General features: G+C 43.4%; 5 protein-coding genes across 28 annotated transcripts; all 5 read right to left on the reverse strand.

Moving 5' to 3' along the window:
• Positions 1-6,736: 6,736 nt before the first annotated feature.
• On the reverse strand, positions 6,737-23,150 carry jam2a (junctional adhesion molecule 2a). 5 transcript variants are annotated; one of them, XM_061032580.1, is made up of 11 exons: positions 22,656-23,150; positions 15,956-16,021; positions 15,642-15,752; positions 14,392-14,541; positions 14,124-14,311; positions 13,906-14,008; positions 12,545-12,652; positions 12,336-12,348; positions 9,903-9,974; positions 8,650-8,683; positions 6,737-7,699 (listed from the first exon to the last, which is right to left on the reverse strand). In XM_061032580.1, exons 1-11 carry the CDS (start codon positions 22,702-22,704, stop codon positions 7,661-7,663), a joined length of 933 nt encoding a protein of 310 aa, XP_060888563.1. In that variant the 5' UTR covers positions 22,705-23,150; the 3' UTR covers positions 6,737-7,660. The 5 variants fall into 5 exon arrangements, with proteins under 5 accessions (XP_060888563.1, XP_060888562.1, XP_060888564.1 ...); XM_061032579.1 differs by having other exon boundaries at positions 12,336-12,351; XM_061032581.1 differs by lacking the exon at positions 12,336-12,348 and having other exon boundaries at positions 12,532-12,652.
• Positions 23,151-27,677: 4,527 nt separating this feature from the next.
• mrpl39 (mitochondrial ribosomal protein L39) lies at positions 27,678-38,031 on the reverse strand. 2 transcript variants are annotated; one of them, XM_061032711.1, is made up of 10 exons: positions 37,853-38,031; positions 35,375-35,581; positions 35,140-35,279; positions 33,864-33,963; positions 33,674-33,741; positions 32,390-32,502; positions 32,151-32,216; positions 31,892-32,045; positions 30,996-31,043; positions 27,678-27,827 (listed from the first exon to the last, which is right to left on the reverse strand). In XM_061032711.1, the coding sequence occupies exons 1-10, from the start codon at positions 37,887-37,889 to the stop codon at positions 27,750-27,752; spliced, it is 1,011 nt and encodes a 336-aa protein (XP_060888694.1). In that variant the 5' UTR covers positions 37,890-38,031; the 3' UTR covers positions 27,678-27,749. The 2 variants fall into 2 exon arrangements, with proteins under 2 accessions (XP_060888694.1, XP_060888693.1); XM_061032710.1 differs by lacking the exon at positions 37,853-38,031 and adding an exon at positions 36,829-36,930.
• Positions 38,032-39,641: 1,610 nt separating this feature from the next.
• LOC132959627 (ras-related protein Rap-2a-like) lies at positions 39,642-51,437 on the reverse strand. The gene is made up of 2 exons (XM_061032787.1): positions 50,665-51,437; positions 39,642-40,777 (listed from the first exon to the last, which is right to left on the reverse strand). The coding sequence occupies exons 1-2, from the start codon at positions 50,976-50,978 to the stop codon at positions 40,540-40,542; spliced, it is 552 nt and encodes a 183-aa protein (XP_060888770.1). The 5' UTR covers positions 50,979-51,437; the 3' UTR covers positions 39,642-40,539.
• Positions 51,438-52,846: 1,409 nt separating this feature from the next.
• LOC132959626 (muscleblind-like protein 2a) lies at positions 52,847-118,639 on the reverse strand. Of its 18 annotated transcripts, none has more exons than XM_061032776.1 (11): positions 118,366-118,638; positions 104,412-105,271; positions 78,229-78,393; positions 76,323-76,526; positions 73,797-74,057; positions 69,017-69,070; positions 68,362-68,512; positions 65,938-65,973; positions 63,833-63,885; positions 59,271-59,319; positions 52,847-57,865 (listed from the first exon to the last, which is right to left on the reverse strand). In XM_061032776.1, the coding sequence occupies exons 2-10, from the start codon at positions 104,583-104,585 to the stop codon at positions 59,305-59,307; spliced, it is 1,113 nt and encodes a 370-aa protein (XP_060888759.1). In that variant the 5' UTR covers positions 104,586-105,271; positions 118,366-118,638; the 3' UTR covers positions 52,847-57,865; positions 59,271-59,304. The 18 variants fall into 18 exon arrangements, with proteins under 18 accessions (XP_060888759.1, XP_060888754.1, XP_060888756.1 ...); XM_061032771.1 differs by having other exon boundaries at positions 63,833-63,927; XM_061032773.1 differs by lacking the exon at positions 65,938-65,973 and having other exon boundaries at positions 63,833-63,927; positions 118,366-118,639.
• Positions 118,640-136,371: 17,732 nt separating this feature from the next.
• Positions 136,372-141,742, reverse strand: LOC132959766 (zona pellucida sperm-binding protein 3-like). Of its 2 annotated transcripts, none has more exons than XM_061032959.1 (10): positions 141,217-141,742; positions 141,026-141,122; positions 140,466-140,584; positions 140,262-140,380; positions 139,797-139,900; positions 139,034-139,211; positions 138,713-138,830; positions 137,434-137,525; positions 137,241-137,335; positions 136,372-136,845 (listed from the first exon to the last, which is right to left on the reverse strand). In XM_061032959.1, exons 1-10 carry the CDS (start codon positions 141,619-141,621, stop codon positions 136,688-136,690), a joined length of 1,485 nt encoding a protein of 494 aa, XP_060888942.1. In that variant the 5' UTR covers positions 141,622-141,742; the 3' UTR covers positions 136,372-136,687. The 2 variants fall into 2 exon arrangements, with proteins under 2 accessions (XP_060888942.1, XP_060888941.1); XM_061032958.1 differs by having other exon boundaries at positions 141,026-141,128; positions 141,217-141,741.
• Positions 141,743-143,858: the final 2,116 nt, after the last annotated feature.

The following is a 143,858-nucleotide window of genomic DNA, read 5'->3' on the forward strand; positions in this document are numbered from 1 at the left end:
TGCAGTGCCCCGCGGGTTGGCCTTGTTCACCAGGTGAGCTAGAGGACTAACTCTGAGTCCGGGGATTGTGTGTTCGAACCTCACCTGGGTCCAGTGAATTTTAAAGTCCAAATACACCTGGAGAAAATCCCAAAGTGTGAAGGGCATCTGTGGCGTGGTGGATTAGATTCTTAACTCTGAAGGCACCCATGGTGGAAGTGCTGAGAAACAAAGAAACATCATCACAATATTTTCAGAAATTGTGGACAATCAGCTCAGATCACAGTGAATGGAGAGGCCTGTTATTAACAGTCGTGATGGGATTACTAAATCACTCCACTTATTCATCATTTTTTAAGGTACTTGTACTTTACTTTGAGTATTTTCTGCTCCATTTATTTATTGTGATAAAGTTCCCCATGATTATATAATGTAATAGGCTACATATTGGCTTTACTTACACGAAACATGCTGCATACACACACATTCATTATGAATATGTGATGGCTAAAAATAACGACAGCTAAGTGTTTTAAAGTATATATTTTATTATAATTAAATGCTTTGTTGTGCTTCAAATGATCTACATGATATTGAAGGTTTTAACTCTTTGTGGCTGTAATGTAACTTCTACACTTTACAACCATAGACTGTAAATATTACAGTATAGCTCACCTGGAGGTTAACAGCCTCGTCAGGTCTGCATCATGCATCATATTACACTGCTGCCCTCTGCTGGCACTGAGTTACAATTACATCCATCAGTCACTATAACACAAATGTTTCCTCTTTTTAACGATTCAGCTTTTTTTCCACCACATAAATGTGTGGAAAAATATAAATAGTGCAGTTACTTCTGTATAGCATACAGTAGAATGATGTTTCCTCGCTCTGTGCTGTAGCTCTGAGGTAAAATGATTTTCTAAACATTACTGTTCACAGAGCTCAGAGATTAAATGTTCATCTTGATAAAGTAATATGAATAAACTTCATTTATTTTATTTAAAAAGTAAAAGCTCTTCATCCAGCTTTCTGTGTTTAATTTACTCAAAGAAACAGCAGGCTGATTAATTTATTATTTAAGTGCAGTAACCAACAACTAACCACCAGAGGGCGCCCTCTCTATATAAAGTGATTTATAAACGATATAATGTATTTATTTTCAACCTATACTTTTTAATTAGAGTCTTACTTATAACCATTTTAAAAAATGCATAAAAACAATTGTGAACAGCACTAGATTTAAAAAGTGACATTTAGATCCAGTACAGCAAGTTTTTTCTTCTTGTAATCTCTGTGCAAAAGTTTGCAAATCCCCATGAAAGTTGAGTGGACGACTCGAGTTAGCAACTTTTGATCTACAGGTGTGCTCGAGAAAGGAAGCTTACCAAAGAAAAGAGAGCGAGAAACATCTGTAGCGCCCATCTGGTCTAACTGATATATTCAAGCTCCCTTTACAAAGAGATGGAAAGACATGAGCTCAGAGTTGGGAGAGAAATGTCAATGTTAAAATGGTTCTGTGAAATTTGAAATCAAGACCACTAGGACAGCATACAGTAAATACAGCACACAAGGTGTCGCCTGTCTGATGTCTTGCTTGCTACATTGAGAGGCTATGCATTGCATTCATCTTCTTCCCATCATCAACCAGTAGTCCAACATCACAGAGTTCTCAAAACAAATAAGTTACATAGAAAAATAACAGAGAATTAAATACTTCAGTTTTAGAAAAATAGGTTTAACTGTCATTTTTTAAATCTCTGTGGATGAGTTCTGTGCTGTCCCTTAAATATGTGTCAGATGGGTGACTGAGGCCTTTGATCAGTTAGTCGAGTGCAGTCTCCATGCAATACGTGAGCTCGAGTTCATGTGTCTAGAAAACTAAAATGACTCATTTCTGGTCATGCAGTTAAGTACATTTACATGTGTGACGGTGGAAAAGCGGGTTTCTGCTGCGTCGGGTGGATGGTGCTCGTAAAAGGCTAGAGCAGGCTTAGAAAGCTACGGCTATCAGAGGCTGAGCTGTGAGCCCAAAACATGGATGAAGGAAGACCTAAAGCATACGATCAAATACTCTTCAGGGATGGTCAGAAATCCTGGCAGCCTTAAGAGCAGCCTTCCTGTTCTGGACGTTTACCTTTCAATACACTTTTAAAGGAGGTTTGGGACTGCAGCAGGCTAAACAAACGAGCTGCACTGAAAGTTTAGGAGGTGAAGATCACCAGTACATGGTGTGTAGGTGCTACAAATGTTCTTGTGAAGTTTTTGGACATTTATTAGTTCCTTTCTAACAAATGTAAAAGGCCAATTTAGACTCGAGAATGGATATTTTCCACTCCTTATATTGTGTCTCACACAATGTTTCCTTTGCAACAATATATGACATTTATGCATCATTGTGTCACAGTAATATTAAATGTAGGAAACATTCAAACTCCCAAACCTCCTTTAGATAAATGTCCTTTAAAAGCGAGCCCCATGCCAGTGTACTCTTGATATGATGCAGTGACTTGAAAAAGGGAATTCTACGTTACAAATCTACTACATCCACAACTTGCATTTAAAAGGTTTTCCCATCACTTAACAATTAGGCTTAACATCTCTTTGTACCATTTTTTACTCAGGACAAAACTTATATTAAGATATTAATTTAAATTTGACTCTAGACTCAAGTTTTTAGAAGTCAGTTTATTAATTTGTATGAATAAATTCAATTTGAATGCACAAATTACATACTTTGTATTTCTTTTTAAGATTGTCCCATTTTTTTGGGAGGTGACACACTGCCAGCCAGGCCCATGGTCTCCAAAATAGTTTTTATTACAGAGAGAAAACAACAGAAAAGGATAATCATGTTAACAAAGGGTTATAAATTGACACACATCCCTCAAAAATAATAATTGATTTTGGATGCCCTATTTTGGATTTAAAAACAAAAGAAAAGTCAACAGATTGCATCCATGTGACAGCATTTACTGGGTGTCTTATTATTGTGGGCTTGAAATAGAATGAGGACTAATTATAGCCTGAAGTACAAGATGGTCAAATGGCGATAATATAGCCGATTGTTTTCCTTAATGTTTAATGAAATAAGGATTATAAAAATGTAGTATTTCATTAAACACCTGATGATCCTCCACTCCAAAAAGGATGAAGTCAAAAGATTAAAATAAGTGAGTCTGAACATCTACAAGACCTAAAACCTGGAACATAATAAAACATTAAGAAAGCTTTGAGTCTCCTACCTGAGCAGGAAGACGGCCACCGACGGGGGATCCTCCTGGAAGACGTCAACAGAGTTCCTGTTGGAGAAGAAAAACACATTTTAGTTCATCAAGTTAATAAAACTCAAAATGTTTGTGATTATACAACATTGTGATGATTGGAATAAACCTGAGTTTCATCATTCACTGTAAATTATCTGTGTTTAACTTCACTTTAAGGCTTTTCTATGAGACCGAAGCAAACTTAAATTCAAAGTTTAAATGTAGAATATAATATAGAAACATGAAGTATAAGGTCTTAAGAAACATCTTTACCATACATTAACTGTCACAAGAACAAAAACTCTAATTAAAGTTAAAGGTTTAAAATAAATACATTATATCGTTTATAAATCACTTTATATAGAGAGGGCGCCCTCTGGTGGTTAGTTGTTGGTTACTGCACTTAAATAATAAATTAATCAGACTGCTGTTTCTTTGAGTAAATTAAACACAGAAGACTGGATTAAGAGATTTTACATTTTTAATTAAATAAATGAAGTTTATTCATATTATTTTATCAAGATGAACATTTAATCTCTGAGCTCTGTGAACAGTAATGTTTAGAAATTAATTTGACCTCGGATTAACTAATTTACATATTAGTCAATAAACTTAAATTGAGGTTATTGTTTTATTTCAACTCTTCAATCTAATATTAGTTTAAATTATAAGTTTTGTTTTAAAAGTGGCTTTACTTTTACCCGGTGTTTAAACAATTAGTTTAACAGGAGAAAACAAGTTCAAAAGTTACCTTCATAATATTGATAAATGTTATCATCATCTTACTTTGACGATGTTTCCGCTTAACAAACATTTAGCATGAGCATTAGCCCACGTGTTAGCATTAGCATAAAGACGCAGCCCCAGGTGTTTCTATTTTGTGTCTTTTCACACAAAACTGGACTTTTAATTACTCACTGAGTGTAGTAAAGATCACTATTTGTTCACTATTTTTTTCCTTTCACTTCCTCTCTTTTCCTACTGCACCTCCTTCTCACTCTCTCCTCTCTTGATTGGTTGTTGTTTGCACTCTGTCACTAATTAATTAGATTGAATTCACCTGCCTACTCCTTATTTAAGACTGCACTCCCTTAAACTCATGTTTTCATCCTCACATGAGGTGGCAGTTCAGCAATGTTAAGGTGGTTTTCACTCCTATTTTAGTTACTAGTTAGTCCATTTTAATTTGTCCTAAGCACTTTATTTATCTTAATTTCCTTTCAGTAATGTAATTTAACTTGTTTATTGTACTAATAGTATTTTATTTTGTCTTTCAGTGTGGATGTTTCAATCCCATGTGTGTTTTATGTTACCCTTATGATTCCCCTAACTTGAAAGGAAATAAACCTGTTACATAAAAATCAAGTCTTGTTGGATTCCTGCATCCTGACCCGATGCCCTGTGGTGATAGCACCTCAGATTTGAACCCTTCTTAACCTGAGAATGAACCTGAAGATTTTGTATATTCTCCCTGTCCTGTACCTGCTGATCAGACTGAAATCCTTAAAGAACTGCTGGTGACTATGAGGAAAGATCATGTACTCCTTATTCCTCAAAATCTGCATCATCAAGAAACCGACCATATGTGGATAACAAACCAACAGTTTCTTCTGCAGATCAGCATAATGTCAGGATTCCTGGTGCTATACCCAAACAGTACCGTTGCTGTTTCTTCTGCCATACCCAATATCCCCAGTTTATCAATCCTGGATGCTGCAGTTCCCTCAGCTGGTCTACCGCGACCTATCCTTTCTTCCCAAGAGTTGCCAGCATCCTGCTTACCTGCAGGACCCCAAGATTGCAATCCTCAAGTTCCTCATTCTCAGCCATTTAATCCCTTTTTAGACCCTAGACAGCCTCTTGTTCCCCTTTCCCCCCCAGCCAGAGTTTTCATCCTCAGTTCTTCAGTCCCCTATATCTCATACCCACCAGTGCCAGAAACCCAATGAGACCAGACAAACGTCAAAGCTCCTTCAGAAGCCCACAGCAACCTGTGCATATTGTCGCTCAACAGAACACCATATCAGTAAATGTCCAGAGTTTATTGTTATGACAAAGGATCAAAAGGTCAACTGGATAAAGGAGAACAAACGTTGTTGGCGCTGTGCTGATCTACGTGTGATCTAAAGAAATTCTGTGCCATCTGCAAAGGGAGACATGTGCAGAGCCTTTGTGATGTAAATCAGAGAACCCACAATTTTCCTTGTCCTGCTGTGAAGACACTGTACCTTGACAGACCAGGTGATAGTAATGGTGTCCTCCTGAAAGTCGTCAAAGTAATTCTCCGCAATGGTGAACAAACCTTAAAGACACATGCTGTTCTTGACGATGGTTCGCAACGAACGATTCTGCTTCAATCAGCTGCTCAAAATCTCCACCATGGTTGGCCGATCAGAAAAATTATCGCTAAGAACGGTTCGCCAGGATGTTGAAACTCTTCATGGTTCATCTGTCAGTTTTCAGATCTCTCCTGCCGCACACCCTGAGAAGACCTTTGCCATCAAACACGCCTTCACTGCAAGCCAGTTTGCACTTTCCGAGAAAGCTTATCCTGTGCAAACACTCCAGCAAAAATACAAGCAACCTACGAGACATTCCACTACCATCCATTGAAAAAGCATCACCACTACTGCTCATAGGTTCAGATCACATCCACCTTATAACGCCTACAGCTCCAGTCAGATTAGGCCCCGCTGGATCACCTGTAGCTGTCAAAACCCTTTTAGGATGGACACTCCAAGGTCCCATCAGAGACCTTCAAGCTCACAATTCCTCAGTGTCTACCATCCAGTCACCCCCAACCTTCTCACCATGGGACGACAAGATGCATCACTCCCCCTGGTATCTTATCCAGATTCTGAACTCCTTAGTCGACGGCGTTGGTGCGATACACAGATACTCTCCGATCATTTCTGGAAACACTTCACTGAATCCTACCTACCATCACTACATACACGGCAAAAATGGCAAAAGGACAAACCAGAGTTGAAGTTGAACTCCGTCGTTATGATCATTGAGACCCCAACTACCAAGAGCTCTTTGGCCTGTAGGAGGGCCAGCGTGGCTGTTTCAATCCCATATGTGTCTTATGTTAACCTTATGATTCCGCTAACTTGAAAGGAAATAAACCTGTTACATAAAAATCAAGTCTTGTTGGATTCCTGCATCCTGACCCGATGCCCCATGGTGATAGCACCTCAGATTTGAACCCTTCTTTACACTGAGTATCTAGACTTCATCTTTCCTTCCCCACCGGTATGTATACCTCGCTGCAGTCCTCCACAGAGTCAAACGGAACGTGCACCTATAATAAAACTACAAACTCACAAACAAAGCAAGACTATTGAAAATAAGCCTTCTCTCTCTCCATTGTATCAAAAAACGGAGATAGCATGAAAATATTAACTGCGGATTTCCGCTGATTCTCAAAGAGATACGTATTTACGCACGTTGTGCTCTAGTTCTTATTTCAAGCCACAATAATGACAGCAGTTATTTGAATATAAAAACATTTTATTAATGATACGCCATTCAAATAAAACTCTGAACAATCCATTCACACACAGTTTGAAAGCAGACACTCCATTTTGAAAAATCAAAAAACAGTACAATGACAAACAGTGGCACAAAAATATAAAGACAGAAAAAAGTAAGGCAAGTTCTTTACAAAAACTGTGATCCATAGATAAATATGACAGACAACTTAAAAAGGCACAAGGTATATACTGATATTGTATAATATAAAAAGACCATGCAGGCACATTAGGATGGAGGGGGATTGGTCTCAGTAGAATTGGCTTCCTGTTGTCTTGGTCTGTTCCAGATTATTACTAAGATCGTGGCGGATCATGTGTGGCACTGCGGAAAGCTCGGGCCTCGGTGTTACATAAGACGAAACATTGGCATGTGGCAGAAGCTGAGGTAAACTGCATTTATGTTTGAGATTGAAAACATGGCTTTCTTGTGATGATTTCAAAGCAAATAAATTCCATTACATGAATCAGTCTTTGGTAAAAAAAAAAAAAGAAAAAGAAAATAAAGATACAAAGAACACAAAGGTAGTACAAAGATTGGCCTGCAGAGGGGGCAACAGAGTCTGTAAAAAGCTCCACTGCTCCCTCAGATGATCACTTGGAATTTCCGCATCTGACCACCAGGGGGAAGTAGAGGGCCATCAGAGTGTATTTAAATCCCATGAGAGCAGAAAATGACTAAAGGCGACCCACACGGCACAGCAAGAGAGTAAAAAAAAGAAGCCTTGCAAATTAGCTTGTCAAAACAGATCCCAAAATAGGAAGATTGAAAAGAGCAAATATTGGAAGTCCAAGAGCAGGAAGAACAAGAAAAAGACATCAGAGTATCCAGTGTTGGCACCTTTCATGAGGGGGATGTGATCTCACAGGAAGGCCGGCTTCTCAGAGCATGAATGACTGCGTGTGTTTGAAATCCGTAGACTGTGGGACAAAGAGGAAAAAAAAACCTTTTAATGATGTCATACTGAACTTTTCTATCACCAACATTTTTAAAGAATCTGTCGTGAAACTTCAAACGTGGACCAGATTTAACATCTTTTGGGGTCTAATAGGCAGTGAAGATTTCTGAATTTGGTCCAGTAGGGTCGCTGCTGCTGGCAGCTGCAAGACTGGCTGCAACATAATCCCTGCTGACAAATGTGCCCTATCAAAGTACGCCCACCTAAAGTGCTTTCTTTCTGCCACTGATAGGCTCAGATTGATATTAAAACTGTCGGACGTGATTACAGGAAGGATCCCTACAAGACAGACCTTGTCGTTGAGGTGGAGTGCTTCTTTTTCTAACCAGAAACAGACGAGACATCGCTCTACAAAAAACAGTTCTCCATCAGTTGAGATGCCGGTCTATAGCTGACTTATTGTGGCACTACTTTTCGTGTCAGATCAGACCCTACCCTTTAAAGTCACACAAACACACAAACTAACAGATTAAGGCAGCTGTACTCCAGCAGATCCCTTGTTATGCAAGGTAAAATGACTCATTTTGAAAATGAAGTCTGGTGGCTTTGAAGAGAGCAATAACAAAAGCTGTTTCTCTTTTGGAAAAAAAAAAGGGGTTGTAACCCGTTCAAAAAGCTCTACTTCTGTGTCAATCCTCTCTGTATTGTTGTCCCAAAGTCTTAATACCAATCTGAGCCCGTCAGTGACAAAAACAAGCACTTCACTTGGGCACACATTGGAGCAATTCCAAACCTTTCTGCACCTACTAGACATCTAGGCATCCAAATAAGTAGTGATAAGGGAAAAGGAAATACTGGAAATCCCCTTTAAGTCAGCACTTTGCTTATGTTTCCAGTCAGAGCCCAACATGTGAGGGACAGAGGGGAGATCCAGGGAGGACGAGGATGAAGAGAATTTAAAAAGTCACTTACTTCTTGAGGCGGAGGGATGTAGTTGACATTGGACCTGAAAGACAAAGACATGGTAAGCACATCGGACAGTTTGACATAGTCACAGGAGGAAGACACTCGGGGCGGACAGCTGTATCCTGACTCATTACTTGCCCCGCATAAATAATACACATCATACAAGGCAAACATCCCATTGGCTAAAGAAAGTCTGACTGTGACCTGGCAGTGACTGAGTGAGGGACTGTGTAAGAGCAGTTGAACCTAACGGTCCTATTCTGGGTGCAAAGACGCTCAGTTAGCAGGTTATTGCTTCAGCTAAGCTAAAAGCTAATTTAAAGAAATCTGACTTTCATGAAGGTTTTTTTGTCCAGATTTTGATGATACTACTTAAAGGTCGACGGTCATTTTTGAGGATGTAGTTCATTTCCTCTCCATTGAAAGTCCTTCTGCTTTAAGCTAACCACCTTCTCTAACTCTTCTACTAACCCCGAGCTTCATATTTAAAGGAACGATACAAGATGTAGCCATTGTAGCAGAAAGCAAACAGGCATACGTCAAATATGTTTTTAAATATAATTCAATTCAATAAATCTATAAAAAAAAACATCTCTTCAATATTAAACTTAAACTAGCCGACGATTAGCGTAGCTTAAAGACTTTAAATGGGGGAAACTGCTAACTTGTGTCCAGATTTATTTATTTTTTTAAACACTACGATATGGGGCAGATACCGATATTGAAAACAAAACATCAGACACCGATAAATTGGCTGATATCTTTCTTAGATCTATGATAAATCTTGAGGGATAGATTGATATACTTAGACACATTTATTGTGTTTATCCCTCAAATGCAGTTATCGAACACTTGTGGAAAAGATTTAAAATGAAGACAAGATCAACTGTAAAGTAACTTTATGTACACTGCCTGACACTTTGAAGAGTGATACTACTTGTTTTAATCCATATAGCGCCCTCTGCTGGTGAAAGAGAACTGCTAGTGTAATACAGTAAAGCTCAAAATAAAATGCTATTTGACTGGTGAATAAATCGAGTAGTATCGGCACATATCTGTGATAAACTTAGGCGATAACGATAGTCACTTGATACGCTAATATGTCGGCCTATATTATCGGTCGGGCTAATACCAACACCTACTGAGTTCACGTCACACTTTGTATTATCAATGTAAAAATTTGCTGTCAGCTCAACCAGGACCAACTTATCAAACCATTACTTTAAGCTCATGTCTGTCTGCCTATCAGTCACACTCACGTGTCTTCCGTTCTGTGCAGGGTTTGGCTGCTGATGTGAGACGCACCGTGACACTGGGAGATCCAAAATGACCTGCAGGGGTCAGTGTGTCGGCTTTAAAAAGGGTCAACAGGAAGGGGGGGTTCATGTCGTGCTTGGCACCGCACACCATGCTTGTCTGGACGGAGTGTGGGACGTTAAATCATCAACAAAGGTGTGCTTGAAAACAAGTTTCTGCTATTTCAAAGTCTGTGTATTATCTTATTCAAGGCGTACAGTTTGAGAGTACGACTTTTACATTTAATGATTTCATTTTCAAATACCCTCTGCCTGCACTCAAACTGTCCCTGCTTTGAACAGTCCATCAGTGTTTATGTGTTTGAATGTATCAAGAACGTAAAACCGACTGAATGCAGGGTGAGCAAGGAAACATCCTGAATAAAAAAAAAAAAGAGGTAAAATGTTTGCTGTGCTAATCGGTTAAAGGTGCACTATGTAGAGGTGCACATCACCTCTGAGGACAGTTTGTGTATAGAGTTATGGACATATACTACAGAATCTGTACATTTCTCCATAGTGCACCTTTAAATCCTGTAGAGCCCCGCCTCCCTCTCTCTCTCTTCCGGCTAGCTGTCTCCTTTTTAACAGACTGTGTTACTTGTATTACCATGAACAAGTGACAAACAAAGTGTCTGAGTACACACAGCCGGACACCTAGGACAGTTTGATGTCATTACAGGTGTTGAAATTAAACTAAGAGGCGTGGATCAGACGCTGCAAAGCACAGTATACGCAATGTCGTCGGTATTCAAAGACGAGCATGGACCTGATGTAAACGTTAGAAACAATGTTCAAGCACACCTTCATGAAGAATTCAACATTTCCTATATTAGCATCAAACGATGTACAGAGCAGACATGCAGCCAATCGGGGATGGAGCAGAGCTGAATGAAACGTTGGGCTAAGCAGGTCAGAGTGGTGAGCCAATCACATGCAGCAGTCAAACCCCCCCCCCCCCCCCCCCCCCCCCCCTCCCCCGATGACCAACATCTAAATGCTTATGTGACTCTTCTCTAACTGCCTCTCTTTCAGGATGTATCACAGCTGAGGAAGTATTATCATGCCGAGTATTTATCTGCCTGTTCTGATTTATTCTCCTGTGGTTTCACTTTGTTGTCGGAGCTTCATTCTGTACGAGAGGCGCCGTCTAAATAAAGCTTTATAAAAACACTCACACTTTCCATATGCATGTTTTAAATAAACACTTTAGCAATAATTTTCTGACGTATTCACTTCTGCTGTGGAGATAGAAATGACGACAGATTCTGTTCTTAATCAGGGTTGAAATAAAAATCATGGATGGAAAATTCAACGAGCGAAACATGTAACAAGACGAGTTGGTCTACTGCTGGAGGACACTTTGCTTAAAGACAAGCCCTGTTTTAGTTTGTAAAATCTTAAATCTACACTTCAAAAAGGTCAACGTCGCCCTACTTTTTCACCACTAACATTTAAGAGTAAGAAATCTGGACGCGTTTAGCTCGATACGTCGTCCGTCTGAGCTCGTCTGCGTGGACATTTTTCTCTCCAAAGGGCAGAGAGCCTCATCTGAAATCTGCATCTCTCCACTGGTAAGTTGTGCATCAGATATCATGTCACATTGTCTTTGAGTCTTTGTGAAGAAGCCTGCTCTATAAATAGGGAGTTGACACTGACAGCTCCAGTTAGCTCAGTGGGATAAGCATCAGACTTTAACCTAGACAAAGAGCTTTTCGCATCAGCTTCAAGGAGAGCTCGGCGGTGACTCTCCATCCAAGTCTGCGTGGTAACAGGCCAGTAATCAAATAACATAGAGTCGAGCGAGTAAGGCCAGTCACGCCAGGTCATGCATTCCTGTCTCGACCGTCAAGTCAAGCGTCAAAACGGCCTCTCTGGTGTGATCGCAGGAGAGGGAAAATTGTGTGTGAAGACGCGGCACTCGCGGCAACATCTAACAAATCCGGCTGAAATTACTCCAAATAAAATGCTAACAGTTTATTCTTCCTCCTCGTTGCACCGATTTATTCCCCCTGATGTATTTTTAGATCTCTCTGTCCACATTTTGACAAAACTCCAACAGATGTACGTCTGCCTGGAAGTGGCCATCGATTTCAGGAAAAAAACACAACAACCCATTCCCCGGTGGGATTGTGCATCTGTTGGCGCCAATCACCCAATGAGTAGAAACACAGGCGCTGCTGTAGCTCCAAAAAAAAACACACACACACACACACGTATATAGACACACACAGCCACAGCTGTCACTCTGTACAGTCCTGACTCAGCATACAGACACACAGCCTAAGTGCAATAACAACCTCCTCCCCCTCCCCCTCCCCCCCTCCCCCTCCCACAATCCTTTAGTTATTAGCTTGTTTGTTCACATCAATGTTAATGCAATCACAGAGCTCTTACCTTCCTCTGTGTCCTGCTGATGGATGAGACGGGGGACGAGCGTGGAAGAGAAAACAGAGTCAATGTCAACTCTTTTGGACAGAATCAAAAGATAATTGATGCGCTGTTCATGCGCTGCAGACAGAGGCGCGTTATTCAATTTTGTAGATACGACTCAGCGAACGAGTGTGAAAAAAAAAACAACAACAACAACAACAACAACAACTCACGGCTGAAGAATCCGTTGCGGTGTAAGAGGTACCCGCCGCAGCCGCAGATCAGGATGACGAGGCAGACCACCACTACTGCGGCCACCACGGCGGAGACGTTGACATCCTCTGGAGAAGCGAGGGACGAGATGATTCAGAGTTAGTTTGCTGACATGAGGAAATGTACGCCCTCCGAACAGCGGTAACCACCGAGTCTCCAAACACAAACATAGACTAGACCACGTTTCAATGCTGCTCCATCTGCTGCTTCTCCCTCGCTCTTATAACATCGTCATTTATTAAGTGCTTAAAAACATCTGATAGCCATGAAGGGGGAATCCCACATTTTCAGACCTCTGCTCTACTCCTTTTGTTGTCTGTATTTTGGGATGTAGATCACTAATAAGGAAGACCTTTTAGTCAATGAGTCTGTGACATCACCAGACTTCATCGACAGATCAGACCGTAGGAGATGCTTATCGACCTCCGCCTCAGTCACTTCAATTGTCTTGTTAGAAAGTATTACAAAATATAACGTTGTATCCAAACTAATGTCATGCTGTGATACAGACAAATTGCCATGGCAACTGTGGATAAGAAGCTCATGTGTTGTGCAGCGTCAAATTACTGCTTTTTTATTTACTTCCTTTTTGAAGGTCTCAGAATCGAAAGCATTTTGACACTGCATATGATCATAGGAGTTGCTGGTCGACACCGCCCTCAATGATATAATGTGTTTCATGAATAGCATGTCGAAGATTAAAACACATTAGTTATTGACGAGGCGTCGGTAAATAAGACACTGCCACGTTCAGATTTTTTTTTCAGAGGAGTCTGGTGCCGTTGGGGAGAGCAAGGTTACAGCTTGTCAAAACAAAGCGGCCTAAGATAAGACGGGTTTTTATTTTGTTCCATAACGTTGTCACACAGTTCTCAAAACAACGAGAGACTTTTAGTGGATGTGCTCTGATTGGTGCGCCTGACGCCAAGGGTTACATTTCAGCCAATCTCACGGCCGAAGTGATTTCCTGGAGCCGCTCCAAACCGATGAGTCATTTAGAAAGCCATATTATCAAAGGTTTAAAAATACCAGAATTCCCCAATTAACTAGAGTAGGTTCAATAATTCATTAATATACCGAAGACGTTTCAAAAAACGGCACAACTGTATTTTAGTCCATGTCATTTCGGAAAAAATGGAAACAGAAGATCCTGAAATGCGACATCAGGTGTGTAAGATTTCAGAAGCAGGGTGAAACAAGTTTAGTGGGCTCTTCCTCTTCACTGCACTCCTGATTTTCTCCCGTACTGAAAGGTGTGGGCGAAGAGGCAGGAAGAAGTGTACAAGCACACACACACACACACACACACACACATACACACCTATCGTCATGCGCTTCCCCTCGCACATCTTTGGCGGTCCCACTCCGTTGGAAGCGAGGCAGCTGTATCGACCGGTGTCCTCTTTGGCTACAGATTTAAACTCCTGCAGGACAGACAGAGAGGAGCGTCTCTTATGATGTTGGCTGATGTAAGAAGTCGAGCTTGAAAGGAGGAGACAGTGTACACACTTCCTGTTATCCTTCTCTGCACACACTCACCAGTATTCCTATGCGTGCATTGATTAGATACGTGGCGTTGGTGTGTCGTGGCGGGCTGATTTGCTGGCCGTCCTTGTACCAGGAGTATGTGGCAGGTGGAATGCTCTGTTGGTCCCTACAACGCAGCTGCACCACTGAGCCCGTCACCGCCCCGCTTGGGATTTCACAGGACGGCGTGTGTGGAGGAACTGGAGGACAAGGTGTGGCAAGAATTTAGTAAAAAAAACAAAAAAACAAGCCGACATCATCCATTCTCTTTGAGTCTTACCCAGGACTTTGAGTGTGACGTTGGTCTCGCCCAGGTTGACTGAGTCCAGAGGAGCACTGATCTCACAACGGTACTCCCCAGCGTCGTCCTGGGTCACCCTTTGTAGCGTCACCGTGGCCCCTTCGATGGAGGCCCGGCCCTCAAAGGGACCTAGCAGAACAGACAGAAGACAGTGGAGGTGAAATGTCTTGGACTGCATGTTTAAATCCATCATTTCCATGACTGACAACTCAAAATAAGAACGTACATTCGAGATTGTATGACAATGAAGAAAGCAGCCGTCGCCGTTATTTCTAAATTTGGATGAAATGGCAATGTGAAAGTATTTGCTCAAAGGGAATTACATTTTTGCGTGACTTTGCAGCTTCTCTTGGCTTTACAGAGCACTAAAGAAAGTTGTTAAGCAGTCTGGCCAGTAACCTCATTACTTTGATTTAACCTCACTGCTCTCGAAGGCTTTGTTTTCAGCATAGAAGACGGCTTCTTGTATCGCAGTTTGCATCAAGTAGTGCAGAATGGAGCTCCAAAATACTGCCATATCTTAAATGGCCTCTAGAGGCTGGCTCCAAATGAGATTCTATCCTGCTGTTCATGAACGTAGTCTTAGTTATGTCACCCTTTGGTTCCTGAAGCCCTTGGAGGGCATTCCACATATTGGTCCCTCGAACTACCTCGGAGTCAGTGTAGGAACAGGCGAAGAGCTGGAGCCCGGGCAGGCCAACAGCCTCCTGACAACCAGCTACAACAAGACTTGGTCTTGCTCCAACAACAAACAAGATGGCAGCATCCAAAATGAAGCTGGAGGTTAGCAGTAGGTTGCAACGGGATTTGGAGTACGCTGCTACAGCAGATCGGTTTCCTCAGATGCCCCACAGCGATTATAAGCTGGTTTTCCCTTCACAAACTTACTTGTACTTTTTTCTGGAGTCTCTTTTCTAAGAAGTCCCCCTGCAACCTTTTAAACATTCAGCATTAGCCAAATGATGAGGAGGGGGGCGGAGTCAGACGTTTCAAAGCCTATGACATGTGTGAAAAAGAGTATCGAGCTAACTCCCCGACAAGAAGAATTATTATTTATTCCACGTGTTGACTGGGCTGGAATATCTCTCACAGCACATCAATCAATCCTGTCTCAGGATACACACACCTTATAATATCTGAAAACTCTCTGCAAGCTGAGTGCATCAAGCGCCCTGTTTGACACCCGGGGGGGGGGGGGGGGGGGAAACAGCAACAGGCCGCTGTCTCACCTTTAAATTGTCCATCAAAGTAGACAAAAGAAACACCTTTCCCCTTCTTCTTCCACTCGATGCGCGGGTTCTGGTCTCGCTCTGTGTGGAACATGCAGGAGAGCACCGCATCTAAGAGAGAGAGAGAGAGAGAGAGAGAGAGAAACACAACCAGTGAGATATTTATGGCCGGAGCTTTCAATCAGCAGCATTTTTAACTGCTGGGGTCTATTTATAGCTTTATGGTTTATTCTGAGAAAATGTGATGAAGCAGTAACTCCTGCGACTGGGAGCAGCCGAGATGTTGAGCTGTTTTTTTTTCTTTTCTGCCTCACCTGAGAACTCTCGGACCTCCACCTTGTGTCTGTTGGACGACACTGTGACAGGAGAAGAGGGGGAACCTGGTGGAGGGAGGTGGGGGGGGGGGGAGAGGAGACGGGGGAGATAAGGAAAAAAAAAGAAAAAGAGAGGGGTGAGAGCAGTTCAGGGAAGCAATATCGCTTGTCATCCATTAGGGGGCAAGGTGAATTGGGTAAAGTGCTCCACATTGCCCGCCAACTACAAGAGGAGAATATTTAATGGCTGCCTTTGGTCCCTCTTGCTCTACTGTCTGAGGCAAACACAGCAGCCGGGAGTCTTTTCACAGGACATCTGAGGTAAGAGAAGGATTACCCCTCCACGCTAATCCTGCCAGGTTAAGAAGCAGCCCGCCGTATGTTTATTTAAGCGCAGGTTACAACAAGGTCAGCAGGCATCTCACTGGTGTTTGGTCCAGATTAACCCCGGGCATTAGAAAGAGGGAGATGGCGCTTCTCTTTGTTTGTGTGTCACTGATACCCTTCAGCCAAACAGGAAGAGGAAGCAGGAGCTGCCTTTCCTGTGCACTGATTGGTTAGCGGTGGATGATTACTGTCAGGTCATCCTGTTGTTAAGTACAGGTTGAATGTGACGGGGGGTTAGCTGAAGGAGAAGCACGGCACTGCGCGGAAAAAGACTTCTTGGATTTTGTTCACTTGCATTGTGCTCGTTTCAAAGCTCTGTTGCAGGCCGCTTAAGTACAGTTCATGTCGAGTTGCACGCCACGCTTTGTGCTTTGGATTGGACGTTATCAAGCGGGCTCTGTCCCATGCCCTTTCACACACTTTGCTGTTTGACTGATCCAATTGAAGGACAAACAATTCGCCTGTATGATCAAAGAATCCGTAGAAATACAAATTTTCAAAAAAAAAAAAAAAAAAGAGTCTGGAAACCCAACAAACAATTCCCCATACTTCTTTCCTTTGTTCACATATTTCCGACTGGAAGCATATTTCGTTCTCTTCCATCCTGCATGTGAACCTTGATAGAAACATGCCCACGGTAAGAACAGCTAACAGTCTTTGCTCCTTGCATGAAAGCTGGGGAAAAAAAAAAACATCTCCCAGAAGTCTGCAAGACGGGAGAAAGGATTTAAGACTGAAGGCTTTGCTTTTTTTTTTTTTTTGCAAATTACATAATAAATATAGAACGGGCCTCAGGGGTACTTTCCTCTGAACATTAAGGGCTATGAAAAACTTCTAACAAACTTCAATTTTTCTTAAGCGTCAGTTAGATTTCACCTCCATTTATCCTTGAAACCAAACGCACAACTCGCCCTCTCCAACACACGTTTACCTTTCCTGTCATTGTTTCTGCAAATCACACAGCATGATGTTACAATCTCGCAATATGTAACTTCAAAAAATGGTAACTGAAATTAGACAGCTGTCCAGCTTCCTGTTTGTCAGTCAGTTCCTGTGTGAGCTCATTGTTAATCGGTCGTTTCCCCTGCAAAGGGAGGGGTGACGAGTAAAGAATGGAGGGCGATTTGAGACAAAAAACAGGAAGTGTGAATAAAACCCAGGAAGTTGGCCATTTTAGCTGGATATGAAAAACGAGAAAAGCATTTCAATGCAGAGGCAAAGGTTTCCCGCTATCAAATTTCCACAACAACAGCTATTTTTAAACGAGCTTCTTAAATAAACAACAGCCTATACAAAAATAATGTCATCTGCAAAATGCAGCACAACGGAAACACTCCAAGTTTTTAAAAGCCTCTCCTGAAGTTGGCTCGACTCACACCAGCCTCACGTGGTCAAACTTTGAGCTAAGCGAATTAAAACTGCACCCTCTCCCTGCAGACGCCGCTTCAAGGATTCGCCTCGCCATGTGTTGACTTGCGGCAGTGAAACAAGATTATCGCTGTAGCCTTGGCTCGTGCACCTTGACACCAGCTGAGGAGCATTGTGTCACTGAAGGAGGAACAAGTACAGGGAGGGAGATACAATGAGATTAAAAAAAGGACGGCGAGGAACGACAAAGGAGAGATGAGCGGCTCTAAGAATAGAATACAAATGAAGTGGAGACGAAGACGAGGACGAGGAGGAGTATGGGAGCGGGTGGAGGTTAGTTGGTGGTGTGGTGGAGGGAACCAGAGACTCGCAGAAGCATGAATAAAAGAGAGAGCGGGATTGAAGGCGAGGGAGATACTCTCAGACAGTGGGACTGTGAACGGGAGAAGCTCTTGTCACATAGTGTGAGACCAGGCCTGCCGCCACCTTGAAGGGTGTCTCTTTGAGGAAAGAGAGATGTAGCAGGGTTGACAACATGCCCGCACTTCATCGCTGCCCTGACTGACACACTTACACGCACACACAGCCAAAAAAAAAAGAGCAAAGAGGCTTTAGCGATGTGAGCTCCCGCTGCCCGAGTGTCGTGCTTCAGCGCGAGCTCTGCTACTACAGGACTGTCATCTTCAATGGCCTCAATTAACCACAAAGGCGTTCAGGCAGACAATGAACACATGGCTTGTTCAGATCGTTTCACAACTGCATGGTGGGTAGTGTTAACGCGGTGTAGCACTCTGAATAAAAAGCCATGTTGTCCAAGAAGTCTTTGAGAACTGTTAAGACATGTTTACAGATGAATCTCTGCAAGCATGCAGGAATTTACCCACTTTGCTCTCGATGTCACTTTGGATTTTCTTCACGCGGAGCACAGGAGTTTTTTTTTTTTGGCTGTATTGCCCAGTAATTGCACAGATTTAAAACAGCTTTTAGCACCAAATGAAACACGCACAACGCTGAGAATTCAAATGTATTCCAGCAAGATGACGCGTGAAAGGCTGGAATAACGGTTCTGACGAAAGAGGTCAAGAAAAGGAGTGTATTGGGTCCATCCATTGTCTTCGGTTTATCCAGGTTGGGTTTTAGTCACAGCGTGCTAAGCAAAGTAATCCGGCAATGTTTTCCATCTCCTCCCATGAGAGTCCCCAGGCCAGATGCAAATTCCCTACAGCGAGTCCTACGTCTACCCTAGGGTTTTACTTCCAGTTCAACGTACCTGAAAACCTCCAAATGGGGGCACCGAGGAAGACATCCTAAACCCAAACCACCCTCAACGTCCTCTTCACCAAGCCAAAGAGCAGCAGCTCTACTCCGAGCTACTTCCAAATATCTGAGCTCCCCATCCTGCTGATCAGTACAACTCCTAAATCTGATCAATTCATTATGTGGAGCAGACTGTTAAGCTGATAGGCTGATCTAGCGACTGTTGGCAGGTGGGTTTGTAATGCAAGACAAAATAATCATTGGTACTTAAATAAAAGAGATGAAAGGGAAAGAAAGATATAGACATGATAACAATAACGTCCCAGATTTCAAGCCTTAATTCAGTCAAGCAAAAGTCGATTTTTTTTTACATAAATCAGCATAATCTAGCCCGGGAGTTAGAATTACTTAAACCTATTATTTAGAGTAAGGCAAGCCATACCCAGCTGACGGTAACTGAGGGTCTGCATACAGTGGCAACATTAGCTGATGACGGTTCAGCCTCCAGGACAACAAAGAGGCAAAGTGTTGTTTCCGGCCTTCAGGTATCAGGTCAAATCGCATCGTTTATTTCATTGGTCAAGTCCAGCTAGGAACAATGAAGCATCATGTGCGGATATCTGTTCTAGAAAATATGAGTCGTTGGGAGTTATGGTCAAAATGAGTTCCCCACTGGGAAATCGGTAATAGTAACCTCTGCTCAATTTCAGAACAACGACTCCAAATTAAGAAAACGGGAGGAAAACAAAAGCTACATTATAGTTTGACAAAAGCATTTTAGCTCATTTTCACCCTCAACACAGACGGCCGCAGAGCCAGACTAGCACCAACATTTTGTCTGTCGCTTTATATTTGCTGTAGTTTGCATCAGATTTGGATAAAAGTTGGTAGTTCAGACCAGTTAGATAAAACTTTTGGATGATTATTTTGGGGCTTTTATTGAAAGGACAGGGTGGTAGATAGAGTCAGAGAAAGGGATGAGAGAGTAAGGGATAACATGGGGTGAATGAAGGGTGGGAACTGAACAAGGGGCAACCGGCGCTCCCAATGAGCAATACTGGAGCCAGATTTCCAACATCACTGGGACTGGCTCATTGGACTTGACTACTGTTGAACCTACCATTTCCATCAACCTGTGAAGCTGGAAAGTTCACAAATATAGCAACTGAAATGGGATCATCAGTCGGGAAACAAAGCCTTGGTACTCGGTACTTTGGCCAGTTTGACGCTTTACTACTTAGGACCAATCATGAGTTCAATCAGGTTCATGACTTGCTGCCAAACTTGGTGTAGCAGCACCTGACTGGGCCAATAGCAGCACTGCAAATTAGCTGCGTGACATCTCAGGAACCAGGCCAGCCAACAGGTATGTCCGACTTCTGCTGAGCGTCTTTGGACACCTAAGCAGGTAGTAGAATCGGTGGCCTAATCGGGTCGCAAGCTTTAGTTTGATTAGAACTTCATCTCCAAAAAGATCATTTCATCGAGCCTGAATGAAAACTGACATGAGCGTCAGGAAGCTGCTCGTATAGACTCTTTCAACAGTGAAGTTTTCATGTGCTTTGAAGCAGCAGGTCTCTGATGTTCCTCCAATATGGCATCAGATATGGCCACTGTAATTAAAACGCTTCTGCTATGGGGGATTTTTTTGGCTCGGAAGCAAAAAAACATCCAAACAAAAGGCGTCAAACACAATCAAGCTCATGCACACACACACACGCACACATAATTTGTGTGTTGTATTAACATCAACCAAACAGTGTGACAGCTCAAACTCACTGAGGGACAGCCACCCTCTTGCTTGGGCAAAAATAGAAAGATGGCACGCTCGCTCCTTGGCACGCAGCTTTCCTCTCATTACGAGGGTCCGCACAGAGTGTTACGGAGACCGGGGTGGGTGTTGCCAGGGCTGTGGCGAGGTCAAAAGCATGGCGCAGTAATAATTAAGGCACTTATTTAAATGAACAGGGAACAAATGAGGGAGGAAGGGAGACGGACCCATAGGACATATCCTGTCTGGCTGTGTGATATAGATAAGGTGAATGTGGACGGTGCACACGTTTCAAGGCTGAGGGGGTAAGGGGGAGGGTTTCTGTGTGTGTGTGTGTGTGTGTGTGTGTGTGTGTGTGTTCTCTATTGAACAAAGCCTCTCTGTATGACTGTGAGCAACAGCTGTCTCAGTCAGGCCGGGTGAGTGTGAGTGTGTGCAAGGTTGAGATGGGGGATGTTTGAGTCTCTCGCCACAGCGACCCACCCATTTCCTCCTGGATTACTTCAACAATACACACTCAACAACAACTCATCAGAGATTTGACGCCCGCTCTGCTAAAAAAAAACAGTGACGTCTATCTGCAGTGCATCAAAATGAGTGACGTGTGTCAGGTTGTCCACAGCGGGACGGGACACACACACACACACACCTCTGTGAACTCGTGACCTGTCAGGCTGACAGGTGGCAAAGTGTGGACAACACAGAGTAAAACGTGCGTCACTCACTCTCACTGTCTCGTCACATAAATCTCAAACTGCCACTTTTTCCCCGGAGCGTGTAAACTGCTTTTTTTTTTTCTCTTCCTGCATGTCAAACAGGAAAGAAAGAAGCAAAAAAAAAAAAAAAAAAGAGAATTTCCACACGCATATTTTTCAGGTTTGTTCCAAAATAAGCTCGTCGAAATGTTCAATACTTTAGTACGGACTAGTAACTTTAAAAAAAACTTCAGATCTTCAGTCACATTTTAAACTCAAAGACAGAAAGCAGTGACTTAACTGCACAAATATTTTGGCAACATCTCGTGTTTCTAAGAGTCTACAGGAGTTTGCCTGCAGTTGTTGGTCGTTAAAAAACAAGATATTACCCAATATTGGATGCCTAGGACATCTACTTCAGTTGCCACGGTAACAGCGTTATCAATGTCATTTGATTTTAACTAGGATCACTTCAAAGTCATAAAAATAAATAAAAATCTGGTGTAGTGACAACCCTGGTCCAAACATCCCCTGCAAGGAGAACACCTCATCGCTAGGACAAACAGTTTGAGATGTCTGGTGATAATCCAATCTCTGATCTCATGCACAGAAATGCCACCTCTTCTTCTGCCAAAATGTGTGCCCGCCCGCCCGCCAGCATGCCGCCCACACCCCTCGGGCGGCACCGGGCCAAGGGCAACTTTGGGGCCAACTTGTAGGAACCCAGCCTGGCTGCCTCGTCACCTTTGCCCACTCTCACAGTGGGGGCTTTAACCACACTGGAGGAGTGCAGAATAACAACAATAATAAAGAAAAATATGGATTTCTCTACTGTTATAAAAAAAAGTGTCAATGCAAATCCATGTTGGTATTTGACTATTGCTCCAAAAATGAGTGAAAGTCGAAATAAAAATGAACTGATTGAAACTCTTCACTGGATAGAACCCGTTTTTTTTTTGTTTGTTTTTTTTAACACAAAGATAAAAGTGCTTCTCCACTTGTCCCGAGCTCAAAATAATTTGATTTCTGTGCACAGAAGTGATCCCAGGACAAGCACGGACAGCTACCGTAAAACAAATCAATCGAAATAAAAAAAGTAAGAAGATCAAATAAAATACTCTAAAGCTGCTTGACCTACTATTTCCAAAGCTTTATCTCGTGCAGAAACACAAACAGAGAAACACCGTCGCTCGCAGTGAAAGAAGAGTTTGCATGCACTTACATTGCATCAGTAAAATGACAATAGGAAGATACAGGGACGTCCCCTCCATGTTCGTCCACAACTCCGGCTTCTCTTCCCTGGACGGAGCGAGGAGGCAGATCCCGAGCCTCAGCTTTCTTCTCGCACTTGTTCGCAACTCTCCAATAATTCATCCAGCTTTCAGGGAATAAACTGTTCTCCAAGTGAGGGGGGTGGGGGGTGGGGGGGGGGAAAGCGAGCGGACCGGACCGTCGCGGAACAGCGCGGCGCGGGGCTACTGGCAAAGCGAGCGGAAGAGCGGAAGAGCGAGACGCGCCTCTGGGGCTGATCGCTGAGAGACGCCGGTGTTCCTGGATGAGAGGTGTATGTGGGATCACTGTGAAAGACGCGGTCTGAACATCCTGTCTCCTCCTGTTGTGCGGTTTCGGCGCTGGTTGTGGTGGAGATTGAGGTGGAGGGAGGGCGGGGTGACGAGCAGAGCGGCGGAGCGCCGAGAGCGCAGCGCCGTGTCCAAGACGCGCATTGCACTGCCAACTGTTCACTGAACGGGAGGCAACTGGGTATGGCATCAAGGTGTGGCCCCCATACCTCAGCCTGAAGGGACCCTGTTTGACCTCAGAGTTCGTTTTTCTCTCTTAAAACAGACAAAGACTGAGTTCACAGACTGATTTTAGGGATATTTGGAAGTGCAGAGGAGGATTTGTTTTGTGACTCTTTCAGAATGATGTCCAAATGTTGCTGGTAAAGTCGAAATACTCTGAAAAAAATAGATTTTTCGATATATGCATCATTAAAAATGGGGATAAATATAAATATTATCCCAGAGGATAAATATTGTTTTAATTAGAGGGGGGAGATTTTGAGAAACATGCTGAAATCTCCCTCCTCTAATTGGTTATTTTTGGTAAACCTGGCACTGTAAATTTACCTTTATTCTCAAACACATTGACGATATAAGCTCCTCAAATAACGATTTCAATTCTCTTGGTTCACAGTTTATCGACTTCATCATCGACTAATCGTCATAACTCGATATTTAGACTTAATTCTGGACATCACCTGAAACGTATCCCGCCCTTTTCCCCCTCTATGTCAGGGTTAACTACTCTTCCATATAAATGAATGTCCACCCAAGCACACAGTCTGATTACATCTTTTTTCATAGTCTTCTCTCTGTCATTAAGTCCAAGTTTGAAACACAGTCATCTTTACATCGTACTACCAACCTACACGGTTTATATCACCTTTACTCATCCATGAATTGACAACTTTGAATCCACTGCATTGCAATATTTCTGGTGTCTTATAATATTTTGTTTTTCACATTTTTACCTTCTGCATCTTGGCCGAGCTGACGCCGTCGCTCGCAGCAGTGCTTGTTCACTCTCTGCTGTACACATTCACACCTGTGCTGGGAGACGCTCCAACACCACCTCAGCTTTGTACCACCGGCCAATGTGTGTTCCTGTGCTCTGGTGCCATTTCCTATTTCAATTAAATGTGAAGATTATTCAACGTGGAAGTTATGAAGCATCTTGTGCACAGCTTATCAGACTGATACACGGCCCTGTTAGCCGTCGTGCATGACTGTAAACTCAAAGTTTAAAGAGGCATTTTAATGTTCAAGCATGTCTTTAATGCGTCATAGTCGTGAACATCATAGAAAATATTATGCAAAACTTCACTTACCTTGTGGGAAACACAGCAGAGGATCTGTAGTAGGGCCCGACCGATATGAGATTTTTGGTGCCGATATCGATATCGATAATAGGAAGAAACTCTGGTACCGATATATCGGCCGATATCTTTCTTAGATCTATGTTCCATCTGTAGATTTAGATCTACATATTTATTGTGTTGATCCCTCAAATGCAGTTATCAAATACATGTGGAAATGATAAATAATAAAGATAAGATGGTCACTCAACTGGAAAGTAACTAATCAAGTATGTGCATCAACACTTGACACTCTGCAGAGTGATGATGCTTGCTGTAATCCATATAGCGCCCTCTGCTGGTGAAAGAGAACTGCTAGTTAAAAACAATGAAACTCAAATGAAATGCTATTTGACTGGTGAATAAATCTAGTAATATCGGCACATATCGGAGATAAAATTAGCCGATACTGATAGTCACTGGATATGCTAATATCGACTGATATTATCGGCTGGATGATTTATCAGTCGGGCTGTAATCTGTAGATAAATGCATTCATAAAAAATAGAAAAAAAACACAGCTTAAAAAGTGCATTTTTTAACATGAGATGTCCAAAGTGCATTTTTGAAAACCCTGGCAACGCGTCATTTGCTGGTTATTCTTAAAGACAGAGACAGCATGGTACTGGCTTTGGTTTCGGAGGAAGGACATCCTAGTGGTAGACGGAGCAGGAAGACGTCCCCAATCGACACCGCCCCCCTGTCGGGAGATGTACTGGTGTAGGGGGCGAAACATCAGTCAACAACAGTTTCCAGCTGACGACCCTGCAGCTGACCGAAAGGCACCAAACAGACGCAACATCGGACCTGTACAACAATCTGTGAGTAACAAACAAGACATGAAACAAACAGGTCCGACTTCATGAAGGTGGCCGGATTAGAAAGTGTCAGACAAACAAACTCATTCTGTTGTAAATGAAAGGTTCTTTAAGGTAAAGAGTCGTTGTAGTGTTGGACCGGCGCAGGCATGAGATGCTCAAGGTAGAAGTGTTATGACTATTTTAAATGAAAGAGGAAGAAAAAAAAAAAAAAGGTGCCAAAAATAGTTCTACCTTTGGATCAAGATGCTGCGCTCAAAGCGAAAATGAGAGCGAGGTGCAGCCCAAAAAGAATTAAAGGCTTATGAGATGACGGTTTGACACTCTCTTAAGGCCAAAATAGGATTCTGTAATGTTTGTGGGGCCTGATCCTTCTCGAAGATACCAGAAACACAGGGATCATTCACATACTGGAGGAGAAAAACCTCGACCTAGATTCACGCTTTGGTATTTCTTTATAGATTATAAATGTTATATTGAGTCTGTGAAAGCAAAACGATGGCTGTGTTTGTAACCTGTTTGTCCCCTTGTAATCCGTTTGTAGCAGTTGTTCAGATATGATGGCGTGTGGTCACATCCAGATGTGCGGATGGGCGTCGTTTGTACTTTTATTCGTCATTGCTTCATAGGTTTTTTTCTGCCACTTTAATTCTCAGTTTTTTTAAATGAGGATTTGCATGGGAAGGATTTACGAGCGCTGTATTTGTTCTTATTCTATGTTGTTGTTTTTTTCAGCGAGGATTGCATTGGAAGTTTTGATTTGTCCGTAAGCTTTGTGATCGGTTCGGATTTTGAAGGACAAATGACGACTAATCCCATTCATACACACGTCTTGTTTCAGGAGACCCAATGGGGAAGATCTTTCACCAAATTTGAAAGCTGAAGAGCAGGATGATTGGTTACTACTCTCAAAAGCTTGGAACTGATTGGAAACATGCAGGTTTCACTATTTCTGCCCTCAGTGCAGAGATTAGAAGAAAGAGACGGCTTCATTAACCCGAGTCCGGTAGATCAATTACGCCCAGTGAATTACTATCGACTTAGGAGGTGTAAACACCGGCATTTAGATCGCCTGACGCGAGAGTTAGAAAACAAGAAGGCATTACAAATTCATATTTAAGGGATGCGTTATTCCAAAGTGTTTTAGTAGCTATTTAAATTTAATCCTGTTTGAGCTGCAGGCGTTCCTGAAAGTCTTGAGCAGCGGGAGAATTCAGGGCACCCACTCAGACATCTCACTCTGGTGCTGGTCCGGCCGGCCGTGCGACTGGCACTCAGTCCGAGGCATATGTTTCCCCTGGGTGTGTCTCACACATTGTCAGGGTGTGTGTGTGTTTGTGTGTGTGTGGGGGGGGGGGGATTGTGGGGGTGGGATGCCTGAGAAGGAGCAACAGCTGCAGGTCTGAAGGGTTTGCGATATCTGCAGACGTCTCTCACTGTGATGAATGCCTGAAGAAAGTTTTCTGTCATTCAGGAGCAAAACGTGTAAATAATCTATCTATATCAGGGTGTTACTGACAGTTTCATGCTTCCTTTCTTCCTCCTCTAAGGGCTTAAATATTGTCAGATGCTGAATTTGTCAAACAGTAATGTGAAGTGTACATTAGGGGGAGGGAGAAAGGGGGGGAGGGGGGACATTTGTGTAATTGGAGGTCATTAACAACATCAGCTGTCTGAAGCCAACTGTACTGTCACACATGTTAGGCTCTACTGGTCCCAATCTCATTCCAGTGTTTTTTTTTTTAAACCACTCTTCAAACGCTGAACACTCGAGCCACAAGCTGAGAAACGCTCACACTACACAAATTAATAAGGTCATCTGCCTTCTTCTACGCCTGTAAAAGCGTTATGAATATTCATTCTCCATGATGCTGTCAGAGAGGTTTGAAGCTAACGGTGTCATGTATTACTGTGAGAGACACTACGAGCCGGTGCGTCAGAGGGTCTCGACGTGTTAATGACGAGGAGTTTCAGGGGGCTTTGACGGATAAGAAAAGGTTTCTCCGGCGGCGGCAGGCGGGCGACGAGGAGTTTGTGTCTAATGTGTGAAAACGCCGGGAATCCTGGGGAAGAGGAGTCGAAAGTAAGCCCGCCCGCCTCATGGCCTTTTTCGATCCTCGGGCCTGCTCACACTTTCTCACACTCTGAGGATCGAGGGGGCCACCTGTTTGACGAGTGACAGGCACAACAGCTGCACCGCCGCCTGACCTTCAGCCAACACACACACACACACACACACACACACACACACACACACACACACACACACCCCCTGCTTCTGTCGTTGAGCAGAAACTGCTGACACACAAAAACACAAACACTGGGACATCTACATGTTTCCAAAAACACTCCCAAACATTCACAATCAGAAGAACAGTGATTAACCGAAGAAGCCCTCCAGCCTCCAGGAGCGTGAAAATCGTTCTTTGAACTCTGACGACACGAGAAAGTCCATCGATTTGCACCCTGTTCCCGTAAAGAAAGAGAGGAGTGAAAGGGATTTGTGGCATTGTTTTTACACATTTATTGAGCAAAGAATACAGTGTGGTACACGTCAAAGTGTGTATGCGTGTGTGGAAGGTCACACAGAGGACGTTACTGGTTGGTCGGGGTCGGGAAGAGAAGGCGGGGTCACTTCTTGAGTCTTCGGCACCTCAACCTGCGCAGAAAAGCAAGGAAGAGTTTCAGCCGTGTCTACAATGGTTTTACTTATTTTTCACAAAAGAGTGAAGTGAGTGAAGAAGAAACCACAGAGGAGTCAGAGGGGAGCGGGAGGGGCATCTGCGTGGAGTGTGGGTGGTCGTGATTGGAGCGCCAGCTGAAGGCAGACGTGGGGAGATGCTTCCCCGCCGCCTGCAGCCGACTCACAAAAAAAAAAAAAAAAACGCCCACGCCTCTCTGCTTTTATCAACCTGCTTCTGCAGGAGCTCTGAACGGAAGGTGGAAAGAATCACAGACATTTAAACATCTTCAGCTAACGTGCATGAAGGGGAATCAACGACAGCTCTTGATCTCAATGTTCTTTAAAGGGGCGGCTACACAGGTTTGCATTAGAGGCTATTTTATCCACCTAGAACTATCCATGTGCAATGACTAACGCTGAAAAAAATACAGATGCAATATCCAGTGAACATGTAAATAAAACAGGTCTCAAAGTGTCTGTGATTTTACATCGTATTTCTGTTTGAATAACTAGAAACCGCCACCCCCCCGCTACGTCTCCATTCTCTTCCTGGTAACTCGCCGTGCTCTCGTTCGTACTTTGATGACCACACGTTGGTGGAATTCATTCAAATGTCACAACATCGTTCTGATTACTCCTCCTCCTCCTCCTCAACAGAGTCGGGTCAACCTGCCAAACTCTGAGAACATTTCAGGGAAGAGAGGGGGATTTGGCCACAGACACACGGACAAATCAGAGACAGGGAGTTATTGTAAGAATGCATTTTGAAAGGACCGTAGAGGATGATATATTTCATATTACAACATTCCTCCAAGAGTCAAATCTGTCTTCTGTAAAATGTTTTATGAGATTGTGTCTCTAGATGTTGTGTTCCCCCACCCAAGCCCCAGCTTGAGGTCAAATGTCGTCTTATATTGCTCTGAAAGAAAAAGTGCAACTCATCGGAAAACACGAGGCACCAATGAAATTCTCCGTAAGCCAAGACCAGCAGGGACCAGTACTTTGACTGGAAGAGAAAATACTGCCAGACGTTCTTGGAACAGGGCGTTGATATAATCAGAGATGATTTAAAGACAGCCTTCCAAAATCAAACTTCATCTTGTAAACTTCTCCCAGCTCGGGCGGGGGACAGAGAGGGAAATGATTTCTCTCCAAGTTAAGAGCCGATTTTGGGGGAGCGTGCCAATCGAAGAATTAGAACAAGATGTTAAAGCGAAGTGTTGTCCCTCTCTTGTTTGTGGTGGTGATTCTGCAGAGTTTCTAATTCTTTCCTGCAATGAAGCGTCTGAAGTGATTTGATTTCTCTTTGAGCTGGAATCACTTCCTCATAGCACAGGGGTTTGACCCTCTATGAGTTTGAGTTATCGATAATATTCACACTGTAACATTTGTTTATTTACTGCACTTAAGGGACGATTCTATCGACCGATGAACCGACTACCGAGTGTCCAGCTCCACACTTCAGGCACCCCATCAGAAAGGTACAGATCGATTATTTTGGAACCATTCCCATCATCTGAAAGTGGAAACTAAGGCCCGACCGTTATGGTATTTTTGGGGGGCGGTACCAAGATTTATATTTATATTTAGAATAAATGCGTACTGTACTGTATCAAACCAAACTGAGGCTCTTGGTGTCTATAACTTTCATAAATCCAGGAGCAGGACTTTCGTCATCAGAATCAAGCTGAGTGAACAGCGTCACAGCACCCTGACACCCTGGTAGCAAACATTGGAGAGGCTGATTCTTAATTCTTAACTCCTTTATTCAGTGTTTTAATTAGCAGGTTTGTTTGTTTTGGAGATAGTCGGCCCCTCTGAGAATCCGTCTGCAGCCTACAGCTCTTAATGCTGATGAATCATCTGCTCACAGTGATGCAGAGAGAAACGCTAATCAACAAGAGCTCTTCTTCACTTATTGGAATCTTAACGAGGGGAATGTGTGTGTTTGTTTAGTTTGATATGTTTCTCCCACACACATAAGAGACACGGAGCATGAAACCTCAAAGCAGCTTTTTGTTGTTTCATGGGAGGAATAAAAACATTGATGTGCTAAAGCCTTAGCTTTACCTTCATACACTAACTATACCACAGTCTCCATGTCCTTCAGAGACGTACAAGGCTCCTTCCACTTTATAGCTCCTTTAGGGACACGTGGCTGTGATGCACTGTTCATACACACAGGACAGAAAGGAGAGGACGTCTACCCTCTATATGCATCATACACACACAGACGTTAAGTCATCAGGTGTTTATACGGAACAGAGTCCTCTAAGATCATAAACCTGACGTCCTGCAGCCGCTCTGAGTGCCAACACTGAGCTTGTAAAACTCCAAAGACGTGATCCAAATACTGTCCACTCCTAATGTCGCTCCGACTGCGACGTCCCGACCCTTTTTTTTTTTCTTCCCCCCTCTACTAAAGTGTTATTTCCAATCGCTGGAAAACTCAATCAGTGGAAATAAATGTAGGCCACGGAGCACAGTATGTCATCAGCTGCCAAATCGAGCGTGTCTATTAATGAGTGCAACTTTTTTTTTCTTCCCTTCATCATTATGCAATCAGCGATGCGCGAAAAAAGCCAGAGAAGCTGCTGCAAACTAAGTGGCTCCATCCAAAATTAACTTGCAGCCTACTTTTAATTTGAATTCATGCATTTCTTTTTTTGCAGTCAAGACTTGTTATGCTCAGAGGGAAGAAGAAAAAAAGATGTCAGGATGCACAACATCTTCAAAAAAAAAAAACCTGCAGAGATTTAAAAATACTTTTTGCTTGGATCTGAAGTGAGCGTCTTGCGTCTTTGATGTGAGCTCAGAAGACAGAAGTTTGTCCTTCATGACGAGGGTGAGATCGGCCTTTTCATGCTCGCTCTCCTATCTCTGTTTGGTACCAAAAATATAAATGCAAACGCAATAAAAATAGCCGCGTTAAATCTTATCCTCTGGCTACTCTGTGAGATGTGAAGTGATGCTGCAGCCGGGGAGCGAGCTGGCTCCAGCGTGCGGCATCTAGACCAGACCGCTGCCCCCAAAACACAGAGAGGCCTCCTCCGTTGCTGAGCCGGCCCCCGAGCTGCAGCTTTGATGTCCCTGCTGTTGGACGAGTGTGCGACGTTGGAAAGCAGTCACACTTGTTGTTCTTACCAGTTTCTCTGCCCGCTGCCTCAGTTTCCTCCAGACAGTGTGGTGAGCCTGCAGAGAGAGGGAGACAACGTGACTACCAGGCACATGCACACACCGATACAGAGCTTTTACTGCTCCATGCACGCCTCTGCTGTTTTATAGGACAGGCTCGGATCATATATTATCTGTTCCATGGCAACCACAGCTCTATTTATGAACCCGAGGGGAATCACTGCAGACTGCTAAAGACGGAAACCCTCTTACTTTTATTTGACTTGATTATTTCTAACAGGTAAAAGCTCCAGGAGTTTCCCTTCAGCAGACAGCCACGGCACTTGCTGCGTTTTCTACATTTTTCTACTTTTCGCGCTCTTAATTTTCTGTTTCAAACCTCGCTGAAGAACTTTGAGCTGCTTGCACACTTGCATGGCCTTCCCTCACATTTGAGTGTTTGGAGTTTTTCCTGCCAGTCACAGGTAGGAGAAGGAACAGGTAATAGTCAGGAAAATGTGCCGGTGGCGAGTGGGAGGGGGTGATGATGTCTAATCCTGGGTCCAGTTTGCAACCCGCACATTATCGGTGTATATGTGAACAGGCTAAGAAAGATTTTAAGGGGCTCTGGAAGGTTTCTATAAATGTTCCTGGTAGCTTTGAAGAGAGCAGTTTAAAAAGCTCTATTTCTGTTGTCAGATACTTAGAATAACAACCCAGAGTCTGTCAGTAACAGCTGCAGAAATCTGCTGTTGCTTTAAAGGCACAGTATGTAGATTCTGCCAGCAGGGGGCTCTCAATGCAAACAATAACAAAAGGGGACGTTGAGGATGGCGGGGAATCATGGGAGTTCTCTCGGCACTCTGAAGCTCAAAACAAATGAACCACTGAGACAATAAAAGTCGATTTTATCAGCAACGTCTCACCTGCAGCTGCGGAGGCAGAGAGAGGCCCTGAGCTCGACGATGAAGACCCCAGGGTCCCTGTCCCAGGCTGTGGAGGGCCGTCACCTCGTACTGGGAGCACAGGCCTGTTCTGGCCACCAGGGGGCCCCCACTCAGCAACACATGGTCCCCACATCTGCAAAACAAAGACAAAAGGTAAAAAAGATTGTGAAGGTTTTTGTGGGGGGAGGGGTGTACAGAAAATTCAAAACTGGAAATGAAGTGCGTGCTTTAGAATCACCTGTAGAGCATCAGTGTGCCTCTGGGACTTTCTGCTGCCTTCTGTTCGACCTCTTCCTGTTTACATCTGGGGGGGGGGGGGAAAAGAGAGAAGAACTCAACGACAACAACAATCCTGCATTAATGAGGCTGCTGGAGAAGGACAATGCAGGGACAGAAACAAAGAAACACAAAGAGAGACGAAAGTAAGGGAAGACACGAGTTCAAACACAGAACAACAAGAGAGAGCAGGGAGACTACCTGCTGTGTGAGAAGACCTCCAGCGCCACAGAGGGCGTCACCTCCAGAGGCTCCCAGGCCAGGTCCTGATGGATCAACTGCTGGGCCCCTCGGGTTAGAGACCGCAACGACTCCTGGAGAGAAAAAATATGTCAAATCAGCACTTTGACACTCACAGAAACTCAAGAACGGTAAAAGATAAAGACACAAACCCGGAAATAAAAGCTTTGGATCATTTTTACCCTGAAACTGAAGCTATACCTCTGAAGGTGAGAAGAGAAGTTTCCACAATGACGCATCAACAACTTTCCTTAATTTTCACACATGTAAAAACGTTTTAAAATTAAGAAACAAAAAGACTCGTTTTGGCGAAAAACTGCAGACAAAAGGCAACTCAAGCCGGGCTGTTTATGTAGAGCAGACTTCAGAAGACGAGGAAATTCATCATGCTTCAAAGAGCAATAACACAGAGTCGGATTGACAATTTTAAAACACAGGAGTAAAGGATTAAACATCCTCTAAAATGATTTGTGCAAAAGCAAGAGGATAGTGATGACCAACTAAAGGGTATCAGATTATGACGCCTGTGTTTGTGAAGGTCACAACTTTTAACAGTCCTTTTTTAGGGTCTGGAAGAGGAGACACTTTAATACCGAAGGGATGTTTTTTTTTTTTTCTTAAGATCACCAGATAATTGTGGAAGTTTTACTGACACCTAAATGTTGAAATCTTGCTGCAGTTTCACAAATGAAGGCTGTTAATCAGCAGGATACTCCGTTATGTTTTAAAGACATACCGGTACTTTAGAGGATGACAGAAAGATATGTCGATACATTTACATCGCTTGATGAAAACAGACTCCTATATATTTCACTTTTTGTCAGAACTGGATAAAGTTTGTTAAGAAAACAGTTTCTGGGGAGCCGATAGCAGAGCAGTTATGTTGTGCACGCCCAGTAGGCCTTGTCTCGGTCTGTCGAGTAGAAGGAGCTCCCCCAACCTACAGCGAGCTGATCGGGCACTACTACCAGGTGCCCGATCACAGAGGAGAAGGAGAAATCCTTCATCCCATGAGTAAGGTCTTTTACCTGCTCTTGTGAAGAGTCACATGATAACACTTGTTATGAATTGTCAGTGTACAAATAATGATTGATTGATGTACGGAGGCTATAGTCCTCGCCGCAGTGGTCATGGGTTCAACCATCATCGACCCTTTGCTGCAACCAGATTCTGACAAGCAAAGAACGAGTGCAGAGGCTTGAATGTGCTTTTTTATTATTTTTAAAAATAAATAACTCCACACACCTCGGAAGGCGTCCACGAGTCCAGCTGAGGGTCGAGCGCCACGTCACAGCAGAACGCTCCGGAAGTGACTGTAGGGAAACACATGAACATATGAAGTGGCTTGTTTTTGTTTTGTTTTGTTCTAATTGACTTCTGAATGTGCGACAGCAGGACGGCGTGAATGTGTAGACACGAAGAGATTCTCGTCTACCTGGCACGTCCGCTGCGCTGAGCAGCGCCACGGTGAAGTCGTCCTTGAACGCAGTCTCCAGAACCTGACCGAGGAGGGAGGCACAGGACCGCCAAAACGCCTGACGAGAAACAAGAACACGTACTGAAAATACCAATCCCAAACCGCGGCAAATTGTTCTTCATGTGTTTACTCGCTGCAAAGAGGAAATTTCACAATAAAAAACAAAAACACTGGAACATTTACCACCTGGACACAAAGCATTCACTTATATTCTACATATAGAAACAGAATCACAGCTGAACTGGTTTAGATCTCTACTGGTTTACATTTACATCTTGATCCACATGCACATCTCTAATAAATTAGTTTCTTTATTTTAGTATTTGTCCTGCAGAGTAAATGAGAAATGGCTCAAGCCCTTTGCAGAATCTGTTTCTGCAACAGCGCTGTAACTGAGCTCAGCCATCATCACGTCTTTATACATTCATATTGATTCCACGACGGCGCAATGTTTTTGTCCAAGTCTGTGAATTCACGTTGTGGAAGCACGGCACAGCGGGAGCTCCACATACACACAAAGTCAGACATGCACACGCACACACACACACAAACACACAGCGCTGCACTCTGATCCCATCTCGCCCCTGGAACACCTCTGAAGACTTGTTTATTACTGTTGTCCTTGAAGCGTGCGTTTCATCTGGCCCTTGTGGGTGTCATCGCCCAATGAGACCACACGAGGGAGTCAGCGTGATTTGTTTGTTGTCTCTGATAAACTCCATCTGTTGTGCGTTTGTAAATGTTTGCATGGTCTGGGTTGACTGTGGAACCTAATCGCCCTCTAAGTAAGAAACATCACAAGGACTTAAAGAAAGTCTCATCTTATCTAATATTGGGTCTCAATAGGGCGCCATTCACACACTGATGGCAGAGGCTGCTATGTCGAGTCCCATCAGCGGGAGAAACTTGGGGTTAAAGTGTCTTGCCCAAGGACACATCGGACATGCAACAACAGGAGCTGGGGATAACGACCGACCCTACCACTTAACAAAGCAGCCTCTGCCATCAGTCTGAGTAAGTAGATGTGACCTGCGGTGGAAAAAGCACTTAGAGTAGTCAGACTCCGAGAACAGCGCTTTACAAGCTCAAGTCTCAGACTTATTTTTATTAGTTCCTAATCATGATGCTTTGGCTTTTACTCCATCATTTCTAATAAAAAAAAATTCTGGAGATCCTTCAAAATAAAACAACCTGAAATCCTAAAGAATGCAGTATTTCGTAGATGCATAGTTACCTGGTTGACCAGCGTTGGGTCGCTGTCTTTAAACGTGAGCAGAGTGAGTGAGCAGGAGCGGGTGAGCGGCTGATGGAGAGGCCAAGGTTCCCCGTCCACCAGGGCCAGCACCGAGTTAGTGACATGATGCTCTGTGAGGTCTGAGGGAGGAGCACAGGAGAACACCTGAGCGCTGCAGTGTTGTGAAAACAACGAGATTCACGGCTGTTCTTTTCTACTCTCATCGTTCACTCACGTCTGGCACAGCTGAGCGGAGTGGACAACCCTCTGTTCATGACGAGCAGTGTCCCCTCCAGCCCCGGGCCCTCCACGGTCACCTCGACCTTCTCGATGCGAGGGTACAGAGCTCTCTGCCGGGCCTGCTCTCTGGAGAAGACGGCGTAGCGATGGCTTCGGACCTCGGCAGCCGCTGGATGCACAGCGGCTGCAGCAGATGCAAAGCCTGCGGAGGAAGACGAGGAGGGAGACGAGGAGGGAGGGAGGGAGGGAGGGAGAGGAGGAGGGAGACGAGGAGGGAGAGGAGGAGGGAGAGGAGGAGGCAGACGAGGAGGGAGACGAGGAGGGAGACGAGGAGGGAGGGAGGGAGGGAGGGAGACGAGGAGGGAGACGAGGAGGGAGAGGAGGAGGAAGACGAGGAGGGAGACGAGGAGGGAGACGAGGAGGAAGACGAGGAGGGAGACGAGGAGGGAGACGAGGAGGGAGACGGGGAGGGAGACGGGGAGGGAGACGGGGAGGAAGACGAGGAGGGAGACGAGGAGGGAGACGAAGAGGGAGACGAGGAGGGAGACGGGGAGGGAGACGAGGAGGAAGACGAGGAGGGAGACGAGGAGGGAGACGAGGAGGGAGACGAAGAGGGAGAGGAGGAGGGAGACGAGGAGGAAGACGAGGAGGGAGACGAGGAGGGAGACGAAGAGGGAGACGGGGAGGGAGACGAGGAGGAAGACGAGGAGGGAGACGAGGAGGGAGACGAGGAGGGAGACGGGGAGGGAGACGAGGAGGAAGACGAGGAGGGAGACGAGGAGGGAGACGAGGAGGGAGACGAAGAGGGAGAGGAGGAGGGAGACGAGGAGGAAGACGAGGAGGAAGACGAGGAGGGAGACGAGGAGGGAGACGAAGAGGGAGACGGGGAGGGAGACGGGGAGGGAGACGAGGAGGAAGACGAGGAGGGAGACGAGGAGGGAGACGAAGAGGGAGAGGAGGAGGGAGACGAGGAGGAAGACGAGGAGGGAGACGAGGAGGGAGATGAGGAGGGAGACGAGGAGGGATGATTCAAACAGAGAAAAGGAAAAAAGCGGTACCAAATAAACAACTGAATAATTATCTCATTGCTTTACATCCCAGAGGTCATAAAGATGATCAAATGAGCTCTCAAGCCGGCCCCAAACAGCCTCTCCTCTCTCTTGTCTCGTAGGTTCCTCAGGATCATTGGCGGGGACGGCCTACTGCTACGCCCCCCTCCCACTTTCCTGCATCTTATCCCATCTATCCCTATTTAATTTTTTCAAGCAGTTTTTTTAAGCTAATCATGACTCCGGTTTTGCCCAAGATTTCTACCTCTGTTTACCGTTACTATCACTGTTTTAATATTGTGAAGACAGTCATTAAAAAAGTTTCTGTGACATACATTGCGATACATTGTCATATTACTACTCACGACTATGTTTATAATTATTCTATAATGTCACTCACTTCTGAGTGTCCCAAAGGTCAGAAAGAAGACAGTTGGTGAGCGGGCTTTTTCTTCCCGTGCACCGACACTTTGGAACAGTTTCCCTCTGGACATCAGGCAGGCTTGTTCTGTTGAGGATTTTAAAGCAAAGTTAAAGACCCGTCTGTTTACTGTTGAGTATGAGTCATGGTTTCTCTGTATGTTTTTCCTGTATTTTAACTGTATTGCTTTGTACAGCACTTTGATTTAAAGCGCTTTATTATTATTATTATTATTTTTTTATTTTTATTAACCTTTATTTAACCAGATTGAGATCAGGATCTATTTCACAAGGGTGACCTGGCCAAGAGGTCAGCAGCACACGTCATAAGAACAGTTACAGTGAAGTGACAGTGCAGATTACAATAAAAAAGAAAGTGTGGGAGCTGTGACACAACAATAAAACAACAATTTAAGATTTTAAAAACACAGGCACTGTTCAATGGTCTCACGCTGTCTGTCCCTCGAGACAGATAAATACATTTATTATTATTATTACTCCTTAATGCACACTGCTGTTTACCACTTTCACACTTCATCTCATAACCATAAGTCACTTTAACTTGCCACTTACAGCACAACATGTCTAAATGTCCTGTATAGTTTTAGGTTTGGATTTGTAGGGTCTTTTGACTTCTGCAGCACTTTCCCCTCTTAAAATCAATAAAGCTTATTATCTTATTACCTGTAATAACTTATTTATTTACTACTGACAGTAGATTTACATTTAAAAATCACGTTTTCATCATTCAGGCCACGTCGGACATATAAAGGTGTGTCACCAAAACAAGCACAGGTGAGTTTAATCACCTGGCTGCCTTCAGTTCAAGGGACGCTAACGTCATTGTTAGCCTCCACTGCCCTTTAACTAGTGTACACGTTTCTAATGTACGTCTGCTGTTGTGTTTATTTATACATTTATCACAATTCTGAAGCTAACCTGAAGCTTTATTAACGCATTGAGACTTAGCTCTCCGGCTAACATGCTAAGAATTATCTACTCACGGCGCTGGAGAAGTTGACACGCGGTCCTGGTCGCCATGGTGATAAATATCTCTACAACCGCATACGATGTAAAAAAAACTTTAATTAACCACAGAGAAGGGGCGAATAGGTTGATAGGTGTCACTTGTGCCTCTCGCTGAAGGACGCCATGCCTGTGTGGTGAGCCGTGATTATTTAGGTCCGGGTAGGAACTGAAGCTGAGTGTGGGAAAGTTCCGCTTGTCGACGGGGGTGCTGTTCCAGCTTGTGACAGCAGATGTCGCTGTTGGTTCTTCTTTTTGTTTAATGTAGTTTTTCAGGTGCGCTACCGCCACCTACTGTGCTGAAGTGTGGGCCAGAGGGACTATCACTATTAAACACATAATAATTACAATAATAATTCAATTATTAAATTAGTGCAGTTTATCAACCCCACATTCCCTCAGCTCCTCATTTATCTTTTCTCTCAGCGTCTTAGGTTTCTGGTAATGCAAAATAACGTTTAATTGTTTCTTGTTGTCACCATTACACACACCTGACTGATGTTTACCTATTAAGTGCATTGTTATATTTAACCCCGAGTGTCTTAGCCTTAGTCTCACTGTCATTTACAGGAATTATTATTTAAAGCTGTAGACAAACAAAGTAACTAATCTTCTCATTCATCAGCTTCATTTACTCAAGCTGGTCGTTTTTATTAATAAATCTCGACATAATACGTGTTTATATTCCTTTACACACCTATTTTTAAGTTTTTAAATTATGGCTTCACCCGTCTCCTGAGTGTTGAAAGACTGTCCTCTTATGCTGATTGGGTGTACTCCAAAGTTAGCGTCTTGGCTCCAAAGTCTCACATGTCCCCAATTTCATCCCCTAATGGACTCTAATGGCACTCAGAATTTGACAAATGCTTGTTGCATTCTTCAGCACCAGAAACGGCACTAAGTGTTGGCACTAATGGCAGCAGCAGCAGCAGCAGCGGGAGGAGTGGCGGGACTTTGAGCCAGGAAAGGCAGCCGCAGGACCGAAAACATCATAAATCATGTCGACGCAGGAGGCGACGGAGCCAGATGAGTGCTAAATAACAAAGCTGGAAGGGTATTTTAATAATGACCTGTGCAGGTTAAAGTAGAAAGGAGAGGTATATGAATGATAACCACTAGAAATGTATCCCTTCTTACAAATATAATACGTTCAAATAGGAATTATTTCATTACTTTAAGTGAAAACATGGCCATGAGACGAGAGGGCACGAGGTGAGAGGGCACGAGGCGAGAGGGCATGAGACGAGAGGGCACGAGGCGAGAGGGCACGAGGGCACGAGGCGAGAGGGCATGAAGCATGAAGGTATGAGGCGAGATGGAACGAGACGAGAGGGCATGAAACATGAAGGTATGAGGCGACAGGGCATGAGGGTATGAGGGGAGAGGGTATGAGGTGACAGGGCCTGAGGCGAGAGGGCATGAAGCATGAGGGCATGAGGCGACAGGGCCTGAGGTGAGAGGGTATGAAGCATGAGGCGAGAGAGCATGAAGCATGAGGGCATGAGGCGAGAGGAGGTCTCCAGGCTGCAGCCATACCCAACTCTTTCTGAGAATAAAAGGAGCTTGATGCATCCTCTTCTCCTTCTGCAATTTTGAATTCAGGGTGTAATTTCTAAAAAAAAAAAAAAAAAACAAACACAAACACATTTTATTAGCATAAAGAAATGGAGACATATCTGTACACGCCCACATGCATGTTTAAGGAAAAACATCTGTACAACCAGATTTGCAGAAAATGAGGATTCAGCAATAAAAACACACGACACGTCTGTGCATAAAGATTTATTTTTTGTTGAAAATAAGTGATTCTCACGTTGCACCACTAACACATCTGGTGTGATTGAAGATAAATGAACTACACACTGACACTGATGTTCACTCCATACAATGTAACAAGGCATTTGTATCATCTGTAAAGTGTAGAGACGAGTGTCTGCACGTTTCTTTTTCTTAAAGACTGATTGATTCATTGATGCTGTCTCTTTGGGTGAGATTGATTGTACTCCATGTCAGAGTGACAGTACGGCTTCATGCACGCTGCATCCACAGTTTGTCAACGTTTGGGATCAACTTCCCCCAAAGGTGCGCTTTTCCTTTTTTTGAAACATTCGTACATCTTTTTTTTCATTCATTCATAGTTAGGCGGGCCTGCTGTAACATGAACTCCGGGTTCGACTCCTTCCTTCACAGTGGTGCTACTTGACATCCGTTCTGATTCTATGTGATTGGTCTTGCACTGTTTCACAGTCCAAAAAAGTGCCAAAAAAGACAAACAGGACACCGCCTGAGCACACTGCCATCCCTGCGTGGATCTATGGCTGGTTTCCCATGAGCTTTTTGCACACAGATCCTCTTCCTCGATGGCTTTTAAAGATGGTTTTGGCACCGTGCTGCCTTTGGGAAACCTTGAAAATGTGCTCCTGCCAATCAGGAGGACGGTGATGAAAGTGGGAGGTCGAGATTTTTTTTGTTTCTCTTACAGGAAAATCCACCCTCTGTACTTTTTTTCTCTGCTTCCTACATTACCCAAAAAGCATAGCAAGAAAAAGGAAGCAGGTAGTTTGAAACAGAGTGGATTTTTCCCTTTCTATCTTCAATCTATCTGACTAGAATTTGAATCTCTACGTCCTCCCATCCATCACTCCTCCTGCGCACAGATTGGCTGCTACTGGACGCTGCAGGCTGGGCAGCACGCCTCCCTCCGGTCCGGCAGGGGGCAGAAGTCCATCTGCCGCACGATCTCGGCGAACAACTCGTCCACCATCGTCTTGCTCTTGGCCGACGTCTCCATGAAGGGGCAGCCCCAGTCCTCTGCCAGCGCCTGGCCCTCGCTCGGGGACACTTCCCGCTCGTCCTCCAGGTCCACCTTGTTCCCCACCAGCACCACGGGAACCTGCTGATACCTGGAAATGAAAGGGAAATCAGAAGAGTGGAATCTGCTGCCTTCTGCTGGGTGTGTTTTGTTTGATAACTCAGAAGCTTCCCTAAGGGAGAGGCAGCGACAGAATGAGTGTGTGTGCGTGCATTGTTGGCCTACATACTGTGTTGCTGAAACAATACAAGTTTTAAACAATGGAGCAACAAGAAGAGGAATAAACAGCTCTAACTTCCCAGGAGGCAAACATCCCTCCCCGGGTGTCTAATAACAGTGGGCGCTCATTACACGCTATGATGCTCCAGTTCCTGGATACATTACATTATGCTTTTGCATGACATGCAAGCGTCACGTTTAATGGCTTCAGATTCTTGTATTCGAATCGTTCGCGCTCCACTCTGCATCACGCCTTAACGGACCCAAAGCTCTCTCACCACGTGCGGCTGACGATCCCCAGTCCTCTTTTTCTTCTGAGCCATCAATACAAGGAAACCAGGCAGGGGAGAGTGATGGTATAGGTTATTGAATAATTGAATGAAGCTAATGTGCTGCTCTCACATGGGGGGGGGGGGGGGGGGGGGGGGGGGGGTCATGAGCATCAGCCTCGAAACCTCAGAAACAACTACTTTCTACTTAATGTATGGAGCTTGAGCTCTTTTGTGCTCCTCCATGGAAAACTACTCGTGCTGTCAGCATTAACTAGTCAATCCTCCTAAGTGTCTCCCTGTAGTCTCAGTGATGTAAAAGAAGGACACTGCTGCGTCTTTGAACGTCTCATTTCACTTTAACAAACTCTCAGACAGCTCAGCTGACGAGTCCAAAGAAATATCCACCTTATGACGTCACACATTGTCCTTCGTTACCGTTCACTTTGAGCTGTTTGACGTCACTTTGTGATCCCTAATCCACTTCCTGTCTCTGCTGTTAAGTCACTGTCGTAACCTTCCATCGACCAGGAGGTCCTTTCTTTATTTCAAAATAAAAGCATGGTCCAATTCAAACAGAAGTACTCTCAGCTTAAGACAAAAAGTGAAAATAAAAGCCTCACTTTTTTTTTTCAAATGCAAAATAATGGAATTTGTTGTTTATTAGTAGAATACTGGCTATGGACTTGAGCTTTAGTCTTCTGAATACTCAAAGCGCTTTGACACCGTCACATTCACACCCTGACTGTAGAGGCTGCTGTGTAAAGTGACCATCAGAAGTAACTAATCCCATTCATACACATTCACACGCCGCCGACAAAGCTGCAGGAGCAACTTGGGGTGAAGTGTCTTGCCCAAGGACACGTCGGACATGTGGCTGCAGGAGCTGAGGATCTGGGACGTCACCCCCTCTTGGCCGTAAGAAAAGATTGCAGGTGTAGTGCACATGTTGCTTTTCATAGTTGTGTCATAAACATGTTAGCACGCTGAGGCTACTTACAGAACAAAGAATTAGTTCAGGTTTCACATATTTCATTTCAGTTAGAGGCCCTTCATGTTTGCTCTGATTAAAGAACTACAGAACGTCAATTACAGAGCGCATATATTCTCACTACAGGTAATGGCACATAGCGTGTAATGGCCTCGACCATCAGTCATCCCTAAGTGCATCCCCGAGCCGGGCTTATTGATCCGCTGGAGCTATTGAGAAACGAGCTCTTATCTACAAATTGGTGGCCTGCTACCGCGCTGCTCGTCCGGGGAGAAGAGCTGAGGCGTGGAAAAGAGCTAAGAGAGGACGATTTAGCGAGCGAGGGGAGGGAGGGTGTGAGTGTTTGAGGAAGTAAGTGCAGGGAGGAGAACACCTGCTGGACCTGTAGAAGTGTCCTCAAGTTGACGATACGACAAGTTTTAGGATTTGAAAAAAAAAATGTTTTCAGCAGTTTCTTGAAACGTGCTGACAAGTGGAGGGAACTCACTTGAAATGCCAAAGGCTTCCCCCACAGTGTGACATTTCCCCCCCTACAGCCACATACACGCATGCACGCACACACGCACACACACACACACACACACCCACAAACAGCAGCTGACCTCAGCAGGACAAGCATCTCGCCTTGTCCGTGCGTTTGGAAAGCCGGAGTCTGGAGGGTGTGAAGTGTGAACAAGGAGAGCACCATGCAGACAAATGCAATCTGACAGGCTCGCAGGAGAAACTCTATAAATAACTACAAAGACACCAGGAGAGCCAGCGTGTGCAGGGTGGGGTCCGACGGGTGGGGAGTTTATGTAGAAACGGTTTGTTGTGAAACTTAACTACCGCCCCCCACCTCTCTCCTCGACACACGAGGAGACACTGATACTGCTCATCACAGCAGGAGCCAAAATTACCCCGGGGTGGATTACTGAACAAAATGTCAAAGTCTCGTGTTTACCGTGGAAGTAATAACACTTTAATGTTATTCATTTTGGAGATTTAAAGTCACAGTAGCGTATTTAAATTCCCCTCTGTTTGTCCCTATCCTTCGTCTTCCACTTTCCTTAAAGGAAGTTGTTTCTAGCCACTGTAACTTTGCTAAATGTGGCTACATGCTCATGATGGATTAACGCTGGGTCTTTGTAACATAGCAACCCTGACTGCCCCCTAGTGGACATAAAAATGAGGCTTTAATTACAACAATGCAAATCATGGTAGAAACATGAACTAAAGATGAATCTTTTCTAAGTAGTAAAGAATATCCTCATAATCATAGTTTCCTTTCCTCTTTGGTTACTCGTGTTTATTCTTCCCTGAGGGTTTTTTTTTTTACTCCACATGCTGTCTGAGTTTGAAGTAGGAGAAAACAACAAACACGGCTATCTCGTTCCTCGTCCAGCATGAGAGCTGGCACTCGTTCTTTACGGGAATTATCAGCGCAGTTGGAGTCGGCTTGGATTGCTCGGCTGACACCACCAGCTGTATGAATATGCAGTTTTTTGTTTTGTTTTGAAGAGTCGGCGGGAGGGAAGTGGAGTCGGATTTTATGGAACAGACAACACCAGGTGGCGGGCAGATTATGAATTTATACGGCGATGACGTCATGGGCGTTAAGGTCCGAATGTGTTTCTGCAATCATTCTGTTAAAACTCCTCTCAGAAAGACGTTTTTAAAAGCGCTGAGCTCCATTTTTCAAACTGTGAAAAAGTCACAGGTCCAATCGTTGCTTCGTCTTTAACCGACGTGGCATCTTGGAAAACTTCTCGCTGATGCACATTTGACCTTTACGGCGCACACAACGGCCATCTGCCTCTGCAGGGTGTTATTCCAACTGTTGGGACAAACACAAACCCTCCCACACACACACACACACACACACACACACACACAGAATCAGAGTTTGTAACATGGACTGCACATTTTCCACTCGGCCTCCAGGTACTACAGCCTTATTAAAGCTACCTGCTGTGCTAAATATCTGCAGTGACTTCACTACGGCGTGATCAGCAGCCCCACAGCACCAACAAACACATGCAGCAGAACACAAAAGAACAGTCATGCATCTCCATACGTGAAGCCCTCCAACCATGCGGACGCCTCTCTGCTCCCCGCATCTGCTCCTAATTAGCAGTTGCAGCAGCCGAACTGTGCGACAGCGAGTCGAAAACGAACACACGTATCTGTTGTAGCAGTGGACATAAAGATCGCATAAACATAAAGCACCTCCGCTGTTTAAACTCCCAAAGGGTGTTTCAGCTGCAGAAAGAGATTACTGATGTTTCTGTTGGCCGCTTAATGCACGAGGAAGAAAAGCAGAACAACATAACCACAAACATTCCTGTGATAAACAGACAAAGAGAAGGCCTGCATGGCAGATGGAGACGAGTCTTTAGAGTCTTTAGAGTTTTTTTTTTTTTTTAACGATCAAAGCCCGAGCTACATTTCCATCTTTTAATGTCCGAGCCCAGCGCTGATACATCGTCTTGTTTTCTTTTCATGCAGATGTACAGACGGTTAAGGAGTCAGTAAGACAAGGCCTCGTTAGTTTTTATTACATATCATGCGAGACGTTTGTTTATAGGGAGAGAGCTCCGTTATGAAGTTTATCATAAATATGCCAGAGTTAGCAGGAATGCTAATTTACATCGTAGCTACTTTGCAGGTCAATAAAAACAAACGCTACAACAAAGGTAAGTAAGGCGAACTGAGTGTGAGGAAACGTTTGAGTGAGGGTTTATTTGTTTCATGATTAGGTGACTCATCCATCACGCCTACGCAGGTGCGTGCAGTCTTTTTTAACTGGGGTGGCCCACATGGGGCACTGACTTATCCATGAAGACTTCTTTTTACCCTTTCAAAACTCAACCAGCACGTCATTTCCATCTTGACGTTGAACCTGCATTCGCTAACGTTTGCTAAGAACTTAAAACTTAAAACATAGACGAAGCCTGAGTGACATCACCCATCCGTTCCTGCAGGGGGTTTCAGAGGCTCGTCTGCACCCGCCGCCATGATGGAAATCCTGTCTCAGCCGAACTTTCAGTCAACCTAACGACAGGCTAAGAGCTGGAGCTGAGGCGGGTTTTAAGCATCCCGACAAAACCGTTACACCGCGCCCACCTGTCAATCATGTCAGATAGCGCCTAACTATGGATAACATGTATCGTTTTCAAAATCAAAACGGAGCTGTTTGAAAAAATGTAACCCAGGTACAGTGTGTGCCAGTGATGACAAAAGGTAATCAGACCTATTTCGTTTTTTATACCAGGATGCAAACATGTTTATTTACGCTATAAAAACAGATTTTTGAATGTGGTTGTGTGTGTGACTTCTGGGGCTCCTGGAGCCCGCCTCAAATCACCCGCTAGGACGGCCATGGCGGGACAAAGGCGGAGTGACGGCTGAGCTTCATGATGTCGCAGCTTCGGAATCTCACTGTGGAGCATGAAACCTGCAGCACTAAGGTGTGTCACAAGCTGTTACTCGTGCATGTGAACGTCCGTCCTTGCACTTTAATTTAATTGAATTTAATGCTTGTGGTCAAAAGCCCCAGGGTGGCCATTCATGTCTCAGCTATGGTGATATCCATCTAAATTTGGGAAATCCCAGATACTTATCAAAGCATGTCCGTAAATAGGAAATGGAAAGAGAATATTGCTGCGCCACAAAAAGAAAAATTGCTCATTTCTGCTGATGTTAGTGAAGATTAAAGCGATAAAAGGGTTGCATGCTCATTTTGCTTTTAAGACCCACAAACACTGGAAATGATGTCCTAGTGTATCTAAGATTGTATTAAATCAATGCACGGATTGTGGTTTTGGGATATTTGAAAGTTGCAAGAAAGCTAGAAATCAATTAGAAATATAATAAAAGTTGTAAAAAGGTGCAAACAGGGTACAAACACAGACAAAGTGCACTACACTGTCTCCTCCTGACTCACATTTTAAACCGAGCTGGCTGCTTTAACGGATCTCTCTCCTTCCTCAATGCAAACGCTAAAAGCCTGAGGTCAGGAAGTTGCTTTGCGCCTACACCAAAGTGCCCCCTGGGATACGTAGTTTTTGGTCTCTGCAGCCTATTCCCAGTCAGCAGCGCGTGATGCTCACCTCCCGCTATTAGACACAGCATCAGTGCAGCGTGAAAACACAGCTCGGCCGCTTTGAACTCTCCTCTTCTTCTTTCTCCTCTCGGCCAAACGCGACTATAAAAGCTTTACATGCGAGCGCAAGAGATGATTAGATTGTGAGGGGGGGGCTACACCCAGATGTTGTTTTCAAAGATAGAGACCGACACAGGCTTTATTTGGTTAACCTGAGAGGAGCTGGAGTCCACAGAGGGTCTGCAGAGGAGAAAGTATGTCAGAGACGGCGTGTTCTAGCTTAAACATGCATCAATTATGCACATATGGAATGAAAAGCACCAAACTGCATCGTGGCAGAGCGTCTGGTACAGATGTCCTTACATAGTCTCTCTATGGGGACAAACAAGTTAAAGGGATAGTGCATTGTTTTGAAGCAGAGTCAGTTTGTTACAGCAGTACGCTGACTGACTATGTTTGTGTATTTAAGGTGGCTCTCCGATTCAGGATCTTTCGCAGTCAGAGTGAAAAGTTGAGTTGTTCACACATGCAGCTGGCCCGGAAAACTTTAGGAGTTTTTCTGGAGTTTTGTAAAAGCACTTTGAGTGATCTCTGCGTCTTTGAAGAGGACCAAGCTAGCTGCTTCTCTCTGCTTAAGGAAGCTAAACTGAGGCCACTTACTCATGAGAGGCAGCAATCTTTTCACTTGTACAGCACTTACTTAGTCTTTTGACTACTCAAAGCACTTTCACACTGCAGGTAACACCGACACATTCACTCACTGATGGTTAGAGGCTGCTGTGTGAAGTGACCATCAGAAGTAACTAACCACATTCAGACGCCGCAGATGAAGCAGCGGGAGCAACTTAGGGTTAAGCATCTTTCCCACATCGGACACATCAGGCATGTGGCTGCAGGAGCTGGGGATCGAACCCCCAACCTTCCAGTTGAGCCCACTCTGCCGCTGATCCACAGCCAGTGGTGCCATATGTGCCTTTCAACAAAGCTTAAGATAAATCATAACACCCTGAAATATATTTTCATGCACTCGTTCTATTTCAAGATTGTTGCTTGTGCAGTTTGTCTTGATTTTTAATTTGCTGGTTGCCAAAAATGATAAACTTTTGCTTTTTTCCCCTCTTACAGAAGGGAGTTTTGTTGTTACATGTATGTTTATGTACAGATAATCCAAATTTGATAATTAAATCCTGAGATTTGCGTCTTGTAAAGGACTAAGTTCACTGTTTCTTTCTTTTTTAGGACTTGAGGCGATGCTAAGCTAGGCTAAGTGGCCACTAAGTCAAATCAAATATTTACAGTTCAGACCTGAGAGTGGTATCAATCTTCTCCTCTAACTCTAAGTGTATTTCCCATAATGTCAGACTATTACTCTGCTTCTAAGTGTATTTCCTGCTTCTCTCTGCACGGCCTTATGAATGTACATCATAATGAAAGTGATACATGCAAAACGAAAGAACATCACTGCAAGAGGCCGATGTTTTCACAGCACCTGCACCCCACAGAGCAGTAACATATAGGATTATTTCCCACGATTCTCCTGCATAAGCATTCAGATTTATATGAGTCCCTAATGGAGGCCTGATGCCTTCTTGGCTTCCAACCCAACACAATCCCATTAAGTTGTGGTGAGTGGGCACGTACTATATCTCCATGTGGTGCCCGAAGCTGCTGCTGCTGGCTCAGCGAGAAGTTTGGAAGCAGGGAGGCTGATCACCAGGAGGCAGCTAATGGAGACCAGAAGAGGAGGTTTGTGCTTCTTTTATATAAAATGTAGACACCCAGCGGAGGTCTGCACGGGTTTCAAAGATCAAGACAGCCTGTCCTCACATAAGCCGTCCACTTAAATGAGCCTCTCATCAAACAAAGTTCCCTTTTCCATGGGTAAGTTAATGTCACATGCTTCCATCAACAGGAAGTTTCTTATTTTATTTTGAAATAAAAGCAGGTTTGTTTCCAAATGCTGCCTTCAAGTGCTCCTCAGAAGCGTCGTACTTCTCAGCTGTGCAGTCGTCATGACGATATACAAGCTTTCAACTGCTCTGGTTGGGAAAAAGCAACAAGCACGGATGCTTGTGCTGCAGCATGAAGACCAGGTTAATGTTGTTATCAGTGTTCATATACTCGCCTGGCATACTTTATCGATAAGAGCTTGCGTGCTTGTTACAACTAATAAATGCATATACTCCTCTAATGTGCAAATACTACAAAATAAATGATGGCTACTAGGAACAAAATAATTGTTGACACTGTTTCCAAGCTTTCCGACATTTTCCCTGCCCTGAAACGTCACGCAAACATCACAACTCTGCATCTCGGGTATCACCTAAATTTCCCACTCGTGATTACGACTTTGGCGGGCTGTTCATGTGCTTACGATATTTCCAAGGAGCACATGAAAGCAGCATAAGACAGGACAGAAATACAAAAAAGCATAAAGCAAACTGCTACAATGTAATGGAATTCACTTTTTTGCTTTTATCATCTCAATCAAAACTCATCAATCTTAATTTCAGATCATGTTTTTTTGTTTTGTTCATGAATGTATTTGAGTGCATTTGACTCAGCTGCAGGTCTGTCCATACAGTAACAATCCCTGCCTCAGACCCATGGCAGTGTAAAATAACACTATGAAATATTCATAGCTGTACACTTGAGGACAGCAGGGGTGGTGCAGTGAAGGCGGCAGTGTTGGGTGGTGGCTGTCTACAGGCTCACTCCCAGCTCCCTCTCCATCCATCGCTATATTTTCTCTTTTCAGAGGAGTTCCCTCGTGCTCTCGTCCCCGCTGTGCACCGTCAGCTGTGACGCTCCGGCTGACGTCTGAGCTACGGGAGCATTCAGTTCACTCCGGAGACGGAGTGGAAAGCTCTGCACCGAGCTGTGCACAGGTTAAATTATGAATCATAATTACACAGTATGCTGCTGCATGAATAAAGGTGCCACGGCCTTTGTGTTGTAGTTTGGGCACCGGGCAAACTCAATGGCAGGTGTAGAGAGGATGGGGCAGCTACCAGAGAAGGTGTTTGTTTTATTCCAAAAGGAAGGAACAATAAAGACGCAATTGCTCTCAGTTTGCAGAAAAATTGTTGAATAATAAAAAATCAATAATTGATATTTTCCTCATCTTACATGGACACATCCACTTTAAGAGAAGGAGGAGGAGATAATGGATGGTACCACTGTGTCTGCCTATCTGTCACATTCCTTTTACCCCAAATGGTAGATGACCAACCCAAGCCTGAACATGGGGCCCAAAGTGGACTCAAGAACATCAAATATCAAACATAAATATTGTGAAGTACAAATTAAATCTAGACTCAGAACTGCAGAATAAATCACTGCCATGAATGCCTAAACTACTTTCTAAACCAAATATCTTGAAGCCACATTCATTATTCATATGACATGTGCTTTTGTCCTGATGTGGCAACAAAACTGTTCCATGTAATCTAATAAAGCTTTTGTTTTTAACCTACAGACTATATCATATCTGGATTCTATCATTAAGCGAATTACTACCAAAATCACCAATGTGTCACCTACAAAGGGAAAGATCACACTTTTTCTTCCAGCCACGAGATGAGCTCAGTGGATTTGTTGAGTAATGGACTGGAGAGATCAAAGCCGTCCAGAGTTAGTCATGTGTGAGAGACAGTAAGAGGTCAGCCGGTTGATATACGACAAGCGAGCCGCAGCTGGGACGCTTATGAAGAACACATGAGCTGGTTTGTGGCTTCTCACGGAAGCGCTGGAGGATATCAGGACGGGGAGAAAGACGGGAAGAATGCAAGATCGAGAAGAAACCAGGGCCTGATTGTGAAATAAATGTATAAGTAGTTTCACAAGTACGGTATTCAGCCTCCTTGCAAACAGCTGCAATGCGCCCGCCTGTCAGTCAAATCAGCCATACCTTTAATTATGCACATTTAGAAACAACTATAAGGCTTAATAAAATCAAAACACGAGTTATTCAAAATTTGAACCAGGCTGTGAACTTGTTTATTACCGCTTTCAAAATGGGCATTTTAATATAGGACCTAATGGGGATTGACTCACTTTTGCAACCAGGCTCAAGTGGACACTCCAGGAATTGCAGCTGTTTTGCAATTCCACTTTGGCTTCAAAGGCTGTGGCTTGATCTCACAACTGTCTCTAAGTGCAATTTATGAAATTTTAGGGGCCCCAGGGAGGTTCCAGGGGGTACCCCAGAAGCATGAAAGGTGTTTTACTTACTATAAATTTCTCAGGACATTTTAAAGAAATATTTAAGCTCATTAGAACTTTCCTTCTCATGGAAATACCCAGCTTTAGGTGCCCAAAGAGGCCTGGAAATAATTGAAAATCTATTTTCTATTGCATCAGAATACATTTAGGAAACAATAGAGGTGCATATAATATTATGAGCAGTGACTCACCGTTTCACCCTGATGATCTGGTCCCTCATGGGCTTGATGTCCTGAAAACTTTGCTGGTTGACCAGACTGTAGACCAGGATGAAGCCCTGGCCGTTCCTGATGTAAAGGTCCCTCATTGAGGCGAACTGCTCGGTCCCGGCCGTGTCCAGGATCTCCAGCACCGACGGCGAGGAGTCCACCTCGATCTCCTTCCTGTAGAAATCTTCAATAGTCGGGTCGTACTTCTCTATAAATGTCCCGGTGACAAACTGGACCGTCAGGGCGGACTTCCCCACCCCGCCGCTCCCGAGCACCACCACCTTATACTCCCGCATAGCGCTCCTGTGGATGCATGCAGAGAATAAAGTCTACAGACTCAGGACCCCAGGACTCACACTACACTACAGCCATGACACAGGCACAGCTAACAATAAATGAGATGCTCCTGCAGCTATAAAGGCGGGCAGATTGAGACGATGCTGGAGCATTTAGCCCTGAGATACAAAGCCACAGCCTCTACTGAGATATTCCCACGCTATCTTGCAGGGACACCATTCCTGAGGCATCCATAATGCAATAAGGCGTCGGTGTGGTAAAAATAAGATTGGCTATTATTAGAAACACCGAGACGGCACATCTTTTTATGCGCCCACAAAAACAGAAGGCTGACACTACATTACTCTGCACAGTGGGCTACAGTCGAGTTAAAGGCGAAGAGTCTATTTATCCTTAAGAAGGCTACAGTGCTGGGAATCCACGCCTCTGGAGTCGGTGCATGATGCATACACTGGATGTTGCTGTTTCCTGGACGATATGGCGGGTGTTTAGTGCCACGAAGACACAGAAGAGGGGTTGGGAAAACGCTGCTATCTTTTCATGAAGACATTATTTTTAAATCATCACATTGGTATGCTCTTTGACCTCTTTTGAGGGCTAAAAAAATGGAAACGGCATGACAAACTATGCACAAAACTTGCACAGTTTCAATGTTCCCTACATTGAAGATTTTTCATGAGTCTTGTTGGCCATCTTGTTTTATGGAACCAGAAGCAGGGGTAAAAGTAGGCAGGTAAGATCTGGTACTGCTAACCACGAAAAGTTTCAGTGAAGGCTTTAAGCACTTTGAGCAATGTTTTATAACGCCCTGGATGGAGCCCAGCTGCCTTTCACTACTGCTAGTTAACATGAGCACGAGCTTCCGCCAGCGCACCTATGCTGACCGATATCCAGCGCTGTGGGGCTTTGGCAGGCAGGCAGTTGTTGTAAAAATCTCCCAAGTAAAATGTTTGGCAGAATTAGTTGTGATGGTTCATGGTGTTGTTTTCTTCCAACAACACAGAGCAGCTCAGCTCATTTTAACATTACTTAAATCAAGACCACCACTGACAGGCTATTATTCCGTGTCATTACTGTGATTAGAAGGAAAGGCCCCTTTATAATAGAATAACTAAGTGAGTGACACGCCCGCTGCAAACAAGATGAGGATTTTTCAGTGATATTTATTGTCTTAGTCTTGACTCGGTCTCGATCACTAAATCTCTTGGACTTAATAAGTCTCAGAGAACTCTGGTCTCGTTTAGTGTGGTCTTGACTACAGCTCTAGTTGCTACATCCACTTCTATATGCAGTCTGTGTGTGACACTTACCTCCAAGAGATCCGTCCAGTCCCCTTTGCTGTCTGCATGCAACACTGCCCTACCTTATTATACATGTGAAAAACAGTTAGGACACTTATTGTATTACTGAACCTTACAGTAGTGGCACTAATAACCCCTCATATAGATGTCTTTACTTAAAAAAAAACAACGCTCCACTGCAGTAACAGGAAACGACAGAAAACAACAAACTAAGGAGTTTTGTTTGTTTCACTCTGAGGCCTTATCGTCATTTCTATCATCTGTGGAGAAAACACTGAATGGATTACTTTCAACGAACGAGCATTAGACTCCTTGCGTGTTTGTACATAAGCATCAACAAACTTTCAAAGCCTGCAGGCTACATTGGCCTGTAATCTGTTTATTTACAGTTATCTGTTTAAGTGGACAAACAGGGGTCCCTCAGGGGTCTCTGGAGAAAGAAGGACCACGGGGGGAAAACCAGAGGATGTTAAGTCTACACTGCATTCTGGTATTATTCTGCAAAGAAAGAAAAAACATAAACAGGGCTTCTACATGACACAATCATGAAATCCAGGCACAAACAATTCATTTTCTTTTCTTTATTTCTTTCTTTCAATAGATTTTACACTATCTCGCTGGAACCAAAGAAACATTTTGACTATAGAAACATAAAATAGCACAAAATATATGCAAAAGAATACATTTAGAAATGATTACATTGAAACTATAAATCCGATGAGGGTCTTCTTGTCAATTTAGTTTGTTGCTAGGGTACACTGCAAAAAAAGGAAAAAAAAAAAAAAAAAAAAAAAGATGGCACAGGCAGTCACATTTCCTAACCTGCAGTCTCCAGTGTAGCGCCATCTGCTGGCTAAAGCTGTGAAACACCCAAAAACGAGATCTCACTACAGATTCAGGAGACGGAAAATAAAGAAAAAATGACTGATTGCTCGTGTGCAGTGCGTCACCCTCTTTTGGCCTTGTCGTGTGCGTATTAAAACCTTAAAAAAAAAGTACTTTTTAATATAAAGATATTTGAAATGAAACCGAGAAGGGATCTGAGATGAGAGAGCCATTCAAGCCTCTTTAATAAAATTGGATAAAAGAGCTCTTAAGAACATAAAAACCTCAAGCACAATGGACTCAAGATAAGGCAAAGTGTTTGGATAAGCTGAGTCTGCTCAGTTGACCAACTGCTCAGAAAGTGCTTACATTTTATTTATTTTTTTAACATAAGTCAATCATTGCCGACACATTTCCCCCAAAAAGGAAAGAACACATTTAATTTCGAGAGGATGTCGTACACGAGGGCGTCATGGGATCACCGAATTCTTTCTCTTTTTAATCCACTGGAAACATTCAGAAAGTTATCGTTTATTAAAGCCTAGTCCACACGAGGGCGGGTGTTTTTTGGAAACAGAGTTTTTTCTGTGGAAACGCACCTTTTGGAAAACTCCTTCCAGATTTATAGAAAACCCGTTTAAGGTGTTTATGTGTAGAACTGAGTTTTGGGTTTGTAAGGTCACACCGCGCGCCGGTTTCTCTTCGATTTGATGTCATACTGCGACGCTGTCACTTTTGTTTTCATGAGAGAAGAGCGACAGCAGACGTCACCAAACGAGTGCTCCAACGATGTTGAAGAGCAGGGACACCTGAATGGAAAATTCTGTCAAATGAAATGGTCATTGCAGAGGAACGGCGAGAACATTTTGGCATGCCAAGGACATCGTTTTTGACTTTTCAGATGTTTTTCAGAATTTAGCGTGTGTGGACAGGATTATTTTTGGAAACGGAGGAGGAAAAAACCTGTTTGAAAAATTACCCGCTATGGTGTGGACTCGGCCTGAAGAAGGAAAATGTTCTCATGCAACATGTCGAGGTTTTTGATTCATTAACTCTAATATCAGGGCGGGGCGAAACTTGAAAAATAATCTCAAACAGATCACTTTAAACGATATAAAAAGTGCAATCCTTAACTCTAGTGATACATAGGAATAAAACGTCTCGATGTGGAACCTAAAGGTCCTCTGTCAGGGGGAGAGTTGTACATCTCAACTTATTAATTTATAGATTATTTACCTCTTATATATATATATTTATATTTATGTATAATCTATGTAATATTGATGACTTTAAATCTATTGACGTGTTACAGTCACAGCGCTACGGAGGCTGTTATCGGCTAATGAAAATATTAGGTCATTGTCGTAATCTCAGTGAGGTGAGGAATAAGAAATGTTCTTTACAATCTACCGTGTGTACAGTGTTCTAGCAAAAAGAAACAAACTCAACAATGTCATTTACAAAAATACCCAACTTTAGTAATCGCAACGTTTGGCTGCCACGGCAACAACTTAATATTGTTATGAAATACTATTATACTAGAGTGAAAAGTACATCTTTTTATGAATTTTTCTTCTCTTTTGTTTTTTTTTGGTAAAATGTCATCTATACAATAAACAATTTTTTTTTTTCTCCCAACGACACAAGCGACTCTATGACTACGCTCATTACTGCGACACCATGATCTTTTTATCAACGAGAAGGCAAGAAAGATCCAGGAGCTTTTCTTTAAAGTCGGTCGGTTGGCGAGGGTTGACTTTCTTTAAGCCCCGCCCCCCTTTCGAGACGTGTGCGACTTTTTCTCATTCGCCGACCTGACAGGGTTAGACCTTGAAATGACCAACCGTGCAGAATGTAGCACAGCTCAATAAATTACATTCATTTTTAAAATAGAATAGTTAACAACATTGGGTTTTTTTTTTGACTAAAGAGTAACGTAAGATAAATTACAACAAAATAGAACTTTTTTTTTTTTTTTTTTTTTTTTAAACCACCGTCCACGAGAGTTAACACACAAATCATAATGAAGACAATCAAGAGTGAATGGAACCAAAGAACCCAAGTGGAAAACTCAGATTTTGGAGTATGATTGTGGATTGTCAATGTTAATAATCAAGCACCATGAACATACATCAGAACTGTTAAAACACGCAGAAATCAAACAGAGGATTGGTCTAACACAGGGCTGTCATGATACCAGATTTTAAAGGTCACATATCCTCCTCCTTTTTAAAACGTGTAAATAAGTCTCAGAGCTCCCCAAAACATGTGTGTGAAGTTTCTTGTTCTATATACACTCTGATCCTTTATTTGATCATCTCTATAAACCCCTCTATTAAAGCCCTGCTCAGAACAGGCTGTTTCTGTGTCTGTAGCTTTAAATATTCAAATGAGCTGTGTCTGACCACTCCCCCTCTCTGGAAGGGCTTGGGTGGCTCAGGCTTTCTCGCTCCATGTCCTATTGTTTACGGTGAGAAGGCAGACTCAGAGGGCAGACCAAACACCTAGCTGTGGGAGGGTCACCCACCTGAGGGAGGGGTTACTGCCCTTTGTGATGTCATGAAGGGAAAATCTCCAAAAGGCCTGTTTGAGCACATATTTTCTGAAAAGTGGAGCAGGCAAAAGACGGAGAGGATGGACTTTTCTCATCATTGAGGGGATTTGTAGACGGACGAGAGACACTTATTAGTGGGGAAGATGATTTTGAGGAATATGTGACCTTTAAGCTTTGATACCATACGTGTAAAAATCAAACGATAACGATACATTTTGGATACCACGGCAACAAACTATAGCAGAGCTGGGTACCCGACATTCAGTAACTGAACTTAACACGATCTAATGTGCATTAAAACGGCTACGTTTAGTAGTGGCAACGTTTTGGTACCAAAATGATGCCAATATATCCGTGCAATTTTCAAAAACACCACTGTTTGCCTATCTGTGGATTTTAAATCACGTGGTATCCAAAAAAAAAGTATCTGAGATTTTTCGACAACCGTTGCGTAAATCGATCAGATCTGAACTCAAATAATTTGTTCTGGTAAAGGTGGAGATGGTGGTGGTGGTGGTGGGGAATTCTGGGGAAAGTGGAATTCAAACATACCTTGATAATAGACACAACACAAGTTTTTTTAAATAACTTTGAATACATTTCTATAACCGTGAATATAAACTCTCAAAGTAAGAGACACTTTACATACATTACACAGTTTCACAATACGCTGTTTTCCCCCGCTCACGTTCCTCATGTAAACTACTCATAAAACCATGGTAAGAAAACGATGGTACACCGTGAAAGTCACCAAACATTCTACAAAGCTATTTTTGATTTGTCGTTTCTTTAACTTCTTTTTCGTCTGGATAAAGTCACTTGTGATGTTTCGAACGAAGAGTTTACTGTTTCTGTGATGTCATTCCCCGAAAAGAGTCCACGTAGCTTCTGACGAGCAGAGTGTCTTAAGTGGATGTGTGTTGATGTTGATGAGCATTTTTTAGGCACTTCTACAGTTTTTTTCTAAAATGGAACAGGATTATCGGTGATAGTAGGGTTGGACAGGACAACCGACGGTCACAGATAGCCCTCCAGTCGAAGTTCAAGTCATCTTTTTGCTTGACGAACATCGTCAAATGCACCGTGTTTTTTTTTTAAAAAGTCTTAGCACTTAAGTCCCTCACCCCACCCCGACCCCCCGTAAAACCTCTTCCTGGTGTTGTCGTCACCTGCTGGACCTCGCTTTAAGTCCCAGTCTGCCGGCAGACCATCAGTCTCCAGATACAAACACACATGCACGCACACACACAAGGCTTGGTACGTCTGGAACGAGACCCTTAAGCTTTGGGAAGCTCTTGGCACAGACTCGAGCCTTTAGGCTGTTTTTCTTTTTTTTTTTTCTCCAGTAATGGCGTCGACTATCTGGGCACTTTCTTCCCCAGACCGAACTTCATGCAAAAAAATCCGTGCACAATCTTTCAAAAAACATATAAAGGGTTCGTTATGAGCAGCTCTCGCGATGGCAAAGGAGGAAAAAACATGAATTAGGGTGTTGAAATGTGGCCTTTTTTTTTTCTGGCAGGTTGAGTCCGAGCTTTGGCAAGGGTGTTTCCAGAATTGGCGATGCAGGGGGAGGGGAGCGCGAAAAGCTTCATCATGGCGTTTTGACAGCATCTGGGACAGGTGAGGGTCAGCTCGCAGGGGGACAAGTCACATTAAGAAAACATGAACCTGTCTGCCCCCGAGGACATTCAACTTTAGTAGAAAGAGAAAGACGAAAGCGTTCTTGAAAAAGCGCAGAGTGTGGTTGTGCACAGGATTCTCTGTGACTCTTTCTGCTCTCCGCCTTCAACACTATACGTTTCATACAGTGCAAATCGAGCTTCTCGCTCTCCAACCGAAAGGGATGAAGGTTGTGCAGCAGAATAAATATGAAGGAGAGGGGCTCCACGGTACTTTGGGTTGTTAAGATGACCTCTATAGTGTGTGTGTTATGTAGCTCTATACAGAAGAATATTTTTGACTTTTTCCTGTTAATAGTTTTTTCTAGCAATACATACAGTATATATATTTTTTTCTGTGTGTGTGTGTGTGTTACACCGGCACTGCAGTTCTTACGGTTAAATTGAAGTGTTACACTCTTAGCATGCAGGTTGCTGGACCTCTATGGGAGAGGTCAGGTAGTATTTACACAGGGGCTGTTTTGGGTTTCCTAGTGCAGCTTGGTGACACTCCGTTCCCGTCCTGACGCTTACTTCAGGATGATCTGCAGGAGGAGGAAGACGGACACGGAGACAAGAGTTAGTTTGATGCAGAGAGAGAAGCTGGTTTTAACTCCACTGTATCATGGAGTAAACAGAATATGCATTTTAACTTTAAAACATGTAAGAATGTACGAAACAAAAGAAGTGAACAGAAAGGCTGTTTGTTGTCTCAGGAAGATCTGGGTCAAACAGTATTTGCCTTTTCTCTGCTTTCTTAAAGAGACAGTTCTAGGTTTTTTTTTTTTTTACCTGGGAGGTGAGTACTTTAAGCACATCACGTAAAAATGCAACAAGAAGAAGGCCGGCTGACCTGATGACGACCTCCTTGTGTTTAGAAAAACTTTTTCTGGTATTTAGTAAGGCCCCGCGTCCACCTAGCGTTTTTTTCCGGGCAGAAAAGCGCTGCACGTCCGTCCGCTCAGAAAAAAAACGCTAGGTGGAGCAGGCTTGTCTCCTTTTTATTGCTGCATTTTTTTTTCACCTCACCAGGAGCCACATTTTTTTTTAATTACTTATTTTTGGGGCCAAATGATGAAAAGGTTTGTCACTATTCTTTGTGTGAATAATAGTTTGTGACCTAGATGTTTGAAATATATGTATTAAAGGCGAGGACACAAACACAGCGAGCTAGAATGAGAGTTTTTGACAAAGGGGGGTCTGGTGGCTTTGAGGAGAGCAACATATTGGCTGTGTTTGCTTTAAACAGAAAGATTGATCTCTGCAGGGATCCTCTCTTCAGTGTTTTTAATGCGAGCCTGTCGGGGGGCGTAAAGAAGCTCTTTAAGGGGACTTTCATGGCGCTATAACCGCCAGTTTCTCTGCAGCAATCAGCTGGAGGATTTCAAAAACTCTGTGTTCCTATTAGATATGAAGACCCCTGAATGTGTTAAATCACGGCCCAGATTGAATTACTACTAAAGTTGGACATTTGAGAAATACCTTTAAAAAAGCAAGCGAGACTTAAAAAGAACTTTAATGACGAAGCGAACTAACTGTAACGTCCACTTTATGTTGCGATTGGTCTAAAAGAAAGCAGAATTTGAACTTCTTTATTTGCATCTTAACGTGAAGTTTTTCGCCAAATTAATCTATGTAGCAAACATTTTTCCAAAAAATCGTCATCACAAAATGTCCTCCTGTCATTGGCTGTATGTGTCTTTGCTGGGGGAGACAAAGTAAACACAGGAAGGTGGTCTGCAGGAATATTAACAAAGAAATCTACTTTGTAGATAAGTCAGATCAAAGCTGGATTCATTGCATCGTGCAGCCACTTCAAAGGTGGCTAAGGAAGCTGAAATGTTTCTTTGTGAACTTTCACTGGGGGTCAGATCGAGGCTGCATCCTGTTCCCAACACAAACAAAAACACCATGATTCTTGTGCAACCACAGCTAGAGCGTTTCCCTTACAGGCTTTCTGCAGGTCTGCCCTGAATGCAGTTCCTCAGATGTATAGGATCTAGAGAGAAAGACAAAGTACAGTCCAATTCAACAAGGCTACAAAAAAAGAAGGCGCAGGTGTGAGACTACAAAGACAGAATTCTTGGAGAGCAGATCGAGAAGCCAGCAGGGATGCAGCCAAGAGGAGGCTTTCTTTTTTTTTTTTTCTTTCTTTACACAACAGTTTGTGGGTGTGTGTTGCCATTTGGAACGAGTATAAACACTCTGCATTTGGGTGTAGCTGGACTACATGTTGGTACTTTGTCTGAGCACTCTGAGACCTTCACTGGTGTCCCAGATTGTTGAGAAATCGGACCCTTTCACGCAGTATTTATTCTACTTTGCTGGTTTATATGAAAGGGATGGAGACAGAACGGTTTGCACGATGTTACTGTGCCTTTAAGAAATCTGTGTACGTGAGGAAGGACAATGTTTTAAATAGTTAGCTATGGAAGTCAGCAGCTAAGCTAACAGCGATCGACAAATATCTGCATATTGCTCCTTAATGTTTTACAAGATTAACTGCAGGAACATTAAGTTATTATTATTATAGTTTATAAAGAAGTGTGCATGTCAAACATCGACCTTTGGCCACTTTCTTTCAGGATATCAACTTACTCTGTGCAGCAATTTTAACAAAACGAACATCTGAAGAGGTATAGTATTTTTCTCTATAATTTACCCTCGGTAAGTATTTGTGTCATAATTGCTCTTTCGGGGTAGTGGGGGGCCACACTCATATTCACACCTACGGGCAATTTTTAGAGTCACCAATGAACCTCACCAGCATGTCTTTGGAGTGTGGGAGGAAGCCGGAGTACCCGGAGGGAACACCACGCATGCACGGGGAGAACATGCAAAATCCACACAGAGAGGCTCCTGTCAGACGGGGATTCAAACCAGGAACCTCGACAGTGAGGCGACAGTGTTAACCACTGCTCCACCGTGCTGGGTTAGGTCAATAAAGTTAAATCCTCACCATTCTTCACTTCAAACGTGTACAGTTTTCCTCGTGTTGAATATGGCACTGTTTGTTGTTTAGGTTTACTTTTGCTTTTTTTTTTGTTTATTTATTGATCTAATTTTGTTTGACTAATAAAGACATTCAAATGAAAATGGAAAACTGAAGATAATTGCAGTTAGGTTCAGAGTACAAAGGCAAATAAACAAATCTATTCTGTGTAGAGTTTAAACAATGTGTCGATTAATCGTGCTTTTCTGCTTTCGTTTTCAGCGGTGGGAATTTTTTCTGTTGCAAAAAAAAGATTAAATTCGGTTGTCAAAATGTTCAATACGTCGATACATTTTGGATACCACGTACAGACTGCATCTGTTCCATCAGACAGAAGACTGACGTTTTTGATTTTTGATTTTTTTTAAGAAATCAAACAACACTGGGTTCCTAGGACTTCAATTTTTGTTGCCGTGGTATCGGAAAAATGTATCGATAAGTCTAATTTATAAATTTGGTATGATGACGACCCTAGGAGTAAAAGCGTCTGATTACTAGCAAATAGCATTTGACCCAGGTCTGAGCACCTCTGTAAGTATTCTATCTTCAGTAGAGACAAATCATCTTCAACATGACAAAGACAGAGAGAGAAGAAGAAGAAGAAGAAGAGAGATTGTCTATAAGAGAGAGAGAGGGGGGGGGGATAGGTAGAGTAGCTTCAGGCTGCCATCTTGTGATCGCCCCTGGCAGCGAGCCGACACAGAACAACAGCACACAGTGTTTGTTAATAGACAACACACAGCGAGCAAAGGACAGAAGCCACTGGGCACATCACGCATCACAGAGGGTCACATCAGGGGGAGAGGGAGTGTGATGTGTGCAGGCTGAGAGGAGACGCCCCGCTCTGCAGTGGGTTATGGAAAAACATTACTGAGCGCCAGATGGACGTGATCAGCCAGACAGGGAGGTAAACCCCACCCGTCTGGAAGCGCACAGGTGGGTCAAAACAAACACCAAAGACTTTTTAAGCGGCTAGATTTGGTGCAGACAGTTTGAGGAGCGAAAAAGAGGGAGTTACAGAATCGCACTGGAGGTTCAAAGCGTGCTCGATTAATATCCGATTATTACTCAGATTGAATTACACCTCAGTGACCTGGTCAGTTAATTTGAAGAAATGTGATGAGGATAATTACAGGTTCTTTCTTTCTTCAGGAGTTGTCCTCTAGTCGGATATAATCATCTCTAATTCTATTTAATTCTCATCCTCGTATCAGTTTCAGCCAGAGTGAACACACAGAGCCTTTAGGTTTGTCGTGTAACACTTTGTTTGGACAGTAGAGGGCGCTAAAGCTTCAAAGTTTGCACATGGTTTATAGGAGCAACTGTGCAACTTCCTGTCCTTTTGTATGTGCATTAATGATGATTGATGTCATTTTATGCAACTTGTGGGTGAGAAACGCATTTTATTTTACAAGTTTACTTCTTTAAGCTAAAGATATATTAAAGTGCATGATTATAAATGTCGCTAGCGTCGTCTTGCAGCAGCCAGACAGTCCTCAGGTGGACTGGTAAAATACTGCTGACTATGTTCAAGGTGTTGAATGGACTTTTCCCCCAAAGTACCTCTCCGTAATCTGAACCCCATATCAGTCGGTAAAATACCTTTTAGGTTTTGTCGGGCGTTTCATAACCTTTGGACCATTTTAATGTAAACAAACTTCATTATTTTTTACTCTAAATTCTGTGTGATGCATATTCTGACATATTAACGTTTCTATTTAAACTTCCTAAATAGGGATTTGGCCCGTGTTCTCTCAATCACATTACTGGTTAAGAAAACACTCAAGGTTGAGGCTAACCATGTAGCATCATCACAAAGTCGGGATTGGCTGCAGCTTCAGATCCAGGTGTTGTTTTGAGGAAAAACAATGACATTGTATTGTCTAACAATAAAGATTTGGGTCGTTTGTTCGAGAAGAAACGCTACGATAGGAATGACAAACGCGGGACATCAGGTGATCGAACGTGTTAACTGTGTCCTCGCCGGAGAGATCTTCATGCAGAGCGAGGGAGCGAGGAAGCGAGGAGGAGGAGAGAGACAACGGAGGAGGTGGGGGGGGACAGAAGGAGACAGACAGCGAGGGGGCTGACGTCAGTGTTTCTCCGGCTCCTTGTCCCACATGCATCTTTAAAGAGCAGCTCTGCTTCCTGCTGCTACTGCTGCAGCATGCCAATTACAGGAAGAGACGGTGACTCACGGGAAGTGAACGATGCACGGCCGGCCTGTGAGGGGCAATAAAGCACGAGGTACAGGGGGGGGAACCAGATCCTCATCTGATGATGGAAGGGGACTCTCGGAGGACTTGATTAATTTTTATTTTCATTTTTACTACAACCTAATTTCACATTTTTCACTCTTTTTTTCCCGTTCAGATAGGATATACGAACTGTTTTGTTGTTGTTTTGTGGTTGCCATAGTAATCATGGAGGCTGAAATTCATTCTGTGAGATAGATTTGTTTTTTTAATGTTTTCTCCAGGCAGGAAATCGGTACAAAAATAGATTTAAATTTAGAATAAAGGTCCCTAAAACCAGCACAAGACTGTCTTAATAAAATGAAAGTGTTTCATTTCACACTTCAAATGTTTTTGCACACACACCAAGGTAACCTAAGTTTGTATGTCCTCCATCTGTTTTCCAGTTACACAACATATCGACCTGTGTAACACTTGGACATCTGCGTGTCCTCAGACCACCTCTACTCTTAACCACTGGTAAATGATTGCCAGCTGCATGAGGCCGGCGTGCCAGCATTGTGCAGACATTTCCAGGTTTAAAAATGGGGGCACATGTGCGTCACTCTGGCATTCAAAAAGCTGGCCCCTGCTTCTCCTGGCTCCTGCTGACACGCAGCAACAGGAGAGCAGCCGATCACTGAGGCCATTTTTAGACAGCTTCTGTGATCATTTCTCCTGACGTCTGTCTCGCCCTGACAAGCGTGGCCCATAACTGTTTCCTCTCTTGATTTATTCTCTCTCTTATCTCAAAACCAGTGAAAGGTAAAAAGGTGAAACTAGGAGGGGGGAGGGGGGGGGGGGGGGCTTGTTAAGTGCTGCAGAAATAGCCTGCATGTATTTGCTTCAATGTGTGTTTGCAAAGCACACGAGCAGTACAAATGATGCCCCCTGCTGCAGACGGAGAGGCTTATTTGACAACAAGAAAAAAGAGGAAATAAAACGTAAAACATGCAGAACAAAACCAGGAAGTAGTGCAACACAACACAACTACTACTTTGCAAATGTTGGAGCTCTGAAGAAGTGCTAATGGGGAGCGCTAATGCACGGCATTTTACATGAAATACAATACAGCGCAGTGGCTTAGGTAACCCCTCTGTAACACACCCACTCACAGGTTTTAATGCCACTGTGAGCGCAGCCCAGTACAGGCGGAGGGGGATGGATGGGGAGGGGCTGGGCGTGGGCAAAGGCTCAGCTGCAGGTTATTGCAGCCCCGCTATTAGATGGCAGCACTTATTCAGAGCTCCGGGGACTGATGAAAGAAAGCTTTAAAAGGAGCAAACCTGATTGGCTGGTGCTGTTGCTGCGTAGGGGACACTTGTGGCAGGAGTTGTTGCTGCAGAGACAGTAGCAGGCGTAGCACTGTACATCATTGGGACTTTTTGAGGGTGGGGAAGAAGGGGAGAGGGAGGGGGGAGGAGGGAAGTGGTAGCAATGGACAGGTCGGTGGAGCATTATGGTAAACATGGCAACAGTGGTGATGTGTGTGTGTCGGTGGTGTTGTTTGTTGTTGTTGTTGTTGTTGTTGTTGTTGTTGTTGTTGTTGTTGTTGATGGTGGTGGTGGTGGTGGTGGAGGAGGTGGTGTTGGAGGTGGTGTTGGCAGATGTTACAGAGAGCCAGCAAGCCATCGTTAGGGTTACACCGGCAGATGGCATGCAACCATTCACAATGCAAAGCAAAGGAGGACAGGAAGAAAGAAAGAAAGAACAAAAGAGAGCATGGGAGAAAAAAAAAACAAAGAGGAGAGAAGCTGATTACAATCACAAATAAGGAAATTTATACGGAAAATCAGTTTGCTGTTTTTTTCCCAGAGAAGTTGAAGAGCACAAGACACCAATTACATGACTCAACGACATTTTTTTTGGCAGCAGGGATGGGAATTTTGTTTTTCACAACACAAGACTTTTGCACACTAATAAGGCAGCTATGCCAAACACATGAAACTCTTTGTACTTATTAGGGCATCAGGGCTACTAAAAGATAAAAAAAAGGTGGGCTTGATCTAAAGGTTGTGTTTGACCACTGACAGGCTCGGATTTGTTACTCTGTGTGTCTGCCAACATTACAGAAAAGTCCACCAAAGAAAATAGAACTTTTTTTTCTGATAACAACGTAGAGCATCTCTTTCCTCAAAGCCACCAGACTCCATTGACAAAAACAGTGATTTTAGCTCGGAGAGCAGAGGAGTTGCTGTTCTACCGCCGTCTTGGTAGGTTAGTTTGTGTTTGTTTTGTTGTGTTTGATCTGAGATAAAGATCTAAAATCACTGAAATAAACAAGACCACAAAAGTGACGGAGGCAGCTGCAGACCAGCGACTCCTGTGCTCTGCATCATGGATTTACTGTCTTTTTAAAAAAAAAGCATGAAGCATCCATCACCCTCCTTAAAGCCACCAGACTCCATTGACCAAAACAGGGATTCTAGTTTGGTTTTGTGGGAGTTGTTGGTCGACCTCTGCATTGGAAGGTTAGTCTGTTTATGTTTTTCGGACTGAGCCAAAACATTTAAAATCACTTCAATCAACCAGAACACAACCCTGATCGATGCAGCAGTAGACGAGCAGCTCACGAGTTGTGCTTCGTCAAATTGCTGGTTTTGACAATGGAGTCTGGTGGCTTTGAAGAGAATCATGTATCTTTTAAAAAAATGAACGGGTCTATCTCTGCAGGGGGACTTCCTGCAATATGGTCGGACAGTTTCATTAAGATTCCTAGCCTGTCTGTGGAAATAACCGCTCTTTAATTAAACAGCATTTGATGCTCCGCTTGCCTCGGAGGGTAAAGTTAGAGCCGTTATAAACTGTGTCGCAGGCAGCTGCAGGATGAAGCAATGCACTGGAACAAGTCGTACCTATCCGTCATTTAGCAAAACATTTGTACAAATCTGAAGTTCTGGTCTTTTTTTTGTGTAATTCCCATCCCCTTTGAGCTTTCAAAATAACTTCTCTGGGAAACTGATTTAAATTTCCCGATCAAAACACAGCACAGCAAACAGACAGTAGCTATCCTACAGCTACCCTCCAACAGATCAGTATACAGTGTTTACTCCAAACTACCTTTATAATCATAAACAGTCATTAGCGAGAGAGAGGGAGAGAGAGTCAGTAAGGAAACATGAACTGAGTCGTCACTCTTTCAGGTGACACAAAAAGGACATTACAAAATGTGAATCATATCCAATCCCAGGATAAATAAAAGGACAGTGTGATGAAAATCTTCAGCACATTTTAAAAGTTGCATCCCCACACAGGAGGTAAAACAATGACCTTTTGTCTCACCTGGAAGGGCTGCAGAAATTAGCCACTCAAAACCCCTCCACCCCCCTCCTGTCAATGCTTTTCATACAAACAGTGTGTGTGAGAGAGCAAAGGGAAGGTCAGGACCTACCAAGACTGCTAGCAGGAGTCATGCACAAGACTGACCCTGTCGTGTTCATGCAGAGAGAGAGAGACAGAGAGAGAGAGAGGGAGACAGAGTGGGGGTGAGAGAGACAGAGAGAGAGAGAGAGAGAGAGAGAGTGGAGGAAATAAACGGGTTAATTGAGGGAGGAGAACATCAAGGTTAGACAAGACAAAAATAAAAGCTTGGATGCTGCTGTTACAGTCGTGCTGTCAGCCAGTCATTTAACGCATGCAGAGGAATATCATTCCCCGATTCAGTTATTGTATTAGTGGGGAAAATACTGTTCATGTACAAAGATCACAATGCAGACTTCAGGATGCTGCAGGATCTAACACTGTGACTAGATAAAGCATGTTGCAAAGCTCGAGCACGGAGTTTATTGGCTGCTCTTTGCAGGTGTAAAGAGAGGAAACGAGCGTCTTAAAAACATGTATTAAACACACTTTTGTTTCTCTTACATATCTGCATGTTCGGTCTATGGACAGAGAAACAGAGAAGTCTGACTCCTCCCTCTGCTTCACTCTTTACTGAATCGGAAATAAAACGATTATTTCCATATTTCTAACTGTCTACTATCTCAAAGCCCTCTTCACAGTTGACTAGTTCTACGTTCTCCGCATCCTGCCCTGGCTGCATCCCCTCCATCTCATCCTTTCTTCTGATGAACTTCACTTCCCAGGATTTCGGTTTCCCTCGCTGTGAACCAAGACGGGCCTTCCTGATGTGCATTCAACTTTCTGTCAAAGCTTTCATATACAGTGTGGTGCTAGTGTGGCTTTATAAGTGGGACAGAGGCGGAGAAAAGAGCCTGCAGACAACTACTCTTTGCAGAAAATAAATTAATGGATATAGAAATATTTTCCCCTAATTTCTGGGAGGCAATAACTCTATTTAGGTTGTAGACCTTTGCCATGATTAAAAATGACTGTTACATTATGGTCAGGAGGTAATACGATCTCTGATGTGAAGGGGCTTAAGTTACGTAAACTTTATTTTCATGTAAGAGAGAAAAACTGGACAGATGATGGATTTTAGCGGCAGCATCATGAGGTGTCAGAGCCAGGACGTGCACATGCTTTAACCTTGTTACAAATATTCACAAGAGATTTTTGACCACCTGAAACTTCAAATATCTTTCTTCTGTTTTAGTCTTCATGTGTGGAAAAAAAATCGGTGTCCAGATTTGTATATAAAAATTGATTTTCTTACATGACTCTAACCTGGGGATACTTCCCACACAGATACAGAGTGAGGGAGTGAGGGAGGGAAGGAGTGAGGCGCTGTCAGGCATCTCAGACCACAGGGAGACAAAAAGAGACCAGACGAGCCAGTGATGACTCAGTGTGGCTGCAGGCTGCAGCATTAGCAGCAGTTAATTCATTTAACAGGGCGACCTGAGGGGGCTTCGGCTGCAGTTTGTTTCCATGAGAGACAGCGGTTTGTTTGAGGGGTAAATACTGGCCAACAATAAGGGAAGGACTCGAATTAATCGGAGAAAATTGGAACAAAATTGCCTTTAAAATGTGATTTTTGTTTTTCAATATAGACGTCTGTCAGAACTGATTGAGCACACGTCTGTCTCTTATTCCACTTCATAGGTGAGCCAAAAACAGAGTTTAAAAAGCCTCTGTGTCGGAGACAACCAGACTTGTTTAGCTCTCCTGTGTGCTTGGGCGTTACAGTGACAGGTGTGTCACATTCAAGAGGTAATGAAACATGTTTATTGTTCTGATCAAAGTGTGCACTGCCCGACAACATGACCACAGTTATGAGTTCATGTTGGCCAGCACTAGATCAACGTTAAGAAATTACAAAAAAGTCGTCGACCACGTGTTTTATGAATGTACCAAAGCTTTAAAAAAGTCATGTAGTTAAGCAAAAGCTGCCGTGTGAGACAGAGACAACGATACGGTCTCATGAAGATGCAAAAGTTGCGTTTATGTCTCCTAAAAACGGAGAGCAAACGAGGTAATACTGTCTAACATGCACAAAGATTCTCTACCAATGTGTGTGGGCAATTTAGAGAGCATGAAGGAGTTCACTTGCAGTATTTAGAAACAAGAAATGACATAAGATTTTGATTTCTGATGCCGTCAGATCAAACCGGTTCGGACATCTTTTTGTTACAAGTATCTAAAGGTCTGGTATGGTGACAACCCTAGATGGCACAGGTTGTAACATGGTTGAAACATTAGCACTACGATCACATAGAAGTCAGTGGATGCAATTGATGATGAGAGGTGATCTCATTTTTAGCACAAGCAACTCTAAAAGCACGACTTTGTGAAAGATAGAAAGTTAGCCGAGCACATTCAGTGAGTGTGGTGTCTGCATCTGTGTGCGCCCTGCATGCCCTGCATACCTATGAGTGCTTCTATTTGCATGTGTGCATCGATCGGGAGCTCTCACCTGTGGGAAAGAAAGCGGGCTGCTGGAGCTGTGCGTTGGCCAGCGCCTGCTGGTAGTGCAAAACACTGGGGTTGAACAGGGAGCTCGCTCCGTTGCTCTTCTCAAGTGCTTGTCTCTTTGGTAGGGGCTGGAGGACGCCGTGGGGGAACGCCTGTCCACCCAACACACACACACACACACACACACACACACACACACACACACACACACACACACACACACACACACACACACACACACACACACACACACACACACACACACACACACACACACACACACACACACACACACACACACACACGACAAGACACAACAAACACACACAAAAAGCAGAGTCGATTTGAACTGTATACTCACACAGCAGAGATATTTGTAAATGTGTTATTAGTCTATGCACAGCACAACATGAAAAGTTGCCGTAACTATCACAAGGACAATGAGAAACTACACCATAGCAAGGCAAACACATTAAAGAAAACTGTGAGATTAATTTAGCATTACGTTGTAGGTAATCAAAGCCATTAAAATGATAAATATTTATACATTAAAGTGTCTTTCACAGAAACCAAAAGAGCCAACTTAAATTGTTGTGAGTGGCTACAGTACAATTAAAGAAGCTACATGCAAAGCAAAAGGTGAAAGGTCCAAGTACCAGGTCTACAGTTGCCTCGAGGGGTCGCTTCATTGCTTTGGCAGTCGACTGAGTCTTTAATTAGCAGGCAGCGAGCACATGATGGCAGTGGGCCAATGGGATTCAAGCGTATTAACATACAGGTAACAGCAAGCAGAGGTGCGTCATGGGGGACAGCATTGCATTGTGGATAGGTGAGAAGGAAAAAAACAAAAACAAAAAATAATCTGAAAATGCAAGTATACCACATACAAAACAATAGGCATGCACATAAACAAAAAATTGTTTTGTTTACTTTTAAAGAAACATTGCTACTCTTTGAATTAGTACAAAAGCAAAAAAAAAAAAAAAAAAAGCATCTATATTAAACTCTTAAAGCAAGAATCTATTAGGTATTTAAAAATCTACGGAGAAAGCATTTAGTAGTAACAATTCGGACAAGTAATCAAACTTCTTTTCTTTCTTTTTTTAAATATCTACGCAGGAGACACAAAAACACAACTGAGCAAGACGATAAATAGAGGGACCAGCGTTCAAAGGAACAACTACGAGGCTCTTTTAGGACTCCTTTTGATCATGTGAGGAAGATCGGTTTAGGGGGCAAAGCCCTTCAAATTAGCAGGAAGTGGACATGTTTGCATACAAAGCTTTCAAACTACAAGCAAACATTACTGCCCGATACGTTGGCCGATCATTTTGGGGCCTAAATGTATCCATATTGGTGCATACATTTTCCTGCTTATCTTGATCCAATGTTTTTGGGCTCTAATTGCAAGAAACTGCAAAGTTATCGCAGCAAATTGAGATGCAGAATATTCCCTACACAGCATTTATATCTGCAAAAAAATGCTATAAAAAATCATCGGATTTGACCCCTTCTGTCTGACATAACAGGCCGGTAAGAAGATGCTAAACGCAGCGTTAAGCTGCTAACGACTCAGACAAACACTCATATACACTAGATAAAGTATGCACATTTAAAAGGGTTGTATATGAGCACATGTGTCATATTGTACATGTCATCATTGGTGCATATCTTTCTTATATGATGCATGTGGGAAGGCAAACTAATATTTTCTCATCGACAGGAAAAACTTGATCGTCTCTGCAATTAGGGGGCAAAAAAGGGGACAAATGTTTGTAGTTATTTTAGCAGCAATAGGGTGAAATGATTGTATTCCTTCAGTCTATCCTCCTCTGTGATGGTGTTGGTTCAAGCCTCGCACTAACTCTTGTAAATTTGGCTTGTTAGTGTGATCGATGAAACATCGGGGAGGTGGTGACACAGAATGTGGAGCTCTGTTTATTCTTACAATCCTTCAGAGAAATAAAAAACGTCTTTAAACGTCAATGTTTGGGGAATCTCAGATTGGCATGACGCTAACCTAACAAGGTTGTTTATTTGTGAAGTTATCAAAAATATCCTTTTTTAAATGTTTGTCACTGCTGAGAGAGAGAGAAAAAAAGAGTGATGGATGTGATGAGCACAGCACTGATGGGAGTCCATGCACGAGCCTCTTGCTTCATGCATGTGGATTATCTAGTAGAAGAAGACTAAATCGCTGATGCTCTGTGCTGCTGACACAGTTAGTTAAAATTAAAAAAGAAATGGCAGTTCAATGCGACACGAAAAGCAAAAGATGAATGCATTTGAAGTTGCAGCGGGGAGGAAGAACACAGCACGGCAGGCAACAGAAAAAAAGTGGCAGAGTAACACAGCATAATCTCTGTAATAGGATCCTCTTACTGTAACTGTATCAGTTAATGTGTAACCTTATCTACAGCACACTTAAGCCTGTTTTCTCTTTGTTAAAAAAAAAGTGAATTATGGGTCATGATATTACCTCTTTGCAGCAGTGCAGCAATACAGGCTTTTTTATGGGTCTCAACAAAAATGCGTCACGTTTTAAGCTAAGGGCTAAAAGAGAATTGGATTAAAGGTGCTGACTAAACAAGGCATTGTCTGAAGGTTAACCCCGCTCACCTCCGCTTTAGCGTATAGCTGCTGATGGTAAACGGAGGATTGGCTCATAAAGTTGATACGCGGCGGTGTGTGAGCAACACAGAGGAGTGAGGAGGATAGGATTGTGAGGAGGATGCACTGGGAAGATTAACTGCTTTATTTGAAAAGATGCTTTTTGTGTACGATGTGGGGAAGTTGTTGAGCTTTGCTACGCCGTGGAGAATATGACGACGTGATGATGTAATGACAGGTGTGCTGTTTTTGTGATGCTGTGTCAATTCTCAAAGACGAGAGATTTATGAAATAGTTAATAGAGCGAAGATTTCACTTCCACTGTGTGGACAATGTTTACACTAAAATATCTAAATTAATTAAAAAATGTCTTAACCTATGCTGTATTTGTGTTGTTGTTGAGTACTTATCTCACCTCAAATATTTCCAACAGTTATCAAAGCCAGAGAAATCTGTAATTTGAGTGTTGCTACTGGACGTGTTTTGTCGTGGCAACCTTCATGACAAGAGCCGCCATGACAGACAGGACATGTTTATCATTGCCGTGGAAACACTGGATATTATGTCAAAGACCGCTACATGTGTGCTGCTGTGATAAAAAAAATGTGATTTAATGTATACTTGGAGACATCGTCATCATAGTTTTCCTAAAACTGAGTTATTAAGTAATATTTTGCTTTATTTACAAGAAGCTAATCTGGAATTATAGCCCGTCAGTATCGTGATACGTATTTCCTCGCCTGATCCTTGCAACACACAGCCTGAGAACACAGTGTACAGAAAATGTCAGATTAAATGTCTCAGCCTGTCTTTTATGTATGCATGTTTCAGTCCCTTGTTTTCCTGCTTCGTTGCAGCTCCTTAAAAAAAAGTGCACAAACTAACCTGAAATCGTCTTTCTCATTCTTCCACACTGAGCACTTAAATGGAGGAAGGACAGGGGGGAGAGAGCAAGCAGCGATGGAGCCAGCCAATGAGAGAGAGGAATGTGCGACGCGTAATGCATGCCCATGCCATGATGGAGGAGCAAAAAAGTCAGTCAGCACTCTGGCTCAGTAGAAGGTGTGCGAGTGCAGCAGCCAAAAGGAGCATTCAGAAAAGAAAGCCACTTAAGAGTCTAAGGGAGGGGTGGGACACGATCAAGACACACTGCCAAAGCTGTCTCACTGTCTGTCTCTTTAAAGTCTGTCTAGCTGTTTCTCCTCATCCTGTTGGGGTAAATTTCCAACTAAAGCCAGAGGAGGAGGAGGGTGCACCCCCCTCCCTCCCCTCCCTCTCTCTGAACCGTGAGGCTACATCCTCATCCATCCCTGATTCAATTTGCACTGATCTGCAGAGAGCCGCACTTATCATTGAGAGCAGGGGGGAGGGAGGTGAGGGGAGGTGAGGGGAGGGAGGGGGGTGAGCCAGCACATTGTCTCTGTATGTACCAAGGGCATTGGAAAATAAAAGCAGACTGCAGCGAGATAGTAACAGATTGTTCTTGCGGCATTATACTGATGTGTTTAGGTCTCACTAAAGCCTGTTTTATTGTATACAACGGCCTCACTTTGAGGCGACTTTTGGCGCTGAATTGTACACTGGAGTGTGCTGGAACAGACCAGCGCAGGTGGGTAATAAAGCAGTGCTCCACATTTTATGTTACTGAAGGTGTCATCATCAACAGCATGTGTTTACATTTCATTTAAACCAGATGATTTGTAGTAATGTTGCGTATTTAGTGGTTAGTTTTAAGATTGCAAAAGCCATTATTATTCTTTACGCAGCATTATCAGAAAGGTTGGGCTGTCTCCAATTAGCTTCCCTATGCTAGTGTGAATGCTATATAAACTGTATATATATTAGGTTTACTTGCTCCCCCACGACCATAAAACCTCCAATAATAACTTAGTCATCCGCTGCTGTAAAAAGCCTCCCTGCACACATCGTAATGAAGGGCTAAGCTGCTATTTGAAAGTTCAAGGTGTCCTGTATATAGGTGCTATAAAAACAGCCTTATTGTTCCATCCAGACCTTACAAGCTCCCCGCTCTCATCGTCAGTCCCTCCAGGATTCTGTGGAGCTTTGCTGCAATTGTTGCAGCCACAAAAAAAAAAAGAAAGCCTCATTTTATGGCAGCTTTTTGAAAAAAGTTGCACTGCAGGTCTCCATTTTTTTGAGGGATTGAGGGCGATTCAAATATTAAAGACGTGCTGTAGTAGTAGGGTTTTTTAACCCAGTGTGATACTAGTAAAAATTAAACAATATCGATACCATGGCAACAAAAAAAGAAATTCTAAGCACCCAAGAGTGGGAACTCTCTGTTTTTAATGATCACACACGGTCTTGAATTGCATAAATACGTTGGCAGTTCCAAAAAATGTTGCCAATGTATTTGCGCATTTTAGACAGTGGTTATGAGTTTGCTTGCATCTTTGATGGCTTAAGTTTCGGCACTTTTCGATATCGTGTTGAGTCGCTTAAAAAAAAAACCACAATGTGAAAAAGCATTTAAAAATGCGATTTAAGCGGTAAACTACTCGGACGTTTACACGGCAACGCCGAACTCAGGGGTTCAACGACTTGAATATCAAAGATGTTAATTTGGTGACGTGCATATATATGTCGCGGAGGGAATTCAGGTTAATGGTCAAATCCGAGCAAAATTGCAAGGTCGAATAAAGGGCGCAGTGATTGCTTGCATTTGCATGAATTCGGAACTTCCTGGAGGGACTGATAAGTACTCTAAACCAGCAGGAGCCTTGTGAGATTTGATTGGTTAGTACACCGATAAGTATGTGTGTGCAGGTTTGGATAACAGTAGGTAGGCTGTAGCTGTGCTCTTACCATGGCTGCAGCCGTGGCGGCGGCTTGCGCGGCCACGGCTGTCTGGTTGGCCTGGTGTTGCGCCGCCTTAATCTTGGCCTGCAGGTGGGCCGGTGGGTGGAAGTATTTGCACTTCTCGCGGGAGCAGCGGCTCTTGATGTAGTCCATGCAGACGGTCACCGTGTTGTCGCTGGTGTCGATCATGGGGCTGTCGCTCGGGTGGGCGAAGCGGCAGTCGGTTTCGCCGCGAGCGCAGTTGCCTCGCTGGAACTCGCGACACACCTGGGAGCATGAGAGACAGGTGGACAGAGGGGACACACAGACAGATGCACAGGCACACCACACAGGTAAATCAGACACAGATGGATGAAAGCAGAAGGAGAAAACAAAGAAGAACACAGAGACATAAAATAATGAATATATGAGCTCTCAGTACGTCTAGAATCAATGGCAGCTCAATAAACTTATATTATATATTATAATATATTATATTATATATTTTCGTCCAATGAATTTGAATTGTCCCTATTAGTATGGATTTTTTAATTGTATTGCGAGGTGTCAATGGTGGGACGAGTTTTGTTACGTCCCACCATTAATGGAAAAGCTTTGCCAGAGAAAATGTAAATGAGGAACACACAGGCCAGTATGTCTATATTTCTCCTTCAACCGTAATCTGAAATCAAAAAATTATTAAAGGTTCATACTGGGATATATGGGGAGAAAAACAAATTCCTTGATTTAAACAGTATGTGTGCCAGACGTGCACCAACCTTCTGTAAACAAAGACGATAAATTAAGTTCTGAACCTTAACACCATGCAACGTCTGCCAAAACCAAATAATTGAAGAATTACCGAACCAGTCGGTGTTTAACTGTTCAGAGGCCTGAAAATAATCACAGGGGGGGGGATCCGCTTTTGTCTCGCACTCTGGGACGCAACTCAGAATGCTTGCACAAATCCTCATGCAACATTAAAACACACACACACACACATGCCGGCTGTGTGTGGGCTCCGTGTCTCAGAGGGATGCTGTTTCATTAGAGCCAACTTCATTCAGTTGCTAAGTGATAGCACTCCCAGAGAAAAACACATCGAGGCACACACCTACGCAGCACCTCCAGGTCTTATAGGGAGATTATTGTTTATCTTTATAAATGTGGTGAAAAAGAATAATCTCCTCTTTGTGCACTCTTTCACAATCACAGAGCTCTCCTCATTCTGAGCTGTTGCCAGGGGGCAGACGGAGACAGCTGAAGTTGTTGTAATCGTCCCCGTCTGGCAAGTACCAGTTTGTGCTGTTGAGCGTTTCCCAACTTAAAATCGCTGTAATTGCTTCCTCTCTATTTTTTCAACTCATCTTATTTGATACGAGCCTTAATTGTTTCTGTTAGAGGTAACACGATCTAACACACAAGGGTAATAGAGGTAAAGAACGATCACTGAGGAGCCTGTTGAGATGTGAAAATTAGCTGTTTGCCTTTCAGCCTTAAAGTTCTTAAGGTTCAAATCAAACAAATAATACAGCTACACACACAAACATTTATGGTATAACATGGTGTCGTATGGACTTTCTGTTAGCTAATGTGTTACTCAGCTTATCATATCACTACTGACATCATTTCTCTGCACTGTTTCTTTTTCATATAACCTTGGGCTGGGCAATTAGTCGCAATTTTGACGTTAACGCAATATGAGCATTCGCAATGAAATGTCTGAAATGAATGGCAATAAATAGAAACACTCATGCACAAAGAGGATACTATGGACGTGCACTAATGGAGAGATATCCGAGTGAAGGGGCTGCCCTGAGTGCTCCTGAGCTGGCTTGGGGGGGGTTCGGTGCCTTCCTTAAGGACTCCTCAGCCGTGCTCAGGAAGTGACCTGGCACCTCTCCAGCTACCAGACCAATTTCCAGGCTTGGTCCGCACCGGGACTTTAACCGGCGACCTTCTAGTTCCCACCCCAGGTCCCTACAGACCCAGCTTGCTGCCGCCCATTTTACCAGTTCAAGCAGGCCTGTGTATAGTGGTCATGGTTTTACACTGTTTGGATGCAGTAAGCATGCGTTTTTTTTTTTGTGATGCAAAGAGGCAACAGTTTGGAAACACAAATATTTTTAGATACTTTTCTAGACCTAGATCATGGAAACACGTGGAGCGTGGAAACCCTGTTGCCTGGATTTATCAAAACAACTTCAACTGATTGCTGCATTCATAAAGGTCTAAAAAAGGTTAAATATGTGGACATTTCTAGGTCCAATTCTGTAATAAAAAGTTAGTCATCGGTTTTTATTTATCTTTTTTGTCTTCCTGAATTCAGTTAATTTTTTATGCCAATCATAATAGAGCCATAACATCCAGGGGGCAGAGAGAGTCCTGTAAACGCTCTTCAGCTATGAAGGATAACAATTAGCACCATGTATCTAGTGCATCTCTGTAACATCCATAATTAAGGTTAAATGCTCCTCTAATTATACTTCACTATGATAGGCTGTCGTTCTTATCTCGTCTGACAAAAGAGAGGACTGTGATTGGGTGCGTCACCTCCAGTTTGTCCGTACGAAGCAGTTTCTGGTTGGAGGAGGAGCCTGCGGTCATGGAGACGGGCGGGCTGCCGGGGACGATGACGGGCGAGCTGGGCAGGATGTCTGTGGGCACCAGGCCCATGCTGTGGGACATGGGAGTCAGGTAGGGTGTGTAGCTCAAACCGGCGCCGGAGCCCAGGCCCTGGCTGACTGAAAACGTCTGCTGCAGATGAAGCAAAAAGAAGACAGAAAGAAACTACTTTATTCTGTTTCTTTTCCAGTTTAAGCATTTTTTTTTTTTACATTAATTAAAATCACAGACAGGAATGAGAGAAAAACCTGAATAGCACGATGGGAAATGATGGATGAAGGGAGGGAGTTGGAGAGTGAAATGCAGAAAGAGGTTAAGGAAAGAGACACCAGAGAGAAATTAACAGAGGGCGCAGCTGTGCAGAGTGCTGGGTGAGACAGATGAGAGGTGAGGAGGCGGCGGGAGAGAGTGTGACCGGGTAAAAGAGAGAACGAGAGAGGAGTCGGTTTCAGAGAATAATGGAGACAGAGGGTAGAAACAAGAGAAGAGTTTGAGGGTTTTTTTAACCTCTGTGTATCCCAGGGAAGATTTTGCTTAGCTTGCATGTTCTTGTGCAGCGACACCACACCTTATATCAATGCAGTCAAACACGCTCGCACCTGGCAGACGCCCAATGCAACCACAGAGCGCTGCTGTCTGTTGAGCAACTCCCAGAGAGACGGCGAGGAGCTCTGTGCTTTGCTCAAGGGCATCTCAATAACAATTGTGGGAACAAATGCATGACCTTTCTTGCCTGAAGTGTATGAAAACAAGAGCGTTCTGGGAAGGGATAATTGTATGTATAGCATAAAAGACTACATTAATCAACTTGCTGTTAAGTGACTCATGCATCAAACTCTAGACCCCAATGCAGCATGAAGTTCCCGTCAATCGGAAATCCTTCCAAGTGCAAAACAAAAATAAAGTCCAAATAAGATATTGCTATTTGAGTATGAATATAATATAACTAAAGCCTACGTAGGATTTCTTGCAGGTTTTTTAGCATCTAGCTAAATTCAAGGAGAACAGTTGTGAAAGTTTCAAAAGGAAAGGTAATCAAGGAAATCAAAATGGTTTTCGAGCGTGGGATGCTGACCGCAAAAACCAGCAAGAAGGATGAGTCACAAGCCCAGTTTTCCACCAATCAGCAAAGATTATGTTCACCGATTTCCATCATCTGCAAATAAAAAAAATGACTTTGCCATCTACTGGAGTGTCTCGTCTTTTATGTGGAATCGAACCGTAAGATGTTTGTGGAGCGATATCCTGACTCACGGTGCATGCTGGAAAGCAACAGTTATGCTCTTAATCATTATTAATCACTGATTTGATTCATTTGGTTTGACAGAAACAGCTGTATACCACAGATTTAATGTTTTTTTGTTGTTGTTACTTTTGTTGTTTTTGTTTGTGTTTTGAATCAAACTCTCACTAAAAAGCTCAACATGCCACTTTGGTATCATATCAAAAGGAAGGTTGTGTTTCTGAATTTTCTCAAGTGAAAATAACTTAAATTGCATTTGTCTTTCTGTTTTTTTAACAGGGCTGTTTTCTTGGATTGAGTAAAAAAAAAAAATCATCATTTAAAGAAGGATGTCTGCTGGAAAACCCCGACAGTTAAAGAAGTGTATGTCGGCATTTAGAGGTGACATTATGCACCAACTCTTAGAGCAATCAAATTAAATAATGATGTTGTGCAAGTTTCAACGAATGCGACTTCATGTTTAAGGGCGTTTTAACAGGAACTAAGCCAAGGTTTTTACAGTGTAGCACAACAACAGCGATCTGGGTTATTTTCACAATGAGTCACACTGCTATGCCCGTCAGTTCCCACAGCGGCAAGGCCGGCACTAACCACAGGCTGCATGGTGGTGCCCGGGATCATGAACTGCATCTGTTGAGCCAACATGGCGGCCGCCGTCTTCTGCTGGATCAGGTTGTTTCTCCCGTTGATCTCCAGCTGGGTCTTGAGGTGAGCGGGCGGGTGGAGGTATTTGCAGTTCTCTCGCGTGCAGCGGCCCTGAACGGAGAGAGAGAGAAACAAACACGGTCATTAGCAGTCTGAAAAAGCTTCACGTCTCTGATCAACAGAATGAACTGAAACACATCCATGTTCTCTCATAATCAACCTGACTGTGAACAGGTTGAGTCTGCCTGAGGAGGTGGCAGATACGTGGGCTCTGATTTTAAAACAGACTCCAAAACATCAAGCGCTCGGAGGCAGCATACATATTCATACTGGGAGAGTGTGAAACATAGGAAATGTTTGTTATGTTCTTGCTTATCCAGCGGGGGAAGTAGGAAGCATTCACACACAGTGGCCATTTCTCTCATGCCGCTAAGGTTAAGATGCTCAAATGATGCTATAATGTGCCACTGTGTCTTTGGAGATTATAAATTGTGTGAATGAAGGGAATCATTTAGCCAATGTTACCAGTGACTGAAAAGACCAGTATGGGAAAATGTGGTCCAAGGTTCAAATGGATTTCTCAGTTATTGATTGATAAGGAATTTTCAGATTCATACTGGAATACAGCAGTGCAAAATTATAACAAAAAATTCAGCTGTCCACTCTGAGTGTAAACATGATCTATTGTTATGAAAGCTGATTAGGCGGGTCTGATGTTCCAGTTTCTCTCGACTTGTTACATCCCAGACACTCTGACGGTCAACTCCAGCAACCAAATCTCTGCAGCTTTTTTGATGGACAGGTCATCCAACCTTCTCTGTGGAAATGCAAATGCACAGTAGGCAGGGTCAGGCTTACAGAGACCCTGGTGGATGAAGGCAATTACACTGTCAACCCAGAGGCTAATGGCAAACACAATAATCCAATACGGATCCTCGATGCCTCGACGCAGTGCTTACTGCGAGGAGGAGTGGGTGGAAAAGAGGAGAGGGGTCAGCAGGGAGCGAGACACATTGAAGGGCGGAAGAGGCGAGTGGGAAAAGAGACCGGGGACGATGGAAAGTAAAGGTGAGGAGAGGAGCGATGGAAAAGATGTGGGCAGAGTGGAGACGTATGTATATATTGCCGAACAATCAAATAATCATACATCACAATATCTGTTTACCTGAAGAATATAAATGACCCCTACAAAGGTAAACATGCAGGTTTGCTGTATTTATTAACAGACGTTTGGTGTCAACTTCACCTCTAATCGGGCTTCATCTCCTAACTTCTTTTTTATATTATAATCCCACTGTCTTCTTCTTTTTACTCTCAGTGCAGGGAGTCAGAATTATTCATGATGATGCTGCATTTATGTTAGATGATGAGTCGGAGCTACGATGCTTTATAGTGATCTTAAATGCACTCTGAAAATCGCATGCATGATAGTCTAGCAGATATGCAGCGCGCCCCATGTGCGGAGGCTACAGTCCTCTACGCAGCAGCCGAGGGTTTGAAGTCATCCCCCACCCTCTCCTCCCAACATGTCCTGTCTCCCTTCAGCTTTACTCCCTATACAGGTGTAAATATTACCTCTCATGACAAGCACATTCAAACAGGTGGTTTACTGGGACGTCTGGTTTTGTCAGTGTTGCAAATGAACACGAGCTTTTGAAGAATAAAAAAATCAATAGAATAAAACATTATTATATCTTTTTACTATTCTTAGTGAAGCACAGAACTAGAACACCTCCCATGGGTCATGATGATGCAAATGAACAACAGCCCAGTATGGATTGTTTCTGTTAACACAAAGGATTGAAAGCCCCCGAGTGTCACTCACTCATCATGCTACAGGGACTTCAAGTAGATATTAAAGGCCATGTAGCCACAGTGGGACGTTTCTTTCTCATATTCGACAGGAGCTTTTGATTAAGCACAGGTAAAGGTAACCGCCTTGCTCCCGGTGTAAATAACCAATAACCTTCAGGTCTCATCAAAGGAAAAACTAATAAAAATGCAGCTATCTCTCTCTCCCTGACAGATATTAAAGACCCTGCAGAGCATCAAAACAAGCTCCCGGCGTTGCAAGAATTTCTCTTCATTTGACAGATTTGAAAGATTCCACAAAGGATATTACTTCTGTACATTTTAGGAGATTATATGCAAGTCTTTTCACCAAATTTATAACGTCAGGATACAGGTATGACGACCACACAGCGTCCCTGAAAAGCTCTTTTGTTGTGATGAGAGTCACGAGTCAGGTGGGATTGACCTCCACACCCTGGTGTTATCGCTGCAGCGTCATGGTTCACGTGCACAAAATCACACCTGCCCACTCGTATGCATACTAAATGACACGATCACGACAACAAGCATCGCCCACACGCACTTGCACAGGCACTGCTGCACACAAACACACACACTCTGTTACGCCCTATCCAGACCAGAGGAATAACATTAGCACTGAACCAAAAACCCTCAGATGTGTCAGGACTAATTGGAGCTGTACAGTACGCACCGACACTGCATTAAGGTGTGTGTTTGTGTGCATTGTGTATCTGGATGCAGCAGAGAGAATGCGCAGGCAGGTGTAACAGTGCCTGAGTGCGTTGGCGGGTGTGACTTTGTGTGTGTGGTGCTGAAGCTGAGCTCTGGACAGGATCCTAAAACGGAGTCTGCAGGGAAGCGCAGCATCGCCACTGCGCCCTACAGAGATCACAGACACAGACCGACACAAAGAAGGACACACACAAACATGACACACAAACCACAAAAGACTCTCAGCACTGACATTATCAGTTGTGTGGACTTCAAGAGAAGCCATTACCTCCTTTTTTCTGCTTCATATTCAGTTCATCTTCAGCCTGTGAGTGACACATGCTTTCTGCAATTGCTCATCGTTATTCCTGATTTAAAGTGATGAGGTAAATGGTGCCGAAGCTATGTTCAAGAGGGTTTCATAATGCACAGGCGCTGTCGCACTTAGTGCAGGTCTTGGACTCGTATAAAAAACATCTCCTTTTATCCTGTCAAACTTTCTTTGAGAGCGATCTATCACGGCATTGTGTTCAGTCTTTGCATAAATCAGCTTGATTTGTCTTCCTTTTTGTCTAGTTTGGAGGACGAAGAAGGAAATAATTTAGTACCTTTTTTTTTTACTGCAGCTGGCAAGGTAGCACCATATTCAAACAGTAGAAGAAATCAGCACAGCCTTCATTTATATGAACAATCATTGTTTGTAGTGAATCATTTTTCCTTAAAGGTCACATATGATGCAAACACCATGTTGTTCTAACACTAATATGTGTCCCTAGTCTGTCAACAAATGATGAGAAAAGTCCATCTTCTCCGTCTTTTACCTGCTCCACTTTTCAGAAAATGTATGCTCAAAAGGCCGTTTGGAGATGTTCCCTTCATGACATCATAAAGGACAGTAACCCCTCCCCCAGGTGGGTGACACTCCCACAGCTAGGTGTTTGTTCTGCCCTCTGAGTCTGCCACCCAAGACCTTCTAGACAGGATTAGTCAGACAGCTCATTTACATTTAAAGCTATCAAAATGTCAGCTAAAGGTGGCGGTAGACAATAAACTCCCATATTCTATAAAGTGGAAAAAGTTATAAATTGTCAACTGCGTCTGCATGGACACCTACATGATGAGCGCATACGATGTGTTGATGTAAAAACATCATACAACATGACATGTGTGAGTTACTGCATCGAGAGAGGAGATCAGTTCAGGGTTATATATTCTGATCCTTCAGAACAACATCAAGACATTCAAAGATCCCATCAAGTAACAATGTGGTTAAAAACACACACACACACACACACACACACACTTTATGAAGCATTCACTGAACTCAGGGTGGTGTTAATTTATTGCTACTGTGCACAGCAGTTAAAAAGCTTTCACCCACATCACGTCTCTCTGATTAGCTCAAAGTAAGGCTGGGAATCTGACATCTGCTTTATGGCAGGAGTTAGTCTTAAAACATGAAACATGAAAGTACAGCGATGTACAAACGAATTACTATATATTTCTGAACGCAAGATTGATACTAATGATCAGACAGAAAGGGTCCAGGCTGCAGTTTTTCCACAATTGGAGATTCAAAGCACATAAGATGAGGTAATGTTACTGCATCACGTATAAAAAAAAAAGAAAAAAGAGAGGATGGTGTAAGCAGTGAGGTGGTCCACCAACACCACAATGACGCGGCTAAAAAGGCAGCATGCGTGTCTGATGACAATGCCACCTTCCAGCCTCAGACCTGTATCTTTTAGAGAGGGTGTCAGACAAATGCAAACACACACACACACCCACACACACACACACACACACACACACACACACACCCACACACCCACACACACACACACACACACACACACACACACACACACACACACACACACACAGTGTGCTTTCTGTCTGAGCCACCCACACGGAGCAGAGCACAAATCCATTCATGGCGGGCATTGCCTCCGAGCAGGCGTCTATGAAAAGGATCTTTGAAAAGACCACCTCTGTGATTCCCGCGCCAGCCGTCGATGTGTAGCCATAGCTACACGGTGAAATTATACCTTTCAGCGGGGTCGCTCACATGGCAACCTCTCATTGCAGGCTGCGGCGTTGTCCTTGTGTATGAATCATGATCCATGCTTTGGGAAACGCTGATAGTTGCTTTGATTGTGATTGGATAATTATTGCCTTGCGTGGCAGTGAAAACGCACAATGACAGAGAGATCAAAGATAAATTATCGGGGGTGTTTTCACTTGAAAGAGATCCTCTGTCCAAGAGGCTTCACTGCTGGCACGCTTCTTCAGAATCCCCAAACATGGAAGCACTAATTGTTTTCCAAGTTGTCTACACAGCAGTGATGAGAAAATGTGATTCATATTAGGATTGATCCAAGCGGGAAGGGGATACATGCAGCTAATCGAATAAACAGATTAGGATTGCACCAACTTCCCCCGACGACGCTTCTTTAATTCTATTAAGTTCTCATAATTAGCACTCGTTAATGACTTCTGGAGTTCCACTCTGGTGTGTTTCTTTCATCTATAAGAGATGCATTTATGATGAAATTTCTCCCGTTTACATCCAAGACGACGCATGCATCCCTTTTCTGCAGCTGGCATATCAATATAACAATGTCCTGAAGCTTTTTACTGCAGCAGTATTTGCAAATTATGAGTGACAAACAAAACATCCAATGGAATGATTTGCTTCTTCTCCAATTGGGAGACATTTTCTTACAGGATAAGGAACTGTTTTATCAAAAAGTAAGAGGACATTAACACACAATTAAACATTTTATAACTTGCAGCTTAAAAGTGTTCATCCTTCTTATCTTGCTTGGCAACAAAACAAAACAAAAAGTCTTCCTTGTTCTTGGCATTGCACTGATCACGCTGCAAAATCAGACGCACAAAGCACAAAATGATCAGCTGACAAACCTTCAGCAAAAGCAGAGGCATGGCAACACACAAAACACCCAAATCAATCAAACACACTGAGAGAGCGCTGAGTGCAGACCAAACATAACTGTGGTGCTGAAACACGGCCCAAGGATACACAAAACAGGCAAAGCAGACAGGAAAACACGAGTCCTCTGACCGTCTTTAACTGCCTGTGACCTGCTTCCTTATTACACTCTGGTTAGCTCCTTATGCTGTTTCCAATTCCTGGATGTCTACTTACTTTCAGCAGATGACATTTTAAGAATTTGTTTTTATTATGTTGAGCAGACAACGATAAGAGTACTGTTATGAGACTGCTAATTTTACCTCTCAGGAGATGGGAGATGCTGGTCTTCCGCTGACTCGATCTGTATGTTTGTGTGTTTGTATAACTTTTGAACTTTGGTGTTTTAATAGATCCATCACATAACAATAAACACAATGAAAGTAACCTCAGAAAACAACAGCAGAAGACCAGCAACTCCCCACATCAGCGAAGTTAGATTCCTGTTTTTTGTCAAATGAATTCTGGTGGCTTCAGACAGAGTAATGTGTCTGCTGTTTCTGACGTTTGGATCAGATCTTACTTCAACCAAAAACAGCCTGCTCTCTGCTGCTGGCTTAAGCAATCCAAAGGAGCAATTTTGTAACTTTTTATACCAACTGGTGGACCTCTATGAATTCAGGTTCAAAATTCCTCATTTAGGCATGAGAAATCTGACAGAAGACAGAATAAAAAGCATTCATCCTGCACCTCCTGTGGCAATTATGTTGAGGCAGTCAAGACATTCAAACAAGAGCCATTAAAACAGCCTCTCTTGGAGCTGGCCCTTAGCCTGAGTAGCATAATTAGCCGCCCTGAATATCACACATTTACAGGGAACACTGGCACAAATGGTCCATGTATAACTGGCATCCCCCTGCCTGGGCTTTATGCTGCCATCTTCATCAGTGGCAGAAACCCTTTCCCCGACCCCCCACCTCCTTCATCAGGCCGTCTGAATGGTCAGAGCGATGACTGTTGTGTGTCTGTGGGTGGCACGGACACAGAGGGCCAGTCTTCCACCCTCCCCGGCCGAATAGCGCTTCAGTTGTGGGCCCCTCCGTTCACCACTGTAACATTTGCATTTTACCCTCAATGGGTGCTCTATCTTCGGTCCCGCTGGAGACACAGAGCTGCTGCCTATAGACAGAAGAGCTGTAAATGTCCTCGTAAAGGCGACTGGAAACCCTGTTAGATTACATCCCTGTGGCTGCATTTCGCCTCCAATGCGAAATCTAGTAACCATGGTGCTGGAAATGAGGCATTGCCTCCCCTTCCCCACGTCAACACTTCAATCCCAGAAACAATATCGATGAATCTTGGGAATCTGGGATGTGTGTGCATGCATTACTTCACTAAGCCGCTTTTTCTTCAGCGGCAGAGAGAAAGCGGGGAAGGCTTTACATGTCTCAGTCCTCAGGAAGTCTTCTGATGCAAGCGCAGCGCTCAGAGACGTGATCAATGACACTGTGACTGGCAGTATCGACAGAATGCAATCAAGAAAATACAATCAGGGTGGAAGATCACGGCTTAAGAATTGTAGGGTCAGCACACTGTGTAGTGACAGCTGAGTGCACTGTGGAGGTCAGAAAAAGGAGCATAAAATGTATGGACTAAAGAACTGAGTACTAGGTAAGATGAGGACAGAAGGTAGACTTTGGTTATAAAACATTATATGGCTGAATCCACTTGTGCAACCAGTTAAAGGCGAATCGGCTGGTACAGTAGGGTTTTGGATGGCTCTACTCTGCAGACAAACTGTTACAAAGTCTTCCCCCCTCCTTTTATCCGATTGTCCTTCTCAGCGGGGAGAGGAGGAGGGCCGCAGTGAGAAACTGACACTAATTTTTCTGACATGAAGCCTGTGATATGTGTAATCCCCTTAGAGCATAGCTGAAGAACCTGTTGTATCTCCGCTGACCAGTTAAGGAGGAGGGGGACGTCGGGCGCTTGCTTTCTCTCCTCGTCTTTCAATGTTTCCTCGTATCTTTTTCTTTCTTGTCTTTCTCCCTCTGTGTCTTGTTCTTACAGTCCTGACGTTAATGCTTTGTCATTTTGCATTGTTGAGAAATACGCACGGCTCATGCTCATCTTTTGGCATGGTGTTTTGTTTACAGATTTATGTGCCTATAAATACACAAATAAAATCATTCCTTGGCTTACTAAGAGCTACTGGAACTGATCCGGGAATGATGGGTTCCAGGAAATTATGCCGCTCGAGACGAAACATAAAAGTTTTGCTTTTTCTTTGCACTTGGATTCCAAACGTTTTGGTACAAACTCAAAATTTGTTGCACAAATTGCCTTTCTTTAGGGCATGAATGAATAAAAAAAAAAAAAGACGGCCTGTCTTTCTGTCCTTCCTCAGATTGCACTGAGATAGAGTCTCTTCCAGAGGCACTAACAGCTGGTTATGGGTCAGCATAAGGAAACCTCTTCTGTGAAACCCCCCGGCTATAAGACACCGAGAGTGCAGACACAACGGTGATCACAAGGCAGCAGAAAAAGCAGTGATCCCGGCACAGGGAAGAGCGCTGAGGCGCTGGATGCACATGGACAGGGCTTCTCTTTATCCACCAACACAGAAAAAGCTCCCTCTGAAGGATCCTGTTTTAGTTTTTTTGAGCTATAATGGATCCGTTTGGACTAATGGATCTGTTTGAAGCACCGAAGCTCCGGGATAGAAAGACACACAGAAAATCCTTTATGAAATCATGGCCAAAGGCCTCATCTTGGCTGGCCAGACATTCAGACGAGGTTCCTGCACACTTTAAAAAAAACAAATATAAGAGTTTTAAAGACTCTCTAAGAGCTCCTGTGAGGAGTTTTAACTGGCTATGAATCAGACTGAACTTCATACTGATGCCTCTGTATGACCTTTAAATGCAAAGCAGTGCACACGCTGCCAAAATAGCCACTGTGAATATTTCCACACCCAAGAATCATTGTGAGGAGACGAGCATGTTAGACATAAAAAAATAAAGGAAGGATGAGATTTAAAAAAAAAAATAATAATAATAATAATAATAATTACACTTGTACGGGACAAGATCACCAGGACGTAGATCACCCTACACCCTTGCTGCTTGCCTGGAAAACCGAGGGGCGTCCAAAGAGTCTGTGTGGGGGTGCCCTAAAACCGCCTACCTTCTCTGGTCCAAACAAATCCAGACCACTCAGGATCAGAATCTGAAGTTAGAAGGAGGACATACTGGCTGCTGCATTGTTGTCAGAGAAGCCAGCACTTCAACATAGCATGTTTCCTTAATGTCTGATCAGATAGTAAGGTCACTTTATCATTTAGTTCAGTAAATATCTTACATATTGGATCTTTAAAGTAGGGAACAATTCTCAAAGATTTCTGGAATCCACAATTTTATCCTTAAACTATTTTGACCACAGTCCAAAAACACAAAGATTTCAATATGCAACGTTTCTATATGTGGAAAAACAGAAGGCTTATTTAAAATACCACAAATTTAAGATGTTACACAAAGATTAATAAGAACAAAAAATGTCACTATTGAAGCAGATACCTCTTACTAGAGACAGTAAAATAGGTAGTTTCAGTTTATGGATATGACCCAGGGTGACTCATTTTAAAATGAAAGATTTTAAGATGTTTTTTATGGCCTTTAAATTAAATTAATTACTTTCTAAGAATCCATAGGAAACCTGTTTAAATGTAAAAAAGGTAACAGGTACCCTGTCTTCAACGTCCTCTTCAGCACTGATTATGTTGTGAACAGCTATATTTGTCCTGTGCTATTACATCACAGTATAATTAGTGCTAATGTGAGTGAATGCAAACAAGAATATTCCCCTGCTGCAAAGGACAGAGACCAGGTAATTTAGAAACAATAGTCTGCTTTCTTTTATGCACGTCCAACACACACACACACACACACACACACACACCGGCGGTGGCGTAAATCTGTTGTCTCAGCAGTAATTAAGTGCCTTTGTTTCACCAGCTGTAATCCCACAGATGGAGGAGTGGTATACTGCTGCTGACACGCCTGAGATTATAGGAGGAGGAGAGCTCAGAAGATATACACACAGACGGGGGGGAGATGGGATAAAGGTTCCCCCAACAGTAAACACTCCCACCTCCTTGTGAGATGTGTCGTAATAAAGCCTGTCTGTGCCTGTCATGTCACCACACCTGAGAGTCTCATACGACTGAATGTGACATGACTGGATGCTATTTTAATGTTTTTATCAGTCTTTGCTTTGGCCTGCTTTGTTTCCCCGTTTGTCAATGTGGAACGTGTTCATGCATGAGTTGAGGCATCACATGCGAGTGCATCTTCTGATCAGTTAGCTCAAACGCAGCACAGCCTCTTCTTCATGAAAGAAGATGCAAATGCAATGCTTAGGCAATGATGTTGACCTGTGCACAACTTGAGAGTAACGTTCAGATTGTTTCCAGTGTTTTAACAAGTTGAAAGGACAGGGGCCAATGATTTGAAGAGGAGGAAATTATCTGCAGATAATTCGGCCTTTGGTAAAAGCCTCAAAAGCGATGATTATTGCAGCGATCTAAACTGAAATACAATCACAAGCTAGCAGCAGCTCGGCACTCGGCCCCCTCCTGATGCCCTGTGTCTGCTCAAGAACCTGCTTTGCTACGTATTTTCCAAGTTTTAATTATCTGGTGTGTTGATTTTGGACAAGGAGGAGACTCCCAACTCAACTCCCACGATGAACATTTGTCATTTTTAAGAATCTGTGTGCAAAGACTGCAGCCGGCCATACTGCAGCACCTGCATTGCTCCAGATACACATACATGAACACAGCTTCAAAATAAAACGCAGATAGTCATGGACAATAGCACCTAAAGAAATAAAAGACAGATGCGAAACACACAGATATGTCCTTCTTTAGAAAAGCCTAAAGTCTGCAGCAGTCAAATGGAAGGTCACTGATAAGACACCTTTGAATAACTACTAGAGTGATTTTCTGTACTGGTCTAAAGAAAGGAGAGAGTGCCTTTAAGAGTGGTTTTATGAAAATGGATGCTATGAAACAAGTATCTTTTTCATCCATCAAGGCGGTTGAAGGACTTCAACAAAGGAGCTTTCATGTAGTCATGCAGCAGAAGAAAAAAAAGGCACAAGCAATTTGAAAGTACAAAATTAAGGTTATCAGGGAGATGATGGTCGGCACCTGCAGAGTCCAGATTTCCCTGCTGCTAATCCAGTTGAAGGTTTTGAGTTAATCTGATCATCTGTGACCTGCTGAGACATGAAACCCACCCTGCAGATCTCCTCTAATCTGCACACAAACACAAGAGGCATAAACACAGACATGTAGCAGACTGGTACACACATAAACACCTAAGTGCGTACGTGTGAGTGAAGCAACTGTCTCGCTCTCCCACATGTACACACAAACACACGCCCTCCAGAAAAGGATCAGCTACGACAATGGCACCTCTCAGTCTGCTGGTAGGTGAGTCACAGCCAACAGGCCGAGGCTTTAGCCTGCTTTATACGAGCTGTCGTATCCCTACGCTGAGAAGATATATCCCCTCAGCTTTGCACTGATATGACAGAGGTCCTATAGACGACCAGAACTGGATTTTATAAAAATAGGTTACATGTTGATGCCCTAGTTTGAGAAGAACTGTGCCACAAACCCTGAGAGGAAACAGCAGAAACCTAGTAGGCCTGATTTTAATTCCCTAATTTAACATTTGTTAACAGATACCTCGATTTCAAACCCTCTCTAGCGATCAAAGCTGCTTCTACTCTGCACGCTCTAAAAATAACGCCTCACATGCAAACGAACGAAATTAAACAAACAAAAAAGAAAATAAAACAGCGGTACATCTTCTTTTCCCCGCTGACTCTATCGACCGCGTGTCACAGCGTGTTGAGGAGATGTGTAAATCCATAAAACTGATAACGGCGGATAATGAGATGGAAGGGAGAGAACAGATCTATTCATCAAAAGCCTCTTTCTGACACACTCAGCAGATAGGGCCGCAAAACGTAGTGTGGCTGCTTACTCTCCAGTTTGGAGATTAAAGCGCTGCATGCTGACAAAAAAAAAGTTGAGAGGTATCGGCTGACGATTCAAAGTGGAGAGAAACTGGAGAGCGCGGATACTTGAGAGAGAATTTAGAAGCACACTAGTGTTCAAGTTATGAATCTTATCTTGTTTTTGAACATTATCAGGATATAGATACTCAGTTATTTATGTCCCTGAGAAGTGAGACAAATCACTCTGACAGTTCCTCTGACTAACATTTCCTCAAACTGACGTCAATGTATAACAAGCATGATATTTATTCATCACAGTTTTCTGCTTTCTTGAAGTGATAAACAAAGATATGAAGTTCAGGTTCATAGATAAACTGTTAATGCATGATTAGGACTGGGAAACCAACACAGCTCTCCAAATGAGACTGCCATTAAAGTCAAAATAAGATAAAACTTTTAGAGCCCGACCAATTTATCTGTTGGCCGATATTAGCACATGAGGGATAAACACAATACATGTGTATATCGAAATCTATCTCTACAGATGGAACATAGATCTAAGAGAGATATCCACAGATATATCGGTATCAGGTTTTTTTCTCTCCCCAAAATCGGTATCGGCCCGGTAACGGTGATGGTGTGATGACCACTGCAGGCCTCAGGGACTCTTAAAAGTCATCAATTTGAAAGTCACAACTTTGACATTTGTTTTAAGAAAAAGCGGGTACCAATAAAGGGTTAGAAACCCAGCTCCCCCAGCAAGACCTTGTCGGTCTTTCAACACCGTAACTGCAATCTTGCTGGTAGACCAGCTTTACCAGCAGCTTTGTTGGGTCACCAGCTACACCAGCACTTGACCAACATTCAGACGTAGATAAGCATTTGTTCCATGCAGGTTTCTCCTCTTACAGCAATAAAATACCCTGGAAACCAAATATAACACTCAAGGCTTTACTTGAGGATATTTTTCAAATACTTTTAGGATCTGGAGGGTACCCTGACAAATGTCTACACTTTACAAACAGAGGATTGTTCAGTTTTTAGTTTTTATTATCTGCAACCAGAAGGGAATAAGGTGCAGCATCCCCCTGGATCCTCATCTTGTTTTGTTGGTTGTGGTGATGAGGCCTCTGAGGATTTTTTTATTCCCCTGGGCTCAGAAGCCTCTAAGCCCACACGGAGATGACGAAAACAGTCTTCACACGGTAAACTGCAGGAGGGCTGAATGAGAGCTTCTGTTTGGTTAATGTAATATGTGCTCTTCAGTAAAAGAGATCAATAAACCAGGGTACAGTGATTCAACAGCCCTGGAGCTGCACGGTGAGTTTTATCTAAAAATCATACGATGCAGGTAAACATATCGATCGCACTGTTAAACCATGTCATCACCCTGTTCTTTTGAAAATGCAAAAATAAAGTCAGTGGGACTAGAGAGTCAGTTTCAGAGGCAACATCTGTTTATTCATCAACCATGAAAAGCACGAATACGTCTCCACCAGTACTGCGTGTTCCAGCTCAATCATTAAACCTGATGATCTTTCTACCATGGATGTTTTAATGGTTTGCAACAGAAAATGTGGTGCCATCCCACCCCCTCCTATCCTCACTGGTGCCACTTCTATTCCCTCACTCCCTCCCCCCCTCATTCCCTCTCCCACCATGAGTTCAGCCTACTCTGTGACGGTGTGTGCTGCCAATTAGTGTCCTCCACCTGTCGCCGCGGGTCACTGGTGCAGGCATCTGCTGGGTGTGAAATTGGCCATCTCACTTTTGGCCATGAACTTTGCATCTCTCCCCCCTCGTCTGCAGAACACACACACACACACACACACACATGTACACAAACACACACACAAGCAAAAGCAGAGGTATGCTGCTGTGACCTGAAGCTGACCTTTACGGTATGGCCACCCTGTGTGGTACAGCCAAGAGGGAAGGGTGAGATGCAAGTAATACCCCCAGCCTGGAGTGGGTATTAAAACAGGATCCCTACGAGAATAGTGCACATTACCGTGCATGTTTGGGGTTTCAAAGGATATAGTAAAGCTTTGACAGCTTACACTCTCTGTGGCCACGTCACCGTGTTCCCACATCTCAGGAATACACTTGATGAGTTCATGTTCAATTCCTGATGCCACAAATGGCAAAACAAAGAGTTGACCAGTATGAGATTTTACAGATCACTGATACGGAGTCTGATAGAACCTTTTGGAAAAAGACCTTTTCTAAGTGGATTTAAAAAGATACTCAGCCCATCAACCCCCTACCAAACTATACCCCCAAGGTTAAAGTGGGCTAGCCTGGGTAAAGAAATATCGGTCAAATGACACCCCTGCAAAAGCGGCGTCAATAACACGTAATTTAAGCGCCAGAACAATCTGAATTAGTGAGGGTGTATTGGTGAGAAAACATTTACAATAACACCAACTCTCTCTCTAACTAAGACAGCTTTAAGACTTTCCATTCAGTAGCTCACAAGTCATTTTCTCCGACACTTTCATCCAATCGAGTTCCATCCAATGCGCCCAATTTGGAGCCTCTGCGCTGCAGCTTATCAAGAGGTTAGATTGGTGTTGAATAAATTGTCCTCACGACATAGACTGCAGCAGCAGGACTATTTCTGAGATAGAAAGAGGTCTACCTGCATTGCTTATCCTAAATCTAATGCAGCAAATGATTGCAAACTAGAAAGTAAGCCTGCAGGAGAAACACACCACCTTAATAAGGAGCTACTGCGTCCATTCAGCTCGACAGTACCTGCAGAACAGCAGGCAGCATAGGGAGCCCTTCACAAGGAATCATAGCAGGCTCCACTTTGCAGCACAGTCCGTCACTCACTGCCACTCGTCAGGTCTGAATAGAATATGAGTCAGAGCAAGAACACTTCCAGGAGAGGGAATGGGTTCACACAGGGCACACTCCTTTTGTTACTTTAACACGCTTTTTAGAAGGCAAGCCCACGCCAATCAAGCTCTCTTCCAGTTTTTTTTACATTAATGCAAAATAGCTTTCATACTGACCAGATTCAAATTTGCAATGTGTGCATGTGCAAAAGTCAAACTGCAGGAGGTGCAATGTACTCAAAGACATCATATAGCGTCTTCAAGAATCTAGCAAGTACCTGATTTTCGAAGACGTGTGATCAATCTGATGTTACATCACAAGCGAGCCCACCAAAGCACATACAGAAGTGACCACCGTGTATTCAAAGTCTGCAACTTTAAACTCCCACTGAAATGCACACGACGCAGCTACTGTCTCAAAAAATGACCCCATGCTAGAAGCCGGGGTTCAGTTAAAGTATGCGATGCAGCTTTTTAGATTATTTTCTGCTTATCAGCTGACACAGCTGATAACCTTCCTGTGCTGGTGAGGACTAAAAAATGCATTATTCACTGTCCAATTAACAACATGATAAGATGCCATGTGTTAAGATCAAAACAAAGAGAAACCCACCCCTCCAGATACGTATGTCTTCAAAGTCATTGCGGTCTATTCTGGGTCCGTTACATCCCCTTTAGGCGTGCCTTTATCTTTCTGAGGTGACTCTGAGTTTAACTGTAAATAGTAAGTTACACAGAGGCTTCACTCCGAGTCAGCTGTAGGAACACAAACGAAAACCCACTTTCTTGTGATTTACTTTAAATTAAAGGGTTTTGAAATTTGCCAAATTAACATCACAATAATAATGCAGATTTGTAAGAAGCTTTCTCAAGTCCGTCATCAGGAGGAGGAGGAAATAAGGAGGAGGAGATTTGAATGGCGGTCAGATGAATGATTTCTGATGCATTACAGGAAGTCTGGAAATCTAAGCGCTGATCGCCTCTCATTTTGATCTTTGATTTTGATTAGTTAGCTGCACTTGCATGCAAATATCTTTTTAAGAAAGACAACCACACCTTATCAAATTACCACCAATGAATTCTGGGACGGTGGTGGATTGTGTTCAGCTTGCTCTTGCCTTTCCATATGGACTGATTTCCAAGAATACAGCAGAACCTGCCAATACGTGACTGGTTAATACTTCTCTCCAAACATAAACCAGAACACTTCTCGTACCAAAGTCCAAACCCCGAGCGTACACCTTCTACATCTTAATGTATAATATCTAACTGAACACTAAACGAGGAGAGACTTTAAAGTATGCAAAATTGTGATATTTGTGTATTTCTGGCAGAAAAAAATGACATTACAAAGTCACTTCCTCCCTGACATACGCACATGTCGCATGTCTGTGCTGCCACATCTTCACATGGGGATTGGGATGTCATGCTAGACCTGCCTCACAACAGCCTGTTTGACACACAGCGACAGTCATTTAGACAAAAAAAAAAAAAAAAAAAGCAAAGAGAAGCCATTCTGGTGCAGGGCCCCTAAAGACAGCATTTCTGTTGCCTCATTAGATGGAGCCAATTAAGAAGATCTCTGTCTCATTATAAAGGCAGGCCCCTGGGAGACAGCTGGGCCTGTCTGTCTTGCTGTTTGTAGCTCCCTGGGTGCGTGTGTGTGCGTGTGTGTGTGTGTGTGTGTGTGTGTGTGTGTGTGTGTGTGTGTGTGTGTGTGTCAGCTGAGAGTGGCTAGGTGGGACTTGTGTCACATCTTTGGGTTGTGTCTTTGTACATTTGTCCATTTATTAATCAGAGGAGAGTTCAAAGAAGCCTGAGGGGAGCAGTCAACACATTTTTCTGAACAACAATTAATCTTCGTGTTTAAAACGGGGCCACAGCAAACGCCATATGCTAAAGCATGAGGAACATACTGCAGCTAGCGGCAGGCGTCTCCAGCTTTTCCAGGAAAACAAACATTATATTATTGATTTTCCAAGCTGATAATACAATTCTTATAATACATCATGAGAAATAAAGGCTTCTCTCAGTATAGGAATTAGATTAGGACAACCTGAGTCTGCCTCTGATGAGCGATGATGAAAGTACATATCAATAATTAATGAGCGCAACACTAAAGGTCAAGAGCACAGCGAGCCTTCTGCTTCACTCGCCATAGATCTGTTTTCAGCTTTGCTGCAGAGGTGCTCGCAACAGCATCGACGACTGCAGCAGTCGGGGAGTTTGAGTCCAGCTGGCTTTGAAATTCACAAAATGTGAGGATGGCATTGATTCTGCAGTGCTGATTTAAGTTGCTAGGCCTTTTTTTTTTTTTGCAGAGAGAGAAAAGGAAAAATTGCAGAGAATCGAGTATTTTATCAGCAGCACTGTGGGCAGCACGGAGAGATGAGAGAGAGAGAGAGAGAGAGGGATGGAAAAGAGGATGACTCAGAGGTAGTGGGTGGATTGAGACCAGGTGAGACACTGTGTACAGCAGATGGGCAGATTTTTCAGCGCTTAGTGTCTCCATCATGTTGCAGGCGGCTCATCGGGTGACGAACACCTACTATCCAATCTGACATGGCCGACATCAGTGCGCTGCATTTTCTTTTGTGGAGAAGATATAATGGAGTTCAGGCTGTTTAGTGATAAAAACAAAGGCTGTGTGTTTGCAAAAAGAAGATCACTCAACGTTATTAAAACCTTAGATGCACTGTGAGTCTGCTGTAGTGTTTCTAAGCGATCATTGGAAGCCTGAAGGGACTCGAGAGAGATGCTCAACAACTAGAGCCCATTTACCATTTATCCTATTTGAGGGCATTTAGTGTTTCAGTAAGACTTATTTTAACCAAATTAAAGGCCACATATTATGCTAAAAACACTTCACCATGTTTTCTAACACTAATATGTGTCTCTAGTCTGTCTACAAATCCCCTAAATGATGAGAAAAGTCCATCTTCTCCATCTTTAGCCTGCTCCACTTTTCAGAAAATGTGTGCTCAAACTGGCCGTTTTCCCTTCATGACATCACAAAGGGCAGTAACCCCTCCCCAAGGTGGATGACACTCCCACAGCTAGGTGTTTGTTCGGCCCTCTGAGTCTGCCTTCTCACAGTAAACAATAGGGCATGGAGCGAGAAAGCCCGAGCCACCCAAGCCCTTACAGACACAGCTCATTTGAATATTTAAAGCTACAGACACAGAAACAGCCTGTTTTGAGCAGGGCTGAAATAGAGGGGTTTATAGGCATGATACAATACAGGATCAGTGTGGATTTAGAACAAGAAACTCCTCACACATGATTTGGGGAGCTCTGAGACTTGAATGTTGTGTTTGTGAAGTGTTTAAACTCCTACAAAGGGCTGATACTCAGTGTACGAACACATGATTTGACTTTGAAGTGAGTCCATTTGATATAGTTATAATAAGCAGCAGTGGTAGCAAATGTAGAAGTAAATAAAAAAGAACATGCAAGCTTGTGCCTTAGAGTGGCATGTGGTTAAATAAAGCTAAATGCTGCTTCATTTCCTCGTTCTAATGTCTGGAATATTCTCACTATATAATCCACATAAAACTGACAGTATTCTCACTCGTCTCTGTGTGTTATTTTTAGTTCCGCTGCCCACATTTGAAGGCAAAATTGTTCTGCAAGATTCTTGTTGCTAGAGGACTAGAAGCTTTGTTACCAAGAAGTGAAAACACAGACTAGTCGAGAAAAAAAAAGAAATCCTGCAAAAGCTTGAACAGAAAGGAAACATGCAACAACATAAAAAACACAGACACTGGAGGACTTTTGCCAAACATCAGGACGAGATCAGGAAACACGAGATTTAGGATCTTGTTTTTTCACATTACGAAAGCAGACCTGCATTTAACACATTTCTCGTATGTTCACAGATAGTGTGAGGTTGGCTTCGTCCCCTTCTACAGCAAGACTCGGACGTGGAATTTAAAATGTCGGGGATCACAGCAGACCTTCCCCATCCTATCAACACCCACAATGACAGATATGGGTCAGAGCAGTGGCCCAATTAAGATGCCAACAACTTTGATGAACTCTGATCAAACGCAGAGTAGTGCAATACTAAGAGACTGTACATCAATATTTATGGAGAGTAACAACAAATTACTACAAACTGACAACCAGTAACACTCATACTGGTTTCTGCTTGAACATTATGTTATTTCTCACACTTCTGTTGATACTGTGGTCATGTTCAATAACACATAGAATTGATGTAAAGTCCATCATAGTGCAGCAACATGTTCATTAACCATCACTGTGACTACTGCAGATTCCTCTTTGCTCATGCTCTGCCTCCTGAGACACCGCTCCACCACTTCCTGTCCGAGAGGAAAACGTCCCACTTTTAGGGACATATCTGAAAGAGCATTGCTGGAAAACGTCAAGGTGCAGGCTGTCCTGAAGTTATCTGTACATTGTCAGGAGTGCATGTGTGAAAGGGAATTCAACATGCAACTTGCAACCTGTGGATTTTCCCCCTGCTGGCCAATAGGAAGAATGCAGGTATAAGACACTTTTGCATGACTTTTGACAACCAAGAGGATTCTTCCACCTCATGTAGGGAGGGGTTTATGTAAACAGGATCAAGATCATAAACGTTGAGATAACAAACAACAACCAGGGATAATGATAGGATGAATGTGGAATTGTTAAAGTGAAGTGTTAAAGGGAAAGATTAGAAACACGACGGGTAAGAAGAGGTGAAACAACGCTCTGCAAATCCTGTCTCACTGATAGTAAACGCTGATTTAAATACTTTTACCTCCATAAAAGAAATGCTTTTAAGGTTTTTCTTGAGGGAGTGTAAAATGATGAGTGACTCCTTCTCTATGTAAGACTGACTTCCTCACTGGACCTGGGTCATGAGACTTCCTCCCCCCTGTTATCGTTCCTATCTTTGGAGCTTTTCTCAGATCGGCGAGGCTGAGGCTCTGGGCTATAGGGGATGAAATCACATGGATCAAATGAAATTTGGCATGGTTGGTACTGGAAAGACTGCGAGCGTGCGTGCATGTGCCTGTGTATGTGGAGGCCTGTTAAAGGAACGGTAGTGGTGGGGGTCTCCTGGGGGCTCATCAAAGCATGCCGCGTCCACTGCAGCCCCCGCGTTAAGCTCAAGTCAGTGCCTCATTGTGTCTGTTTGAATGACCCCGGGGGAACACCGACTCCCGCTGCGCTGCGTGCATTCCCCTCCACATGTTTGCTCTGCCCGGGGTGTGGCCCAGTTCGAGAGGATTACGCTGAGGAATGCAGCCGAGCCCATCTTTTAAAACAAGAGAGGAGGAGGGGAGGGCGGGGGCGTGGGCATAAAGTTCATGTTCACTGGAGCTTCCTAAAGATCCAAAAACATGCAAATTCAGTAAGCCCAGAGGGAGGGGCGTTTAGTTAAGGCAGTCAAAGGAATCTCTCAAAGAAGGCTGTTTAATAAAGTTTGGTGTCAGTTTTCCATCTTTATGAGAAATAAAATTGTTTAAACTATTGCTCTGGTCTCTTACCTGGTTTAACTTCTCATGTACTCCTGGCTTCACTCTTTTCGTATGTTAAATATTCTTTAAATTATCTTAACCATTTAAAAAATAAAATAGTTTAGGGACATTTATTTTCTAATCAAAGTTTGGCATCTTAATGACTAGAAGATGCAGCTATGCCTCAGCTGGTAGAGTCGGTCGTCTCTTAACCTGAAGGTCGGAGGTTTGATCCTCAGCTCCAGCAGCTACATGTCCGATGAGTCCTTGGGAGAGACACTTAACCTCGAATTGCTCCCGCATGAAAGCATGAGGTGTTGGCTGGCTGGCCTCTAAAAAGTTTATAATCAAAGTCATCTGCTGCTGCTGCTTTCTTTACAGATTCTCTACTAGTGTTTGGTTTTGTCTCTCGGGAGGAGGACGTTTTATTGACAACATGCTGCAGTGTCGTAGGAAAATAATAATTACTTTGCAGCCCTTACAGCCTTTACGGGGTGAAGGGATCAACTGGATTTAGAACCTAAATTATGTAAAAACCAAAACACCTCCTCTCCATATTCCCTTGCTTCTTTATTTACCTTTTCCAGCCATCCCACGCCCCCACAAAAACAGTTGTGCCCTTTTTAAGCAGAGTCCGGATTAAGATGTTCTTACCAGGAAGAGAGAAACCAGGGCGCCTCAGCCTCAGGGGAGACTACGGCGAGCCTGTGACACAAATGAGAAAAAACTCGGCACACCTGAAAGTAGCTTCTATTGTTTCTCCTGCTTCACCACTTTCTTTTTCTGAAAACGGCAACTTGACGAAACATGATAGTATAGGGGATGCAGCAGACACCCCCCCCCCTCCCCCAAAAGAAAACACACCTCTCAGGGTATTGATGCTCAGTCATGCGTGGAGGTCACCTGAAAATCTGACAGCTCCAGAAAGACATGAAGGGTGGGGAATCTAAACAGTCATCTTAAGGCCTCAAGTCAGCACAGAACAAACCTATACATATAGGTTTCTAAATGACAACATCTCCACCAGCAGCTTATTTTGGGCTTTATTTAAAACCTGCCTACATGCGCTCAAGTTTTATTTGTGCCATGACAAGCAGTCAAAAACATAAATAGAGACAAACGCTCTGGACATGAACAGTCATTTGCTGGAGAGGAGAGAAATATGACCCCGTCAGCACGCTCAGAGACAGCACAGAAAAAGCAAATACGCATCAACAAAAGGGCTACTGTCACATCAGGCACAGCCAATGTGACATCATCATATGACCGCTGTTATTGCATTTGCTCCATCAACGAAGGTATTCTCGCTCATTTCCTACAGCCTCCCCCACCCCCTTTCCTCCTACCTCCGCTCATCCCTTCCACCACCACCACTCTGCCAGAGTTTCCATGGTCACAGCGCAACAAGTACCAGAGAGCTTAAAGGGAACGGCTTCAATTCATATCGCCATAATGAGGAAATTGTGAATATTTGTGCAGCCTTCCCTTCCTTCCAATTCACTTATAAATAAAGATGGCATCCACTGAGAGCCTGAAACCAAATATTTATGAAGAAAAAGGCTGTTTGTATACAATGTACAAGAATTAATCATTCTGCTGATGTCTTCTCATTTACTTGAGTTTACCTGCTGGGCTACCAAAACTAGCGCCCTGTGTTAGCCTTGGTGGCCTCACTGATTTGGATTTGTCTGAGCTGAGCTGTGACAGGCTCTGTGGCCATGTTTGAAATCTAACATGAATGAAACAGCCAAAGACATTTCTGAATGTTTTCCACCGCGTCTCCTTTACAAAGGTCACCCACTGCCAAATGTTCAGGTCAAACTTAACCGTTTAAGAACAATACCTATGCTATCAATCAAGAGTAGGTTCTATCATGCCTACCTACCAACATGTGAATAAAGCTTGAGCTGGACAGAGATGAAGCAGCGTGTCCTATTTTGAGAGATGACAAATGTAACGTAGAGAGTCTATTTCTAAAGCCCACAGTGTAGAGCAAGAGGACAGAAAATAATCCCCCAGACATTACAGTAAAGAAATGCTGAGAGCAGCGTAACAGAGTCAGGATGCTGCAAGCTGTGTGTTTGAGAAAAGGACGAGCGAGCCGAGCATGGAGGGAGTACTCTTCATCATTCGAGCCATGCAAAGCACGTAGCTGTGGACAGTTTTCAGGGATTCATTGACCTGCAGAAGTAGCGTTAAACTCAGCGAAAACACATGAGGCAATTCTCTCTTTCTCAAAAGAGCAATGACAGCTTCTTCTTCAGACTGGTTCCATAACATTGTGTTTAAAAATAATAACACCTTTTAAAAAAAGATGAAAGCCGGGAGTTTGTCAGGTTGGAAGACACCTGTAATTTACATCGTATCATCTAAGAGCACATTTTTAAATGCGATGCAACCCAAACAACAAGTAAATCACAGGATCACAAATGAAAATGAAAAAAGTATCTGAGAGGATCTAAAATTAACTTTAGTGCAAAGGAATACATTATTTTAGACTTCTGGCAGACGGCTGCATCATTTCATATTGGCTTCTGCAGAGTTCAACAGGAAGAAACTATTGTCATCACAGGAGTGTTTTTACCTCCTCGGTAAAACATCGACAACCGTGACAGTCGAATTCTCCACTGAGTCGGCATGCCAGCCCCGACAAGTGCAACAACAGACTTACACCTCCTACTCCACTCCTCTCCCGAGCCGTACCTCTCACATGTTTATGAAAAGGAGCCTTCTGATCATTGGCCAAGTTACGCCTGGCAGCACACCACCCTGGCAGTGATAACCCTATCAGATGAGAAGACCCGGCAAGACGATACGGGCGTAATGGGGTGGAAATCAGCCTGCCGTGGAGCGAGACACATTTCCTAATGCAAAATAAAGCGCTCATTCTCTCAGCTGTCACGAGGAAAAGTCTTTGGGAGAGAGGGGGCAAGCTGGAGGTAAAACACAGAGAATCCTGTATGCTCCATCCGTCAGCCGACTGAGTGGTGAGAGAGTATGAAAGACAAATATGGCTGCAAAACATGACGGCACTGTACATACAAATTGGGATATAGTTAGATCTGCGCGCAGGGCAATGCAAACATAATCATCACATGAATATCAAGACACAAACACAAATGTTTACCAATTTCATCACTGAATTCTTCGATCCTCTATTTCTAAAATAAAAAATGACCTTTGTTCATAGGAAAGTTATCATGAACTGCAAAAAAATAATAATTCCAGATAATCGGGGGTCATATCACGTTTATAGTAGCTGTCAAGATGATTATGCAGCTCCAGCACCATGCACTTTGCAGGTTTCACAGGAGTGTGTGTTGCTAAGGGAGCGAAGGCATGTCTTTCCAACAAGGCATTGATTGACATTTCAGCAGATTACATCAAATAATCCACCCTGCGCACACTTTGGAGATGAGACTCAGTTGTTCAACAGATGAAGCCAACAACAGCTGTGAGGTTGCCGAGTTGATTCTCAGGGGTCTAGTTAAGACTTGATCATTATTATGAGAGCGTTTTCCTCTTAGTTAAACCTAATCAGAGAAAAAGTTACAGAATAAGGGAGGTTCTTTTAAGCTTCAAAGCAGCCTCTAAGTGCATCTTAAATGCAGATTTTTGTTGTATTCTGTAGAGTGAGGTACAGATGATGCACGGATTGCCAGTGGGCCGCCTTGAGCCACTATTTGTCGAGGAAACATCGGTCTAAATGAGAGGTGGCATGAGTATGAGGTTGAGCGCTCCGGTCGTTTAGTTTCCTCAGTCAGGGATGACTGGGTGGAGTTCTCAGGGAGCAGCAAAATAATGTCATGTGCAGAGAGGCTCCGTGTCAGGACTTTCCCTCGCATGCTGCGACAACAAATCGATCCCGATTGGAATCAGCTGTTTGCCCATTAAACCATAACGGCATAACAGCTCACGAAACCTGGCAGCCAGGGAAGGAATGTCACTCAGTGACTGACTGCGAGCCATATTTCAGTGAACCTTACCATGAGCTCGCCAAGAAAACAGCTGATAGCGACGTAAAGGGCAGCTTGTTTTCAGATGTCGAATAAATAATCCGCCGTGAGCAGCTTGTAATGAAGCGGGCTTTAACACACTCTGAAGATGAAGATGGATTCAAAGTAGGAAAAATGTGGAGGTGTGTGGAAAGCTCACAGGAGGGATAGGAGCACAAACCTCCTAAAAACATCATGTAGGGAAAAAGTTCCCAAATTTGCACCAAGAAATGCTCTTTGTTGGACGTGAATCTATCTCGCCTCTCTCTCTCTCTTGTCCTTGTGCATAACCTTGAAAAGTGTGACATGCACTCTCTGCAAGCTGCACTGCCGTATACATGAAATGTAGCTCACACCTTAAAAAAAGACCTCATAGTTTCAGCGTTCTGCTCTAGTTTCCCCGGCTATTTATCATTGTCAAAGCTGTTTTTTTTGTTTTTTTCTCCCCCTCGCAGCTTCTAAATGTCGGGTTACTCTTAGATGCGGTCCTCTTATGTGGGAGTCTGTGTGAGACAACCTTCATATAATTGGGGATATGTTTAAAGTGTCTGGTGTTAAGATAATTTACCACCAATAAAAAAGGAGTATTCTGGTATTTTTAAACCTGGGCCCTATTTTTGAAATGTTTCGGTGTTTCAGTGACAAGAAGATTCAAACCATTTTGAAAGTGTTTCAGTGGATTGCCTCAGGCTGCGATCGCTGCCGTGTAATCCCTGCAGGCGTATTGTGCCTGACCAAAGTACGTCGACAAAAAGTGTTGGTTCAGTCTCTCAGATTGTTACTAAAACTGTCTGACAATGTGTCTTAGAGTATCACTACCGTTTTGTTAAAAGTAGCATGTTTTTTTTCTCCATTGACAGAAACTAGAACTTTACCTTCAAGGACATGGGGGTTGTCTCATCTACCACTGCCTCAATGAGTATGTTTTTATGTGTTATGTCTTGCACAAATTTTATAATGATCACAACTTGTCTTTTCAAACATGAAATGTAAAAAAAGTAACTGATTGAGGCAGGAGCAAATTAGAAACCCTGATGTTCTGCAAAGCCAAAATGACTGTTTTTGTCAATTTCGGTAACTTGGAAGACGGTGATTTTGCAGCTGCTTCTGGCAGAAAATTGGATCTTTTCATGCCTAAAAGGTCTCCATATGTCAATGTGGATCCATGGAAGACACTTATAATTGCAGGCTGTTAGTGGTAAAAACAATCTTTTTGAGAGGATGTCCTTCACTCGTATGCATATAACCCAAATGATTCCTTTTTAGCCATTTAAGCCCTTCTCAAAACGAAAACCATTTCAAAGCATTCTGGGATCATTTAGACCCCAAAATATGCCAAAAGGAGTTTTGTAGGCCTCCGGCAGTCCGACTTTTTTAGGCCTCCGGCAGTTTTCAAATTAACCAGATGTAGTAAATATTCACAAAGCTATCCATTAAAGATTGGCATACTTGTCTTAAGCTTACAAAAAAAAGGGGAAGCTCTAATCTTAGGACCAATCCCTCTGCTTGGATCTGTGGGAACCAAACATCACAACAAGCTCTGGCTGTTTATGATGTTTGTTGCTTGTGTGCGACAGCTGACTTGCACCCCAAGAATAGAAGCCCTGGAATGACTTCAGGCGATCAGATGTTCCCTCAATACACATGATGGACAAGGGGGGGTAACATAAGAAGAACTTACCATATAAAAAACCAAACACACACACATTTGCGCTCGCACACACACCTGTGGTGACAGTGAACATGACAACAGACCTCCGTGGCCTTTAGCTTCATAGGTCAGACCGGTCTGCGAACTGCAGCACAGCGTGAAGGCTTGACACACAAACTAATTTGAGCTGACAACCTACACCCACCGACCATTAAGAACTACAAAGCTGTAACATTTTACGTCCTAATGCCGTGTCAGTTGGGCAGCAGTGATGTTATCTAATTCTGTATATTTTATGTACATCCTTTGATAAATGTGTAAAGGAAAATTAACTAGGTAGATCCATTTTGTCTGTCTATGAGTATGTGATACTTGAGAGAATTAAAAGAATATATCAAATTATAGCAGAATTGGGGCGCTGGTGGCGCAGTGGTTAGTGTGCACGCCCCATGTATGGAGGCTGTCATCTCAAGCGGGCGGCCCGAGTTCACATCCCACCTGTGGCCTCTTTCCCGCATGTCATTCCCAACTCTCTCTCTCCCTGAATTCCGACTCTATCCACTGTCCTATCTCTCCATTAAAGGCATAAAAAGCCCAAAAATAAATCTTAATTATATAAAAAAATTATAGCAGAATTTACAACAAACAAAAAAATGCCAACAAATTACTGTTTTTAAAAGTGCTCACCTTTAACGAGTCAAAGCAGGCGATCACCCTCCCGTTGTCCACCTGGCAGCTCTTGGGTGGGTGGGCGAATTTGCATTCCTCATCACTGCGCGAACAGGTCCCTCTCTGAAACTGCCGACACACTTCCAGGGTCAGCCATTTTGTGTCCCGTATCGAGGCGATGTTTAGAGCCATGTCGGCAGATGGGGTGGAGTGGAGCCACTCGGGTTGAAGGAGGAGGCTATCCTCTGGAGGGGAGGCCTTTTTTTTTTTTTAAATGTCCCAGTTAAAAAAAATAAAACACACAACAAACTAAAAGCGAAGGGACATGAAGCTGTGAATGATCTGCGTCAGGTCAGTGGATGAGGTTTGTCCTTGTGGACAGGAAAGTGGAGGTAATGGACTGACAAAGTGTCTGTGACCGGAGCATGGGACAGCACTGCTGTTGTGGAGTTTGTCAGTCAAAAAAGCTAATTGTTCATCAATCAGTAAGTCTCAGGTGAAGACCTCTGACAAGGCAGAGGGGGCATACTTGGAGCCAAACGTTAATGTTTGTACCAATGTCCCCAAAATGTCCTTTGTATGAGTGATGATATCAGATGTTTGGGGGGCAAAGAGGTGCTATTCTGAGGTGCAATGGCACAGTTTAGGACAACAAAGTTTGTGGTTTACTAAAAGTCTTCAGTACCTACTCTTAATGAGGTTTGGCACCTCGGCCAGCAGTGCAGCAGCTCCACTGTTTTCTTCTCTGAGCACAGGTGTTTGCGGCTGAGCGATGACCTGTCACGACTGCAGAGGGGAAAAAAATCTGAAGCTCTTCAGAAGAGCACAGATATCTTCAAGTAGGGCCGCGGTCTCACAAGGCACTTTCTGTCTGTGATCTGAAACAGAAGAAGAGAGACACAAAACAAACAGAGTGAGGTTATTTTTTACCATTTAAGTAACGAGCCTCAACAGCCATTGTAGGTGTTTGTGTTTGCATGTCAGCCTTCATTGGTGTTCATAGACTCCCTAATTTTGGTGACAAATTAGTGGTTAAATACACCCTTTGATTTGCACATCATACCGTTGTTGCAATATCAACCAATGTACTCACACATCACATACTTTTATACCACTGTGCAGGCATATAGCTTAAGTATATTGGTAATAAGGAGGCCTAAATGAGGTCCAAAAACAAAAATCTAACCAAGTACTTTTAGTGCCTGAACAATTAAAAACCGCAACTGTTTGATAATAATTTATTAAGGTCAATTTTTTATGGTTTCAGGCACCAGAACAACCTGGTTAGGTAAAGCAAATGATCATACTGCAGGTTTAAATTATGCATCGATGTTGAATATTTGTTTTCCGGAAGACTCAATGGGGAAGATACTGCGTCATTTTGACCGTCATGAAGCCTTGCTGATGCATGCAAAGCTATGTCCTGCAAAACCGCCCGCCAATCCTGTTGGTGTACTGCGTTTTGAGGGATTCCCTTGTGTGCATGCTGCCTCAGAGGCTACAAGGCTCATGAACCAGAGAAAACGCAGTTGGGAGGTTATTCAGAAGCCACTTGAGTTTAAGTCCTCATATCTCTGCTTGTGTGCCATTGTCGAGGGCGACTACACGCCCGACGGCTCTCTGGCATATTGCATACAAAGTGGTGAATTGCAAAAGCCTCTGTGCTATGACACAGTGGACAAGAGATAGAGAAAAAAGCCCCAGGGTCAAAAACCCGCCCAGTAGAGCCATGCACGGTGGGATGCTGCAGCCAATAGAAAACCGCGCAGCGCAGCATTATTCCGGGCAGCCGTCCAGCAGCCACAGAGGGGCCGAGACAGATGCATATGCCAGTGCCAGACACGATTATGACGCTTTCCAGTGTCCTGCAATATTCACTGCTCTACCACCGTCCAAATTAGATAGCGGCTCATTGACAGCAGCTTGTAGATTCACATTCATCGGGGGAATGTGTGTATGAGCTCCCTGTCTTGTCCTGTAAAGGCATTGGTCTCTGTGTTTGTTACCTAGGGAGAAAGGAGAGGGGGGGGGCAATCACTGGATCAACAATCGGGGGTTGTGACCTTTAGTTTTCAGTGTTTGAAATCCATTACTAAGCTACTGCTCAGGGAGCTCTCTTCTTGGCACATCTGGAAATGTTTTTCTGCTTACCGGGGGGGTCGGGAAAAGGGGGCAGAGGACACCAGACTGAAGGAGGAGAGGGGTTATAAAAATCTTCAACTCTGGTTAAAAGATTCCCACTTTACTGTTGGAAACATATAAACGTTTACACGGAAAACAGACAAGGCAAGAGCAAACTCAGAGACAACGTTCAATATTCCACAAACAATATCTTAAACCTCAAAGAAATTACAAGCTCCTTTTTATATGAGGGCACGTTCAGACTTGCTCGCCAACCAGGTGGGCTACTGTAAATGGTAAAGGAAAACACATACAGGTGTACAGTCCTTCAGGTGTGATCAAATTTCAAAACCTTCCTTAACCACTGTCTCAAACAGCAGAACTTCCACTTTAACTTGGGGGAGTTGGATGAACTGCACACCTGGTCAATAAAGCTGATTCTGATTCAATGTCCTTTTGTGAAATGCTGTGTTTTGTCTACTGTCTTTGTCTTTATGCCAAACAGTATGTTCCTGGAATGCTGTTGTATTTGACCTTCATGGCCATATAACCAAATTCATTAATGGCCAAAGACTCAAACAATCTTGCAGTTGAAGGCATGTTGATTCTCCTCTGACAACAAGTGCCAAAAAGACACTTCCCCTTAAAATCACCCACCAACACTAAACTGATCCAAGCCTACAAATCCAGACCTTTGTCTAGCTAATCATATTGTCCCACTTTAGTGCTGATCATGTGAAATGAGATGAGAAGCTTCCGCGTCCCATCATATTGACGCCAGGGCTGTACTCTCCAAGGCAGGATTTAATTTCACACCATCTCCCCGGGGGGAAAGAGCCTATCACAGCAGAGGAGAAAGTCAGGTAAGAATCATGTCAGATCTGACCTTTTACAATTAAACCCATCTTATTTTTAGAAGCCATGAGACGTCTGCGATGGAGCTAACCTACTTTGTCGGAACATGTGGAGGGAAGGACAACTGCACCGTGAAAAGACTTGGCCTCAAAACAGGAAGCAGCTCATGTTAAATTAGAGAACACAGGCATCAATAATTCTATATTTTTATGGAAAAAATTGAGATTACCGCACAGAAAGCTTCCACAAAAAGTAGACAGTGTGGATGAGGGTTGGCTTGGGTCTTTTGAAAAACTCTCAGCGGTTTCAACAGGCAGCATTCAAACAATGTTGGTCATGTAAGATATTCTAAACATAAAGCTGACGACAGAAGATCAAACAGGCCCCTCATGCGGGTGATGCTAATGTAATAAACATGCAGGAATGTGGCCACATGTCTGTGTCCATACAGTGTAGACATGTGCCCAACTGATGTGTCAGTCAGCCAATATTATCAGGCTAATATGGGCCAGTCACAGATACAAATATGCGATTCATTTCACTGTTGAGTACACAGAAATTTAAATTCAGACAAGTCGACTGGTCTGCAACAACAGCAACTTGGTTTGCCGAGCGTGGCTATTGGCTAACATTAGCAGTCCTTTAGCATCAATCCTCCTGCAGGTTAACGTCCACATGCCTGTGCTGAATGTGGTTACGCATTTTAACGTTTAATCTTCTACTCGTGCACATCTGGAGCCACAGATATGTCGGTATTGCGTTCTAACCTTTCCAAGTTTGCACTTAGTGGCAATATGCCAACTTAAAATGACATAATGAAGGAAAAAATACAATTCAGAAATTAATGATATCATTTTAAGCTATTGTGCAGTCCTCAAAACGACATAGAAAATGTCTGTTCTCATTCAATTCAATAAATCAGTATATGAGAGGCCATAGCAGTAATCAGGGAACTTTTACCCTTTAGAGGAATGATTGGTATCAGCTTCAAGAATCTTTTATCAGTCAGGGTGCATTAAAGACAGTTGGATGATTGCCTTTAATTTTAATTGGTGTTATTATACACAAAATCTGTGCTTTGTGTGGGCACACAAACATTAGCTGGATAAGTGCACTTTCCAAGAAATCCCAAGAATCTTTAAAAGTCAAATTAATAATTTACAGGCCAAATACTTAGTAGACAATTAAAAATGATCTCAAGAGTGAAATATTCATAAGAAACAGCCCAAGGACTTTCTAAGGAACAAAAACGTACTGAAAACTCTGAGCCATAACCATTTATTATTGCAGCATATTTCATGTGCTCTGCCAAAAGTAGCTTCGAAAGAGATGGATGTGTGGACCTGATGCTGCCAAAGCATGTTAGCTAATGCTAGCCTCTCTTTAGCAGAGTGGCAGAGCTGTCTGTCACTCTTGAAACACACCAAAGCCCCTGCCGGGAAGCAAACTGTCATCCCGGAGAGAAAACTGTCACCTCTGTCGTCTAACAACATCCCATCTTAAGAAGCATGAAACTCAAACATACAGAGGAGGAGAACTGCTTTGGAAGAATCCAGCTGAGGTTTGATGCGTCCTTGGGAAGTGTGCCTCTGGCTTTGCTAAGGCTAGCTTAGGGTCTGCTAGTTTATTCCAAAAGAAGACTACATGCAGCCTAGCTTGATTGAGAATATGTTTAGCTTAGCATCACACTTTAAGCAAAAGGCTCTAGATATAAAGGGAGGGTTGAGCAGATGGTTGGCAGGTAAGAGGGGACAATATCGCCCCCAATGTTTTGACCTCAGGGATCAGCTCTCTTATAAACCCTTATGAGTCAACCAGGGTCTGAGTCTGCAGATTTAAAGCCTTCAAGAGTTCACAGATGAGCATGGAACAGAATTATACTTTATGCAAAGATTGATATTGTAATAATCTGGCTCTGACTACAGAAAGATAACTCAGTTTCAAATGAAAACAGGAAAATGAAACAGCTACTCTTATTGTGCAGTCAGTTGGCTTTACACTACTTGGGATTTTAGAACACAACCTTCGTTGCTGACTCTATTGTCTAAAATCTGATGCAGGTAAACATATTTAGGTTATGGCACAAGATCTAAAGGTGTCATCTCTACCGTCTAATGTTGGGTTAAGGTTAACTATTGCAGATACAAGATTACAGGTACAGTATAGTGCAAGTACATTGTTTTCATAAGACAGGTAATAAATCTGGAGGAATAAATCTGGGAAATATCACGCGAACTCTGGCTGCACACTGTCTAAATTGCACAAAAGCACTGGAAACTGTGCACGAGTTTGCCTGCAATTTTTAGTCATCAAAAACAAACAATGAATTATGCAATTTTGGGTGCCTCTTTGGACTTGGTTGCCATGGTATCGAAACAGATTTTGCAGTCATTCTATTATTACTAGGATCAAAACAGATCTCAAAATCCTGGTGTTGTGACCACCCTAACAGGACCACTGTCAAAATAAAACCTAAAGAGCTACATCCGCAAAACATCAGTGTGTTAACTTTAGTTGCCCCCGGTGCTCCCAGTCCAAACACTGGACAGACCGGGTGACCTGATAAAGCCGGACAGAGATGTGAAGAAAAGCACCACGCTACTAGACTTTATGGATTACTGATGCTTACTAAGGCCAGCTGGCGGGGGCATTATCTTGGTCAGTCTGCTTAATTGAATGCGAGTCAGCGGGAAGGGGGTGTCTCGAGTGAAAGTCATTGGCTTGACCCCTGAATACCTCGTATGTAACCCATTAGTCTGGTATCTGCTCGCTGCAGTTTATCTTAGCTGCTTGTATTGGCTCAGCAGTGATGATAAGCTACCTGCTTTTCATTGGTCCCCACGCCTTGACAATGTTTATTGTCGCTTCAGCTAGGTATTGCCGGTTATATAAAAAAGAAGTGGAAATACAAATGAGTGCAACAGAAAAGCACACAAGCCGGGCACCTGAGTGCTGCATTTACATTTATTACCATTTCACGCAGGCAAACTGCTCTTCTATGGTGATTTGCATGGCCGAGAGGAACAAGTGGTCAATGTTTTTCAAGGCTGTGGAGAGAGTGGCTCATTGTAGAGGGGAAATAGGAAAATGTGCAGTTTCCAGTGAGTAATGGAAAAGGAGTGAGGCTTGTAAGTGCAGGCTTTATCAAAATGTCCTCTTTCCCAAACAGACCAGCTTGTTGGCCTGCGAAATGTTCCTTTGCATCTTCCAAATAGCATGAGAGCGAGGCTATACGCTGCAGCAGCCTCATGAGGTTTAACACCACAGACATTGAAGATGCTTATGAAATTGTCTTTGGCATAAGCTACAGCTCCTTGAGTTCAATAGCATCATTAGCGATAAGGACGGGTGAGTGGGCTCAGCAGAGGATATACCAGGTCTAAGCCAGGCAGCACATGAAGTGTTTCACAGAGTCAGCAGATAGGTGTGCCCCATATCATAATACCCTTAGCTTAATCACAGTGACCCCGATGGCCCTGCTCATGATATAGCATCGGGCCTTTCTCTCCTGATCAGTGGCTTATATTATATTACAGAACAGATGATGAACCCTTTTCTATCATCTGCTGTAATCACATCAACAGACTCTACCTTAGATTAATATTAACCCCTGCACACAGTGAACTTAACAGCTGGAGCAGATTGACAATAATATCTAATTTGGCCGTAAAATATGGAGCGTGTATATCTTTTTGTCACACCAAACTCCTATATATCAGCATACAAGAGCATTAGGAGCTGCACAATTAATTGTGACATAATAATTATTGCAACAAACACACTGCAAAAGTCAGATTTTTAACAATTAATAAGACAAATGTTTACATTTAGAGGCCTTGTTTCTCACAGGGTGCAAACCTTTTACTTCTGTGATGAAGGCCTTGGTTGGTACAATGCCCATGCGTTGGATAATGCAGATGAAACTCAAGCTAGCCATCAGATACTGTACCTCCACATTAATTGGTACAAAAAGAAGTTGTCCTGGATTGAGGAGGGACATAATGCAAGCACAGGACAGCACAGTAAAGCACAATGAAGAGCAGATACTGTAGACCGTAAAAATAACATAATATCAACACCTGTATAGATACCATGGCAACAAAAATAGAAATCCTAGGAACCCAATATTGGGTAATTTCTTGTTTTTAATCAGTACCAAATGTCTCCGATGTTAATGTGCCTGATGAGTACAACCCTTCTTCATCATATGGAGGGTTGTACTCATCAGGTGTCTAGAAACAGAGATAAACAAACTTTTGTTAGCTGCAGCTTTGTTGCATGCCCTGAAGCCTTGTCAAAGAGCATCTGAGAAATACACATTAACTGCTTTATTTAGTGTTTTTTCTGATTCTAATAAAGGGGTCCTTTGTCTTGGAGAGGAGGAGACCTCTGCAGATAATTCGCCACCTCCTATGAACCTCATTAATAATGAACACAGATCTGAAAAAGCTGAATAGCGAGAAAGAAGCTTGTGACAGCTCAGCTGACAGCCCCTTTTACATTCCTACATCCACCAGGGAGCAAACACAGATTTTTAGAGTTTCACTGCTTTCTCAGGATCTTTACTTTGAATATTTGTTGGTTGTGTTTTGGAATGAAGGAGACCTCTGCTGATAATTCGGCTTTTTAAAGTTTAGTCTGCCATCTTGTTGCTCCTGAATTTCTACATATAGTACACTGTCAAAGAAAAGTTTGAACTGGCAAAATGCACGCTGTTTTGGACCTCGGTTTAATGATTTGAATCTTCGACTTGTAGGGGGCAGCCCTAGTTAACTGTCTTGTTAACTGTGTAAGTGTTCTTCTCTGCTGCCTGCTTAGCAACAGGATTCGGGCAAGTCATCATCTAATTACAGTTTAGTTGGCAGCCAGAGGTGAGCAGTGCTGTTCAGATAAACATGCTGATTAAAAGGATACCCGGCTTCCTTAATCTGAAAGTCTAATGCAGAGAATGAAGCACAGTCAGTGTTGTGTATGCTCCTCTGACACTTCATTGAAGCTTAAATCAAGGATATGTAAAACAACGTTAGATTAAAACTCTTGTTCTTTGAAATCTTAATCTTCATATTACAACACTTTAAACATAAGACCTGAATGATTCAGCAAACCTCGAGTCACTGCGCGATCAGACTCCCTCTTTCAGGCAGAGGATGTCTTAAAAACCTACAAACCACTAAATCCTTTTAATACCAACTCGAGGTGTAATATGCATGAGAGCTGATTCAGAGAAAGGGGATTTCTGTCTGACGGGGTCCTGGACTCCTCCGAGACTTATCCCATTATTTTCTCAACAGGAAGGGCTGAACTGATGTTCCACTTTTGGAAAACACCCACTTCCCGTTGATCCACAGCCAGACGTATGACACCACCCTGGCCTTTTCTATGCAGGCGATGATGTCCAGAGCTTGACCACGCCAGACCAGAGCTAAATTGAGATGGACGGCGGAAAGCAAGGGACACGTCAAGCATGCCCCCATCTCCCTGGAAAGGTTAATTATGATGCGGGTCCTATTAGAACTGTGAAGTTCCAGCTTATAAAAAGAATGTCACATCAGACTCTGTTTTTGTCCTTGTTATTTGGGAAATTCGCACTTCAATATGATTTTAAAACTTAACAAGAAGCATGAAAAGAAAACAGGGACACGACAGATGCCACACAACACAAGTTTTTTTTCTCAAGAGAGTGAAAAATATGGAGCCAGTGTGGCAAAAAAGAAAAAAAAAAAAGCTCCTGACATTTGCACTAGGGAAGCTGCTGTGGTAATGTCTCTCCCTTAGGAAGTCCATTACAGTGCTGGAAACTGCAGTAAGGCTGCCTGGCTGCAAGCTCCCAGTGCTTCTGTGCATTGATCCCACACTCTCTACATTTTCAGCCTCTTTCTCTCTGATAAAACATTCCCTCTCCTCCCTCCCCACCCAGGCTGGTATGCAGCACACTGCAGCAAAAACCTCCAGAACACAATCTCTGGAAAAAAAAAAAAAACTGTCAATATGACGATTCTTTCCCACCTCATTTCACTCGTGTCCCGTCGCTCTGCTGTCTTGTCTGCTGTCCCGATCATAGAAAGCACCCGGCGCTGCTGTGACACCGAGCTTTACTGCGCGGCTCTCCCCTCAGCCTCAGCGACTGGAGTTAATGACCATGTGAGCTGTTGTCATTCCTCGCGAGCTGCCGACTGCTGCAGCCGGAGGTCCATGCCTAGACAGGGATTTTCTCTCGATGTCTCTCTCTCTCTCTCTCTCTCTCTCTCTCTTACTCTCTCTCTCTCTCTCTCTCAGCGAGCGAGGCAAACAGGCAGGCAGGAAGCAGAAGAGTGTCTACTCCAACTATCTGGCTCAAACACTTCCAGCAAGCCCCACACACACACACACTCCCCTAAAGCCAGCCCCTTCCTGCCCACCAGCCTGTGGCATAGTCCCGCCCCTTCAAAAGCTACACCCAATAGAAAAACACCTCCTCTGAATCACAGCCTCTCTATTGGAGCAGAGACGTCTAAGTGCTTGGGATGAAAACTGTGCTTACAGTATCCCCTTCTCAATGCTGATTTTTAGAAGGTATTTCCCCAATTTCACGCCCCGTTAAACTAGAAAGCCCATCCTTTGTCTATCCTATCCTGTACTGATGATATTTTATTTCAAATATGAACCACCTACATTATCACACTACCAGCATAATTGTTACATCCACTTCCCTTTAGCAAAAGATTGAGCTTAAATATAACTGAATTATACTTCTGTTATGCACCAAAGTGTATGTTATGCCATAGGTTGAAATTTCACCCCCTCTCGTGATATGAAGCTTTAGCGAAACTTCAGTCAGGAAGACAACTGTACATACTTGCCTTCACGATTGCGTCTATCTCTCATTCATAACTCTTACGCGCGCTCACTCACATTTCCGCTGTCATTCTCTCGTGCCGCCATTTTCTGGGGCTGTCATTGGGTAATCAGCTGTCTCGTCAGCTGGCCTCATCTAACGAATTGCATGGTGTTCCTCCCTCACTGTCAGCCTATCATTGTTCTGTTCCCCTTTTGAATATAATGTCTCTCTGACTTAATTCCTTCATGCCGATGTTTAGTATGAAGCCATCACCTTCCCATCCTCGCCCGTCTTTGTAAAATCATCATCTATCAATTCTCTACCCATCTGGTCCCCACAAGTCATCAGCTTCACCACCACCAAGGTCTGGACTCCATGGGAGGGGATTTATTCTGTGGACGCTCAGAATTGACATTATCCAAACACATCAACCACCCCATAGAGTCCAAGCGCCAATGTCCTTCTGAAAAATCACATTTCCATTTTATCCATTGTAAGACATCATTTTCTTTAGTCACTTGTCAAAATGGAAAACATGGATGTTTTCAATAATTGATGCATGTAAGGGCTTGACTTTTTGCTCACACCACAAAACAACACAAGTAAGCAATAATGAAAGAGTTGCTGCAGTTGCATAAAGAAGATCAGGCCTGCCCTTGTCTATGTTCTATCATATTTCCCACCATCCCCCCTCCCAGGAAACAAGAGCATTGCACCTACTCCCCCCCGATCCCAATTCTCCTCCACCTCCCATCAGCATCCGTCCTCTAAACTCATCCACCCTGACATCGAGGAATCCCCTCCCCTTCCTCACCCCTCACCTGTATGTTACCGGTGTCTCACAGATATCCTTTAAGCTCCATTTCAATCTAATTCCTTAGTTTATTGGACCAGAAAATTGCACAGAAGTGAACATTTCTGTTATTGTTATTGCATCAGAATTTGCTTGAAAAAAAAAGAAAAGAAAAAGGCTGGGTCTGTCTACTCCCACCCCCCGTCCTCCCTCCCCTCCACCCAGCTGATGACATGCTGCTTGGCATCACATGAGCCGTGAAACCGGAGCGTCACAGAACTGATGAGTCAGAGATCCAGCTTCATGACTTTTCGATCCAGATTCAATAGAACAGCTGTAGTGTCTGTCTCCCCCTGTGTCTGTCTCTCTCCGCCTCATACAAAGGGCTCTGAATGACGCTGCAGCCTGGGTGTTTCGTTGACATCAATGTGGCTAAACATGCATTACAGTTCCATTTGAAACAGATCTATTTAGTGTCTGATTATTCTATAATAGCTCCATGCAATCTGATGCTCAACAGGCAATAGAGCGCCTAATGGTTTTTGGAAGACGGGGTTGGGGGAATTGATGTCTTTAGCATGAAAATTTTTCCAACTAAGCAAATGACACTTAATACCGATGTCATCTTGGGCAACAGGGCTTAGACTACAGGAGTTGGGGCCGTTTTATACCAGATTAATTTTTCCTAATAATCAGAGAAGTGTAGGACCTTTGTCTGTATTGGTCATCAGGTAATGGGATTGAACAAGTCTAAGAAGTGATTGAATTAAAAAGGAGGAAGAGAAGAGTTGCAGCACTTTCTAGAACTTTTTCTCCTGGTAGCCGGTACTGATCATTTTACCTCCTTTACAAACTACAATTAAGAGCGTGTTCATATACAAACTCCTCATTGTATATTCACTCACTTTATTACTTTATAACGACTGACCTCAAGACCTAACTCCGTTTCTCGCTGAAGAATGAAGTGGACCCTATCAACTGCTTCTCCAATATAGTTATTCCTGTCCATACTGTTGATTTTCTGTACTTTTTTTAAAGATCATATTTCTAGACATTTTGCCTCTGTTATGAAAGGACAGCTATGAAGAGACGGGAGATATTGGGAGAAGAGAGAGAGAGTAGAAATTACATGCAGCAATGGGGTTGAGGAGCGGAATCAAACCTGTTGCCGCGGCTCTGCCTTTATGGTTGCTTTACAAATGGAGCTAAACTGCCCTGCACATTTATTTGTGTTTTTTCTGCCTGCAAAGCATCAGTAAAGCTGGATGTATGAACGGTGATATGCTGCTGTAGTGTGTGCATGTTTTGGAGAAGAAAGGATAATATCTGTGAAGTTTCTCCGTCAATTGATGCAACCAGATTTTTAAATTGGCTGGATTTTATTACTCCTGTAGTCTGAGCCCAGCCGTAGGCATCAGGGCACCTGTAATGAAATAACACAAGCCAGTGCTCTGCCATTACATAAGCATGGACAGGGAGGTGAGGGGATATCAGCCTTTGTCAGAAGCACAAGTGTCACCTTACATGCTCTGTTCATGTAGGCACAGTACGGTACACCATGTACACAGATGCATCAGATTTGAAGGGCGGGAATGCTTTTTGGACAGCAACAACTGTATATTACTGCTGCAGGATGAAACATGACTGGTGTGTCCACAAGAAAACAACTCAATGATTCATCCAGAACAATAGCAGTTGTACAAACAAGCCTGCTCCATCACCACGGAGAGAATAAGCTTATCAATTTCTCATCTGGCTCAATAACCACATTACTGTATAACTGTCAATAACTGTGCAACGAGGCAAGCCATTCTTGTAGCTAATTTCACCGGCAGGCCTCAGATAGGCTGCCTCCTAAATAGATTTGTCCGACAGGAAAACAAACAAAAGCCTGGCAGACAAACAAGCCGAGCCACTTCCTTCCCACATGGTATCCCCCTCCCCTCTTATTATCCCTGTCCTGTTTGACCCCGAACGGCTTGGCTCACTCACACACAGAAACCAGCTTCTGTGGCCCAACATGGCTTCCATTTCACAACCAATTCTTAAACAATGACTAATTACAGCATATAAAGTACAATGGGTTAAAGAAAACTGTGTTAAACGATGCTCCCCCAAGCAGAGAGTAGAGTATTCTATGTTTCAACGACTGGATAGTTAAGCACGACAGAGAAAACAGGACTCAGAAATAGGCCAGCGAAGACAGATCAATGAAAAGGCAGCTGTCTTTTTCTATTATTAGCACTGATCAAATATCAAGCGGCGCAGAGATGTGCTTCCTTCCGCTTCAAACCCATTCTGGTAAGTTCGTCACACATGGGGATTGAGAATAAACAAGTGCCCTAATGGATGCGTAGGCCAGGCAAATGGTTAACCTACCAGTTTGTTTTGGAGCGAGTTCAAGGCTGTGCAAAGGATAAAAATCAACCAGTACTGAAATCCTACTAGATTGGGAGATAATGTTGTTGCTTTTCTGTGGCTTAATCTAATGCCAAATATACCCTTTATAAGATTATAGCCATTTTTCATACTTATAACAAAAAAAAGGCAATTTCTTAATATTCACATAGTGCGCTGAGCAGACAGTGCACCTTTGCTGCAATAGCTTTAATGAAGGATAATCCATATAAGCCAAAGTCCTCTTTATATTGTTATACTGATGGCTCATGGCTCATTTGAATTGAATGCCCACTGCCTGTCTGCATCCTGTTTATATTAGTACATAGTGTCCTGAGATGTCACTTTGCATTTTTATAAGCATCAATAACAGTACATGCATGACCCAGCAGCTGGACTGATCACAATTTATTAACCTTACCCAGGTGTAAGCCAACCTGCAGTAGATTAAAATGTGCCTCCACTTATGTCTCATTAGAGCTGCTTTATTTTGTCTTGTACACAGCAATTACATCCATTAATTAAGGTGCTATTACATTAATTGGGTTTTATACATTTGCATTCAGTAGATGTGAAATGAAGTGATTAATGATTGACCAGAACATCTGTATCACCGCATCAATAATAAATGCTTCATTATCAACCCTATAGTCACTTGAACAGGAGCAAACACACAGAAAGCAGTTTATAGAGTCAGTGCAGATACACAGAGACAACTACAATGTGATGCACGCTGATTCAAAGGTTGTTTTTCATGGAGCTACTTTCACTTATTTCCATTGGCTTTCTCGTTAAAAGCTAGCATAGCAGTCTAGACATACATGCATTGTGGGTTTTTTTTGTACAGGAGTAGCACCTTTAAAACATGTTTTACTCCCTCTACTGTCCAAAAGACATGCAATACAGTCACCATGTCGTAACAAGAGTGTTAGGTAGGTACTGCCAGAGCCGAAGCGTGCTAGCCGCTAAGCTAACTACCTGCAGCTTACCTGATGACGAACCTGTCACATCCAGCTGCACTTCAGCCGCCACCGCCGCCTCTCGACAGCGCTATTCAGGTTGGAGCAGACTGTACCCAGGAGCAGGACGGTGAAAAACGGTCTTCTACACGGGCGTCGGGCTATTTCTTTATTCGAAGCAAACTTTTTAACGCTGTCGGAGTATATTTCAGTGACAGGCAAAAGTACGCTACCACTCGCTACACGCTAGCTCGCTAACTACTTTAAAAGCTCGTAGGAAGCAACAAGCGATTTTGACAGTTCGATGAAATGTTGAATGTGATTTCGTTGGAGGGGGGGCTCCGCTTATGTTTGAACATTAAAACCGTTTTATAATCAATTAATAAGGATATAAAACACCACAACGTAAAGATTAACGCCATTTTATTGTAATATGTTGGAAAATATCGTCCAGTTTAAACAAGGAAGTTACTTTTATTCGATAAGGAGCACAGCCCCCTACCCTACAGTGAAAGTGGTACAGTCCAGAGGAACCAAGGGTAAAGGGAGGGGGTGCTTGTTGCCTAGGAAACAACAGTGAATCTCCCTCGGGGGAAAGATGTGGCCACTGATTTATGAACCTCTGCCTGTCAGTCAAAGTAGCCTGCTAGGAACAAGATGGTCACATTAATGACATTTTACAAAATCTATTGTCATTTACAATATTAGATACGGTATAAAACTCCAATAAGACTATTACTTCTAGTTTACTCCTATTCAATAACTAACTGCCATGTTCTTCTACCTTAATATTTACATTTTTCACACGTTTTTAGCAACCAAGGGTTGTATCCAGGGGTGTAGTGGTGACAAAGAAGTGGGTATACTCTTAATTTCCCCCCCAAATGTTTGTTTTCAAGTGGCAAGTCCAGCAGAGGAATGACGCCTGTGTTATTACAGTGACATGAAAGACTGGGAGGGTCATCCCTTCACCATCCTAGGAAAATAAACTAAAACATACTCGGCCTACCTAATATTGTGAATCAATCATTGGTGTGAATCAGAGGGGATTTAGAAGTGAGTATACCCTATGGAGACTGAAAAATAAGTTGGTATACTCCGTCCACCACCAGATATCTTATTTCTTCTGAACATCATGATATAGAATAACAAATCTTCCAGAACAATTTCAATAATAATGTGATAGAAGCAATGTTTAATTTTATTTTTGCCTGCTTATTTCAGACTGTAAATCCGCTCATCATCACCACTTGATGCTGTGCAAAGGAGCACCACGCACATCCCCAGCATTTCACAGCCTAATTGCACACAGCTGGTTGGATTTAGCCGTCTGTGACACACAGAGGCCCGTTGTCAGCAAGAAGCGCGACAAGTCAACAAGGAGCAAGTCACAAATATCCCCGGAATGAGCAGAGAGGCACAAATTTAGCCCCACTGACTGCTGCCCACGCCATGTGCTGCCTATTGAGCGCCCGAACAATGAACATAGCCATCACAGAGGACGCTGTCAGGGCCAAGGCCGGAATGCTACTGCTAATGAAGGCATCACAGTTTGACAGGACACGGGCCTTCGGCGGTGTCAGGGATGAACAGGCTATTTAGGCATCTGATGCTTGATGGTACCTGTTATGTTTCCTGTATAATGCAACACAGAGATTTAAACTGGGGTCAGACATGTGATGGAAGCTGCAGACATGTTTCAGTCACAGCATCATTGAGACATTTGACACACTACGATGTTAGCAATGCACGAGTATCTAAACATTATCCTATAGGCTGAGCATAAACAGGATAGGCCTTAAAAAGAACCAAGAAATGCTCATATAATCACTCTGCTCTGGCTGTTTTCAGAATTTAATCAAAATAAATCACTGTTTTTCTATCCGTCCCTGCTGCATGATGTTAATCTAAATACAGAAAGTGTAAAAGTGAAGGATAACTCTACCAAGGCAGCCCCATTATGTGGAAAAACAGTATTTTCAAGTGATTATGAAAAACTGCTCACATAGGTCAAGTTCATCCCCTGAGGCCTAACGTATTGATCTCAATGCAGAGGAGGCATTTGTAAAAAAAAAAAAAAGGAAAAACGCTGCTGCCGGCATACTTCTCTGAAGGTCTCTGAACGCCCACACGCCTGCAAACACAACGCGCACAAGACAAGTACACACTTTCGCAGTGGCCTCGCCGTTATAGAGAAAACACACAGAAACATCCAGTTTACAAGCTGCAGAAATCTATCGAGACATTTTCTGAGTTTGAAATGAAGTTGGAGGATGATTAACTGAGGCAGGTGGTTGCCTGTTTTGTACAATACAGAGCTTTTTAGCCACAGCTTTGGAGTATAAATCGGAAGCTGATTAAGAACAGGGTGAATCTGATACCAGGTTCACATGGCTCGCTGAGATTATGGACAGAATCAGACACAAGTGCAGCTTTAAAGGAGGTCGTAAAGGTAACAGAAATATTAAACAAACGTACAGATGCACAGCGAGGAGGTTCCTGGTTTGAATCCCCATCTGACAGGAGCCTCTCTGTGTGGAGTTCTCCCTGTGCATGCGTGGGTTCTCTATAATATTAGTGTGTCTGGAGACATGGAAATTATCGTGCAAGACATGCAGACCCTTTTTCTTTTTGCAAAATCAGTCTCACTTTATTTATAGCAACTCTTAAAAAAGTAGATTTGCATACAGAAGAAATATATTTGAACTGAATGAGCAATCCTTCTGTTAATACAGTTGTTTTGGCTTTTGCAGTGTGCGTTTCCATGGTTGCATATGTTTTTGATTTTGCAGCATGTGTTTCCTAATGTACGTTCTTTGGGCTGTTGCAGGTCGGTTGCCATTGACAGCCACCGTAGAAATTGATGCTAAGACGGACACAAAACACGTGCAAGCACTTCCAACACAAAATGAGTTTCGGACATTCACAAATGAGCAGAGAAAAGCAAACCGAAGCATTTGTGCCTGTGTGTTTTGTGTCCATTAATGGACTCTACATTTGTTGCAGTTGCAGTCTGCAGAGTGGACCTCTGGATCAACTGAGGGGGCGTCAAGCAGCAAAAAAAAAAAAACAACCACAGCATCCACAAAACCACCTCTGTTAGCTCCTCACAAACACAGAATGGAGAGATCACTGCAGGAAAGAGTTTCCCCCGCAGACAGAAGATGGGAAACGTACTCAGACTGGCAGAGACATGAACACACACGTACTCAGGCTACATCTGTGGCTCTGAGGCCTCGCTACACACACCTACATATAATGCGCCAAACCCCTCATGTCAAGGACAGTATTGATCTTGTTCACCAAATGAGAACGCACCTGATTATGAAAGCTTTTAACCCAAATGCTTAATGCAGCGCAGGTTTAATGGAAAGAGCTTATGGCTGACACAAAGCCACCAGAGAGGAGAGAGAAAGACTGTGTGTGAGTGTGTGTGTGCGTACTTTCATTGTGGTTTAGTCCATTTGATTGATTGTGCAGAGCACACCTGGACATTTCACTCCCCATATGACTTTGAAGAGCATTTTATTAATCACAGAGCCTAAGTAATGATGGATATGGAAGACGCTCCCGCCGTCATTAAACAAACTGATCCCCGAATGTGTGCACGCCGCAGCAGGAGAGCTTACTCAACACGCTGAGAGGATCCATTTTGAGGCCGACTCATCCGTCCGCTGAGGAAAGACGAGTTTATGCAGCTCCATAAATCATCACGCTGCAGCTGTTTGTTCACATTGCTTCATCCATTCCTCCAGGATCCAGCTCAGCATACAGGAAGATACTGTATGATAATCAAGACTGAATAATGAGAAGTCAAACCTACAGAAACGGAAACATTCGACTCACTGTGTCTCTTCTGCTGCACTTCTTTAAATGATTTATCTGTCCAGATATTGGATCAATCTGTGAATTTATATGCATGGAAGAAGATTTAATGGACTACAAATATTACAAAAAAAAGTCAGTTATTAAGTCATGTCATGCACAAGGATAGTAATTGATCCTTGAGATGAAGGAACATTTTTGGGAAATAAAGCCTAGTAGTAGAGGTGGGAAAAAGAATCGAGATTCTTATCTTCTGAGATTTTAAATAGATTCATAACTTCAGAAAAAAAAAATGGCTAACCAGTCTCTCCCTGCTAATGTGCTAATGCTAGCTCTTTAACTCAGTAGAATGCCAAACGGAGCATCAAGAAATCCAGCCAGTCTCACAGGTGACTGGAGTAGATCCTGAATGTACTCATTCAAAAGTAGACTTTCAATCCATGGAACCGGAATCATTTTTGAATCGAAAATAGAGTCTCAGTCGAATCGTGTCCCCAAGAATCGAAATCTAAAAAATCTAAATCGGCTCGTGAAACACCAAAAGAATCCCAGCCCTATTCAAAAGTAACAGCACTGGCACCTCTAATGTCACACAGTGGATCTTATTTGTACAATACATTCAACAGACAAAGAGATTTATCCACAAATTGCACCTGATATGTTCCACTATTTTTGGCTTTTATGTTTTACTATGCGGGCTGCATAGTGGGTGCAGTGGTTGCCTCACAGCGAGGAGGTTCCTGGTTTGAATCCCCCTCTGACAGGAGCCTCTCTGTGTGGAGTTTGCATGTTCTCCCCGTACATGGCTCTCTCACTTCCTACCACCAGTCATTCAGTCACATGATGTACCCTTACCTTCAATATTCACCAAGAGCACAATAATTGAATAACAGCTCCCATACAATGATATTTAATCCTCTTACTGCCAACATTGTCTGTCCGCTGTAGGCGCTGCACAGGTTGTAAGACGTGTTTTTACAGAGTTGTCTTTAAGGAGAACAGCTTCGTGCTGAAACTGAAAACAAGGTTTGTGAGCTGAAAACTGAGACTATAGCCTCAATTGATCGGACAAATAGTGGCTCATGTTTAAAACTCTAACCCTGGCACACAGATCCATAAAATGAACAGATGATAGATGCACCTGAACCTGAACTCAGAGTGTAGGTTTTTGGAAAAGCATGCATTTTTCAGCGTCTCAGAAATACAAAATACAGTCCACAGAAGATAGACTCTTGAATCCTTTGTCTGCAGCTTGAGAAGAGGATAACTTTTATCAACGTTGAACCAAAAATAATAACAATATGCATTCATTCGCTACACACCCATCTTTTATTTCAAGCCTTTCATAATTTGAAGATGCACTGCAGAGTAAATCTAATAATGAACGGTGGCATTTTGGAAGCGAAAAACAGCCTGGCAGTAATTGTGAGAGATGAAAAATCTCAGAAATGTCAGGAAGAAATGGCATATTACCATGACAACACAGCTTTTGTCTTGTCAAGTTCTCAGGCTTGTGGAGTTCAGAGCCTTGACTGTTGCTCTCCGTCAGGAAATAATTGTCTATTTTCTACACGCCATTATTCACCACTAAAATCCAATTGACTCGTTCCTTGAGATTGCACGATCAAAAAATAAAATCAATGCGGCGTCACCGGTCCATCTGAAAGTGCTTCCAAATACAGTAAAGGAATGTGTATTATTCATGACATCCAGGTTCACACAAGGCCGACGGCCCGGCCCAGACTCCTTAATGGCTGCACCCCCCTTCAGCACAGCCGAACCCGCCCTGTGATCCTGACTTGGCGGCCACTTAGCCCCAAGGATCGAGCCTCCTTTGAAATATTCAATAATGCATTAAGGATCAGAGAGAAGTCGGCTAATTATTTTCACACACACACACACACACACACACACACGGTTTCTCTCTCACACACACATAACAAACATAAACACAGGGAGAAGTTAGACGTAGTAATTAAGTATTTTGCAGGCAGACAAGCTGTAATGATGTCGGAATTTTTGTGAATGAAAAATGGATGAGCGTTTATAGAATGTTAGATTTATGTTTTTGTGTGTGTGTGTGTGTGTGTGTGTGTGTGTGTGTGTGTGTGTGTGTGTGTGTGTGTGTGTGAGAGTCAGTATAAGAGACAATAATAACCTATCTGAAGGCGACCCATCAGCTGAAATATTAATGCTGCTGCTGCTGCTGCTGCTGCAGGGCTGCATGCTGCTGCAGCAGGTTACAAGGACACGTCCGATGCCTCATACAGGAGCTCCATTAGCACAGAGGGTGACCTCCAAAAGCGTGCAATGCCTCTGACCAGGTCTGACCCTCTCTCTCTCTCTCTCTCTCTCTCTCTCTCTCTCTCTCGCTCTCTCTCTCTGGATCTATAATAGGAAGGAATTATTTGCATTTTACTGTAGCATACTTGGTGTTACATTTCTTTCATTAATAGGGACAGAAGGTGAATAAATTTAAATATTTTTAACCCTATTTCTTGAGATGCTCACATGTTCAGGAGATTCTGCATGAAGCTGGGCATTTACTCGGTCTCAGTCCTGACTACAACACTCTACCCTAGCTTGACCTTTGACCTGAAAGCTGCATCGATGTCAGGGCCAAATAAATCTACTTTGAGGCCCTGAGGTAGAAATAATCTGTTGACACTTGTCGACACAACATTTCCTCCGTTTTCTCTAAGGTCATTGGTTCTTTGGTAACTTGTTCAATCACAGATTGTCTCTTCTACAGTTTGTGTCCTCCAGATAAAGAAATCATGCAGTTATCTTAGTCACCAGTATGCTTTAGGGATAATAGGAATGTGCATGGAAACGACTTAAACATACGTCACCTTTCTCTATCATGGCTGCTGGTTTTGCAACTTTCTGCAGAAACTCAAAATAACTTCCCACAGCCCCTCTCCTCCCTCACATAAGTTTTCTTTTTAAACCAGCACATTCAAAAATCCACAATAATACTGTTTGATTTCTTTCTTCAGATTATTTATATTTCTCGAGAGTTGTTCCTGGAATGAAAGGAGAGAAGGAAGGGATTTTAAGAAAGGAAGTCAGGAGAAGGAGAAACAAAAAAATGTTTTTTTTTTTTAAATTTTCTAATCTGAGGAGGAAGACAGGAGAACAAAGAAAAGATCTACCGTCGTAAAATACTGTCGACCAAAAAAGCATCGCCGTGCCATCAAAGTAAATGCAAAACACACCTGAGAAACTTCCCCTCATGTTTCTGCACTCAAAAAACAAATAAGGATTCTGAATCTGTGACTTCAAATCTTTTACATTTTGAATGAAGTCTGGCCTTGAAGGCAGCTCCTTAAAAAAAGTGATGAAAAGGTGTAGAAAACAGTGACTTCAAAAAAGAATGAAAATAAAGAAGCACAGATTTTCCACACACACACACACACAGACACACACAGACACACACACACACACACACACACACACACACACGCTGTTTTTCTTGCTCTCCATCCTTCTCAGCAGATCAAACAGGCGTTCAAACGCTCGCTCTGCCGCTGAATGAATTGTATTTCTCGCTGTAATTATCGATTTCTAAGTGGCCTTGCAAACATCATCAGTCAGAGCCTCCTTCAAGAACGGCAATTATTATATTACTGTAACCATGGTGATTTATTTGCGGAGGAAAATGTATTTATGGAGGGGAGTGGGTGGAGGATCAGAGAGTGTGTGTGTGTGTGTGTGTGTACAGTACAGTGCTGGAGGCTGGTACCTTGCAAACAGTGGATTGCATTCACACATACTTTGACCTCTGAGCTATACGCGCTATAGTGAGAGTAAAAATGTAAAATAAAGCCTTCCCACGCACATTATACAAGATTCTGTAATATATGATTGCTATTTCTTGATGTTTTATTAAAATAGTAAAGGTTAAGTTGTGTGTTTCATCAGCTGTGGATGAATATTCAGATATTAAACATGCTCTGACTTAATGATCCTCCTGTTTCTTTTCCTGTAAAACGGTCTCTATCACTAACAATTTGACACCTCCACCTTGTGGCCGTGGCTGGTACTGCACACAAAGCACAACGACAGATGAGGATCACACACAAATACACAGACTCCTCCTTTATTCCACATCTATTCTATCACGTTTCAATAACATGCATGCACAGCCTGTCCCTCTGTCCTCCCCTCCATATACTCAATCTCCCTGCCGCTTGCATTTCTTCATCAGTCCACTAGATGTCCTCAGTGTACAGACTTTCCTCCTTTTCTCTTCATCTTTCGGCAATCCTCTCAACTGTGCCTTCCTATGGCGTTATATTTGCGCCCACTGAGAGAGACTTTAAGAGAGCGCACACGAGGAAAACTGAGGGAGAGAGGTTGTTAAAGCACACTAGTATGGATTGAATTGAACTACACCACTACATACCACACTATATGTTCTTTATGAGACCTGGTTTGATATGTTTGTGTATTTTGGAGCAATGAAACAAGCACAGTTGTGATTAAAGAGCATTACATTGTTTTTGTGATTGTTTGAATTAGAATGTTGAATAAAGTTTGAGTTCAGGATGAATCCCAGAACCAGGTCTTTGTGACAACAGAACATTCAGACACACAGTCAGTCCTCAATCTCACAACTTAAAATCATTACACCTCTGACTACCTTCATGATCACTCGTGAGCATTACTGTTAGCGTTGATCATCTTACAAACCAAGAGAAGACATCAGAGATCTGAATTATTATAACATCAGTCTGCACCAGAGACCATCATGGGTCTACTGTTGGACCACATCTTGAGGAGAAGCCTCCAACTGACATCTGTACCAAGAAAGTACTTCTCCATCACTTTCTTTGGACCTGAGGAGGAGCAACTGGAAGACACTCCTGAACCTGAAGAGCTGGCTGTCAGCCCTCCAGAGGTCGTTTGGTCATCAAACCTGCCATCTCCATCGACTGAGGAGCAGTGCCCTCAGATGTCTGCCGGGGATCAGTCTGTGGAGGAAGAAGTGAGCCATCTGGTGGCCCAGTACTATTTTAAAAGAGCAACTGAGATTCCTCTGCCTGAGAGTCCCGTGCCTGATACTGAGCTGGACAACTCAAATACAGATCAGGATCAGGAAGTGGCTGATTTGGTTTATGCAAGAGACACTCCTCTGAGAAAGGACTCAGCTGTGCCTTGTATTTTCCCGGCTCTGGAAGTTCTTCCTGATCTGATGCCCCTCAGTACCCTGGCAGAGATTCCTCTGCCCAGTGACGATAAGGTAGACATCACATACGCCAGGGAGAACATGTTCCCTGACTTAAAGTGGGTCGAGTTTCCTTCTCTGGATGAACAACTCAATGAGTTCATGTCCCAGTATCTATGCAAGAGGGCTTGGGGGATTCCTCTCCCTCCAAGTTTTCTACCTGATGAGCTGGACATTGAAATCTCCAAGAAGAACATTTACTCTGATCCAAACCTGATTGGGTTTCCACTCCTGGACGACCTGGTGAAGGATTTGTCGTCCATGCACATAAGGGACAGGCCTTCATCTTCACCTTCTTCTCCAGATCTTTATGACAGCGATGATCTGCAGTGTCTGTTTCCGGCTTTACACGATGAAGGAGGTACACTGATGTCTCTTAATGTGCTCGCAGACATTCCACTGCCACAGAGTCCTCTTCCTGAAGTCCATGTGCTGGACAAGGCAAGGCCATCGCGTCGGAAGAGAAGAGGATTTCCCAATGAGGAAATTCCTCTGAAACTTTGTAAACTCAATCTGCAGGAGGATCCACAACAAACCAGATCTTCAATTGCTGTCATCGTGCTGGACATGGGGTCCGATGAGAGGAAATATCCAAGTATGAACAACATTGGCTTGGATCCAGACCTTTTACCTGAAGAGCCACGTCCAGTCCAGTCCAGTCTGAGGGATGTGTTTCAGTGTGCCAACATGAATGAGGCAAAGTCTTTAAAAAGAAGAGGCTTTCCTTCAACAGACTATGAAACTCCTCTGAAGACTCAGAGACTAATGCCTCAGGAGGAACTATCACTTCCAAGTCCTCCAACCTGCGGAGAAGAGGTACCCAGATATGGGGAACTTTGGATTCCCTTGTCTGGACGAGCAAAGTGTGTTTTAATTGGACACATCTCTCTGACACATCTAAATAAAACAAATAAAATGATAATAATAAATATCATACATTTGCTTGTTTGTACCCTTGTTTTAGTGAATATTAACACAATATTTTGGCTAACTGCTGCTAATTCATTTCAATGTCAGAAGCAACTTCTAAGAGTTTATTTTAAGCAGAAATACAAAGCATGCTGACCCACAGCTCTGCAACAGGTTTAAAGGTTGGTATTCATGAATAAATCCTCAGTTTATCTGTTTTTAGTACACTGAGCCAATACACACCTAAATCTCGAAAAAGTGGTTAACACACATGTAGTCTAAAGTTTTGTCGCGTCACATTGCAAATGATCACACGCTGGCTGTCCCTCGCCCGATGTGTTCATGTTAATCTGTTCCTTAACGTGTTTGAATGAATGTTTATCCACCTCTTCGTCCTTGAAGCCGGACTCCTGGTTCTTAAACAATAGTTTGCAAACCAAAGGCTACATCCACTCCTTAAATCAAAGCTTTCAAACCACAAAGTGTTCCTACAATTCCCATAATGCACGCACACAATCATCGAGCTTATTCAATGTTGCCCAGCTAACCCAAAACTATTTATTTTAAATTGCCTTACCAGGCTGGTGGAACTCCTCATGAATATGTATGTGTTAAATTAGAGCAGAGTCCCTTAAGACCTGAAAGCTCTCCTGATAAGTTCACTTCAGTGTCATACCCCAGACGGCCACAAGATGGCAGCAAAGCAAAAGGGCAATAGCAATGAAACCCCTGATTCAATTGCTCTCGCTATAATGATGCATACAACCATAATTTCTATGAACTTCAAAACAGCATGAACATGATTTAAGTGGACATGTGTGACTTTAAGGAGGCCATCGAAGTAACGCCTTTAGTGTTTAAGGCACCAAATATCTGCAATTTAGAGGATTCATGTACAAACAAGGTTTATAGAACTCATTTCTACACTCAGAAAATTGGAGTTGGCGCCAACGTGATTGAAATCACATGTCCTCTTGTGCAGCATCCTCTTCACACGCTGATCGTTACGTCAGAGCCTTAATTAGTGATTGGACGCACCTGTGGAGGTAACCACATGCAGACAAACTCAGCGTGCATGTCTCACTGTCACTGTCCAGAGTCTAAAACTCTAATAAGGTTTCAAGTCTGACCATGTCTCACTACCTGCACATTTCTGCAGCTCTACTATCTCAAGATTAAGAGATGAATGAGCTGAGATTTGAGAAACAACTGGAAAACCAAGCACAGAAAAATGTATATTTGCATGTTGGTCTGGGCATCTTTAATCCCCTACACACTGCACAGTTAGCAATTGAGTGGCCAAAGTTAGAAATGATCTCCTCAAACCCTTCAAATGAACTGATCACTTCCCTTTATTGTCGTTTTTTTGACTCCTGCAGGTGGCAATGTTGCTCTGCGAGAAAACAAGCTGTGCTGCCAACCCTTTTTGTGAGCTTTGTAAAGCACCATTGTTGCTCCTTTTGTTCTTTTGATGAATGAAAGACCTGTAGAATATAGACTTTATGGAGGCGCTGAGCATCAAACACGAACTGTGATTACTTCTGACAAATCGATCTCGCACAGTGTTGACTACAAATCCCAATAAAAAAAAAACAGAGCATCAGTGGTGCTGGAGAGTACAAAAAAATCATTCAAAAGATCTAATGAGGACATATAAAACAGTCTTAGGAGCAGCTGCAGGTGTCAAAACAGACACAAAAAGGTCTCATAGGTGTGAATGTAAAGGGGAATATCTCACTAAAGTCTGACAACGTGGAAAATCCTGTTTTCTTTCCTCCTAATGTGCACATTTCTGCAGCATTGTGGATTTATTGACTGCTGAAAGATATAGCCCCTGTGCCGCAGATAAGCAGGAAAGAGAGAGGCATCATGATCATATATGGAAGCTGTGGAGGGACATTTACGTCTGAGAGAGAGAGAAGAAAACGACCCTCCTGGGATTGAGAGAAAAACAGGATTCAGTCTCGGTATGAGGCAAAGGAAAACCAAAATAGAGGTGCTGACAGCTTCCTCCATCCAGACCCGGCGGGAGCGCTTATCCAGTTTTTGCGTTGTGAGATAAGAGGGGGGGGATTTATTTATTCAGGTTGATAGCTCTGGCGCACTTTGAATGATAAAAGAGGTATGTGTTTGTGCGGCGTGTGTGTGCAGCCACTTTTAGCATGCCAATCAGGATTAAAGGTCGAGGTTTTGTAGGTTGAATTTTCATATATTAGGATCTTTTTTTTGTGTGTGTGTCTTTTGTGCACCTGAGAGCTGTGATCAAACATGGTTCCCATTAGAAGAAGTCCACATCAAACGTGAAGGACAGATTATTTTCACCCATTGTCTCAGGAAAGAAAATACCCACATCTGAAGCGGGAATTAAACGGAAGAGGGGCCTTTTGTTGTGGTTATCCTCCTGGTGCTTTAAAGGAAGGTGTTGGGTTCACTCGGAGACGATCTGATGTTATTTCAGTCAAAAAAGACATCTGTTCTGCACTCATTCACATCCGTGTTAACTTCCCTGGTGCAGATGCTTCCCAGCATGCTGCTCTTTTATTTTTCTGGTGTGGTGGGTTCCATACGGAGCTGTTGGCACAGCTGACGAGGATCCTTGGGAACACGAGGGCCTCCAAGAAAGACTCTGGGAGCTGCTGGGTTTGGCTCGAAGTGGCTTTCTACATATGGGTTAAGAAGAATGCTGCCTTGGAAGAACATAGAAGAGAACGAGAACCTCAACTTTCAGAAAAGGTCGCAGTGAGCCGTTTCTCTTTTGCATCCCTTGAAGTTCGTCCAGAGGTAGAACTTTATAACCCTGCTCATTGCAACAAATCAGTGGATCCCACACTCTCCTCATTTTCACCCAACATGTTTTCATGCTGTGAAATACCTAGAGTAGCTTTGCATGATTAGCAGCTCAAAAAAACTCCTCATTTATCTGATACTTGTGTCAGTAAAAACTCCTCATTTCAGCCTCTGCCTGCCACAATTCATTTCAGCTGCTGTCTCTTTAAGGCCCGCCTCCCCACGGGCCCATTTTCATCTGATTGGCCAGCTCTCTGGAAGCAGAACACTGCAGGGCTGCCAGGTGAGAGGGTTCAGCAGCTGACGGGCAGTAGAGGCTTGAAGCTGCCTTGGGAAATGGTCTGTTTAGCGCCCTCTGCGGGTTTGTCCCGGGATTACTCCGACGTGCGTTTACCTCACGATCTGAAACTTTGAACACAGAAAGCAGGACGACACTTACACGAGCTATCGCTGTGTTCAGAGCGAGGTGGATGAAAATCACACCTCGATCTCCTGCACCTTCAAACAGGAAATAGACCCTTTTTAACAAACTCCAATATCATGTTTTGAAGCCAAACTTTCCAGAGGCTATGAATGAATCACAGGCTGTTTGATTTCAGCCATGAGTGCTCATTGTGTTATAAAACTCCTCTGATACAGATTGCACCATTACATCTGCACCGCTCCAGAGAATACACGTGCACACAAGCATGCACGCGACCTCTGTCCAAGCCCATAATTAACCCTCTTAATTAAGAGGGAAAAAAGTTGCTAACGAAGGAAATGGATTTAATTAGCCTGGTTTTAGCTCAGGCACATGTGCACGCCGTGAAACACACACGTGCACACACACACACACACAAGCACAAAACAATTAAGCCTCTTTTATCCTGGCTAATGGCTTCAGTGACTCAGAGCCTTTCTCATTAAGACTATCAATAATATGCTGATTACATGCATCCACCGCTCTCTTTTCTCGAGGCACAAAGGGACGAGAGTGCGTCTCAGAGGTGCCAGGGGCGGGGCGGGACAGTCGGCGCGACCTTATCTGCTCAAGTCCAATTGTTTGGCTGAAGCAGCTAAAAGAGGCCTCTTTATTTTCTGCAGTTTCATCTCATCAAAGAGGCCTCCTCGTGTGACTGTCATGGCGAGGAAACGCCGATGAACCTGTCCTGCTGAGGGCTTTATTGCGGCCAGACAATAGACGGAGGAGCCATGAGGACTGTAGATCTGTCCGCTTGTCCGACCGGGTGACACCGACCCCCGGCTGGCTCTCACTCAAATAAGTTCCTGGATGCCTCTGGAGCAAGTCTGAGCGTTTAAAGACTTGGACTCGCTCGTTTTATTGTTATAGTTTGACCATCTTGTGTTTTTTCTGGATCCAGCAGTGGAAGTAGTTCTGATTGTGTTAGCGTGCTAATGTTAGCCACAATCCCCTGAAATCACATTAACAAAAAAGTTCAGACAACAGCGTTCTGATTCCAATACTCTGTGCATGTGGATCTGAAAAAATGACTTCTACATGCCAGGCCAGAAGTTGGCAGTCTTTAGCAACTTTGCAATGGAAATAACCTGCACACATACTCTTCCTTCCACAGAGCGATGAAGTGCAAACATACATAAATTCGATTCATGCACAGATATTTGTGTGGTAAGGAAGATGAGGTGGGGTTGCTACTCCAATTGACCTTAAACTACAAAGAGAGTAAATCTCAAGAAACAGAACCTCTGGAGTCCGCCATTGTTGTTGTAGTCCACCTACTCGCTCATGGCTATTGTTTTGGAACAGTAATGAGCATCAGCAAAAACGTCTCTTTTTACAGAGGATCGCCATTTTACCCGACTATGGAGGCGATGCCGTTTCAAAACTTTTCAATTTCAGGCACCCAAAGCGCTGTTGTAGTGTAAAGGAGCTGCCAGAACACAACAAAAGGTTACCATCTTCTGCTGAAATTGTTGTTGTGAAAACAGCGCTGTAGGCCCCTTGTTTTTTTCCAGGCAGAAAAGCGCTGTCTGTGCACTCCTGAGCTTTTGCATGAGTGTGTGTGTGTGTGTGTGTGTGTGTGTGTGTTGGTGACAGATAGTAAAGTCAGATAGACAGGCGTCTGTCACACAGGCAGGAAGACAATAGGTCTGTGCTTTGACCTTCACTCTCTTCCTGTTGTAACAGACACGGGGGCCCCTCCCAGAGGAGACCAGAGGAAAGCGGAGGTTTGACCCGCAGAGACACACCTTCACCCCCCCCCCCCTCTCCTCCCTCCTCCCTCCCATCCCCTAAACATCCCTAATGGGGGGGGGGGGGGGGGGGGGGTGCTCGCTGCCTCTGATCACACTGTTTTCCACTCGGTGCTATTGTGAGATTTGTTTTTCATTCAAGTTCTGAGGGTCTCCTGTGACCACCTGAGGAGCTGACGGACAGACAGAAACCTTTGTGCGGTTCCCAGACGCCTCAAATATAGACTGTGATACAGAAACTTAGAGGAAACTCAATAAATAAAGCATGCTGGGAAATCATTGTGTGTGCTATATTTGGCAAAAGTCATTTAAACGTCGTCCTTTTCCCTTTATTTAGCGCAGGATTTAAAGCAGCAATATGTGACTTTTCCACTTTGAAATAGTCAATCTAATAGTACAAAAACTTTAAAAAGGGAGAATGGCTAAACTAAAAACTGAACTAGCATGAGCATACTACAGCAAAACATGGTGCAAAATTGAGGACGGTGATGGATGAAGACAAGGAGAGAAAGAGAGATTGCGGGAGCGAGCAAGACGATGGACTAGTGAGAGCTTTGCAATACAGTGAGTCGGGCCCGAAGTTTCTAGATAGACTCCTCTATCGCCCCCCCCCAGTGGTGGAGTGAGCTGCCAAACCCTTTAAGAAAAAGCTAAAGACCCACCTCTGAAGATTTCGACGACGATATTTGGGACGGCTTTGATGCTGATTTAAACTCCCAAGAACAAAAAAAAAATGATTTGACTTTGTAATGTGACGTCTGGATTTTTAATAATTGGAAGGATTGATTATTTGAAGTCATGATAAAGATCTGCATAATACAGAAAGATTTTTTCTTTTGAATTAAGGTGAGTGTCTGTTAAAAAAAAAAAAAAAAGGCTCACACATCCAGGCACACGTCTGAAAATAAACCGCTGTTTTTCTTGTATGGGGGAAGAATCCACATGTTGTGGTTTCTTGTCAAAAGCATCACGGACACGTCGGGTGTTAACGTTCACTCCTGTCATCACTGCCGCTGTGTGGTACCAGCGGACGTCTGCAGAATACCAACAGTGTGGAACAATATTCCCCAGCACGCTCCATCTACAGCAATAATATCGTTATGGCTGCCAGACATGAGAAGACTCTCGCTGTCTGCCACTGGACACACACCATTACTTCTGATGGCCCGTGTGTGTCTGTGTGCGTGAGAGCACTGTGTGTGTGTGTGTGTGTGTGTGTGTGTGTGTGTGTGCCCTGAGGTCACACATCCTGTCGGGGGGGGAAAATGGCTGATTCAGGACTCTGCCATTTTGCTCGTCAAACTCGGGTCCATGCCGCCATAACCGTTAGACATCTGTGGGTGGGCAACTATCTCCACTATGATGATGATGATGATGATGATTCTCTGCAGCCATGGCAACACATTAACACCTTGAACACTCCGTCGACTCCTCTAAAAGCTGCAGGCCAGTTTTTCCATGTGCAAAAAAACAAAAAAAAAAGTGTCTCGGCAGCTTGGCTGTAATGGAGCGTCTAAACTTCTACAAACGACATTGACTAAAATGAGCCAAATCTAATTCTTCTGGAGCTGTTTTTTTTTTTATTTTTTAGCTACACACAAAAGCAGGAGCCTTCTGACATCATGAAAAACGAAATGGCGACTGAAAAACAAATCCTAGAAGGGAAAGAAACAGATGGCAACACATCCGTTGCTAAAATCCAAAACTTTGGTGTCACTTAGTAGTGAAGGAAATCTTTGTGTGCTTAAATATCATTGAAGTTTGATGCTTTTTTGGGGGAACATTTGCATCATGTGTGTAATTTATTTATTTTTAGCTTCTAAAAGCTGCACTAATCTATTATAAATATGGGTCATATGATGTCGTATTAGGTTAAAAAAGACTTCCTAGGTGGGACAAAAAAAATCAGCTCTAAAGTCTGTTTTCGCAGGCGAGGCTTGTAGGTGTGTGTCCGTCACTGCGCCTGTGTTTGTGCATTTCTTGTCGCTGTCACACTTCCTGCTGTTGCATCGTTAGCCGTGGCTTTCTTTATTAGCCTCTGGTGAGTTGCAGATGGCAGCGGGGTCAGCATCGCTCCAGCAGTAAAGCAGCGTAGCCGTCAGCCCTGCACACAGGAACAAACACCCCATTAAACTGAGGCCTTCACATATTACTGTAATAAAAGCCCCTGCTCTCGCCCTTTATGGGCTTTTTAATTATGTCTATTCGTCTTCCCGGGCTTGTGAGCAACAGTTCATGATGAGCCCCATTTCACAAATACTCCCGCCACTGGCACAAAGCTAGAGGGAGGGAAGGGATCGGGGGGGGGGGGGGGGGGGGGGGGGGATTAAAAGGGGGAGAAAAAGGCGAACATGGCCTGGAGCTAAAATATGACCATTGTTACCGCAGTGCTATTTTATGTTTCAGCTCGCAGCACGGAGCCAATGATGCAGCTTTTTCATCCGTTCCTTTTCTTTGTTTTCAGGGTGGATGGGAATAAAGATGGAGAAATCTCACGCAGCTTTAGTGAACAGCGGTGCAGCCGAGTTGTAATGTCGAGTATTAAATTATTTCCCTGGGTTTCGGGTGATGCAGCTGCAGGCACCGGGAAGAATTAACCAAACAAATCATCCATGCATGATTTCAGTGTAACAAACGGCACTTTTTTCCTATTGAATTTTTAGATATTTCCAGAACAATATTTGCATGTCAAGGTTGAGCAATAGCCCCCCCCCCAATGACAAGACACACCCCTGTGTCTTATACACACACAGTAAGGCGTTTCCTTGTTGCATCGTGGCTGGAAAAGCCGAGGTTTACGCTGCCTGCATCCTGATTTATGGAGCAATATACAGCTCCTCGTTGTGAACGCAGCATTCCTTTTATAGCCAGGTCATTTTCTGCAAGGCTGGACACTACTGCTTAACCCCTTTTAACCCTGCAGGCTCGAAACAAGTTGACCCCGGACTACAGAGCAGAGCAGAGAGACTGTAGTGATGCTAACACAAGTCGAGGCTTCTTCTAAAGCGGAAAAACAATAATTTAAAAAGGGAGATTCTGGAATAACTGCATTTCTTCAATTGAGCAAAGTCTTGAGGGGAAAGGCCAGAGTGTTTATGTTAGAAAAACACACCTGAGAACTGTATTTTGTTGAGGTCATTAGTCTCTGCTCAAAAAAAAGAATATAAGAAATGATTGTTAGAAGTCTTTTTATTGTCTTTGATCAGGTACAAACAGCGTGCTCGGTGGGTTGGTGGAGCCTGCTGCAAATGACAGCACCCATGAACACCAGCAGCACCACAGCCAGCGCCGCACCCACTCCACACAGCAGCACCAGAGAGGAGAAGGAGGAGGGGGCTGAGGGGAAAGGATAAACATGTATGATTAATAATTAGGAGCACAAAAAGGTTAAAAGGTGAAAAGGTGGATTTTTTTCCAGGTTGTGTAACCTTCAAGAGTCTCTTGCAGAGGAGCCTTTTCTTGATGCATCTCAGTCAGCTCCACCTGCAGGGTGTTCTCCTGCAGGAAGATGGGGCCCAGAGCAGCCATCCCCTCCCACTCCAGCTCTGCATCAAGCCCTGCATGCAAAATAAAACTCTACTGAGTGCATTCAGCCAGCTGATCCAAGCGCTCATGATGCAGCTGCTTGGTTGGTTGGAAAATTAAATCCTCCAAATATGCATATGTGCCAAAGGAAAGCAAGTCAGCTTGTCTAAATACAGGTGGCCCGCTGTGCTCTCTGTTAGTCTGCAGCTGAATATTTTGAATGCTTAAAAACATTTGAATGAACCTTTCAGTGCCAAAATGCCTTAAAAATGACTGATTTGTGTTATATTTTTGCAGATTTGACAATAAGGTGTATGCTCTGGAGAGGGTGGTGAAATGTTTCCCCGGGGTTACCATCAAGCGTTTGGGATGCCCCCCTGTGTGTGTACTGTACTGTTGACTCTGTATACTGTACCAGCAGCTGCTGCAGGACTCCTCCTCCGTCGCTGCTGGCTGCAGCTGCTCTCACAGCAGTCACACACCTTATTGTCTCCACCTGATGCCACCCATCTGTCCGGAGGTGAAAACATATCAGACTCTGAAATATTGCAGAAAAAAGGTATCACAGTTTCCTCAACCGTCTCTGATGTCTCTCTGCATGAGCCGACCTTTGAGCTTCGGTGAGGAAGGAACAGGCTTTGTGCTGCGAGTTTACAGGAACAGAGACGGTCGTCGCTTTCAGGTGACAGGTGATGTAGAGCTGTGAGGAAATAAAGGAGACTCAAATCAACAATACTCAGTATTTACTGAACAAAATGTGAATTTCGGCTACTCTAAAAAAATTTTTTAAAAAATGCACTTTTTACAGGACATTCAAACAAACATTTATTACTTGTGCAATGCCTCATTGACAGCGGGGAAAAAAAAGACTAGTAATTTAGTTTGTGTATAATTTTTTCTATTTAAACTCCTTATACTTAGAGACAGGACAGTGGATAGAGTTTGAAATCAGGAAGAGAGAGATAATTAGGAATGGCATGCAGGAAAGGAGCAACAGGTCGAATTCTAACCGATGCTCGATGTGAGGACTACAATTCTACAATTCACTTAGCGGACGCTTTTATCCAAAAGCGACATACATCAGAGAGTAAGTACAACACTAATCCATTCATACACCGCCATGTGTCTTGCCCAAGGACACATCGGACATGTTGCTCAGCTGGGGATCGAACCCTTGACCTTCCGGTTGAGAGGCGACAACTCTACCGACTGAGCCACAGCCGCCTGCCAGTGCCCTGACCTTGCATTTTTTTAAAAAAGGGTCAGTCTAAGCTACCAGAGCCCCAGATTGTGCATTATATTTATTCAATTTTTAATCCTTTCTTATTCAATTGTCCTTGGTCATAATATTCTTTTTCCAAAACCACAATAAGGAGGATAATATATCCTTGAGCAGTTTGTCGTATGTGGAAGTTGGCTTTCCTTTTTGGCATCATTCAAAAAGTAAATGCATGCTAAGATTCATCCAGAGCTGTGATTGCAGGAGCTATTTTGAAGCCGATACTGGCTCATATTTATGGCACAGCTCTCGTCCAGCTCCACAAACACAGGACATTAAAGTAGCTCTGTTGAACGTCACCCGAGAGGACGTTCACTCCCCTTAGTTGGAAACTTTTTTTTTTTTTTTTTGCTCCAAATAGAGCGAGACAGCAGCTGAGGGGATTATGGCCTTTGAACAACACTTACTAAAGTTTACATTATGTGCCAACTCTAGAAAGAAAAAAAGGGTCAAGTAACACTTTAGGAGGGGAGAACATCGTCCCTGCAGCTTGATCAGAAAACTAGGGGAGAGAAAAAGCAGCCTGTGAAGTCAAACGTCTGCCTCAATGATACATGATAGCTGGTTTTAAAGAGTACAAACACTTCTCCGGTACTTTCTGTACTCACTGAATTCCTCTGATCTCGGTGGAACCTGAAGGCTTTCAGCTGGAAGTGAAGTTTATCCTCCTGGCTCTGCTGCATGAAGTAAGACTTGGCTTCTGCCAGCTTAGCATCACCGAAACACCTTCAAAAAGGTAAAAAAAAAAAAAAAAAAAAAAAGAACAGGCACAGGAATCAGACTTCTAAACACATTTCAGCTCTGCATGGGACAATAACTGCTCTTTAAAAAAAAAGGTGCTGCATATTTCAAACCTTCATCTGGAGTGTTAGGACTAGCTGACTCTTGAAATCTTTAGACTCTGCTTCTTTCATGCACAGTTTTCTCACCCGTGGTTGCCGATGAACGGGTATCTGGGCTGGGAGTCGGGGTCGGGCGTCACGGTGGCGACGCAGCTGTCCGCGTAGACCCTGAGCGGCACGTGGCGACCCTGCAGGACGGCCGCCTGGATGTGCATTACGTCACTCAGGGAGTAAACACCGGAGGACCTCTGCGCCTGCCAGTCCTCTAATCGAATACAGAAGAAGTGGAAAAATAACGCTGGGGCCATCGATCTGATTATAGGAGCTTAAATGGTGCCTGTGGGGGAGAGTGGGGCGGTGAATAGGAAATAGGTACAGCAACAATAAGAGAAAAGTGCTTTAAAAGAAGCAATAAATGAATTACAGATGTAGCATCATCATTGACCTGGACGAGAAACAGAGGCCTGCAAAAAGGGAGCTTGAAACTTTTATCATGTCCGTCCTGCGATGATGCGTTAAGCCGTTTTGTGCGAGTGCTCTCTGCAGCATGTAGCTCTGGATTAATTAGAAAACATAGTCAGCTTTTTATTGATCACTTGATTTGGTCCGCTGCAGCCTGTGAGGCCTGTGACTGCAGCTCATCCTCACGCATCAAAAAGTTTCCCCTACTTCTTTATCGAGTCTCTGCTTAGCATCTTAAACAGTCGCAGGCAAGGCCGCCGAGTGATTGCAATTAGCCGCCACCGCGAGGGAAATTAGCTGAAACCTTCTGCTGCAAATCAAATTTTTTTTTCCTTAACAACACATCAGTCGAAGTTTTGTTTGTCGTTTGACGCGTTCGTCCTCCCACCTGTCATGAGGCGCAGGGAGAAGTGCAGCTGCTGCTCGGCCATCACTTCGGAGGCGAACGTCGTCCAGGTAGGCCTCAGGGCGGCGCTGCTCACGTAATGCCTCCTGCGGGGACAATTACGGGAAGGGGCGGGGGATTTAACTCGAGAGACAGACGTGGAGGCGGAAGAGGAGTGTTTTCCTCAATCACAGTGACAGAGAGGAGAGCAGAGAGATGAACATAAAACAAGCCTAACCCAGAATTATCCTTTAAAGTATGGAGGAAATCTGATGAACCGTTACATCGCAGCTTTGCTAAAACAGGAAGTACTTCAATCTCGACTCTGACAGGTAGGAAAAGTCTATTTGGGGGTATAATCTTGACTCCAGGACAGTTTGGCATCCCCATACAGAACCATTTTCTTTGTGATGTTGCTCATGTCTATGCGTTTAAATCTTCAGATTCCCTCTATAATTAAGGGTTTACCTTTTATAGTGACATTGAATTACCACCTCCGCATGATTCGTCTTTAAAATGAAGGTGTTGCCGATTGGTTTGGGGGCGTACAGCAGAGGAAAGGAGTAGATGAGGGCCTCTTCGGTCATCTGAAATACAAAAAAAAACAAAAAAAAAAACGGTTTCTCTAAACCACGTAAGAGCAGGTGGACACTTGAAAGTCAGAAAACACACCGTCAGCTTGCTCCCACAGCTGTGCAACTCCGCCTGAAACTGCAGGATGTGGCCAGCGGTGGTCACTGCAGCACAGCCTCCTAGAGTCAGATCACTCGGACGGATCAGCTGACCATTACCTGGAGAAAAAAAAAAACAACAGACTAAAAAGACTTAAATTAGGACCTTTACAGAGAGGCCATTTCTTTTTCTGGACCAGTCGATAACACTCGAGCACAGGACAAAAAAAGGTTTCCTGCTGTAAAGTCAGCGTTTGAACTTTAAATGGGCCCCGCAGAAAGCTTCTTTTCAGGGAGGAGAAATAAAAGGAAACATAATATTGATCACTGCGCTGTTTGCTGTAATCACCAGCGAGTGTCTCGTCCTCACTGTTCCAGGCGATTGTCCACTTCAGGCCTCTAAGCTGACCTCAACCTGACCGACTAATCCGATTGGACGAGAGGCATTTCGTGGAGTGCTGATATACTGACGATCTGTCATCATGATTTTGTATGCTCACATAGCTGAGTTTTTAATTCCCAGTTTGAATTTGAAGATAAACACAAACAAGCAGCCATTACCTAGGAAGTTCTGTTTGACCTCCACGGTGACCTTTCCTTCACCACATCGCGCTGCCACACTGCCCGCAGGCACAGGAACCCGCTTTTCAAACTTCACCTGCAACTAGAAGATCAACTTTATTCGATTAAACTGAACATATTCAGTGCAAAAAGTGAATAAAAAAAAAAAAAAAAAGAGATTTTGAGGGCACCTGTGCGTCCTGCTTGATGGGCGGGTTCAGATCGGGGCCTTGAATCAGCGTCAACAACTCCTGAACTTGGACGTTCTCCAGCTGCTCCGAGGTCGGCTCTCTGGCCTCCGATATCAGCGGGTCTTTAAAAATTTGCCCCACGGAATCCTGCACCGGTTTGTGTTTTCTCACAGCCGGGTTCCAGATCTGGTAGACCTTGAGCCGGTAGTTGACGGGAGAACGACCCGAGCCGCTGTGCTCCGTCCGGTTCGACTGATCACCTGTCTTCTGCAGAGATCTGGGCAGCAGTGAGCTTGCTCTCTCTTGTGCTTGTGGGTTCAGGGTCTCCTTTGTGCTTGAGTTAGAGGAGTTCCGAGAAGCGGCGCCTGACAGGAGAAGCACAAACACCACCCCTCTGAACCCCATTTCAACTTCTCAAACAAAAAACAAAGTTCTGCGGGGTTTGCAGAGACCTGCTGCTGTTTGCCTTCTCACCAAAACTAAGTTAGGAGAACCTGCTTTAGGCCACACCCACTCCTAATGACTTGATTGAACTCCAGCCTGGCGGGATCAAGCATTGAAACGTCTTCTTCTGCTCTTCTCTGTTGATTCCAGAAATGTTGCACTAGTGCCTACTACTGGTCTAGTAAAATCTCCTTACGACAGCTTCTAAATTAAAGGACAAAGACACAACTTTCCCCCCTTTTTCTCATCCTCTATTAAACCTGAGCTCCTGCATCTGAGCTCTGAGAGAACCAGACATCCTCTCTGCACATTTTCTTCTCTCTCTTCAATAAAAATCCTCAAAAGAACGTAAACTTTTCCTGAATTTAAAACATTCCTCTAGCTTCTTGGGTGACTTGTTCTTCCCAATCCCCCTGTGTACATGTCTGATCCTCACACAGGAAGAATAATCTTTAATTTTAGGGACGATTTTGCATATTTCTGAGACGGGAACGATATGAAAAATAGCTTTCTTTCTTTACATAATCAAAGGTAAAACGTGCTGTCTGGTTAGTCCCCACCTGTCCTGAAGCTAATGAACAAAGACTTTAATAAACACAAACATGTCTGACCCTAACAGCGTGTGGCGTTCACTGCCCCCCTGGGACTCATCACTCATTGCTCTCAGGGAGCTGGAACCTGCAGGATTCTTTTTTTTTTTCTTCTGCTCGCTCTGCTTGAATGTCGAGGTCAGCAGTCTGCAGATCTCAGCTCATAAAACTCAGATTTATGATCCTCCTCGGAGAGGCTTCACAAATGTCACCGCCGACAAATGTTTGTGTGTGCGGCACATGTGGCAGGGAGCAGAAGCCAAGGGGGACGGGGGGCGGGGCTTATGCCTGTGACAGCAGACATGTCAATCACACGTTGATGTACCTGGTTTTAATGTGGCTTTAGTGACTGTGAAGCGAAGCTCAAAGGTCGGTTCATCCTTCAGTATTTATACATGAAAGAAATTCAATGAAAGTGAGGTAAAACACCAGCGTCATAAATAAGGAGAACCACGGTCTTGTCTTGGTCTTGGTCTTGTCTCGGCCTCAGAGCTCTCTGGTCTCAGGTATGCCTTGGTCTTAGTGTGGTCTTGACTACAACACCCTGACAGTGTGTCGATGAACATCTCAGCTCGGAGCTGAGTCCCATAGATTTAAAAACATTAAAGTTCCCATTAAAGCAAGCCTTCATGAAACTATCGACAACTCAGACTGATGATAATAGTTCATTATTTTCACTTTCAAAGCTGCGGCCTTTAGTAGATGTATACCTCCAATAGAAAAAGTGCATTATAGTTTGGCACTACTTTCAGGGGCGGATTAATGCACATTTGATGGCAGTGAGTGAACAGCGACATGAGAGTGCTCGTACTGTACGGGATTGATTCTATAGTGCCCATTTTCTCTACGAAACAGAACATATCAGTCAATGCAAAGTGAGACACATTGATGTTTTTAAAAAGCACTGAGCGCTCTAATCTGGGGCACAGAGTCACTCTTTAGTAAGACATCAGACACGAGGTTTTACAGGATGTGTGGATCTTTTACACCTTAAATGCGGTATGATGATAAAATAAAGGGAATCGAGCAGTTTGGAAGTAGTGTGGTGTCATTTTGTAACTCTTCAGGTTTGATTTGAAAATGATTTTTAAATTCTGTTTTTGTTTTTTCTAATCCGTTGTAATGACATTTTCAGTAAAAAAAAAAAGACTTTATCATCATCCACAGACATACCTTTGCCGGGACAAATGTATGAATGAACCCATAATTAGATTAGCTACATAAGAAACTCCGGGTTTAAAAGCTCTATTTGTTAAAATCTCGTCCTACTGATCCAGACAGAGTCATCTGGTCTGATCTGCAGGAATACATTACAGCTCTTCTTTCTGTCAGGATCTCCCTGCAGAGGGGCCGCTATTGTCAGGAAGCGGCTTTTATCTTCTGCTGATCAGCCGCAAAACAAAGAGACGAGGTGCGTGTGTGTGTGTATATATATGTGTGTGTGTGTGTGTGTGTGTGTGTGTGTGTGTGTGTGTGTGTGTGTGTGTGTAAGTGTGTGTTTTAGATCAAGGGAGGCTGGAGTGAAATCCGTCCATCCCTGCCAGTCAGGCCCCCTCTGCTGCTGATCTCTAACTTGGTTAGCTGCCTCTAATTTGGCCCCCGGAGGGT

The sequence above is a fragment of the Labrus mixtus genome, chromosome 24 (genome assembly GCF_963584025.1).
Source record: "Labrus mixtus chromosome 24, fLabMix1.1, whole genome shotgun sequence".
NCBI classification, from domain to species: Eukaryota; Metazoa; Chordata; class Actinopteri; order Labriformes; family Labridae; genus Labrus; species Labrus mixtus.

What these genes read in the sequence shown, in the direction of transcription:
- jam2a (XM_061032579.1), bottom strand. Translation starts at nt 22,704, where the DNA reads ATGGAGGGGACGTCCCTGTATCTTCCTATTGTCATTTTACTGATGCAA. An exon ending in CGTCACACTCAAAGTCCTGG is followed by an intron (nt 14,312 to 14,391) that starts GTAAGACTCAAA and finishes CTTGTCCTCCAG; the next exon opens with TTCCTCCACACACGCCGTCC. An exon ending in CTGCACAGAACGGAAGACAC is followed by an intron (nt 8,684 to 9,902) that starts GTGAGTGTGACT and finishes TTTGTCTTTCAG; the next exon opens with GTCCAATGTCAACTACATCC.
- mrpl39 (XM_061032710.1), bottom strand. Translation starts at nt 36,922, where the DNA reads ATGTCCAGAGGGAAACTGTTCCAAAGTGTCGGTGCACGGGAAGAAAAA. An exon ending in GACCTTTGGGACACTCAGAA is followed by an intron (nt 35,582 to 36,828) that starts GTGAGTGACATT and finishes CTTCCTCCGCAG; the next exon opens with GCTTTGCATCTGCTGCAGCC. An exon ending in GGCAGCGGGCAGAGAAACTG is followed by an intron (nt 27,828 to 30,995) that starts GTAAGAACAACA and finishes TTTTCTGCGCAG; the next exon opens with GTTGAGGTGCCGAAGACTCA.
- LOC132959627 (XM_061032787.1), bottom strand. Translation starts at nt 50,978, where the DNA reads ATGCGGGAGTATAAGGTGGTGGTGCTCGGGAGCGGCGGGGTGGGGAAG. An exon ending in CAGATCATCAGGGTGAAACG is followed by an intron (nt 40,778 to 50,664) that starts GTGAGTCACTGC and finishes TTTCATTTCCAG; the next exon opens with GTATCAGCAGGTTCCCGTGG.
- LOC132959626 (XM_061032768.1), bottom strand. Translation starts at nt 104,585, where the DNA reads ATGGCTCTAAACATCGCCTCGATACGGGACACAAAATGGCTGACCCTG. An exon ending in TTCGTACGGACAAACTGGAG is followed by an intron (nt 74,058 to 76,322) that starts GTGACGCACCCA and finishes TCATGCTCCCAG; the next exon opens with GTGTGTCGCGAGTTCCAGCG. An exon ending in GACTCCTGCTAGCAGTCTTG is followed by an intron (nt 57,866 to 65,937) that starts GTAGGTCCTGAC and finishes CTCCTCCTGCAG; the next exon opens with ATCATCCTGAAGTAAGCGTC.
- LOC132959766 (XM_061032958.1), bottom strand. Translation starts at nt 141,621, where the DNA reads ATGGGGTTCAGAGGGGTGGTGTTTGTGCTTCTCCTGTCAGGCGCCGCT. An exon ending in ACCGAGATCAGAGGAATTCA is followed by an intron (nt 137,526 to 138,712) that starts GTGAGTACAGAA and finishes ATTTCCTCACAG; the next exon opens with CTCTACATCACCTGTCACCT. An exon ending in TTCCTCACCGAAGCTCAAAG is followed by an intron (nt 137,336 to 137,433) that starts GTCGGCTCATGC and finishes ACCTCCGGACAG; the next exon opens with ATGGGTGGCATCAGGTGGAG.